The sequence below is a fragment of the Mesocricetus auratus genome, unplaced genomic scaffold, assembly GCF_017639785.1.
Source record: "Mesocricetus auratus isolate SY011 unplaced genomic scaffold, BCM_Maur_2.0 Super-Scaffold_100004, whole genome shotgun sequence".
Taxonomy (NCBI): Eukaryota; Metazoa; Chordata; class Mammalia; order Rodentia; family Cricetidae; genus Mesocricetus; species Mesocricetus auratus.
In genome coordinates, this window is record NW_024429189.1 from 8,783,633 (window position 1) to 8,927,811 (window position 144,179).

The 144,179-nt window shown below is 37.1% G+C and overlaps 1 protein-coding gene across 2 annotated transcripts; it reads left to right on the forward strand.

Annotated features, from left to right (window-relative positions):
* The first annotated feature begins 28,357 nt into the window (after positions 1 to 28,357).
* Spopl (speckle type BTB/POZ protein like) lies at positions 28,358 to 79,297 on the forward strand. 2 transcript variants are annotated; one of them, XM_013123326.3, is made up of 11 exons: positions 28,358 to 28,615; positions 57,662 to 57,794; positions 57,978 to 58,099; positions 58,346 to 58,497; positions 59,897 to 60,024; positions 64,826 to 65,003; positions 65,082 to 65,137; positions 71,041 to 71,163; positions 71,665 to 71,807; positions 71,896 to 71,949; positions 75,177 to 79,297. In XM_013123326.3, the coding sequence occupies exons 2-11, from the start codon at positions 57,717 to 57,719 to the stop codon at positions 75,319 to 75,321; spliced, it is 1,179 nt and encodes a 392-aa protein (XP_012978780.1). In that variant the 5' UTR covers positions 28,358 to 28,615; positions 57,662 to 57,716; the 3' UTR covers positions 75,322 to 79,297. The 2 variants fall into 2 exon arrangements, with proteins under 2 accessions (XP_012978780.1, XP_012978781.1); XM_013123327.3 differs by lacking the exons at positions 28,358 to 28,615; positions 57,662 to 57,794 and adding an exon at positions 61,517 to 61,613 and having other exon boundaries at positions 57,979 to 58,099.
* The last annotated feature ends 64,882 nt before the right edge of the window (positions 79,298 to 144,179 follow it).

Genomic DNA, 144,179 nt, shown 5'->3' on the forward strand with positions numbered 1-144,179 from the left:
TGACTTAAAACGTTTTTACTGCAACATTCCAAATTCTTCATTTAACACTAACTCAGAGCTGACAAACCAGGTTGGATTATTGCCTCAAGGCACCCTAAAAAACTGTAGCATCTAGTCCACTTTATAGATAAAGAAGCTGTACTTCAGAGAGGGAAAATAGATTTGCTAAAGGTTTGCAGCTAATTTTACAGTAAATTATTCCAAATAAAAGCCCAATTCATACAGTCAGTTGTTCCTTGCCTTATTGGACTTGTCTCATAGGTCGATGACAAGTGTTACACATCTGTATATTACCGATATTCATGAGAACTTATGCATAGCATTCTTGAAAACCAAGCAATGTGTCTGTGGACTTAGGTTGTAACTGTTTTTGGCTGTTTTTGAATTCCCTACTTCCTCTACCCATCTGCTGCCTTTCCACCTTTTCCACTCTCTGTGAGCTTCCTGAATTAGAGCTACATTTAGCAAACCATGCAAGAGTCAGGAAGGAATCAGCCTTGAGCAGGGATTGAATCACATAGAATTACTGGGAAGTGTATGAAAGATGTTGAATTAATGAGATGTATCCTGATAGAAAAGAATGAGTGAGAAATGGAACCATCAGAAAATTTTAATATCTTCCCTTTTATTTCTTGACAGTCTCAGATTTATATCATGAATTTTAAGCATTTTCATTTCTGTTTAGGAGACTTTTGATGACTGCTTCTGTTACTTTAGGGGTTATAGGTCTATTTAAATTGCTTATCTGTTCATGATTTAACTTTGGCATGTAATATCTAGCCATAAAACTGTTCATTTGCTTATGTTTCGAATTTTACGGAGTACACGTTTTCAAAGTATGGCTTAATGATTCTCTGGATTTCCTGAATGTGCATTGTTATGTGTCCCCTTTCATTTCTGATTTTGTTAGTTTTCATGTTCAAACTCTGTTGTTTGGTAAGTTTGGTAAAGGTTTGTCTATCTTGTTGATTTTCTCAAAGAACCAACTCTTTGTTACATTGATTCTTTGTATTGCTTTCCTAGTTTCTACTTTATTGATTTCAACCCTCAATTTGATTATTTCCTGGCATCTACTCCTCCTGGCTGAGTTTGCTTCTTTGTGTTCTAGAGCTTTCAGTTGTACTGTTAATTCTCTAGTGTGACTCTTCTCCAGTTTCTTCATGTGAGCATTTAGTGCTATTAACTTTCCCCTTAGTACTGCTTTCAAAGTGTTCCATAAGTTTGGGTGTGTTATGTCTTCATGCTCATTGAATTCTAGAAAGTCTTTAATTTATTTTTCTTTATTTCTTCTTTGATGTAGAAATGATGCAATTGTGCATTATTCAATTTCCATGAGTTTGTAGGGTTTCTGCAGTTTGTGTTGTTGTTGAATTCTAATTTTAAAGCAAGTGGTCTGATAAGATACATGGATTTATTCCAATTTTTTTGTACCTGTTGATGTTTGCTATGTTGCCAAGTATGTGTCTGATTTTTGAGAAGGTTACATGTGGCACTGAGAAGAAGGTATATTCTTTTTTATTTTGATGGAATGTTCTATAGATGTTTGTTAAACTCAACTGAGTCATAACTTCTATATTTCCTTTCCTTCTTTGGTAAATTTCTGTCTGGTAGTCCTATCTAGTGTTGAAAGTGGGGTGTTGAAGTCTCCCACTATAAATGTGTGGGACCTTATATGTGATTTGGGTTTTAGTAATGTTCTGAATAGCAACTTCACCTTAGTGGATTTTTCCTATGATAAGTATGAAATGACCTCCTTCACCTCTTTTGATTGATTTCAGTTTAAAGTCTAATTTGTTAGATATTAGGATTGCTACCCCGGCTTGTTTCTTGGGTCCATTTGATTGGAAAATCTTTTTCCAACCCTTAACTCTGAGGTAATATCTGTCTTTGAGGCTGAGGTGTGTTTCTTGTATGCAGCAGAAGGATGGGTTCTGTCTTTGGATCCATTCTGCTAGCCTGTGTCTTTTTATGGGGGAGTTGAGACCATTAATATTGAGGGATATTAATGACCATTGATTGCTCATTTTTGTTTAGTTTGGAATGGTTGTTGCTGGTGGAATTATATGTGGATTTCTACCCCTTTTTTCTTTTGGTGGTTGGTAAGGTGGAATTATCTATTGCCTATGTTTTTTTTTTTTTTTTTGGTTGTAGTTAACATCCTTGGGTTGGAGTTTTCCTTTTGAGAACTTCCTGTAGGGCTCGGTTATTGGATATATTTGAATCTGGTTTTGTCATGAAATATATTGTTTTCTCCATCTATCGTGATTGAAAGCTTTGCTGGTTATAGTAATCTGGAATGGCATCCATGATCTCTTAGTGTTAGAATCTATCCAGGACCTTCTGGCTTTCAGAGTTTTCATGGAGAAGTCAGGTGTAATTCTGATAGGTTTGCCTTTATATGTTATTTGACCTTATTCCTTGGCTATATTAATATTTTTCTTTATTCTATATGCTTGGGGTCTTGATTATTATGTGGTTAAAGGATTTATTTTTGTGTGGTCCACTCTATTTGGTGTTCTGTAAGTTTCTTTTACCTTTATTGGTATGTCTTTCTTTAGATTACAAAGTTTTCTCCTATGATTTTGTTCAATATGTTTTCTGCACCTTTGAACTGGTTTTCTTCATCTTCTTCCATACCTATTATTCCCATATTTCCTGGATATTTTGTGTTAGGGATTTGTTGAATTTAAGATTTTATTTAGTCGGTGAATCTATTCCTCCTAGTGTATCTTCAACACCTGAGATTCTCTCTTTAATCTCTTGTATGCTGTGGGTTATGCTTGCATCTGTAGTACCTGACCATTTGCCTAGCTTTTCTTCAAACTGTGTTTCTTTTTTATTGTCTCTATTTCATTTTTCAACCCTTGTACTGTTTGAATTGTATTTTGCAATTTTTGCTTTGTCTTTTCTTCCATTTGTTTCATTTTTTGGCTGTTTTTTCTTCAATTTTTTGCATTTTTTCATTCCATTTCCTTAAGGGATTTTCCCATTTCTTCTTTAAGGGCCTCAGTCATTTTCATGAAGTTGTTTTTAAGGTCATTAGCCTCTTCTTCTTTTGCATTGGATTGTCGAGTCTTGCTGGTGTAAAGTCTCTAGAATCTGGTGGTGTCTTAATTTGTTTTTATGTTGCTGAGTGTTTTTGTATTGTCTCCTTCCCATCCCTTCTTCTAGTGGATGCAAAAAGAGCCTATTCTTGGCCTGGTGGTTAGGGGACCAGAGTTCCCTTTTGGTGAGTGCAAGCAAGTTCAATACTCTGGTAGTTTTCCTCTTCCTTCTCCTAGTCGTGGTCTCATGGGTGGAGAAGGAGATCAGGAAGCTGAGGTGTATAGGCTCCAGCCTGGTGGGGAGGCTCAGTGGCAGTCCCTAGGCACTGGAATGCAGGCCTGGATATAGGCCCTGATTTACCTGGTCCTGTGGGTGGAAAAGGAGACCAGGAAGCTGGGGTCCGTAGGCTCCTGCAGGGAGGGGGAGAGGATACTCAGTGGCAGTCTCCTATAAATGATTTTAAAATGGAATAATGCTGTAGTGTTACTGATATTTGCCTCTGTCTTTATTCCAGAAATGAAGTGTAGAGGTGTGAAATGGAGCAAACAAGTGCACCTTGTCATAAGAATATGTTAGCCCTTTGTAAACTCAGGTATTTTTAGAACTTGCAGAGTTTAGAATTAAAGAGACCTTAGAGTCCTTCCACTCCAGGCTCTAAATCCAGTTTCTTATACATCTGCCCCCAAAGGTTCAGGTTTAGGCCTTGGTACTCCAAGGTGAGAGGAAACTTTTACCAAAAAAGTGTCGAAAGAGATTTTTGTTGTTGTTGTTGTTTTGTTTTTGTTTTCTTTTTCATGTTTTATTAAAGTGGGATGGATGACTCAGGATTAAAGCAGGAGAAAATTTAAAAATCTGAGTTACTCTTCTGCCTTTTTTTTTTTTTTTTTTTTTTTTTGGTTTTCCAGACAGGGTTTCTCTGTATTGTTTTGGAGGCTGTCCTGGAATTCACTCTGTAGACCAGGCTGGCCTCAAACTCACAGAGATCTACCTACCTCTGACTCCTGAGTGCTGGGATTAAAGGCGTGCGCCACCACCACCCGGCTACTCTTCTGACTTTTGTTTACTTTAAAAATACTCAATAGGTCTACTTCTTTGTGTATTCCTTGTTTGGCTTTAAAAACATAAATTACTGTGTCTTTAGAAGTCAACCAGCAAAATGCTGCTTCCTGGAGAGTAATGTCATGCATACCATCTCAAACTGCTACTTTATTTTCTTCAATAGCATAATATACTTTACAGGTGACTTCCTCATGGTGTGATTAAAGCCAAAGATTAGAAAATTTGCTTTCAAGAGATTCATATAGACTATTCTTGAGGGGGTTTGTGTTTGCCTTAACACAATACTTTAAGCTCCTTTGAAGGTCACAATCTGTATATAACTTTGCCAGTCTGAATCACTCACACCCGGTCTGTCAAAAGTGGCTTCTGATGTTGACTCTGAGTCAGTTTCACAACCATTTGCTGTGCAAATTCTTAGGCTCACCTCCAGATAGGGTGATTCAGAATTCCTTGAACTATTCCCTAAGAGAATAAAAGGATTTTGTGGATTGATCTACATTTAAACACTCCAGCAGAAAATCTCATTTATCAAGAGCTCTAACAGTACCATAGCTATCTGAAAGTTCTGAAGTCCCATAAAGCATTACACACACACACACACACACACACACACACACACACACACACACCAAGTACTGTTATATTACATCATGTGTGGGAAGTTGGCTGCTCTGGGAGTAATAGCGTATGTGGAGCTTATGCTCAGAAACAAAGAGCTTTAATCCAGCATCAGAACTCAGGTGGTTACGGGTGGAGGCAAGCCCTGCCAAAATGTTACCTTCATTTATCCCAAGACTTTGAATAATGCTCCAATTCCACTGACACTTAAAACCAAGCATATTCTATAATAGACGTCTAATTTTCGAGAGGATTTGGAAAATTTGAATTTAGTGTCCTAATGCAGAATTAAATTCAATGGCTATCAATCAGTACTCTAGATTGATTTCAAGAATTAAAGATGGACTATATCCTAGGACTTAGTCTCTGGATATCTCCTTGTGCAGGCATCTGTGTCCCATTTCCTCTAATCTTATTATCGCTTTAAGTATCACCCAGACTCTGATGTTCACTATATTTTCTAGTTTGATTGTTTTCATCTAATGTCTAGATTCATACCCAAGGCCTGTGTGACATCACTGCTTGGGTTTCAGGCAGACATTCATCCCCAATGCCTATGTGACATTACTGCTAGTGTTTCGCACAGACATCTCAGAGGAAATACTTCTGACGCTAAGCTTTCGTCTTTCTCAAGATATGCTCTTACTCTTGCAAATATGCTTTTCAAGCTATCTTTTGAATTGCTAAAAAGTTTGTAACTGTTGCAGTTTATTTTTCATCTCAAATGTAATACCTCAAGGCTTCTTGAATTCATCCCCAAAATACATTCATAATCTGTCCCAATTCAAACCATTTCTGTATCTATTAATAGATCCAAAGCAACATCTCCTCTCACATGAAATATTGTTTGGGATGGCCTCCTAACTGGTTTCTCTCATTGTGCCCTGTCTCACTCTAATCTATTCTTCCCCAAACCCACAGAGTAATCTAAAATCTTAAAATTAACTATAAAACTAAGACTGATTACGAAGCCCAGCAGTAGAGAGATGGCTCAGTGGTTAAATACTATTGCAGAAGACCTATGTTTATTTCCTGGCACCCATAACTCTGGTTCTAGGGAATCCAGTGCCCTAGGTGGCTCAGATGGCTACTGCACATACACTCAGGCACACACACAAACATTAAATAAACATTCTTTAAAAATAAAAACTAAGCCCAAAGATAACACTATGTAGCTCTAAATTCTCCTATCACTTCACTCAGAGTAGAAACGAAAGACCATTCAAGGGTCTGTGTAGACCTAATATTAAGGCCTGGAACCCTACTGTTTTGCATACCATTTCATGCTGTCCCAAACACACTGGCTCTGGATGTTCAAAGACACCATTAGGATGCAGATTTAAGATCTTTGCAAGACTTCCTCCCAGCATCCTCATATACTCTTTCACTTCCTTCAAATTATTGTTCAAATGGTCACCTACTCAGTAACTGTCCCCACAGAGTTTCTTTTCTGTCATTCTTACTCACATTTTGTCATATGTTTCATTACTTTTCACATATTTTACTATTTACCCTTTTGTTTTTACTTAATATTATTTTCCCATTCTCACAGAATTTAAACTCATTAGAGCAATAACCTTTGTTTTTCCTCTTCTCTTCTTTTATTCATGTTGCTTTCTTTTTACTTTTCTACTGCCCTTTTTTAGTACCCAGAATTACACACACACACAAAAAAAATGAAATAAAGGTTTTTCCAGTGCATCAGCTAGTGAGTAAAGAAGCATAATTGGTGCCATGTCCTAGCAGAACTGGTCGTTTGGTTTTACATCACCTGTGTCGTCATCTGTAAAATGTGATTCATGATCCCTTTTTAAGATCTCTTTTGTGATCTGAAATTAAAGTCTTGACCATAGAGCCACAGATACACAATGTTGCTCTGAAGCACTCTTTCTGCACATTGTTAGAAACTGAACTGCAGTGACTGTTATCTGTGATAAAAACTGAGTTCTAGTATAAAGTGCTATGAAGGTGGACCCAAGATCATACTAGCTTGTATCAGTATCATAAATAAAATTTGTCTGATAGTTTCCTCCTCACATGTTTTCGCTACTTTGGGCAAGCCAAGCAGTGCTCACTATGTCCATTCAAGATCATGTATTATGCAAACTCCAGTACTTAAAGGGATGTTAAAATTCAAGATTTCTGTTGAGGTTTATGTTCCAGGAATGATAGTGTGACTTGACAATTAAAAAAAAGAATTTAAGAGTCTAAGCAACTTATCTAAATCTGCTTTTGTCAGACTTCAAAAGTGTGACTTCAAAGAAGCCACTTAATCTTTATGCCTCAGTTTCTTAGTTGTCTTGTCAAGCAGAGATTTACCATCCTTCACTGGATAATTGTGAAGATTTGCTAAAGCAGTAGATGCAAAAGTACCATTAAACTTTCAGATACCCTACACACGAATCATGTTTTTAGTATACCTGTGCAACCATTTCATTTTATTGTCTAATTTTTTAAAAATTTCACATATAAGTCCTGTACTGACATCATCTCCATCCTCCCTCCCACCTTCAATTTTTCTTATGCCCTCCATCCCTATCAAATTAATGACCCATTGTTCTGTAATTATAACATACATATGGCTATATATGAATATGTGTATGTATAACCATTTAGTGTTTTCCATGTGTATATGTGTTCAGGGCTGACTCCCTATAATGGGCTCATCCCTAAAATGACTGAGTCTCCCTTTATCAGCAATCATTGATTACCTATAGCTCTTGTTTGACTGTGTGAAATTTCCACCATACATTTGGCATGTTGATTTGTACAGATATATAGGGATTGTTAGGTGACCGTATTGTTTAGATTTCATAGATGCAGCATCCCCATTTTGTCTAAAAGAAACTACCACCCAGCAGGCAATTAGTGTAGAGGGTGTATTGTAGCTATACTAATGAGAGCTAGACATCTCACCATCATTTGTTCTCTGCATTTTCTCTTATTATGAATCTTGGTAGTAGGCTTTATCTGCTGCAAAAAGGAGTTTATTTGTTGAGAAGAAAGAGCTGCTATTATCTGTATGCATAACTGTACTTATGTTACAGCTAGAAGCTATATTCATTTAAGAAAACCACAATAGTAGGCTCTGCCCTTGGAGCTACCATCACTCTCATGACAGATATTTAAGTTTACAAGACCAGCCATTAGTTCCCTTTCAATGAGGAGTCCTAGATCCAGTGCCAGGATTGAACCACTGGGGTTGTACATGAGGGCTAGTGATTGCTATGGTTCACAGGCTTTACAGGTGGGTAGGCTATTGGTTGACTTTATCCTTTGACATATTGCACAGCGACCTCTGATATTATAAGAGCTAACATTCAGGGAGGAGGCTTCCAGATCAGTACCAACTCCATTCCAACAAGTATTGTGGTCAAAATGTCAAAATGTGTGGTGTCCTCAGGAAAAAAGAAAGAAAAGAAAAGAATGAAAAAGCAGAACCTTCAAGTTCTAAGAGGCATGGGGTACTCTTGAACCTACCTACCTAATAATCCAAAGGGAAATCTCCCTTGCATTGCACTAGAGTTTTGTTAGACCGTCTGTAGCTATGGGGAGAACATTATTACTTCATGTGGTATAACTCCATTTCAACTGTATATGCATTTGAAAATAATCTCAGAAAATGTGTGTTTATACATCTTTAGTAATCTATACTTCTCTTTCCTTCTCCCATTAAATGATCTCCTCCCCCCCTCCAGTTAAGTCCTTTCATCATTTTCCCCTTTTCCACTTTAAAGCACCCACGTTCTGATGTCCTCTCTGCAGAGTTCCTTCTCTCCTATTCCCCATGGTCCCTTTCTATTTTTCTGGGACCTCGGTTACTCCAGGTTGTACACGCATATCCAAAAATTCATCCTTTTAAGCCATTAACCATATGTTAGATGCTGAAAGTGACAACAAATTAAGTGCTATCATTATAAATTAGTTTACCTAACAAGACATGACATAAACACAAGCAAACAGGCTGTTGACAAAGGAGGAAAGTTAAGGCCTATACCATTAAGGTGTTGAATCCAATTACTCTCATGAGTGCACAGTAGATACTTATGGGAAGAAGTAGTTATGTGACTCTCTTAGTGGGTGGTAGGAGAGGATTTCCTTCAAAACTGTGAAATAGCCAAATAAAAATTCACGGTTAACTTAGGAGTTGGATATTTTGCAAGCTATCTAGCTAGCTGATTTTTTTTCAGGCTTAGTATTTGTGGCATGCTTAACTGAGTTGTCATGAGACCACAGTAAATGTTTTAAGTATTATACTTGGTCCTAAAACAGCCGTAATTGGAGTAAGTTACAATCAGGACATTTTTTTCCCTTTGGCTCTATAGTCATTGGCAACATTCATGTTTTCTTTTTCCAGAATCCAGGCTTAGGAATCACTGCTGACCAAACAAAACACACATTTCCTTTGGTACTAAATTAGACTGGGCAGAGTCTATACAGAGACTAGAACAAACAAGAGTGATTTATTTTGCTAAACCAGTAAACCTAATTACAGTATGGTATACCAAAAAGGGAAGAAATAAATTTCTATTAATGAATGGAAGAGAAGATATAAGAATAACCATAATGAGATCATTATTGGAAAACCATATTGGATTAAATTTTATATTCCTACAATAGCTATGCATGCCTAAGTAAGTGTATAGAGAAATGACTGCATATGAAAGGCAAGGAAGCCTAACAAAAGTCACAGAAGTGTCTAAAACTTGGTTCATTTTGTTGTAAAATTAGGGAATCAGTTTTAAGGAGCTGGTCACCACTGAAAAAAGATACAGCTATTATTTCTTACTCTGTGTGGCACAGCCACTGAAATTAAACACTCATTAGAAGAAGAAAATTCATGCTCTACACTATTCCTACTCTCATCTAGTCAAGGGCACACCAGAAAGCCCTCCAGAGGAACAAGTGCCACCCACCATTTGTATTTGAAACACAAGCCTGTTCTCAGAATGTAAGTACTTTATAAACACAGCCATTGTTTAAATGAAAAAAAGCAAAGTGACCATAACACCATGTAAGACCAAAAAGATTCTTTAACAGAAGTAAGAAATGCCCTCTTCTAAATTATCCATTAGATCTCCTTCAACTTGAAAATCCTCACTCCCTTGATTCCAATACTGTTAGTGCTAGAAAGATCTTTAGCTCATATATAAAGGAATTCCTTGTATATGATATAGTTAGAATGTTCAATAACCAGGCCCCACAATATCCTGGTCATTGTAAAGGTATAGTTCTTACATTCCATATAAGGTTTTCCACAATCACGATTTTCCAACAATAATTCACGGTTGTGTGCTTTATTATATTGCAGTCATTTGTATATTCAGACATAATCTTCTAATGTCTCATAATGTACTTTAGGATAATAGTGTGTGTCAGTTGTAGATTCCTGATACATGCAATAACATTTTTGTCCCAAACTATTTGGGGTGAAATAGCATTTAGTGACCCTAAGCATTTCTTACTAAAGATCACCTATATATAGTTTTCTAAGTCAAACAATATCAGGTGGGCACTACTTAATACGTTTTAAAAACATCTGCCTATGCATATATTTATGCTGTGTATTTCCTCCCAAAGTCTATTTTTCTTATGTTTTCATTTGAGATTTTTCTCCAAAATTTAAATTATTATTTTCCATGAAAATTTCTTCCCCTTAATGTTTATTTTAAAGCTGCACCCAGTAAGTTCTCTAAAACTGCCCTCCTTCCAGTCTTACTGGATACATAAATATGGCAAAATAACTGATATATTATTTAGTAAGAAACCAAATTGGTCCTTTATACAATGCAATTTTGCATTCCAAATGCCTCAACTTATGCAACTCTGTCTTTGTTTTCTGTATTAGGATTCACATAATGTTGTTTGTATAATAACTTCTACAATAAGAGTAGCTTAAGAGTAAGTAATGTTTACCCAGTTGTACTAATAGAAAGTGAATATTTCACTTTGATGAGTCTTCTGGTTATTGACAAACTATTATTGACCAGTAGCAGTGACGTTAATACATAAAAGTACTTTGGGGCAAAAATATTTTTAAATATTTAGTACTCAACCATGACTAAAGCCACTTAGTCTCAATACTTAAGGTTCAACGTAGCAAAAACAGATAACTCAAATTTTTCTTCATAGCTCTAATGTTAAACACATACACACACACACACACACACACACACACATCTTTTCATTAACAAAGATCTGGGTTACAACATTAGAGAAGCACATGTGCATGCAGTTAGACTCTTCACACTACAGTAATTACCTAGTACCGTAGCTGTACTCAAGGGATTTGGAGTAAAGTAATGAGTAAGTGCAAATCTTCCAATGACTGTAGAGCCATGTATCTCTGGGACTGGGTTGGAGGCTGCAGCTTTAGATAAGAATATGAGAAAGGAATGAAGATACTTCCAAAGCTAACTACTAACGTGAATAGAGCTGGAATGCACTGTTCCCAAGCTGTTTATGGTGGAATTTACCATAGTAGAAAATTGGTTGCTAAACTACTTTATTAGTTGCTTTCTAGTGATTAAAGAACACAATATTCAGATACTTGGGATTTTCATACCAAATACCAAAATTTACGAGAACTTCCATTATTAATGTGATTACAATGTGAAACTCTCAGGAGCTTTGGCAAAAGAAAAAAAAGGCCACAATGAGAATGAAACCAACAAGAGTTAAAACACTGCCGATGAGAGGAGTGAGCTATAAACACTCAATGGTGAGAACCTTCCCCCAAGGATGTTCAAATTGAAGTAAAGAATCAAATGTAAATAAGAAAAATTAACCAATGGGATCCATTTATTGTTTGTTTGTAGAGAGAATGGAGTATATTTATAGAACTACAACAGCTCACACAAAGACAATTTAAGCTAAGGAGGTTTCCAAAATAGACTAGTTTATTCAGCATTAGAAGGAAAGAGATTACACCTAGGTCACATGAAGTAAGTGTATTATTATAGCTATGAATGGGGCCAAATATGTTTGCTTTTTCTAAGTTTCTTTTTTATATTTAGGATTCTAAGAAATAAAGGGTAAAGGGTTGTGGAAGAAAATAGTCATCTACAATAACTTGACTTTAATTAAAAGAAAATTCCAAGATACTCTGACTGACAACAATTCCATCCATTGAAAGGCCTTTTCAGGGAACTTAGCTTTCCAGAAAAAGGGAGAAACTGATTGGGTCTGTAGCTTCACTACAATTGAGAGTTCCCCATACTATACAGATTCTGGGCTTGCCTATGCAGTTTTCAAAGAAAAATGAACCAGTAGGATAAACAAATACTCAAGAACATGTTGTCTAATAGCTTTGCTTTTTTTTTTACAGTGAATCTCATTTATTTTCCTATGCGACCTTTCTTAGGCAACTATCATCAAATAGGAAGAGTAAATAAGGAAAGAAGAAGATTATGGCCAAGAAATAAGCAATCCAAATGAAAAGAGAAAGTGAACTCTGGAATTATGATAACTGAGACTCCCTGGGAGAGCAGTCATGGATCGTTTTCAACAGGATACCTAATATTTGTGAGAGGAAAGATAGTTATATGATGAATGTTGCCATGCATTAGATTAGTATGAATTAGTAGTTTGGAAAAATGACAAAAGCATGACCACCTGAAGAACAGTATTCACAGAAGTACTCAGTGCCTAACACAAAGCTTACAAGCAGTTGAATGAAAAAAAATGTGTGCATAGTTTGGGAAGCAGGAACATCAGTGATACTACTCAGGTCCTTGTGAAACATGATAGAAAAATAGGGAAAATCTTAGGGATATGAAAGGGAGGGAAAGTCTCAATCAGGAATCTTGCTGAAGACTGGCCAATAAAGAAGTAAGAATTTCAGTATGATTAACAGTTGTTTAAGGCTTTTGTTCCCTTCCCAATTCAAACCTGCAGTTTTTGAAGAATCTCACCAGAAACTCCTTGTCTCTTTCACAAACTTAATTATCTCTAGCTTTACTTTATCAGATTTCACCCAAGGCTTGGTAGGAGCCACAGAGATTATAATCTGGGTAATCAAAAGGAAAGAGAGAATTTATTAACCTTGTGAGATGTAATTTGAGAGCCACCAAAATTGCTACATGTGGCTAGTACTAAAACAAGTAATTGTGAGGGCGTTGAAAAGTCTTTGTCCACACATATCCACTTACTTTCTGTGACTATGTCTTAGAAAAGCCCATTCTAAAATAGAAAGTTACATTCTATTTTCTCCTTAATCATCTAGTATTTCTCTTAGCTCTTACACTTAGGTCTGTATTAAAGGACCCTTAAGAAAACCTCAAACTCTGCTTCAGTGGGAGAGCCTTGCAGTTCTGTTGTATGCCACCATCATGGTTCTGCTTAGTTCTGAGTCATTGTCCTAAAAGATTGGGGGAATTTCTCAGACAGCTGAACATTAAGGATATTATGGAGCTATGTCTCTGTCCCTCCACTGTTTATACCTGCACATGCCATAAGAATGTTCCCAAGAAGAACCTTTTCTTCCTTACACAAGACAAGGGACTGGAAATCTGAACCACAAATGACTCTCCATGGTTTTTGGTATATTAGAGAAAACAAGTTTCTAAACATAAATGAAGAAAAAACATATCAGGAAGGAATATATTCTCCTCTTCTTATTTTTGTCTTCCTCTTCCTTCTTTTCCTCTTTCTCCTTTTTTCTGATTATTTTTTAAGACAAGGCCTCATGTAGCCCAGGCTGGCTGTGGACCCCTCATCCTCCACTTCTTAAGTGCTTGGATTACAGATGTGAGCGATTAAAGCAACCTTGAAAATCAATTCTCACTGTCAAAGGAAGATCCAAGTTTGTGTTTAGAGTTACTGAGAACTGGAAAGGCACTATATAAGTGGTCCATCCTAGAAATTTTGATATTAGCTTTCAGAATCTAGTAAATGGAAGTACATTTTTGAGATGTCAACATCATAGTTTTTGATCATCTATGTCAAAAGCTAAATTCAAAACAAAATGTTGGCTCTGAATTGGACCTTATGGAAAGAAAAACCTCCTGAAGGTTTAGGGAGTACAAAGTACCTCAGTTATGGAGAATTGAGCAATAAATTATTTTTTACCTCAGGAAGGTATTTGAGGTTTAATTGGTAGTCATAAGTCTACAGCTAGAGAAACAAGTAAATTATTTAAATGGCAACAATTTTAGACCAAGTGAGTGATAATTGCAAGGGCATTTATAAATACCTTCCATCCTATTACAACTGAGGCTTTTAGGATAAACTTTTATGATAAATGCTATTCTAGCCTGTGTTCTGTTCCTATAACATAATATCACAGACTAGAATAGCTAAAACATCTAGGGCTTTCTAAAATCTAGAAATTCCAAATTTGAAAGGCCAACTTCTTCTGATGAGGAAATTTCTGCTACATCATGACTAGGCTAAAATCTCTGAACAGTGTGACAATATGTCAGGTCAGGCCCTTCTCTTGTCTTATAAAGCCACCAGTCTAATAATGGGATGAACTTTGAAGGGTTCACTGCCAAATACCACAAATGAATGGCTTTAGGGATTAAGTTTATAACACATTAAATTTGAGGCACATGCTCAAATCTTAATAGATATATTATTTTGGTGCATTTGTATTAAAATAATGGAAAGAAATGCATGTGTATGTACTTAGAGACAAAAAAAAGGAAACAGTACCTGTTGGGCAGCCTAACACCTGAAACATGCTATACCTGCATTAGCAAGAAAAAAGAAACTAATATCATGCTGTAAAGACAAGATTATAACCGTAAATCTTGAGCACCTAGCTCAAGCAGAAGCCTACTGTTCTAAAGTCAAAATATGTAACAGTTCAAGGCCAGTAGCTACAGGGGAATAGAATCATGAATCTTCATGACACTAATTACAACTATCTTTACAATAAGTTTTTTGCTATAGCCTCAGAAGTCCACAGGGAGATTTGGTACAAGCCAGATGGAACTAGAGTAACAGACAAATGAAATGCATCTGAGGAACATTCCAGCCCCGCAAGGGGAGATCATGTATTTATTATATAGATAATATGTCAGGGAACAGAGAAGAGAGAACCCCTGCAACAACAGGCTTACATGTTCTAAGAGCTTGGCATAGCAATATCAATTACAAATCAGGAAAAGCAATTCCATGTTCCATATGTAATGCTAATAAAACCATTTATTCCCTTACCTTGTTGGCTCTGCTGGAAACCTGTAGTCTAGCACGAGAAAGACAGCAGTTTGGACTTTGGCAAGACAAAGTAGGAAATGAGTTCCCTGAGGACAGTACCTGCATGAAAAGGAGTAACATTTGAGTCTTTCTTAAAAGCTATTACATAGATCAGAGAGTTCAAGGAACTTTTCTAAGTGAGGAAACAGGTATTTAATGGATATTGTGGAAGTTCTCTGCTACAACCTTCCAAGAACAATGCTCATGAGCAAGCTAATGAAAAGGACCTTCACATTTACTTAACAGGTACTCATTCACAATGATGAGAACATGATCTCAGTAATAGAAACCGACTGGAGAGTCAGAAAAATAATAATCCGGATAGGGATATAGTAGTCTATGTCTATTTACTTTTTCTGATAGAGCCTTACAATACTCCAACTTTTGCTGTTGTTGTTTATTTTTATCTCAACAAACTCTGAATATGTTATTTTCATTCCATAGGTGAATGCTTTAAGTTTTCACTTGCAGGAAACATTTTACAGTTTCTCTTTGTCATATCTGAAAAGCCAGCACCAATACTCATATTTTAGAATCACTTTGATGTGAAATAAGGTTTGTTTTTAACATCACCATTACAATAATCTGAGAGTATGTATGATGATTGAGATGACTGGTAAATGACTGAGTTGTACATCATGGATGAATTGATGAATCGGGTCCTGTTTATCATAGAGAGGGACAGTGAGGTTATCATGTTGTTTAGAAAAACACTGAATTTAAAATATTGTGATACATCAAAAAGATCATCCACAATGATGAAGTAGGTCTCATCTCAGAGATGAAGGAATGGTTCAACACATGAAAATCTGTCAATGCAATCCACTATATACACAAACTGAAAGAGAAAACCCACATGATCATCTTATTATGTACTGAAAAATGCTTTTTTACCAAAATTGAACACCCCTTCATGATAAAAGCCTTGGAGAGATCAGGAATACAAGGAACATACCTAAACACAATAAAGGCAATATACAACAAGTTGATAACCAACACCAAATTAAATGGAGAGACACTGAAAGAAATTCCACTAAAATCAGGGACAAGGCTGTCTCCTATCTAAATATTGATTTAATATAGAACTTGAATTTCCAGCTAGAGCAATGAGACGACTGAAGGAGATAAAGGGGATATGAACTGAAAAGTATAAAGTTAATGTATTGATATTTGCAGATGATATGATAGTAAACATAGGCTTTCCCCAAAATTCTACCAGGGAACACTTACACCTGGTATACAACTTCAGTAAAGTAGCTGTATATGAGATTAATGCAAAAAACAAGCAAACATAAAAAAGTAGACTTCCTCTACACAAATGAAAAATTGGTTAGTAAAGAAATCAGGGAAAAAATACCCTTCACAAAAACCACAAGTAATATAAAATACCTTGGTGTAACTCTAACCAAGCAAATGAAAGACCTGTATAACAAGAACTTAAAGTTTTCAACAAAGAAATTGAAGAAGACATCATAAGATGGAAACCTCTCCTATGTACATGGATTGGTAGGATGAACATAGTAAGAGATGGTCATCTCACCAAAAGTAATCTATGGATTTAATATAATCCCCATTAAAATTCCAGCACAAGGATGGGCAGTGGGGCACACACCTTTAATCCCAGCACTCAGGAGGCAGAGGCAGGCAGATCTCTGTGAGCCTGAGGCCATCCTGGTCTACAGAGCAGGTTTCAGGATAAGCTGCAAAGCTACACAGAGAAAGCCTGTGGCCTTTGGGTTAGCCATAGCTGCCTGCTAGAGTTCAGCCTGGGATAAAGGAACAAGTGGGGAAAAGGGAGGCTAAGAACAAAGGGTTACCAGCCCACAATCCACACCACCAGAGAAGCTAGGAAACATGGAAGACCCTAAGAGAGACACACATTGTACTCCAGAGAAAGGGACAAGATCTCCTGAGCAAATTGGGAATATGGGAGAAGGGGAGAGGAAGCTAAGAGAAAGAGAAGGGGAGAAAAGAAGGAGAGAGGAGGACATGAGGGAGCAGGAAGGTTGAGGCGGGGAAAGAATAGAGGAGAGCAAGATAAGAGATACCATAATAGAGGGAGCCATTATAGGTAAAGAGAAATCTGGCAGTAGGGAAATTTCCACAGACCTACAAGAATGACACTAACTAACAATCTAAGCAATAGTGGAGAGGCTACCTTAAATGCCCTTACCCAATAATGAGATTGATGACTACTATGTATGCCATCCGAGAGCCTTCATTCAGTAGCTGATGGAAGCAGAAGCAGTAACCCACAGCTAAACACTGAACTGTACCCCTGGAATCCAGTTTCAGAGAGGGAGGAGTGATGAGCAAAGGGGTCAAGACTAGGCTGTGAAATCCACAGAAACAGCTGACCTGAACAAGCAGGGGGATCTCATGGACCCCAGACTGATAGCTGGGAAACCAGCATAGGACTGATCTAAACTCCCTGAACATGGGTGTCAGTGAGGAGGCCTCAGCAATCCAAGGGGTCTCTGTAGTAGATCAGTATTTATCCCTAGCAAAAGAATGGACTTTGGGAGCCCATTTCACATAGAGGGATACTCTCCCAGCCTAGACACACGGGGGAGGGTCTAGGCTCTGACCTCAACGATGTGACAGACTTTGCAGATCCCCCATGGAAGGCCTCACCCTCCCTGGGGAGGAATAGGGGTTTATGGAATAGGGGGTTAGTGGGGGGCAGAGGAGGAGAGGAAGGAGAGGGAACTGGGATTGACATATAAGACAAGCTTATTTTTAATTTAAATTTAAAAATAAATATATATGTATGCACAAATACATACACAATAAATGACTGCTGCCACATTAAGATTAGCCATATTACTATTACAAACACATTACCATTACATAGACACTAACCACAATGACATTATAGACACTAAACAACCAAGCATTACATTGACACTCTTTTAGTCAGGGTTCTCTAGAAGAGCATAACCAATTTATTACATCTTAAAATAGTAACAGCCAAATCACACCAGAGAGGCTATGCACCCATTAGTTATTCATTCTTGGGGCTGCATAACTCAACATTCAGAATAGTCCCGTGATAGCTATCTCTTTCTGGAGGGTAACAACCCGTAGTCACTCAGTCCCAATAACAGGTTGCCTCAATAGTTCCAATCTGAAGCCAGAAGTACAGAGGGTTCCTGGAGAGTTGCTGGTTCTTGGTGCAGCATTAAAGCTTGGAAACAATTGTACTGCCATTACAAAGAAATCAGCAGCAGCAGAAACAATAGGGCAAACCAGCTAGGCGATCAGAGGGAAGCTCAAGTGAGCAAAAGTAAGATAAGCTTTCTTCTGACTTTGCTTATTTTCTTTTAAGTCCAGGAAAATTACTTCTAGTGTTCTCTGTAGGACTGGTTTGATGGACACAATTTCTTCCAGCCTATTATTATCATGTGAATTTTTTCTTCATCTTTCAACTATGCATCTTAGTTAGGGTTTCATTGTTGTGAAGAGACACTATGACTATAACAACTTTTATAAAAGCAAGCATTTACTTGGGACTAGTTTACAGTTTAGAAGTTTAGTCATGGTCATCATGGTGTGAAACATGGCAGCATGCAGGCAAATATGGTGCTGGAGAGGTAGCTTAGCAGATAACAGGAAGAAAGAGTGAGCCAGTAGGCTTTGCTTAAGCTTCTGAAATTTACAAGGTCACCCCCAGTGATATACTTCCTCCAACAGGGCCACAACACCTCCAGTAATTCCTCTCCCTATGAATCTATGGGGGATATTTTCATTAATCTACCACATTGCACTCCTTGATCTCCATAGGCTTGTAGCCATATTAAAATGCAAAATGCATTCAGTAAACTTCAAAAATCCTCATAGTCTATAACAATCTCAGTACAGTGCTCTATAAAAGTTCAAAAAGTCTCTTCTGAGATTCATGCAATGTCTTCCTGTAGCAATCAAAATAAAAAAGCAAATCACATACTTCCAACATACCATGGCACAGGATATATATTACCATTTCAAAAGGGAAGAAAGGGAACATAATGAGGAAATACTGGACCAAAGCAAGACTGAAAACCAGCTGGGTAAACACCAAACTGTGCATCTCCATATCTGATGTCGAAGCACTCTTCAGATCTACAACTCCTTTTAGCTTTGTTGATTGCAACACACCTCCTCTCTCTCTTGGGCTGGTTCTACTCCCTGTTTGCAGCTCTCCTTTGCAACCTACAACCCTGGCACTTATAACATCTTGAGGTCTCCAACATATACAGGCTTTACTTCTATAGCTTCACACAATGGTCTCCCCATGTCCAGACTTTCCTGCCACATGCCTGGTCTCAGAGGCTTTCCTTAATTACAGAGGAAGATTCCACAACTCCTTTACTCCTGTATCCTTTATGACTAAAGCCATATGACTGAAGTGGCCAAGTGGTTTGCATAAAAAATGTTTCCCTTTAGGCTCATGTATTTGAACACTTGTTCTCTAGGTAGTGGCACTACTTGGGAAGTGTAAGAAAACTTTAGGAGATAAACCTTGACAAAGTTAGACAGCCTCTGAGAGGTTATAGCTTCACCTTACTTCTAGTTCACTCTATCTTCTCTGTGTTTGTAGTTGGAGACGTGATCTCTTAACTTTATACTCTGGCTGCTGCTGCCATGAATCCTCTGCATGGGGGATTATCCCTCCAGAACTATCAGTCAGAATAAACACTATTATCAGACTTAATGAAAGTAGCCTCTCTTCCCTCATTTGCCTACACTGGTTCTTCACAAGAATGAGCCTGAATGTAGTCATTCATGTACAGAGGAAGGGTTCCAGGATGCCACACCTCTCTCTACTGACCCCTTTTGTCTGATGTATTCAGAAAGAGGGTTCATTATTATCTTCACTTGTGTGAAGCCCAGTGGTGACTTCTCCAGGCTTCAATTGATGTCTGATACAATGGTCCCACAAATGGTGCTGACTAAATTAACTGATCCTAAAACGAAACCCAAGGTCATGAGTCTGGGAAAGGGACTGTAAGAAAAGGGGACAATTGACAGGGTTGGGAGGGAGAGAGAAGAGGGTTGGGAAGAAGAGTAATTAAAAGTGATTATATACATATAAGAAGTTGTCAAAGAACAAACTATTAACAGATTAAATGGAAATACCTATGTAAATGAAAACTTTTAGAAACAAATAAAAGAAATATAAAATGTATAAGAATGAATTTTGAAATAAACAATAAAAAAGCTGTCTGACAGCCTGGGTGTGATAGCACATACTTGTAAGCCTGTGTAAGGCCAGCATTCAAGGGTGAAGGGCCGAGGAACACAAATTCAAAGCTTCTTTGGTCTGAGTGGAAAAGTCTATCTGAAAAATCAAAATAAATAAGTAAACATAAAAACAAATCATTGCATACCTTTAAATATGTGACTCTAAAAGACAGATATCAAAAACATTCTGAAGCTAAAAAGAGTACAGCGGGGAAAAAGTATATAGAGTGGAAAAATAATGATTTAATTAAATCAACTATAGGAGTAGACATATTTAAATTCAATATAATTAATTTCCTATGTAAAAATAATCACTCTTTTCATGAAACATTAAGTAAGACCCCCACGGAAGCATAAAATTGAAACATGTGCAAAGCTCAAAACAGAAACTGTAACAATTACTTCAAAGAATTTATTATAAGGAATCTACTACATGAGTGATGGGAAAACTTTAAAGAGTTCAGGGATTAGCCACCAGAGGAAGCCTTTGTACTGTTAAACAGATAGTAGGAAGAAGCTGGTATTTCCAGAGTTCAAGGCTGAGGTGGTAGTATTTCCACATCCAATGGCTAATTCCCTAGTGGGCCTGTTCTATACGTTGCTTTAGGGATCTGTGCCAAAAGCAGGAAGAGAGGAGGAAAATACACTGGTGTCTCCCACTCTCCAGTCACCAGGCATGTTTCTTATCGACCAACAGAGCAGGCATCAGGCTGACACAGGTCTTGATGTAAGAGTGGAGATAAAGAACAGAGGAGGTGAAGACAGGGAGACAAGTAAGCACCTGTCCTACACACAGATGCCAGAGGAAAGAAGGAAGGCACAACTTAGCCTAAAGCATCAAGTAATATTCATGGGTATAGCTGGTTTTCTTTCAAGTCAAGAAAATGCTATTAAGTCTATCCTCGACAAAGCACATAAACAAATGAAATAAAAATTAAACTCAGGAAATTTGAAAATGAAGCACAATAAGATTTTATGTAAATATGCAGCTCTATTAGTGTTAAATAGTTAGAATGAAAAAATAGTATATGTGCCTACATATGTATAAGCAATTATATATACTTTTTAAGAAGTTGGGAGTGGTGAAATAAAATGGTTACTAGATTTTCAACCATGTCACAAAAACGTTATAGGAGTAATAAACCACTTTCTGATTTGATTTAAGGACTCTCTGAAAATTGAAACCTGTATCTAGCATCATTACTGGGGCCAAGAATACATGGCTAGACATGTCATAGATCTTAGGAGAAAATTTGCTACTTTTACTATGATAGCTGGACACCATATTAATCAGATGACATTATACAAAGAGATAAGGGAACTGGTTAACCTTCATCAGAGAAGCACCGTTTTGCAGTAGGTGCTGATTGACACAGAGACCCACAACTGATCAATGTTCGAAGTAAAAGAGACTAAGGAACACTTAGTCCTAAATGGGATATCTATATCACATCTCTTTTTCCTATGGCTTGGTCATAATAAAGGAAGAAACAGTCTAAGAGCCATAGGCAGTGGATAATTAAGGAAATGGTGTTTTCTGGACACAGCAGAGCAGCTGTACATGTGAATTAACAGGAATATACACAGCATGCATAAGATTTATGCATAGATTCAGAGAAGACAGAATTCTAGAATTGAGGTGGAAGACGGCATACAGTCCCACACATAAATATGGAGCTGGTAACTGCCAGTAGAAGTAAAGTCAGTTTTCTTTAAGGTTTCCCTGGTGGATTGAACACCCTCCAATGAAGACCACATGCCCAAAAGTGTATGGTCAGTACCAAGTGCACTTAATGAAATCTTTTTGAAAAAGAATACAATGTCAGGTGGGTAGGCAAGTGGAACAAATCTGAGAGGAGATGAACATAACCAAAAGTCATTATATGAAATTTTCATAAACTAATAAAAGATAAGCAAAAAGTAATCACCACATCCAGAGAGCCTAATAGACCTCTTCTACCATACACCATGATCCACTATGGCACTACAGGCCCATGAGCAACAGTGCCAGTGGATCATAGACTGGCAATTCTCAAGCTCTCAAATCAGAATGAACTTTTTTCCCATGTAAATTGGATTGCTGAATTTTTTTCTGGGAAAAAATTGAGACATTGAAAATTGTTAAAAAGCGTTCTCACTTAACTCCCTTATTGTGCATCCAGAATATATGTAGTTCAATCTTAAGTAGTATTCTAAAATTGTAGAATCACTAATTCAAAACTCAAAAATCTTGTAATGTCAAATGTGAATGGATATTTCGCCTAAACAATACTTTGGAGTTAGAAGTGGTACGTTTTAAAATAGTTGCTTGGGGACATGTTGGATTTCTTATATATGTTCTAGATCACATGTGAGTGATGAGAAGAGTTATAGAGAAATTACATCTTATGAAAATGAGGCATGAAATGCCACAGCAACATGATCTTAAACAGAGAGAAATGAAAAGTATTTCCACAGAAATTATCAGGATATCCCTTTTCTCCACACTTATTCAATATAGTACTATGTCACACTGAGGATTACAGTGCCATGCTGGCTGTTGCTGTGCTTCATATCTTGGTGGTAACCAACAGCTCTCTAATTAGAGTTGATGTCCAACCAACAAGATGGAAATCATTACTGGTACTGGAAATCTAGCCAACTACCAAAGGGTAGTTGTAGTCATTGGTCTTGGAAGAGAGCTTACAACTGCTACTTTACTTCCTAACAACAGTCCTGAAGCCCAAGAGTTTACTTCCAGTCATCCCCTTACGGTCCATATGTCTTCTCACATAGGAACTATCCTAAACTCTAAAGGGAAACCTCTGGGTGACTGATAGTAACTTCTTAAATATTGGGACTTAATGTTGGAAGGATCCAAAATCACCCTCAAGACTTGTCAATACCTAAACCCAGCCACCTATTTACGAGAAGAAGAAGGAAGTTTAACACACTATTGTGAGGAGGTCCTCATGGATAGATAGCTATGTAGCTCATCTTGTTTTCTCAGACCAATCATTAGAAAACCCTGCCTTAGTCCTCTATACACATGGAAGTTCTTTTGTAAAAGAGAGAAGATGGAATGCAGGATATGCGATAGTCACTAATTTTGGGATACTCAATTTAAGACCTATTCCTAGAAACCCAAGGGTGTGGTAGCTGAGATAATAGCCCTCAGAGGAGCTCTAGAATTGTCATAAGACTCTAAATATGTCTTCTTCATCCTTCATGCTCACACTGCAATCTATCAGAAAGGTTTCCTAACTGCACCTGAGACCCTTGTAAATCATTAGTGAGATATTCTATGGCTTCTGGATGCAGTCCTTTTATTAACACAGGTGGCTGTGATCAACTTCCTGGGCATCAGGGATGGGATGACCCAATAGAAAGGAGAAATAGAATGGCTGACTCTTAGGTCAAGAGAGCTGCATTGGGACACCTTGAATGCCCTATCCTTTGCAGAGTTCCTGCTGTCTCTAGAGAGATCCAAGTTTTCCTCTGAGGAAATGGCCTTTGCTCAGGAATGGTGACAAACATTCAAGGACCAACTGTTATTGACAAAGTCCCCACAATTGAAAAATCTTAATTGTTTCTTTATATATGTATCACCTGGAAGAGGAAAACATACTTATTTGGGCAAAGACAATGTTTACCAAAAAAGCCTTAAGAAAGAGAGTTCAATAGGTGATATAAGGTATTAAATGTATAAAAATATTCCTAAAACAGAGTCCTGCAGCCCCCAAGTACATAATTCCAAGGCACTTACCCTGAGCAAGAGTGGCAACTAGGATCCGTGCCGGGCGGGCCCAACTTCAAACATCTCCTCGTTTTGGTAGACACTTTTGCACAATGGATGGAGACTTTTCCATGCAAAACAGAAAAAGTCACTGAGGTAACTAAGGTGCTGCTTTCTGAAATAATTCCCAGGTTTGGGCCATCACCAAATTTCTGAAGCTGGGTTTTAACTCAGGACTTAACCTCGGGAATTCAATATAATCTCTGTTGTGTGTGGTAACCCCTGTCTTCAGGAAAAGCAGAAAAGGCTAATGATCCCCTGAAGAGAAACCAAACCAAACCAAAACAAAAAAAAGAATTAAGGAGGACTAGAGAGATGGATGGCTCAGTGGTTAAGAGCACTGCCTGCTCTTGCAGAGGCCCCAGGTTCAATTCCCAGCACCTACATGGCAGCTCACACCCGTCTGTAACTCCAATTCCAGGGCTTATGATATCCTCACACAGATGCACATACAGGCAAAACACTATTCACATAAAAAAACTAATTCAGGAGATTCCATCTCCCTGGATCAAACTGTTGCCGCCTATCCCTGTTCAGACCTAGGAATATGCCTAAGTTACTAGATCCTCACAACTTCTGAGGCTCTGTATGGCAGGTGTTTCCTCACTACTGATCTTATACTGGACCATGAAACAACCAAACATGTGACCTATACCAGCGCTACAATCAGGACTTCTCAGGGAAGAATAAACAGGACCCTACCTCTTTTGCGCTAGAGATTTGGTACTAGTGAAAACACCAGATCCTCTTTTCCTGTCTACTCCCATGGAAGTTTGAGTTGAAGAATTAGGTGTCTGGATCCATCACATTTGTGTCAAGCCCTACACAGCTACTGAAACTCCTGAGACTACAACACACTCCCCAGAAGCTGTGGGTTCTAGGTATAGCTGCAAGCCACCAGAGTACCTCAGGTAGCTCTTCAAGTGTCAACACTCTAGCATAAGTCCCCATAAAAAAGGCACCCTATTGGAGTATCTCTCCTGATGACCAAAATATTCTGTGGTCACTCCTTTGAATGGCAATCCATTTAGCAGGCCTGGTGGAGCCCTCTTTGGTTAAGTGCCCAACTTTGACTTGAGTTCTTTGAAACAGATTCCAAGAAATTGACAGATGGAAACCAGGTCCAGTGTACCACCACTGATTCTCATAAGATTTAAAGATATATTCCAATACCAACATCTGGTAAAGGTCTAACACAGGTCTGTCATTTCTGACTCTTCAGCAGGGCCTCTTGCTCTGAGATGGAACAGGATCACCTTAGACCTATATAAGAGGAAATCATTTTTGAAAGTATACTCATTTGGGCCCAGATCCCAGTAAAAGTTCTCCACAGGCATTCCAGAGCTAATCTCAATTTTCAGGCTGAGTCTGACATAAATAAAATGACCCAAAGGTCCTCTAATACCCTGTGGGTTGGATGGATCTGAGAGCCCATCTGGCATATCTAAACCTTTGCTTACCTAGGAGTGGTCCCAGTTACTCTCATCTATCAGTGAACTATGTGTAGATTCTAGATTCATTGATTTTTATACCAATTGTACCCAAACCACAGACCTCCAACAGACTCAATTCCTCTGGTGACTATTGAAAAGTTGCCTGAAAGAAATGACAGACTGAGAATGCCCTACAGCTACAGCTCCCCTTCATAAAAGGAGAGACTTATTTGGGGAATTTGGCACAGTCTTATGGGTCACTTCAGAGGAGAGACACTCATTAGAAAAGGCCTCACTATCTAAAGTGGACAGAGAGTCAGAATATTACTACAGGAAGAATGAAAGGGGAGAAGCACATTAACGAAATAAAATTAGGCTTAAAAGAATGGATGAAGGCTACAGAACAGTTTTTATAGAGGTGTGTGTCTAATTAATATGTCCTGAGAGGGAGATTGTACACAAGCCCAACAGGATCTACTGGTTATTCTAGTGCAAATAATACTTGACCTATAGGCCAGTGGATCACCCTTCTAAATGCTGAGGCTAATTTAACCATATTTTCACTACTTATGGTACTTCACTCCTCTGGAAGATAACCTCCCACAGTTGCAATTTGACATGCTGTGTCCTAACCCCGCCCCCAAACACACACCAAATTAAGGCTGGGCAAAGCAATCCCAATATAAGTAGTTTCCCAAAAGCCAGCCAAAGTGTTAGGGACAGGCCCTCTCCCATTACTAGGAGTTCTACAAGTAGACAAAGCTACACAATTGTCAGGCATATGTATATAGCTTTGTTGACACCAATGGAAAGCCTGCCCCTTTCTGAACAGAAACAGAGGAGTGGATTGGAGGGGGCAGATAGAAGTAGATAAGGGAGGGGAACTGCAGTTGGGATGAAAAATAAATAAATAAATAAATAAATCTTTTTAAAAAGAATATGATATTTGGTTTTTCCCTCAGTAGACAATGGGATGGGACCCAGACTTCACCCAAACTTCTCCTCTATTGTTCACTTCCATCAAAAATTAAGTATGATATATTTTATTGTTGGGAAGGACTAATTAATAATACAGTTACTCTCATCATATGAGGTTTCCAAACAGTCTTTCAATTCTACAGGGCTCTGGTGCGCTGCTTTGCCTTACTAAACAAAATTTATGTTAATCATGATGTCCAGATCTTTCCTCATTAGCCTTATCCTTTAATGTTCCCCTGCGGTTTATAATAGAAGAAACTCAATGGCTGACTCCTGAACTTAAATTGGCTGTCAAAAGGCTTCTTGAACTCCTGAACTTGACAAATGTACCTCCAATATATATACGTTACAGAAGGCAATGATGGCAGAGAAATCATCATTGTCATTGTTACCTATAACAAATTCTGCCAAAAATTCTTGGGATGATTTTCTTGTCTGTTCTCTTCCAATCGAAAGGGCAAAACTGCTTCAGCTAATTTTCTAACGGTGCTCTCAGTAGGAATTGCAGTACTAAGAAGTCTCCCTTTGTTGGGTGCCATATTGTTGTGGCCGCGTGGGTCCCATTGCTGCTTTAGCCCCCAAATAACACACAAGACACTATGTTAATTATGAAGCTGTTGGCTGTTTGTTTGTTTCTTACTCGATAGCTCTGATTTAAGTATTTAAGCCATAATAGTTAATCTAGGCATTTCTCTTACCAGAGAAAGGGTCCAGACCACTTACTCTGGCGGTCTACATTGAGACATCGGCCTTGCAGCTTTTGTCTCCAAACAGTAAGGCACCTGTGACAGGTGAACATGTTCAGGACATGTCACACAACAGTTATGAACTAATCAACCATCCCATCTCTTCAACCTTGGAAGCAAGGGAGAACAACTCTTAGAGGCTTAAAAAAAAAACCTAGCTCTCATGAAGACATTGGATTTTTGGCTCTCGAAGTCATCCTTCTGTTTTTCCACGTCTTTTTCTCTGTACGTCTAGTTCGTGCATGTTTCCTTACTTCCCAATAAACATCTTCCTGTAACTGATGATTCTGTTTGTGATTTCTTTTCTGTGTCACTTTAACAAGGGGTGGATCTGTCGTTCACTTTAACAAGGGGTGGATCTGTGGCAGTTAAATTTGTCAACTTGGTAAGTTTTAGTATAAAGGAAGTGATCTGACAGTTGGCATTCATCATTCAGCTTCCCCGTGGTGGATGCAATGTGGTCAGCTGTCCCAGCTCCTACCACCATTTCTTCATTGCCACGATGCACCACACCATGCAACCGTGAGCAAGCAAAACATACCCCACCCCCCTTATAGTGTTTCCCTCTGGTCTTTTGTTGTAGGAACAAGACAAGTAACTAATGTCAGGGTGCCAATTAAAAGTTCTGCGGTCATCCATTTCTTTAAATTCCAAATGGCTAAAGAGATGAAGCACTCGCTGGCTTTGGTGGTATATGCCTTTAATCCCAGCACTTGGGAGGCAGAGGCAGGTGGATCTCTGTGTGTTCGAGACCAAGCCTGGTCTACTGAGTGAGTTCCAGGAAAGGCTCCAAAATAATACAGAAAAACCCTGTCTTGAAAAACAAAACAAAATAAAAAAGAGAGATGAAGCACTAACCTGTGTCCCCACATTTGCTAAGCTATAGTTTAGCTTGGTTCAATCTCCAGTTGCTGGCTGGTCTTGTAGAAAGAGGCTCAACAGGCTCAAAGTCCCCTTCATTCCCTCCACCCCAAAGTGTCTTATCTTCAGCGATTTACCCACACTGATTTAGTTTTCAGCTGTTAAAACAATTTGGGATTCAGGATGTGAGGTGACACGTTACACCCTGTGGCATCCTAAAGGTTACTCCTGGCCCTCCTTTTTTCTCACTGTGTGGAATTTTTCTGAGTTAGGAGGCATCCCAGAGCAGTTTTCTGCGGGGAGGTGCGCGGGCGAGGGTAGAGGCCAACTGACTGCCTTCCCTCTTTCAAGACCACACAGCACAGCGGGGCCGCCGGCCGCCGGAAGTTCCCAGCCGCAGAGCAGGAAGAGCTCTCCCGCGCAGGCGCCCTGGTGACTAGCGGGGCGGAAATTGGACGCCCGAGCCCCAAGGCCGGGAGGGGGCTTGGGCTAAGCGCAGCCCTGTGGCGGCTGCGTGTGTTTACGGTGCGGGAAGAAGTTTAGCAGCCGGTGAGAGCGAGGAGGGAGGCCGGGAGGAGGATGCGGCTTGGCCGGGGCGCCCGCTGCAGGAGCTCGCCGCCGCCTCAGCCTCGGCCCCCGGGGCCGCCGAGGGTCCGCCCGCCGCCCCGCGTGTCCGGGTAGGTGCTCCTGCCGCTGCCCGATCCCGGGCCGGCTCCGCTCGCCGCGCCGGCCGCCGCTGCTCCGCCTCGTACCCTCCGGCCCCGTCCCCCGGGGCCCTCCCTCTGGCGGTTCCGCTTGCTCAGGACGTCCCTGGCCCTCAGGGAGCCCGCTGCTCTGCTCCCCCAGGTCCCCTTTCGCTAGCGTCTTAACTCCCTCCTCACCTGCTCCCTCATATCCACGCCTGCACCGTGATCACGGTTTCCCCTTTCTTCCCAAAGCCGGCAGCTGCGCCCCTCTGTGGTCTTCACCCCCCCCTTCGTTTCAAGCATGGGTGTTGAAAACTGGCGTCCCTGTTAGCTCATTTTCGGGCGACTTTTCATCTCTCCAGACCACAGGAGTGCGCGGCTCCAATCACACACTTGCCCCGAACTGCGCTTGTTTACCAGGATGTGACAAGCTAACCCCGTGATTCAGGGTCTAATTTTTGAGTATCTACAGTTTGTCTGCCCCCTTTTTTATCTTTTGCTGCTGTCTTGTCCCCCGATTCTCCCTCTTCTCTTATATTTTGGGTTGTGAGCCTAGCCTTTAGTGGCTGAGCCGTGCCTCCAGCCCTCTCCTCAAGTATTTCTGTGCTGAAAGGGATGACAGAATTTTCTCCCTCGAAGAAATTGATTGACCCTGTAGAAATAAAAGTCACCCCCCCATCTATTTCCACAACTGACTGCTATAGTTAAGTTGCCTGCCCATTCTTGTCACGTTTCTGACACTTTATATCTGAATAATTCTGGGCTAGTTTGTCCCATTAAGAGACTTATCTTTTTTGTTGTTGTTTGTTTGTTTGTTTTTTCTACTGTTGAAATCCACTGTATATTGGGCTGGAAACTAGTAATGAAAGGCTTATACCTCAGTAGATCACACTCCCCCCTCCCTCTGATAATAAGACTGGCAGAGTATTTTAAGTTATTATTCCATCACTCTTGAGAGAAATATAGCCTCATGGTTTGGAGCTCAGAGAGTGAAGTTGAATTGATAAGCTCCCTACCTCTGTTCTGGGTTTGAGAAAGTCATTTAACTTTTCCAGCCTTTGGTAGAAAGGGGGTGTTGATAAAACTGTTTGGTAGTAGTGCCTGCACAAGTTAATGCAGTTGAAATGTTTGAAAGTGCCTAGGACATAGTAAGGGCTTCAGAAACGTTACCTTTATCATCACTTCTTATCCTGACTTAATGTGCTTGTTGGTAAGCTGATGATAGGAAAGGAAGGTAGTTGAGAGTTCCTCTTTTGTTTGTTTGTTTGTTGTTTCTTTTACTTAGCATCCTTATTTTGAACTGTATTATTATGTCAATATTCTTAAAATATAGGGCTTTAGCTTTGTGTCTCCCATTTTCGCATAGGATAATTGGGGAGGTCCTATTTCAGATATCTCTTTGGACAATTTTTACATTGTTTTGAGAACAAATGAAGTATGTAACAGATTTTTCACTCTGAAAAAATTGCATAATGATTTTAATATTACAAGATAAACACTCAGCTGGGATGGCAGTCTTTATACATGACTTTTATATTGAATCATTACATGAGGCCTTCATCTAGAAGACTGGCAACTCTTTTCCTTGCACCTGTTATGCTCATTTGCATTCCCAGGCTTTTGCCTAATTACTAAATTTTACTCACTTGTAAGAGGTAACTTTTTTCATCTTTATTTATCTTCTTCTATGAACTGTAATGTAAGATATTTTTGATTCACTTCATTTTTCTAAATAATAAAGATTTGAACTATTTGCTCTCCGAATTACACCAAATTATATATGCACATGTAGTAGTTATTTTCCTGTTGCTGTGATAAAATGCCATTAACCAAAAACAACATAAGTAATTTATTTTCAAGTATAGTCCGAGAGGGAGAGTCCTTAATGGTGGGAAAGGTGTCACAGAAGGCAGTCCGAGCAAGAAGCCAAAATAGTGTATATCTACTACACACAGGAACCAGAGCGAGCAAGAATTCTCTGTCCTGCCAGCAGCTCTCAAATAATGACACAGAGACTTGTTATTAATTATGAAATCTTGGCATATAATTTAGGCTTATTCCTAACTAGCTGTTATATGTTAAAGTAACCCATGTTTTTAGTCTATGTTCTACCATGTGGGTTTTTACCTTTCTTTCATTCTGTACCTCTGCCTTGTCGTTAGTCTCCTCTGTGTACCTAGATTCATCCCCAATTCCGTTTTTTTTTTCTTTTTGCCTGGAAGTCTTGTCTATTTTCCCTGCCTAGCTATTGGCCATTTAGCTTTTTATGAAACCAATTGCAATGACACATCTTTACACAGTGTAATCAAATATCTTACAATATGTTGGAAATGGGGTGATGCTAGGAACTCTCAAAGTCATCTCCCAATGATGTGCCTTCTCCAGCAAGACTAAACCACCTGAATTAAATATTCTCTAGCCTCTCAAACAATGCTGCCAGCTGGATCAAGTGTTCAATCACATGAACCCATAGGGGGCATTTCTGATTCAAATCAACATAGTGCATAATTTTTTAAATAGAAACATTTTTCCATTTAGAACCTGAAATGGTTTTAGTATTACCCATGCGATGTGCATTATGCTTTGGGTGACATTGCCTTTGATAAAGTTATGCGTTGGCCTAGAATAGTTTTACATGTCCACAATCTGTCTCCCACCCAACCTAGTCAATGCTAATATTAGTTTCTTGGGTTTGCTCATATTTGCATTTATTTTTGGCTTTAAAATAATATAGGCAGCACAATTAGAAGAAAAATAACTCACATAGAATCTGATAATGAAAACTTGTAGAAACTTTTTGACGGGGAGTGGGGAGAAACTTCGCATATAGTGTCTGTCACTTGCTTAGCACTGTTCCTTTATTTTTTAAAGGTACATTCATTTTAAAAATATTTAATGAGTATCTCTTATGTGCCACACATTGGAAACCACTGAATCCTTTATCCATGGTCCCAGCAAAAGTCAAAGTGTTAATACTGTAATATCTTGGAGAATATATAGTGAGTTTCTTCATCTCCTGAGCATCTTTCATGGTACATCTGTATACCATTCTTGAGAGAATGTTTAGTTCAGAGAACAAAATACTCACTGCAATCAAATTTCTAGGATTTAATATCTGCAGGGATTGGATCAGAAGTGCTCTGTTAGAGATAATGGTGATAATGATAACCACCCTGGTTATAGTCTAATATGACACTGATAGATGACAGTAAGTACGCAGATCCATTGAAATGAGGACTGGTAGTGATATTGAAGATAGTGGCTAATGCTTATAGAACATATTTTGACTAGGAATCCTTTAAAGAAGACTTTGTTGCCATTTCCTTTTTGCAAATGAGGGACTTGAAATAGTGTTAGTTACTTCCACAGTTGAGTAAGCATGCAGAGGCAAAGAATGACTTAGAGTCTGTTATCCTTTGCTACCACCTCTCAAATCTACCCCTTCATGGCTGCCTACCTTAGATAAGCTTCTCACCTTTCTGAATATCTTACTTATTTTTAAAATTGGATCTAGATGCTGAGGTTTCTTTTATGTTTAGGGAAATAAAGTAGTGCTTTTGTAGAGCACTTGGGACAGACGTGGATGGCACTTGTGTTTGATTGTCTTGTTTCAACAACACACAATAGAATGAATTTTTTGGTATGTCAGATGACTGGTAAAGTTTTTAAAAGTTTGTGGAGTAGTAGTGCTGTTAGTTCAACATACTTGGAATGACTTTGCATGTAGTTGGTAGAGTAATTTGGTTTTATGTAGTTGGTAGAGTAATTTTATTCCAGATTCTTGGAGATAAAGTAATTTGGACAAGAAATGATGAAACTTTAGTGTGGAAAGAGAGTTGAAGTAGCTTTTATTTTACAAATCTTAAAAGGCAAAATTGATAGGACTTGGTGATGGATTAGATTTGGGATCTCAGGGAGAGGAGAAGGTTGGCACCTGGAGTGTATAGAATGAGAGGCAAGTATCCATGACTAGTAGTATGTATGTATGTATATGTATCACATGTATGCAGTGCTGCAGAGGACAGACAATAGCATTGCATCTCCTGGAAATGAAATTTCAGATGGTTGTAAGCCGCATGTCAGTGCTGGAAACTGAACCCTGCAAGAGCATCAGATATGCCAAACCACTGAGCCATCTCTGCAGACCCCAGGAAACAATTTTGAATGCAGCTGAGAAATAGTTAAAAACTACAGAATGTGCTTTGGGTTTAGCAACATGCAGACAGTTTTAAATTTTTCAGTCACTCTACCCATGGACTATTTGATGATTAAATTGTTTTAATTGCCAAAGTTACCACTATAAACATAGAGGGGGAAAATCTATAGTATGAACTGTATTTTTCTTCCTGAGCTCAGGCCCAAGTCTTTTTTTTTTTTTTTTTAAACATTTGGATGCTTTGCATATCTGCCAACCATCTCCCACCACCACCTTTACAAATGTTTAGAAGGCTCCATCAGATACTGAGTTGTAGATTTAGGTATGTAGTTGAGAATTTGGAGTGTAGCTAACAGTGGACAGACAGGTAGATGGATATTTGCTACTCTGGAGTGAATAGTGCTATCAAGGCACTTTGTTAAAGTCGACTTGGAAAAAGCGTGACTTTGGGCCAGAGTATTTAACAGCAAGTTGAACTAGGTGGAGTGGGTAGTTTAGTAGCTAAGAAGTATAAAGAAATCCTTCAGGTATTTTGACAGCATGTATAGGCAGAGGTTGTTAATTCTGTAGTTGGCAAAGCCTTGATTGAGCAGGGTCTCAGTCAAAGAGAACAGTAATGAGAAGGAAGAGGTCCAGGGCTAGCCTTGAATTGTTGCCCTCTAGTGTAGGGAATGAATATGTTTATGCATTGCATGCCTAGTAAAATGGGTTTAAATCGTTTCTACATTCTTCCATCCCATGTGAGTGAGTGTGTGTGTGTGTGTGTGTGTGTGCGCGCACATATATGCCATGGATCATATGTAGAGATTAGAAGATAATGTGAGGCAGTAACTTTCTTCCACCATGGGCTCTAGGGATTGAACAAATGTCTTTAGGCTTGGCCGTATGTATGTGTACTTATCTGTTGAGCCCTCTCACACAAACGTATTTAAAGCATTGGCTTTAAAATGAGAGAGAGACTCTATAAATCTATAAAATGTGCCACTGAAACACTGTTATAAGGTAGTCTCCTTAAATTTTATGTTAAAATAGTTGTGACTTTGGAAATTTCTTTTTACAATTTCTTATTGCCCTTAATATCTGCTGCTCCTGTATTCTCCCTGCTTTTTAGTTTTGTAGGTCATAGTAATAATTGCTCTTTTCATAGATTCTTGAATTGTCATTATTTCTTAATTATTTGGAATAATGTCTGAATTGTGTAACATAATTAAATGCAACTGAACTTTCCATAGCTAAAAGCTATCAAATTTCAAATGTAAGGGCTAGGTGTGCTGGTACACACTTTTAATCTCATCATCCAAGAGACTGAGATAGGAAGATTGATAAATTCCAGGGATTCAGGGACTAGGTAGTGAAGCAGTTTCTCTAAATACATAAAGTCAATATTGTCTTCAGATTGAAGTTGCATTGTCTCAGATTGTGGTTGTGACTTGAAAGTGTGCTGGTAATAGCACCTTTAATACACCTATAGAACGGGAACATACTGAGAAAACATGCTCCGCCCACCTTGGGATTACTGTTGGCTTACATTGCATAATTCAGAAATGAAAATTCTAACTAGAGTTTTATTCTCTTAGTAGCTAATACAGATATAAAATGTCATGTACTTAAAGCGTTGTAACATGCTTTAAAAATATTCCAGTTATTTATTTAAAAGAACATATTGAGGCTTGGGAGATAGCTCAGTAGCTAAGATGACTGACTGCTCTTCCAGAGGACCTGAGTTCAATTCCTGGCACCCGCAACTCAGAACTGTTTGTAACTCCCGTCCCAGAGGACCCATCACCTCTTTTTGGCCTCCATGGGCATTGTATGCACGTGGTGCACAGACACACATGCAGTCAAAACACCCACACATCATAAAATGAAAAAAGAAAGAAGAAACTATTGCTCCCTGCATGGATATGTTTTCTGAAGCAAATTTAGTTGTTAAAAATTTATGTTAAGTGTATTTGTAAACTTCTCAGTTTCGAAGTAATTAAGTAATTAAAGAGAAGAAGAAACTTTTTGAAGCTGTCTGTTTTCAGTTCACATTAAGTTGAACAGAAGGTACAAAGACAACTCAAATTTCTCCTGTGCCTATACTATATAGTTTCCACCATTGTCACTCTCCTCTACCAGAGTGGTTCAGTTGTTACAGTTGATTAATCTGAATTAACAGATCATTATTTCTACATATCTCTAAGAACCACTCCTAGCATATATTTTATGAATTTCACCAAATTTTTATTTACCTATCATGACAATGTCATTCAGAGTATGTTCCCTGCTATAGATATTCTGTGTGTCGCCCATTCACCCACCTGTCTTCAATCCCTGGAAAAACCACCAAATTAAAAAAAAATGATTTTGACTTTTCAAAATGTGATATAAATGAGGCATACAATGTAAACTTTTTTCATTCTAATTTCTTTCACTTACTATGCATGTAAGCTTCCCAAGGCTTTCATGGCTTGAATAGAATGTCACTTTTAATTTTGAGTAATATTCCACTGCATGGATGTCTCACCATTTATTGTCCTATTAAAAGATATATTTTCAAGTTTTGATGATTATGAATGTAGCTGTTTTATGAATAACCATCTTGTACAGACATAAAATTTCAACTCCTTTGGGCAAATAACAAGCATTATTTAAACAAGGATTATGTTTAATTTTATGAAACATTGATAACTGTCTTCTAAAGTAATTGTGTCACGAATTTCCTCCAGCAGTTACTAAGACAGTTTTGTTCCATATTTTTCTTTGTGTTTGGGTTTGTCAGTATTTGGGACTTTGACCATTTTAGCAAGTGTCTAGGTGATGGTTCATTACTGTAACTTATACTTCTCTAATACAGAATGAGAAGTGCCTCTTCCTGTACATGTTTGGTAAATGTGTACTCTCTGTCCTAAAGTGTTTGTTTTCTTGTGTTTCAAAGTGTCCTTATTTTCTGTTACAGGTTTTTTTTTTTTTTGGTTTTTGTTTGTTTTTGTATTTGTTTTCTTATCAACTGTATCATTTGGAAGTATTTTCTACCAGTCTGGCTTGTCTTTTTGTTCTCTTAACAGTGTCTTTAACAAGTCACAATGGTTATTATTTATTTTATTATTTATGAATTGTATTAGTTCTTTAATGGATTGTACTTTTTTGTTTCATCTTTAAAGTCATCAAATCCAAGGCCACCTAGGGATTTTCCTGTTATCTCTTAGCTGTATTGAGGCAGTTTCCCATCTTCTAAGAATCTAGTAAGGAGACAGTGAAGAGTATCAATGGGAAGTACTTCATTGTTGATTTGGGTTTAACGACCTTAAATGGGACAAAAGCAAACAAACAAACTTAGAAATACTGCCATGCAGATTTAAATGAACCAGGTTTGAGTTCAAATAGGGTGGGATGCTAGCTCTAGTGGTTTGAATGAGATGTCTCTCATAGCTTGGAGTATTTGAATACTGGTCCCCAGTGGAGCTATTTGGGCAGTTTAGGAAGACTGGTCTCCCTACAGGATATATCACTGGGGGGTGGGCTTTGATAGTTTAAAGATTCAATTGCTAATTTTCTCTGTATGGTTCCCGCTTGACATTGGTGTGTAAGTGCATAACTGTTTCAGCCATCAAGTCTGCTGCTTTCCTGCCTTTATAAACTCGTATCTTTCTCGAGTGGTAATCTAAAATAAAGCCTTCCTTCTGTAAATTGCCTTGGTCCTGGTATTTTATCACATTAATAGAAAGGTAACTAATACAGCAACACAGAGCTGTTGTAGTTCTGAAAAATGTGTTAACTCAAAACTTCTCAGGTTTGGGGGTGCCAATCAAGAGCAGTTGCTTGCAGAGCAAGTGTACATGTAAAGTTGTAGCAAGTTTTGGAGGTTGCAGGAATGAGCTCATCTACAGCTGAAATTTGTGGTATTGGAATTTGAGGCAAGAATGAGCCTGCCCTGTGCCTCTTTGTCCAGTCCTAGAGGCTGGCCCAGCCAAGTTTCCTGACCAGGGCAGAAGCTCCATCCTTCAGTTGGCCTGTCCTCAGAGTATTGAGTAATACTTCCTTCTCCAAAGAATCAGGTAGCTGCCTGACAGACAGACACTAAAGTCTTCATTCAGGCTTCTTTTCCTCTGAAAAGAGAAGGAACATCTGGGACAGATGCATGGCCTTAGGATGCAGTGCTTGAGTCGATTTTCTCTTCTTGCTCTGTCTACGCCTGCTGTAGTTCTCTGCCTGTGTTCGGAAGTCAGAATTTATAAGGTATCGGGTGCATGTAATCCCAGATGACAGTGTAAAGCATGCAAATAAATGAAAACAGTGAAAAAAAATGAGACTAGTCAGGGAAGAACTGTCAGATGTGTGGGACTGGCAAAGAGGTGTGTGTGTGAGTGTATGTGGAGGGTGTGAAAGGAAGGGAGAGAAGGGAGACAAGAGAGGAAGACAAAGAGGACTAGCTATAGCTAGCATAACTGAAGTAGCAGAGTTCTAGGAGGGGAAAGGAAGCCTATGAGCTGGGGGAGTTTAGAGTAGGGGAGGAGATGGGAAGAGCAGGTAATTGTGATACTGAGATAGCCTGGAGGACAGCAGCACTTTGTTTTTTTAATAGTACCACAGATAGCCATTGTCCCTCTTGCCAGTCTATAGTCAAGTGGCTCCTTTGGTATCTGGGAACTTGCTTCACAAGTTCTAGAGGAATGTGGCTTTTGTCTCACCACCAGGAAATGGAGTTTCCTTTGAACCTCACAAATTTTTGTTGGCTTTGATTTGCCTACATTGTTTTGAGGAATTTTCTGTTTATGGCAGATACTGATTTGTACTTTCCCCATAGTGCTCTGGTCAGGTTTAGTGCTCTGGTTAGGTTATGGTAGATTTGATATTCCAACAGTTTGCAGAGAATTGCTATAATTCCTTTTTTATTATTATTTTTTTGAGCTTATAATATAATTACACCATCTCTTCTTTCCCATTCTTTCTCCTTATAAACCCTCCTATATACTGTTGTTAATTATGGAATAAGGACCAGTGCGATGGACGGAGGTTTTGTTCATTCAAGTCTGACTTTACTGTAAATCTTTACGTTTTTCTGGCCCCGTATCTTATCTGTAAAACCACGGCTGTTTTAAACTGACGTTTTTTTCCAAGATGGCGGGCGTAAGCTTGACTCCAGCTGCCGGCTTGGAGATGTGGCCACTGCCACTTCCAGCTGTATGTACACACCTTTTAATTGTTAGTAGAGACTCTTAATACAACCTTGGTGTTTTTTTTTTTGTTTGTTTGTTTGTTTTTTGTTTTGTTTTTAATGCTGAGTCAGGAAGCCTAACTTAAGCAAGCCACGAGTCTCTGCTTGCCGCTAACAAAACAGAGCCCACCTGAGAAAATGCTGCTACCAAAAATCTGTGCTTCTCTCCGTTCTTCTGTTTCTAAAATTCCTTTAAAGCTTTTGTCATTTTACGTGGAAATTCATCATCCCGCTCCTGATCACCATTTGTAAAGGGAAGCTTTATCCTTGTGAGAGAAGCCTTCCCGCCAGCCTGGTTCTAGAGCGGCATCAGTCCCAACTAAACACACAGGAGGCTATATTAATTATGAAGCTGTTGGCCTTGCTTGTTTCTTACTGGCTAGCTCTGACTTAAGTAATTACCCCATAATTGTTAATCTAAGTATGTCTCTTACCGGAGAAGTTTCCGGGCTTCCTACCCCATGGCATTACATCTCGACTCTCTTGTTTCCTTCCCAGAGTCCTCCTGGACTCCTAGTTCCACCTATCTAGATTCCTATTGGACCAACAGTGCTTTATTGACATAAGACTTCCCCAACAGGTCCCTCTTTGTTGCAAAGAGAAGCATCCTTGATGAGAGGTGAGGACTGCACTCACATTGTTCCAAGTTTCTTTTTTCAGATTTATTTTTGTTTATGTATATGTGTATCTCTCTTTGCATATGCCAAGTGTATGAAGATGCTCACAAAGGGCAGAAAAAGGTGCAGGATCCTGTGACATTGCAGTTATATAGGCAATTGTGAGCTGTTCAACATGGGTGCTAGGAACCAAACTCGGGTACTCTGGAAGAGCAGTATGCACTATTAACCAATGAGCCATCTCTTCATTCCATTAATGGTCTATTATTTTTATGTGTATGTATGTTTGGGTGTGTGTGCCTTAGTGAGTTTATGTGCATCACATGTGTACAAGCGCCTATGAAATCCACAAGAGGGCTGTAGCTCCCCTGCAACTTGAGTAACAGGTGATTGTAAGCTGCCATGTGGGTTCTGGAAATAAAACTTTGGTGTCTCCAAATTCAATAAGCACTCTTAACCATTCCTTCAGCCCTAAATTGTTATAATTTCTTCCTTAAATCTTTGGTAGAATTGTCAGTTCAGCTATGTAGACAAGGTACTTTCTGTTCTGGAAGTTTATTTTATTATTGGTTTCCTTCTTTAACAAATCAACCTTTCCCCCTGTTTGTCTCCTGTGTGAACTTGGAAGATCTTGTCTCAGGAAAATTGGTCCATTACATTTTGACTATCAAGTAGTAGGTAATAGTGTTGATTATATTATTTCTTATTTTCCATTTCATATCCTTTATAATCTTTGTGTATTTTCTCTCAATAATTGGTGTCTTTTTTTTCTGAGTACCACCTCAGCTGGATGTTTATCAGCAGTGTCACAGCTCTTTCTAAGGAACTTTCTTTTGGTTTTGTTGATTCTTTTTTGTTATTGCTTTCTTTTAATTTTATTGACTTCTTTTTTATTAACTTTTAGGTTTAATTTACTTGTCTTTTTTTTCTAGTTTACTAAGGCAGAAATTTAGGTGAGGTTTTAAATCCTTTGTGCTGTTTTGATAATTGTCTTTTGCTTTCTGTGGGGCACTGACTTTAAGACCCTAGTTGGAAAGCTGTTCAAGTACTTTATAAAATGGGGAGATATTTTTAATAACTAGGGCATATCTTCTCACATACTTTAGATTAACTCAATATAACTCTATGCTACCTATATTGTATACTGTATGTGTAGATTATTATATTACCTGTAATTTAAATCCTTTGTTATTATTACACTACATTGTCTCATTTACAGAATAAGGAAAAGTAAAAACAAATGTAATGTTCAGTATACATGCAGTTTGTTTCTTTTAAAATAATTTTACTCTGCATTTCGTTTGTTGACTCCACAAGTATATAACAGAGATCAACTATATACTCATTCATTGTTCCTAACTTTCTTTTAAGGGTTGTTTTGGTACATCCAAAAATGTTAATAAGTTGTCTTTTAGTTTTTACTAAGTTGAGTGTATTTGTAGTGTGTTGTTCAGTATCCCAGTGTTTGGGGATTTCTCAGCCATTTCTATCTTTGCCTCTTAGTTTAACTCCACTGTGGTTTGTGAGCAGCATTATGTGGTTTATGGAGCTATAATAGTGAGCAAAAATTCTGATTCTCACATACTCTGCCTCATTAGCTTTATGTCATGTCTTATTTCCTGGCTATCCTGGTGGTTATAGAGTGGTATTGCATTGTGAATAGGTGGTTCTCTAAAAATAAGCATGGTTTCTTTCCTTGTGAACACACTCATGGAAAATGGAAGAGACCTGTATGTTTTCACAAAATCAATTAGATGGTCTTGGTTGACCAGATGCAGACTATAAAACAAATTTAAATATTGTTTTTTTTCCCAACATAATATTTTCATTGATTATTTAGGAATTTCATACAGTATACCTCAATCACATTTGTTTTCTGTTCCTCCCAGGTCTACCTTCCCACCCTTGTGACCCCCCATCCCCACCCCTACCCCCCACAAAAAGAAGAGAAAAATTACACCAGGTTCACTTTGTGTTGCCCATGTACTCGTTGGAACATGGTGACACTCCTAGTGGCCAACTCCTTAAAGTTAACTCAGTTAACTGAGTCCTTTCCTACCAGAAGCCATCAACTGTGAAGACTACATGTCAGCATCTTTATCACAGTTTTTAAGGACTCTCTTCAATGGCTTCCTGTTTAGACTGTTTCTTTTGGGGGGTGGCGGGGGCAGGGGTGATGGTGTCACAAAAACCTTCAATGTCTCATTCTCAATTATGAGTCTTCAACCATTGATACTAATGCAAAAGAAACTTACATGCCCATTAACTGCCAGTGGAAACATGAAAACTAACACATGGTTTCCAGTGGCAGCATGGACCATGGGTATGCACATGACCTTTGGCGACAGCCTGGGCCACAGACATCCACATATCCTTTGGCTGTAATAAGGCCACCAACATCTACATGGTCTCAGGTGGCATCTTGATCCACAGGCACCAACATGGCCCCTGATGGCAGCCCAGGCCACAGACATATGTTCTCTGGTGGTACTGTGGGGCAGGAATATCAACATGATCTCAGGCAGCAGCATAGACCATAGACACCAACATGACCCCAATGGCAACATGGATCACAGACATCAGTATGTCTCTGGCAGCAACATAGATCATGAACAGTGACATGGTCCTTGGTAGCATCATGGAACATGGATACTGACATCATGTCTGGTGATAGCAATGATCATAGACATGACCTCTGGCAGCATGGACTGCAGACACCAACTTGGCCCCCTCCAGCAGTATCATGGACTACAGAGGCCTTTTGAGGAGGCCCAATCCAGAAAATGAAGTATTCTCCATCTGGGTCATCCTGCCATTTCTCAGAGCCAGGGTAACTCTGGGGACAAGCAGCACATTCAGACCTCCAGGTGCTCCAGGCTGCTGCTCAGCACCCTGCTGGCCCAGCTCAGCAATGGCATCCTCTCTCGTCCACTGGAGCTATGCTCCCACACCTGTTGCTGCGCCCACCCTAGGTCCACCTCTCTCAACCATAGGTGCTACTCAGTTCTGCCAACCTTCCTACCTCTACGAAACACATTTCTTCATCAAAGTGAGATTGGAAACTTCTGTGTCAACAGTATCTTTTTTTCCAAGCAGCTTTACATGTAAATGCTTATTGCAGCAAGTCATTGGTGTCTGGTTCGAGGTTTCTGGTTTCTGAAACATAAATAATACTGTACTGTCACTAAGACTCATCTGGAATATCCTGTTGTTGCCCAGAGCCAGAGTGATCTTTCAGTTGATCAGGGTGTCCAGGGGCAGGAGCTCCAGGTTGCTGCATATCTCTTTGCCCTCATTGCTGGCTGCCCCAACTGCTCACGGAGCACAACAGTTATGCGTACAGTGCCTTGAGCTCCAGTAGAGGTGGCTCCATGCTGTAGCCTTGCCATTGCTGGTCTGACCCTGCTGACAGACCGAGGATCAACCATATAAACAAATGACATTTTCCTTTGCTCTAACCACACTCCCATATGGGTTACTACCGAGTCTCTAGCCTCCTTCTCTCTCTTCACAGCTCTTCTCTGCCATCTTCTCTTCCAATATTATGATACCACTTTTTAAAAGCATCTTTCTGTATTACCTACCTTACTTAGTTTTCCCAGAGATGCTGCATGCTCTGAAGACTCATCCTCGCCTGCTACATCTCCCCTTGGGGTCTTGAGCCCTTTCTATTTTAAAGTAACAAAGTCTTATACATAGATTTTTAAAGTAACTTCAGTGAGATTTGATAGAGGTATTCAACAGCTCTGTGATGATATAAATAACTTCCATTGTTTGACTAAGTTCCCTCAGGTTATATAATTCCTGATACAGTGCTTGGGTATCAACCACCTTTACCCAACTTAGGTTAAAAAGTAGATAAACAGCATGAGAGGATCTGGTAGAATAATGGATAGGGAGCCTAATGATAAAAAGCGAAAAGCAAGGCTAAGGCCTCAAAAGCCTTATTTGGGCAAAATTTCCTCTTTCCTCAGTCCTGATAATACAGTTTTCTTAGTTGATTCTATCTTTGAGTTTTATATTAGTAGAAATAAAACTATAAGTACTTTCTCTGTAACAGACACCGTACTAAATATCTTCTGTGTGTTGCTCTTGAACACATTAGTATTTTGAAATTATTATTCCCATTATGTGAATAGGGAAATTGAGACTCAAAGAATTCACACTTCTTTGGAACCCAAATCTAATATCTGTAACCAAATTCCAAAATTTTCTAATATTCTCTGAAATATTCTGTCGATAGTAGGGTAGCTTTTTGCTTTGTTTTTGAAGGCAGTAAATTATGTATTGCATTTTCTGAGTATGTTATTCTTCAGCAGTAGCTAATTTAAAATCCAGTTAATGAATTGAACTTAGTATACCAAGCAAGCAGTTGTTACATATAGATGAAAATATAGTGATTAAAAGGAGCTTAGAGTTGAAAAAGAAGTAGTATTTTCAACTAAAAGTTATGAGTTTAATTTCTGATTTCCTGACCTTTTAGAAAAACTATACCCCAAGTTTATATCATTTTTCTGTATTTAAGTTTCATTAACTTCAAAATAGACACTTCTCGTGACTTTTTAAATCTTTTTATTCAATTGTTCATTGATTACATTAGTACTATGTTCCTATTTTATGTGTTTAGGTATTTTGTATCCACAAATCTCTTGATACCACTTGCAGCATGATATTCTAGGAGGTATTAAAGACTATTGTGGGTCCTGGAAATCTAAATCCCTTTCCCTCTTTCTCTGAACTGCTGAGCTATCTGTCTGGCCTCCTCCCTCCCCCCTTAGCGGGAAGTTTTAGAAGGTCAAATGAAATAATATTTATAGACATAAAGCTTAAGGTATGAAGCAAAACCATAATTACTGTGTAATTAACTGCAGTATATTTCATTAATTCTTGAAGAAGCATTAAAACAATGGTCAGGTAGCTTATGGGCAAATTATACTGATTTTGGAGAAAAGCAAATTATTCCTGCTTTCATACAGTTGCAGTCATGTCCAGTTCTATCCAGTACCAGTGTCCCTCATTCAGTGAGCTTCAGGCATTTGACCAAGGGGGTGTTCTGGTCATGAACCAGCTCCTGTTAGCATACAATCTCTAGCTCCAGGTAGACTGAGCGTCTGAACGATGTGACTAACCTGTGTATGCTCATGAGCAAGCTGCATCCAGGCCATGTCTTCAGGATCAGCTGCTCCATGAATAATGAACACAAGCTAGAAACTCAAAACGCCATGAGATGGAGAGTAGGTACATGATGCAGTTGACAGGGAAAGGACATGTCTTAGAGCAGCTGGACATGTCATCAAATAGAGAAGTAACAGCTGAGCTTGGATCATGATAGCTAAGAAGGCATGCTGGTGCCTCATTGGGCTGCATATGTGCACCAACAAATGTGCCAGCCAACCAGTATGGTGGCCTATAGTACCAAGTGATACTTCTATAGCCACAAAACCATATCGCTGCTGTGGACTGATTACAACATCATCCTTAGCCAAGTAGGTATGGAAGTTCAGGGATCCAGAGACATAACTATAACACCAAACTGGGCACATGGAAGTATGACAGCTCTTCTCTGTCCCTAAAGAAGAGCTACATGCAGGACTCTGACTGGAATGGCCATGTCCTAAGGGGCAGATACATGGCTCTCTGTATTAACAGGGTTTCCATCTAGGGGCAGTTGCTCAGGCAAGGCCCTGAAGCATCCCCATCATCCCTAGATTGACTACTGTTTACATTTACAGTTATGGTGCCCAGCCTCAGGCCCTGAGAATGAACACTTTTCATTCCATGGATCACATGAATGTAAGCTGAGGACCTGCATGGACCCATTCTATACAGTGCACCTGGTAGTCTGTCCTCAGGTGGATTGTTAGATTGTTAGTGCGCTTCAGGGCTCTGGATCTCCCTTAGTTTGGTCGAGGATTCATTTCTTTATTCTGAGGTGGTTAAGAAGTATTCTACTTTATCAGTACCATTCCTATCTGCTTTCAAAGTATTTTGTGTACAGTATCTGGTGTGGTTGCTCTGTAAGTAAGCATTTTGATCTAGATATTTGATGGTATTTTATCAGTACCATTTCTGTCTGCTTTCAAAGTATTTTGTTTACAGTATCTGGTGTGGTTGCTCTGTAAGTAAGCATTTTGATCTAGGTATTTGATTCGGTTTTGTTGCTTTGGATCTAAAGGTATTTTGAATTCTGGCTTTTTACCTTGTTTTTAGTATTTTGTTCAATTTTGGAATTGTGAAAGAATTTTGGTTTTTGTTTTGTCTTGGTTTTTCTTGTCTTTGAAATGTTTTGGTTTCTTATCATTTGCCCTTTGTCTCCTGACATTCCTCCTTAAATATGCAATTTTGCCTTTTCCTGCTGCTTCTCCCATGACCTTGGCAGGCCCTTAGCTTAGGAATTCTATGAGGGCCTGATGATAAAGATGCTAGGCTAAAGGCCTGGCAAGGTCACAAGGAAAAACAAGAGTCTTGTCTATCAATGAGACTTCAACTCCACAAAGATTTTGCTTAATTCTTCTTATCCAAATTATGCAAAAGACATCAGCAGCTGGGTGGTGGTGGCGCACACCTTTAATCCCAGCACTCGGGAGCAGAGGCAGGTGGATCTCTGTAAGTTCGAGGCTAGCCTGGTCTACAGAGCGAGTTCCAGGACAACCTCCAAATCAATACAGAGAAACCCTTAAATTAAATAAATAAATGAATGAAAATAAATAAATAAAGACACCAGTGACTAATAATAGTATTAATGTTTTATACTCTTGAGTACTGATGTTTCTTGATTTAATTACTATCTAAAATGTTCCATAGTACATTTTGCTGAGATTAAAAATTAATTATATAATATTTTAGCAATATAAAGGAGAGATTGTGCTATAGTAATAGTAACTACTTTTTAAACTACCATTTCTTTTCATAAGTAAGACAGTTCATCAGATGCAAATAACTATAAATAGAGGGAACTATATTGTCTACAGTAATTTTTATTTTAGACCTTTGTTTCATCTGTAATCTTTACTCCATTAGGCCAAACTTTTCGATATTATTTAATTTTAGACACAATAATCTATGCCAGGTGTAAATATTATATCTGATACAGAAGGTGAAAATAATTCAGACCTGGATCATAATGGCTAATGCTTTTGATATGATCTAAGAGTTTCCTTCGATTACCTCTTTTGGCAATGATCTTTAAAGGGGGAACATTTTGCTTTATTTATTTTAAGGAGTAATTTGTTGTAAACGTAGATGCCAAGGGCTTGCATACTCACTATGCCCTGTATGTGTTGGTTATATAAGTAATAAGACAACAATTTGGCTTATTTGCTACAACCTTGACACAAATATTATTACATTGTCAATGGTGATTTTAAAAATGGTACCGAGATCTAGTGAAATAAGTTTCTTATACTACCAGACCCAAGTCCTGTTCTGGATGGCCTATAGCTGATTTTTGGAAAGACTGTAGGGTTGTGAGAATATTTTGTGGTGTAATTAAGGTAAATAGTGTGTAGTTTGGTGATCTTCCTGTTAATTTATGGTAGAAATGAATAGGACCTAGTGCTTTTTAAAGTATTTTTATTCTTTGAAATTTTCATAAATGTGTAAAATATATTCTGATCATATCATCTCCTCATTCTTCTCAGATGACTCTTCCTAACAAGCCCACACCCAACTTCGTGTCCTCTTTAAAGTTTTAGTTTCATGATTCAATTATGTGTGTGTGTGTGTATGTGTGAACACGCGTGCTGTGATGTGTAAGAGGAGGTGAGAGGACACCTTTGAGAAATCATTTTCTCCTTCACTGTCTTTGGTTCTAGGGATCAGTCTCAGGTCATCAGGCTTGGTGGCTTACCCGTTGAGCCATCTTGCGTCCTCCCCACCCCTTAAACCAGTGAGTCCAATTAGTTTTGTCCATGTGCGTGTGGGTGTGGCGCCACCGTTTCATACATGAGCTACTGTCCATTGTCGTACCTCAGTGAAAAGTTACTCTCCCTTCACAGTAGCTCTTAATTGCCAGTGGAGTTCCTCAGCTACAGATAAGGCCTCAGGACCGCTGTCTCTCACTTCTAGACTGGAATTTTGACTGGTTTGGTTTGGTTTAGCTAATCATGGCTGCTGTGATGTCCTTGTATAAGTACCACATTATGTTTAAAATACAGCAAATTTTCTTAGCATTTCTGTATTCTCAGGCTTGTACATTCTTTCTGCCCACTCTTCTCAAATTATCTATGAGCCGTGCAGTGATAGAGAAAGAGAGGTTGATAGAGTGCCCTATCACATGATCACTCATTCTCAATACTTTGACCAGTTATGAATCTCATATTAAACATTTCCTTCTATGGAAAGAAACTTTTCTGTTCAAATTTGAGATTACTGTGAATTTATATGTATAAAAGTAAGTATAAATATAAATATTTGGAAGGTCATTTAGCCAAACAACAATGAACCCTCAGCAGCAGCAACAACAACAACAACAACAACACACACACACACACACACACACACACACACACACACACACACACACACAGAGCACACTCCAGGATCTATGGGATGTTAGGACTGTTTAATATGAGCTTCCAGCAATCAAATATAGTTTCAGTTTTTAAAATTAGCATATTGGATAGTGTACTTCCCTTTCCCTTGCTTAAAATATACTTCTTTAAAATAGAAGTTCCAGTTGTATCAGTGTTTCAGTTACAGAGAGAAAAGACCAAATTGCTATTTAACACCTATTTCTGTTCCTGAACTGTGCCTGCCTGCAGTTAATAGGTTTCTGTGAAAGTATTCTTCCTTAACACTAGTCGGTGGTATCTACCTCTGTGAAGAATAGTCATTTCGTTCCCTACCCCTCAAACTCCTAGTCTTTCTGCTAGTTTATATCATCAAAGTATTTATATAATATACTATATTTTCTTCAGGATTTTCTGAGTCAGTGCTAAAATATTTAACTCTAGATGTGAATATATGCACACAAGGGAACAAAGTTGAATGGTCTCATAGAATATCTGTATTCCTATGTGTATTAGCATTACCCACTGAAAAAATTGCAAAGAACAAATTCTTGTAGATTCTTTTAACTCTTTCTAGTTCTTCTTTTCCCCCTACAACTATAGCTTTCTTGTTTATTCTACTTTTGTGTTTCCTTTCTCAGATTTCTTTTTTACTTGGTTAGAGCTATAGTCCTCAAAATGAAATAACCACATTATAAGGAATATAATGTGTACTACAAAGGGGGAAGGTTAGAAATCATCTGTGTGATAATAGAAAAATTTTAGGGTTCATTGTGTTGATAACATATTGAGTAATTGTTAATGGAGGTAAGTGAACTGTTTAAGTCTTTTGTAGTTTGAAACCTTTTTATTTGACTTTCAGTTGTGAGTAAATTTGATTATGGAATTCCAATCTCATTTTTTTTTCTCAGAACATGTTAACAATACTTATTATTTGTGTTACCAGTATGGCTTTCTCTCAAGTTCTGCAGGGCTGTTTCCTCAACAATTCTGTTTTGAGTAGAAATGCTGTGTTCACTCTCAATGTAAGTCCTTTGTGTCCTCTTTGCTTCTCATGAACTGATATGCCTAGAAGAAAATAGATGTGGCCAAGTATTCCATGTCCTTTGAAGGATAGTTCTTAGAATTTGTTAAGATGGTAAAACCTCATCTCATCTTTGTGAAATGCTTGCTGCGTCAGCCAGCCCAGTCTGGTCTGCTTATGAAATAATGCTCCTGATGGCTGCATTTGCCTTTCACTGGCTCTTTGTACTTACAAAAAGATGACCCCCACCCAGCAGGAATTATATCTAGTACCTTGAATTGTAGTATTTCTCATTTCTTTGATATTTTTTATATTTGTCTACCTTGAATATCTCAAAATTTATCTTTTTCCACCTGTATGCCCCCTTTTGAATTTTCAGCCCTATTAGACCTTGCTTACCACTTTCCTCATGAATATGTTTTATCTCATTGGTATATTGAGGATAAACTGACAGATAAACAATATACATGTATGTTGTCTTAAACTGTACTGTTTAAAGTTCCATCATAAGTAAAGTATCTTGGACAATTGAATAGAAGGCCTTATATCTTTGTCATATGTAAATTGAGATCACGAACTCCGTTTCCACTACTTTTTTGTTTTAACCAAATATTTTGTGCTGTTAACATGCTTGAAAGAATTCATCTTCAAGCATCTAGTATAAGCCTTTGTTGAAAACAGGCAAGCACTGCCAAATTATTCTGTGACAGGATCTTACTCAGGAGCCTAGGCCGAACTTGAACTCAGTGTGTAGCTAATGAATACCTTGTGCTTGGAAAACTTCGGCTTTTGACTTTTGAGTATTTCAGTTACAGGTGTGCACCAATACCACTGCTAGTCACTGTCAAATACTTTTTGCAACTATCAAAGTGAGCTTTTACTTTGTTTTTGTGATTAATGTAATAAATTATAATGAAAGCTTTTAATGATAATCATTCTTCAATTACTTTTCAATAAGCTCTACTATACAATAGTACCAGTGCTTACAGTTCAGATACATACAAAATGAAGGGTGGTATCCTGAAATGACTTTTCTTAAGGAAGAAAAAAAAAATCAAAGAGATGCTAAGAATGGTGCTAAAGAATGAATTTGTAAAGTACTCAAATGAATTTAGTTTTCCCTCTTTTCTCCTGACCAGTGTATTTATTGTGTATCAGTTTTATTAAGTCAAAACTTATGTTTTAATTCTACTTAACTTCTTTGGTCCTCTGTTGTATTTACCTTTTTTAGTCTTCTTATACAAATTTTGCTTCATACACCTTTCTTTTTCTCATTCTCTATGGTATAATGGTAGCACATTAACTTGACACATTTTACTTTTTGTTAGTTAATTGAGAATTTTGTACACTGTGGTTTGATCATATTCACCCTCTGTTTTAATTAGGATTTCTATTACTATGATAAAATAACATGACCAAAGCAACTTGTGGAGGTAAGGGTTTATTTCATCCTTCTACTCCCAGGCCACATTTTAATTACTGGAGCAAGTCAGGGCAGGAACTCAAAGTAGAAACTTAAGCAGAGGCCTTGGGGGAACACTGCTTATACTCATGGTTTGCTCAGCCTGTGTTTGTATGATACATGATCACCACCCATCCTGAGCTGGGCCCACCCACATCTATCATTAGTCAAGACAATACACCTCAGTCTTCCCTACAGATCAATCTCAATGAGACATTTTCTCAATTATTGTTTCCTTTCCTCAGATAATTCTAGCTGTGTCAAGTTGATATATAACTAGCTAGCACACTCCCTTACACAACTCCTTCTAGTTCAGTAGTTTTCAGCCTTCCTAATGCTGTTTCCCTTTAATACAGTTCCTCATGTTTTGGTGATACCCAACCATAAAATTATTTTTATTGCTGCTTCATAGCTATACTTTTGTTACTGTTATGAATTGTAATGTAAATACCTGTGTTTTCCAGTGGTCTTAGTGAACCCTTGTGAAAGGATCATTCAGCACCCCCTCCCCCGACATACACACAAAGGGGTGGTGACCTTCAGGTTGAGAACCACTGGTGTAGATATTTAATTCTATGAAGTTTCTTCTTCTTCTTCTTCACTTTGTCCCATGTATGTTGTGTTTTCATTTTTGTTCAATTCTAGGGACTTTAAATTTTCCTTCTTCATTTCTTCGTTTGTCAGATTCTCATTTAGTAGTGTATTCTTTCCATGAATTTGTGTAATTTCTCTTCTTTCTATTGCTATTGAAGTCCACTGTGGTCAGATAGAATGCAGAATGTTCAGTTTTTCTGTTAATGTTAAGACTTGCTTTGTGCCCTTTTATGTGGTTGATATTGGAGAAAGCTTCATGGACTGCTGAGAACAATGTGTATTCTTTAGTGTTTGGGAGGAATGTTCTATAGATATCTCTTAGGTCCATTTGATTTATGATGTCATTAACTCTAGACTCTTTGTTGTTGTTGCATTTCTAGATGACTGTTGTATCTGTGAAAGTGGGGTTTTGGAATTACCCATTATCACTGTGGGTAATTTGATATCACTATCAAAATTCAGTCTGTGATTTTATATCTAGTAGTTTTTCTTATATTGAATTTGGTGTTTCTGTGTTTGGTGCTTATATGCTTAGGATTATACCATCATGCTGGTGTTCTTACCTTTTCTAACTAACTTTGGCTTCAAGTCTATTTTGTCAGATACCAGAATAGCTATCTCTCTTTGGTTCTTAGTTCTATTTGCTTGGAATGCCTTTTCCTGTCCATTACCCTCGGGTTGTAACTATCATTGATGACAAGGTATGTATCTTGGAGGTAGGAAAAAGATGGATTTATAATCCAATTGTGAATCTGTGTGTTTTCACTGAGGAACTGAGAGAATGAGTATTCAGAGCTATTTGAACAATGTGTGCTAGTTCATGTTAGTTTGTTGATTTTTTTTTTGCGGTGTTTTTGTTTGTTTTGTTCTGGTTTCTTTTGATGATCACCTGTCTTGGTATTGATTTTTTGTTTGTTTTGCTTTTTTTTTTCCATTGTTTGAGCCCTCTGGCTTCTTGGGTGTGTGTGTGTGTGGTTTTTTTTTTTCCTTCAGATTGAACTGGTATCCACTGTGAAACATTTTTAGTAGCTAACTACTTATAATGTCTTTTATCATGGAAAGTTTTTATTTCTCCTTCAATTTTAATAGTTTTTGTTGCTTTAATAATCTGTTTGACAATTGTAGTCTTTTGGAATTTGGAATACATCTTTCCAAGTCCATTTGGCTTTGAAGATTTCTGTCAAATACGGTAGTATTCCAATTGTCCTGCCTTTGTATATGACATTTTTCACGTGTAGCTTTTAGTATTTTTTCTGTATTATGTGTTTGTAAATTTTTAACTGTAATACATGATGGAGAATTACTTGTCTGTTTGCTGTTTTGTAGGTCTCTTTGGTTGGGCATCTTTTTCTATGAGGAGAGTTTTCTCCTATGTTTTGCTGAAGGTATTCTGTATGCTTTCCCTTTGGTGTTCTCCATAATTCAGGGCTAGACATTTTTCATGGTGTTAACAATATTTTTCCAACTTTTCCTTGATGTTTTGCCAGGTGTTCCCATTCTTCTGCTTCAGCTAATACCCCTGACTTTCTGTTTTTAAAGTGATCAGTTCTGTTGGTTAGGCTTTCCACTGAGACTTTTAATTGGCTTACTGAATTTTTCATTTTAAGCATTTTTAAAGCTTGGGTTTTTTTCATAGACTCAAAATCTATGTTTCCTGTTTTAGATTGACCTCCTTATTTCACTCGTTTCTTTGTATTCTTTGAGTTGTTTAACCATATTTACAATCATTCTTTTAAATTCTGTGACTGGGAGTTTTTCCAGGTTATTTCCAGGAAGGACCATTATGAGATTTTACTTTTTGGGTGAGATTATTTCATTTTTTCATATTTTTATTTCTGTGTTTAAATTTGTGCGTTTGTAGCTAGTTATTTTTTTTTCCTTTTTTGTTCTGATCACCTTCTTTCAGCATGAGTATTTATAGTGTTCAGGAGGAAGTTCATAGCAGGGTTGGGGTGTCTATGTTCCCCATTGGTTTGATATTGGAGACTGTGGCTTATCTGTTTCTAACCTATAGTCTGGGGCCTTCTGTGATGATCAAGTCACTTGGAACAAGTGTCCTTTGGCCATATGTACTGGGTATCAAGGCTGGATAAGCTAACTAAGGATTTCAGGCAGGCAGCTGCCAATACTCTGCTGTGAAGGGAAGGGGTTGACTGGCTTTCTCTAGCCGTGACTAGACAGTGCTTTGTGAGGAGCTGGCTGAGAACTGTGGAGTTCCAAAGGAAGGAAGAGCGATTAGGAGGAAGTGATGTTCCTGGTAACCCATTATGGGGCTTAGAAGTGACCTGAATGGAAGAGGGCTAACCAGGGGAATTCAGGTAGCCTTTATGTGTCTTTATGATATATGGGCAAGGTGGAGTGTCCCCAGTGCTGAGTGGTCTTAAACTTTTTGTGTTCAGCTGCTTGTCTTAACTCTGAGCGCTTCTGTCACCTCATGTCCTAAGCTATGGTATGTTGTTGTGTTTTTTTTTTTTTTTTTTGATGTATTTTGTGGTCTTGTGGGATTTTTCCCATATGTGTAATTTCACATATTTATAAATTCCACTTGTTATAAGGTTCTAGTTTGACTCTTAAAATCAGAGGGAAAACTTTATATGACTTAATCTTAAAATCTGTTGAATTGAGGCCGGGCGGTGGTAGCGCACACCTTTAATCCCAGCACTTGGGAGGCAGAGGCAGGCGGATCTCTATGAGTTTGAGGTCGGGCTGGACCGATAGCCTCCAAAACAATACAGAGAAACCCTGTCTCGTAAAAACCAAAAAAAAAAAATGTTGAATTGTTTTATGAACTTCATCTATTAATGGATAAAATGACTTGGTGTGATTTTATACTACTATAAAGTCATCTTGTTATGACTCAGTTCTGTATATTATATATACAGAACAGTTATTTCTTTTAAACTCAGTGCTCATCTTTGTCCCTTATTCTGGTATTTGCCTAATAAATTGATAGTTTATTATTATATTTTAACCTGTGTCTTTTGTTTGTCATCTGTAAAATTAAGACTTGAAACAATGGGTCCGTTGCATCTCTATACTTTTTAGGGGCAGCAGTATTTTAGGGTAGGAGAATAGGCCTGAAACCAGGAAAATTTGTGTTCAGTCCCTTGTCAGCTACTTACATGATTAAATATAATTTTTAAAACACTCTAAATCTTTTTCCTAGTAGTTAAGTTGAAGTTATTGCTACTAACAGCATTTCTGAAGAAAATCAGTCACAATACTTTATAAAGTGTTCAAGATGCATTTGTGCAGTAGTCTTCATACCCCTCTGTCATAGATACTTCATTTGAATAGAATCCAGACAAAAAAGCCATCCTTCCTAACCATTCAAACCTTTTCTTTAGTTTATTCTTGAGTAGACTTAGCCATTGTGAACCATGAACATTTGAGTGCTTTCAAGGATGCCCCCAGTGTCATCATTTTCAGTTTTACTTAGCTGCATGTTGATTCCTCAGTTTATCATTATGCTACATGCATGTTATGACAGGCTCTGCTTTTTTATTTCCTTATTTTATACAACCTGTGAGCACATCTAGGTTACTACGTTAGAACTGATGGCAATAATAAAAAGGGAAACAAGACAATTTAAAGAAAGATTAATTTCAAAGTTGTTCAGTTGAGATGTTCTGTAATTTTGCACACATCACTGTATTGGAACCTGTTCTTTAGCCCCTAATTTTATCCTGTTTTCCCTATCTTGTTATCTTCCATTTTTCAAGTCCTAAACAAGAATTTACCCTTGATTGCTCCTCACTTTAATTTCAGTCCATCAAAAATTTTGTTGATCATCAAAATTTTTCTTCAAAGAGAATCCTTTTCTTTCATTTTACTGTGGTATCATTATCGCTTGTCAAACTATCCTTAATATCCTCATAATTTATTTTTCAGCATCTGATCTTCTTTGTCTGTTACTAAACTGTCTTTTCTCTGAAAGTTCTTTTCAATTGCATTATTACCTAAATTACCTATATTTTTTCCTTACAATTTTGAAGTGACATCAGGAACATTTGACTACTATCTGTGTTGTCAGTATTCTTACGGGCTTTCCTGCATAAGACATTCACATTTGCTGCGCTTTTCTCCTCCCAGTTACTGGCTTTGACTTGTGTCTGATGTTATTTAATCTCCTGCTCTTCAGTTCAAATATTTTTTAGAGAAGCTATAGGGATTACACCATTCTACAATAGACTCCTTCTAGTCTAACTTAAGATTTCTCATCCATTGCATACCAATTTCTTCATTTTATTTCTTTTATTTGCTTTTATTTTATGTATTTATATTAACATTCAAACATATTAAAATTAATGTCTCCAAAGCCTGAAGAGCATATATCAGTGTCAGCTACTTAAAATATTTACAGATGAGTGAATTATAATTTGTCAGACTTCCTTATTGTATACCAAACTTTATATATCAAATGGTGCTTAATCTTTAAAAAAAATAATCTTTTAAAAAATAACATGAATATATTACCTCTATGTATTTTAAAAATAACTTATTTTATAGTTACTGTTTTATGTTACTGATTTATTTTGTTATAGTCTATTTTTTTTATGTGCTTTGGTGTTTTGCCATCAGTGTTGGGCCCCCTGGAACTGGAACTTTAGACAGTTGTAAACTGTCATGTGGGTGCTAGGAATTGACTCCAGCACATCTAGAAGAGCAGTCAGTGCTCTTTTCCACTGAGCCATCTCTCCAGCCCTTGTGATAGTCTTTTAAGCGATTGTTTTTATTACTGGGTTTGAGAAAAGGTCTTGCTGTGTAGCCCAGGCTGGCTTCACAATCACAGTCATCTTTCTTCTGCTTCTAAATGCTGTGGTTACGAGGGTTATGGGCATGTGCCACCATGCGTGGCTACCATCTCTTTTAAAACATGAGTTTCTTGTTTATATTCAAATGGGATACAATTCAGAACTGCTTTCTTATGGAGGTTGTTGTGTTCTTTTCCTCTGTCTGACTAGGAAGTAAGTTGAGGGAATTTACCTCATTCAAGAAGTAGGTGAGTATCATATACACGATTAACTTATCTAGAAATATTATTAGTTTGCCTTTTAATCATGAAAAAAGTCTGTGTGACTACCACTCATTCTGTTTTCCTTCGGTTTTAATCACCAAGGGGAAAAATGAGGCCACACTAATTGCTTTTCCCATTTTGAATTTCACAGAAATATATTTCAACGGTGATTTCTTTCTGTGTATGGTTTGATTGTTTTACTATTTGCTTGTTTTTGGAAAGAGTGAATTGGGCATTTGTAGGCCATGCCCCACGTGTTAATGTTCCCTGGCCCTTGGAAAGGATAGTGTGAATGTACCTTTGAAAACTTCATACACAGTAGACATTTATTCTTAGTATCATTTGCCATTTACAGGAAAAAGAAGCTCCTCTGATCGAGGCTAAGGAGAGCAACATTCTGTGAGCATAAACATAAGTATTTAGGAACAGTTTAATGACATGTCCCTTTAGTAAAATAAAAAAAAAAATAGGTTCATGCCTAAGGCTTATGACTTCCCCAGCCATGGGTCCTTGACCAGGTCTAGATTACCAGATACAAACTTCTAGCAGAGTGTACCCCATATCCAATCATAATGCAGTTGGCTACTCCCATACAAGCCATGCTTTTATTGAATCAGTGGGCACATCTTCCCTGGCAGGTTGCCATTGTAGCACAGAAGGTCCACAGCTGAGTAATATCCTTGATGGCTTTCCCCCCAAGCTTTCTGAATAGCAATATCTGATCTGTAAAAACTACCCAGCAGGAGAGACCTTCCAGCTTAGTTTCAACTTGGTCTTCTATAATTCCTGCCTCCGATGTGTGTGGTGTCTTCATTCAATCAATTTATAGTTGCTTCTTCAGTCAATTTACAGTTTCCTTTGATGTACAGAACCTTTTCAATTTCATGAAGTCCCATTTGTCCATCATTGGTCTTACTTATTCAGTGACCTGGATCTTGTTCAGAAAGTACTTATGTGTTGACATGTATTTTCTACTTTTCTCTGTAGCAGCATCAGGTTCTGGTCTTAGGTTAAGAGCTTTGATCCATTTGGAATTTGTATGGGTAGGATAAGGAATGATTGAGTTTCGTTTTTCTTCAGGTAGATATTTTGATTTTCTAGGAGCACTTGTTTGAGATGATCTCTTTTTTCCATTGTATACTTCTGAAACCTTTGTCGAAAGCCAGTTGGTTGTAGTTGCATGGGAGAACTTTACTAAAGTAATAGTTTTCATTACTGTTGACTGTGTTCTTCTCTTCAGTTTCCCTACTTCCCTTTCTCCTCCTTTATGCCTATGTGTTCTCACCTTTTCCCCCAACTTTTTCTTGCTCTATTGCCACCACCATCACCCCTTTACTACTTCTCCCTTTTCTCCTTTTTTTCCGTTTTCTTTGTTTTACTTTTGAGAAAGGAGACTGGAATTTGCCATATAAACTAGGCTGGCCTATTATCTCCAGTACATCTTCCTGGAATTTTCCGTGTGGATCAGGCTCTGCTTCCCTGCTCTCTACCTAGGGTTCCAGGTCTGCACAGTGGTTCCTGGACCCTGTTCATATCTCTGTTGCAGAGTTTTAAAGTGCTTACACTACTGTTCTGTAGTATTACAGAAAATTGTGTCTCTTTTAATTGAAGGATTTGCCTTTTCCCAAGTATATCCCTCCATAGGATTTATGAGATCTTTTTTTGTATCTGTTCTTAAATAAAAAGTATATTCTCATTGCTCTTACAAATTACAGTATATTCAACAACATCAACAGTGGCAGTCAGAGGAGGGGAGGAGAACAGAAGGTGAGAACACTGAAGAGATGAACGTGGTCCAACAATAACAAAATATATTGCTTTAGTTTATTATAGTTCTCCCATGTGACTAACCCAACTGATTTTTGACAGAGATTTCAGAAGTAATCATTCGAGAAAGGAGAGTGTCTCAAACTTGCTGTTCAACAACATCCAGATAGATTATTAATTATGCATCCAGATTGATTTGGTGTAGGAACATGTAACTAGAAAAGAAATACATGATTCAGTACATCTGCAAGAGAAATGCTATGGCAGAGATACAGCCTTACGACACAGCCGGGTTGTCTGAATTGTCTGCAGGCTTTTGTAGAAATCTATGCTCTTTGGTGAGAACTGACAGGTGATGACAAGTAGTCACAGTGATAACTTGCTCATGGCCCTTTGGATTTCAGAAAGTGATGGCAGAAGATGAAGCAGACATGAATGTCATTAAGTTTCTATAATGTGTTATGCTACGTGGATATTTTTGATTTGTGATATTTTGAGAAATAGTGTCATATAAATATTGAGTTTGTTTAGAATCCAAATGTTGGTTTCATTTATTAAAACTTTCTAAAATTATTTGAACACTTCATGTATTCTCTCGAATCTAAAGTAGTAATTTTCCTCAACTTTAAATATATTCTCCCTCCCAATTTTCTCATAGGTGATCAATAAATTTATTTTCTTTTCATGTAGCTAAATTACTAAAGTTCGTGGGATATTATAGGAATCTTAAACCTATAAGGTGGCCATGTCTCGGGAACCCACTCCACCTCTGCCTGGAGAGATGTCTCCTAGCCCTGTTGCAGAAAGCTGGTGCTATACACAGGTACATGACATTTCAAATGCATTTGATGGTTTTCACATAAACATTTTCTAGTCATGACAAGTATTATTGTAAAGTTGTGAAACAGTGTGGCACCATCACTAGAAAGATTAGAACGAGTATTTGACTTGTGATAAATGAGATTATTAAGTTATGAGTGTAAAAAGTGGCTTTCTGATCTCATAGGTTAAAGTAGTGAAATTTTCCTACATGTGGACTATTAATAACTTCAGTTTTTGTCGAGAAGAAATGGGTGAAGTGTTAAAGAGTTCAACATTTTCTTCTGGCCCAAATGATAAAATGAAATGGTAAGCATTATTATTATATTTTTTAACTGTAGTTTTTCTTACTTGGGGTTTATTGTTGTTGGTCCTATGGGTGTTAGTATAATTTTACGTTAAATTAGTAATTAACTCTCACAAAAATGGAAAAAAAACATGGAGTTATTACAAGAATACTGTTGTGATATTAATTTGCAGTGATTTTAGTATCACCTGTCTTTTTGTTAATGTCAAATACTAAATTCCTCTAAGTGACCTATTGTTTTATTTTAGGTGCCTGAGGGTAAACCCAAAGGGATTAGATGACGAAAGTAAAGACTACTTGTCCTTATATTTGCTTTTAGTCAGCTGCCCAAAAAGTGAGGTTCGAGCAAAATTCAAATTTTCCCTTCTGAATGCTAAAAGGGAAGAAACAAAAGCAATGGGTAAGTGATTGGCAAACTGGATGAAGAAGTCTCTTTATCTACATATGGTGACTTTACCTAGCAAAATTTTGGATTATTTTCCTCCCTCAAATTTTCGTAGTCCAAAATTTTTATCTGTTGCTATTGTATAATTTTACATCTCATATTCTAGGTAAAGTCTTTTCATAAGTTTTAGCTTCCATAGTACTTAAAATAATACTAAATTTTAACTGCTGCATGCCCTAAAATGACATTTCACTGGTCACTTGGAAAAATAGTTACTGCTAAAACAGGGTTGCTGGTATAATGTCATTAGAAATTTTCTCTTCCCCTACCTTCTTGCTGGACAATAATACAGAGGAGGTGGAATGGCCTCCTACTTATTTTTTTTTAAACCAGGTAACTAACACTAAATGAAAGAAAATCATTCGACTTTTATTATATTCAGAGCTTGTTAACCCTAGTGGCAATGCTTTACTTCAGAAATTCATAATAGAAGAATGTTAGAGAATATTTATAATGTGTTTAATAGGCCATACTGAATTGTAAATACTTTCTAGAAGTGACTCAAAAAACCAGTTAACTTCATTTCATACACACACACTTTTTTAATATTTGCTTTTCCATATTACGTGACATTTAAAATAGACTACTTTAGTCAATTTACATCCTGAGTGTAGATAATAATATGTAATGAATATTTTCTGCTGAGAATCTTGTGTATTTCACAGTATGCAATTGAACACCAGGATGTTTGAAACATCTTAGGTATTTATCAAAATCTTTCATAAAATCTTGGGCATGGTAAGAGGCCTTTTCGCATTCTCACCAATTTGAAGTTTCCTGTAATTCATCAAACTTAAATCAATAGGATGGGTTCACTAGCAGAGCTTAAAAGATTTCTTATGACCTGGAGCACCTAGCTTTAAAGGGAGAAAGAAGAAATAAGATATTTTCTAACAAAGTTTTGTTGACTACTTATGTCTTTGCTAATTTTTAAAAAATGTATTTCATTTAATGGCAGGGCGTATGTATGTGTGAAAGAGAGAGACACAGAGAGACAGAGAGAGAGAGAGAGAGAGAGAGAGAGAGAGAGAGAGAGAGAGAGAGAGAGAGAGAGAGAGAGAGAGAGAGAGAGAGAGAGAGAGAGAGATGCGTCTTTTCTTTCTGGCGGACTTGATGGCTTAGCTTAAGATAGTCAGAGGTCTTAATTTAAGTTCATTGACTGTGAACAAACTTTTGAGCAATGATAGTGGTTCGATTCCTCTTGACACATTTCTTCAGATACCTTATTTACACACATGGGTAATGCATCATAGTGGATAGTGTCTTTATGTCCTGTACATCTATATTTCTTTACCATTAAGAAAAAGAAAGTATCTCTGATACTCGTTTTACTTCAACTTCTGTTTTCTACCAGAAAGCCAAAGAGCTTATCGATTTGTACAGGGAAAGGACTGGGGATTCAAAAAATTCATTAGAAGGGATTTTTTGCTTGATGAAGCCAATGGTCTCTTACCAGATGACAAGCTTACATTATTCTGTGAGGTGGGTATGTTTTTACTAATAAAGAATTCCATAGTTTATTGGTGATGTGGCAAAAGTATGAACTAGATTAATATTGAATAATTAAAATTAAAGTGATTGGTATATTACATGGGTTCTTTTGTAAATTCAACAGAAAAAGCTGACTAAAAGCATCTTACAAATTATTGTGGTATTTTATATTTTTATTATATCTCTAGTTTTTTTGCATAGTTATACCTATCACATACTAAATCATTCTTATTGAAGAAGCTGGATATATATGTTTTTGTTGTGTTTATTACTTTCTTCATTCTAAGTAACTCTGATATAGCTAATCAGGTTTTTAGGTTAATAAGATTCAAATTTATTACTTATAGTTTGTTAGTTTGAATGAAAAAGCATGTGGAAAAAAATGGGAAACATCCTAGTCCTTCAAGCTATTGGATTAACATAGTCAGTAGGTGCTAATATTCTAAGAAACTAATCTGAGGTTTAATGATATGCCCATATATTTTGGCAAACATACATGCTTAATGTCTACCCATGAAATATTGTTTTGAAAATTATGAGTATTTCCTCTACCAGGAATTTACTCTTATGATTTGTACTAACTTCAGGTTTTGGTTTGCTTCTGTCATTTTTATCATTGGGTACATTTATTTATATAAAATCATGAGATTCATTTTTGGAGTAAACCCAAGAATTATATTTTCAAAATTATCAGCTGTATGTCATTGTATTGTATGTTACTGAAGTATGTTTTAGAATTGAAATAGCACCACCAAAAAATACTTGCATAAATTAATAACAAAATTCATTTGTTATTAATACACTTATTTGGTTAGTTTCTCATCATTTCAAGGGGAAAAAACTGAAGCATTTGTCTGCAGTAAGCAGATATTTCAGTAGTATTTTAAGTAGATAGCAGATTATATTGTTTAAGTTTTTGCCATTAATGCACACTCTTTCAGAAGTTTACAATTTACCTTAATTTGAAATGTTTGTTTTTTAACTATCATCTTAGAATTTAATTGATCTTTAAAGATTATTTGAGTAATGTATTAAGAAAAAAAAAACCCAAACAACAACCTGACAGTCTTGAGTAGTGAGTCTTTTTTAGAAAATAATCTAAATAATCTGCATTATAAAACTGAAATAGTGTTTGTTAATAGATAATTTCCTGGGTATACGTACTGGAACCTAGACAATCAATAAATTCAGTATTAAGGCTGAAATTAATTTTAGGATTATTCAAGTATGCTTTTGTGAAGTTTGTTTGGTATCCATATGTGAAATAATGCATCTGGTGACTCACAGAATGTATTATGACACATTTTTAAGTTGGTAATGATCAGAACCCATTTTTAGAACTTGAAATGTGCCTTTCACTACCCCAGACATTATCTTTTGGACACTATCTTTAGCATAGATGGGCAAAAATCACCTTTAAACAGCATTCTTTGTGCCCTCCATCATTCTTCCACTCCTCTCATGGATGCCCTTCCTTCTACAGCATCTCCAACACTGCTTGCAGAAGAGGAGGAAGCATTGCACTGCCCTCCCTAAGGAACTGGCACCTCCCCCTCCACTGCAAGTGGTGCTGTAGACAGGTAAGGCAGCTGGGTGCTACCCTTTTGATGCAAGACATAGCTTAGTCTTGCAGTCTATGTAGTGGCTCAAGTGGCAAGAGTTAGATAAGAATTTCTAACAGTGTAAACAGTTCTGCTTCCTTTCTCCAAAGTGATACAACAAACAAGAATTGAGCATAAATTCGAGAAAGGGAACACTGGTCAGAGTCACTCATCTGTATATGTATAGCTAAAACATATGAGAAGCTTTTCATAAAGCTAAGCTCATTCTTAAGGACATACTAGAAGAAAACATTTTCCTTTTGATGAGGTATCAGATTGACTTGACTGTTTAAAACACTTATGGTAATGAGTGGAAGATGGGTTTTATTTTCTGAGCTCTTAGCTATGAGAAATGAAAACTTAACTACCCTGTTGCTATCACCAGAACTTTGAAGACAGTATATTGAAAGCCTCAAACTCAAATTATTATCTCCCTTTACTAGGAGATACATAAAAGCTGAACTTTTCAAGGTTTCTGCCTTTGCAATGAGTAGAGAGTTTAAGCAAATAGTTGATTAGAGAGACAGCATTGTAATTCTTTGTGATTTTAGGATGGTTTTGTAGGGTTCAGGTTTTTCAGAGTTAGAGCCAGTACCGTCTTCACTCCCAAGAAGACAAGAATCAGATTTGTTAGCTAGATGCACGTTCAGTTATACCCCTCAAATGTTCATCTTCATTTAAGCTATATCCGTAGTGTTAATCAGTAGCAAGTTAGCAAGAGAACTATCCGGTGTGTTAAGTCAGCAGGAAATCTCAGCCTTCTTCCTGAATTTTTCTCTCTAGGTTCCATAAATAAAGTTGTTCATTACCTGTTCTCAATATTTTTATCATCTCAAATTATAGATATCAAAACAATGAACCCACCACTTCTCAATTTTAATTAGGTGATTAATTTCCATCTGAATTGAAATGTGTGGTTGCTTTGATAGCACTAGGTAGGTATGAGAGGAATACAAGTCCTTTAAATTATGATTGTTTATACAGAATGCAGCTGTGCTTCACAAATGTGATGAAAATGTTTGTTTTCTTTCACTGTCATTTATGTGTTTATTTATTTATTCATTTATTGTGTGTTTTCCAAGTTTTTATATTAAATATATTATCTTGGGGCCCAGGAGCTGATTCAGTAGGTAAAATCACTTGCCACGCACATGCCTGATGACCAGAACCCACGGAAAAAGCCAAACGTGCCAAAGCAAGTACCTGTAATCCATCACTGCTATGGCAATGGAGTGTCTGAGACAGGAGAATCAGATAGACACTTGTGGTGTAGCTCGATATAACATGACAGCAACAAGACAGAAAACCTCAGAAACAACGTGGAAGGAGAAAACTGACATCTCAAAGATTTCCTCTGACCTCCACATTGGTCGTATGACACTTGTACATTTGCAGCACACACATGCACAGGCACATGCAGGAATATATTATCTTGAATTAGATAGAGACAACACATGGAATTTAAGATACCATACGTTTTTATAACTACTAGGGAATTTATGGAGGTTGATAAACAGTTTCAGTTCCCTCTACCCAAAAATCTCAAGAATAATGCTTAACATACATAGTTGAATATTTCATATACTAAAAAATGATTCTCAAATAAATCCTGAGTATTTATTTACATCAGCATATTCCATTTGTGTATCATTGACTTTCGATACATAGTAAAATAGATCAATCAAGACCAGGGAAGTATTTTCTTCTCTTTGAAGTTACTGAAATTTTAGAGAATTTGAATGATGAAAGTCTTAAGGTAAAACCTTTATTGATGGCTTTGTATACATAATATTTTGACTCTCGTATTTATAATACCATCTCATAAGATTATTATTGTAATAAATAGTTGTGATCATGATTGTTATAAGGAAATATAAACACCAGGACTAATCCTCTCTGCTTGCCCAGTGTTACAATTATGCTGGGTACCGTAGTTGTTTTTTTTCCACATGGGTGCTGAGATAAAATTCTGGTCCTCATGTTTGTCCGCAGGCAGTTTACCAACTAAGCCATCTCTGAAGCCCAGTGTGTATCCTTTAATTTTACATTCATGACATGAATTCATTTATCTGTTGCTTTATAACAAATGTTCCCAATATTTAGCACTCAAAAACATAACTAATATAGCATATGTAATTAATTTTTGAAGATTGTTCATTTGCTCTGAATTATTGTTAGTTGAAGTACTTCTTTTTTTGTTCTTGTTTATTGTAATATGAAATTTCCCATGTAATGTAATGGAGTGCTTTCTTTTAAAGATAATGTGAAAATTACAAGATTTGATTCAATAAACAATGATCTTTAATGGAGTCTACATAAAAGCAGTGTCACAGTTATCCCAACTTATCATTTCCCAGATAAATGAAGTGTCTGCTAATTGAAACAAAGTACATTTATATTGAACTTGCTTTTGACTTTCCACAAAATATTGTGAACTTTGATAATTGCAGTCACTTTTGTGGGAATTCTTGTACTTAAATCAAGTTTAGCAGATATTTACATCAATTCTACTGATATTGAGATTTCTAGGAATAATAATTAAGCTCCAAAATTTCTTTTATATTTGTGTCAGAGTTTTGCATCTATGTCTCCGTACCATCAGAGTGTCTGGTGCCCAGGCAGGCCAGAAAACAGTGTTGAATCCCATGGGATTACAAATCTTTGATAACTCCCATATCAGTGCTGGAAATCAAACCTAGGTTCTTTGGAAAAGGAGGCAGTACTCTTAACTCTTGAGCCATTTCTCCTGCCACAATTTTCCAATTTTATATGATAATAGCTTTATGTTTCTGAAAACCATACAAGTAGTATGTGCAATAAAAGTGAAATGTTAATAGGTATGAACTATAAGTGAAGAACAACAACAAAAATTCCTCTGCAAAACTCTCAACTTGTCAAGTGTGATCATATTGTGGAGTTTCTACTAGGAAATAATTTTGTGATTGGGATAATTGAGCTTTTCAATCAACTGATAAATCATTTGTTTACAAACAGTGTCACCATCAAAAAAGATTAGGTCATTTTTAAGTTTCTATGCTATTTCTCTCACATTAACTTGTTTTGGAGGGTACTAGGATTTTTTATCAGCAGTACATTGAATTAACCAGGGTATTTTAAATTAAAAAAAAATCGAGTAACTGATCATTTAGAATACTGTGTGAAAATGTTTTCCTTGTTGTCTTCTTTGTTAGGTGAGTGTGGTTCAAGATTCAGTAAATGTATCAGGACATACTAACACAAACACTCTGAAGGTGCCAGAATGTCGATTAGCAGAAGACTTAGGAAATCTCTGGGAAAACACAAGATTTACAGATTGCTGCTTTTTTGTGAGAGGAAAAGAATTCAAAGCTCATAAGTCTGTGCTTGCAGGTATCTTCTCCTTTGGATAATATAATATTTTGTTAAGTAGATTTGTGCATCAAATAATAGTGTTTATTCTTGTTGCAGCTCGATCCCCAGTTTTTAATGCAATGTTTGAACATGAGATGGAAGAATGCAAAAAGGTAAATGTTGTTAAAAGGCTTTTTATTATTTAGTTTGTATATATGAAGAATGAGAGAATGTACATATTAAAATATCTGTTCATATTCTTGTTCTCAAGGCATAACAGAGAAAAACTTTAATGTGTTCTGAAATAAACCAATAGGTGCCTTTCAATGTGAATGCTTACTGAACATTCTAAATAACAGCTATTTTGATGCTCTGATTGCTAGAGTGCTTGCCTCCATGCAGAAAGTCTTGGGTTTCATCTCTAGTGAGAAAGAGGGAGACAAAGGAGCCACACTGGCAATATTGTTTGGTAACTTCTGGCTTCTGTGGCTCATTTGGTGGCGTGACACCTCTAAAAATAAAATGCACGCATGCATGTGTATATGCACATATATCTTAAAAGTGTTTTTAAGTAATTACAAAATGTATTTCTGTGGCTTTTTCAAACATCCATAGGGCGACTTATTCCCCCTTTTCCTCTTACCCTCTCTACCTCTCTTCAGTTTAAAACCTCCTGTATTTTTCCTGTGTTTACTGCTGGTTCCTCCTTTAGAGTCCCAGACATCATGGTTAATTTTTACATCTCTGTTTTATGAGGATGTACTCACCCCTTAAGGTTTGTAGGTAGGAACTATAGATAAGAGACAACATACAAGAACCCAGTCTTTTTGGGTCTGTATGTTCACTTGATTGTTTCTGTTGCTGTGTAGAAGCATTTTAATTTCATGAGTTCCCATTTTTCTTGATATTAATTCCTGAGCAGATAGAGGCCTATTCCAGAAGGCATTTCCTTTCTCCTATGTCCTAAATCTTTTGTTTTCTTCTAGTATTCTCAGATTTTAATATTTGACATCAAGGTCTTTGAATCTTTTGGAGTTTATTTTTGTAAAGAGTAGTAGACACAATTCTAAATTTCATTCTGCATTTGAACATCCAGTTTTTGTGACGCCATTTTTTGAAGATGCACCAGTGTATGTTCTTATCATCTTTACCAAATATCAGATGACTGTAGTTACATGCCCTTGTGTTTGTGTTTTGTATTTTGTCCTACTGATCTGAATGTGTTGGTATCGCATTGTTTATATTACTATGGCATGTTATTACTGAAATCTGAAATGGTAATCCCTTCAGTAGTGTCCACTTTTGTCAGGATTGCTTTGGCTGTCCTCGGTCTTTTGTCATTCTTCATGTATTTTAGGGTTTTTAAAAGTATTTCTGAGAGGAATAAAGATTCCATTAATATGTAAATTACTTTTGGCAGAATGGCCATTTTTGCAATATGAATTCTACCAACTCATGAGCATGGGAGGTATTTTTCTCTTATCTAGTGTCTTCTTCAGTCAGTTTCTATAGGAATCTCAAGTTTTCATTGCAGCAACCTTTTCCCTGCTTAATTAGATTATTCCTAGGAACTTACTTTTCTTTGAGGCTGTGAATGGGAACATGCCCATGATCTTGTTAAGTGTGTTTATTGTTAGTATGTAGGAAGGAAGGCTTCAGATTTAAGTTAGTTTTGGATCCTATTGCTTTGCTGAAACAGTTGCTTTCTGCTCTTTCTGAATAATGTAGAAACTTAGAACTATAAAATTTTCTCTTCAAACAGTTTACAATGGATCTCAGAGGTTTTGTTGTATTCTTTACATTTTCGCTTAATTCTGTATATATTTAAAGTGTCTTTCTTGATTACTTTGTTTTTTATCACAATTGTATTATTTCATTTCCGTGAGTTTTATAATTACTCCACGAGTTTTATAATTGTTCGCTGTTGGTATTGAATTTTATTCCATTTAGTTAGATTTGATACACAGGGTTATTTTAGTTTTTCTAAACTTGTTGAGCTTTGTTCTCTGTCCCAGTTTGTGGTCTGTTTCAGAGATACTTCCTTGGACTGTTAAGTAGAATGCATGTTCTTTTGGGCTGGGATAGAATGTTCTGTAGACATCTGTTAAGTTCATTTGATGTGGGATACCATCTAGTTTTTAGTTCTCTTGTTTTGTTTTGTTTTTTGTCCAGCTGACCTTCCTATTAGAGAAAATGGGGTATTAAAATCACCTAATAGGCTAATATTAGCCTTTGTCTTTAATTTCAGTAATACACTTTTTATGAAGTTGGGTGCACAAGTATTTTATGAACATGTTTAGCATAGGAGTATTGACTTAGATTTGAAATACATTGTCCATTTTTATTTCTAATGATTAATTTTTGTTTATAACCCTAGTATTCGTTATATGGGTGGCATGAATTATTTTAGTCTATTTAATTCACGGAAAGTGTTGCCTTATCTATTACAGTTAGTACTCTATGTTGACATCTGTGGTCTTTTAGACCTTGGGGAGTACATTGCTCCACGCTTCTAGCTTTTAAAGTTTCCATTAGGAAACAGCTTTCAGTCAGATGGACTTTTCTTGTGGCTCATTTTTATCTCTTGCAGCATGCAGTATTCTTCCTTTGTTTTGTATATTTAATTTTTTAAAAATGAGAGAGTTTCTTTTCTTATCCAGTCTATTTGGTGTTCTGTGTGCTGCTTACATCTGTGTGGTTAAGCCTTTCCTCAGTTTTTAAAAATCTGATCTATGACACTAATCAAGGGTTCTTCTGAGTCATCTATGCCCATAATTGAAGATTTGGCCTTTTCCTGGTGTTCCACAATACCTTATATTCCTTTCCTGATTTTCTTTTTAATACGTAGTTTTTGCTTTTGTTTTTCTAATTTTTTTACTTTATCTTGGATGTTTATATTCTACCTTCTGTTTTATCCATTCTTATTGTAAGACCCCCCTCCTACCCTCATGAGTTTTCTAACTGGGTTGTTGAGATTTTCAATTCAATTCCATCTTCATTTCAGCTTCAGTTCTCTTCAATAATTCTGTCTCCTTGCTGAATTCCATCTTCAAATCCTGAATAGTCTTCGCTATTTTGTTCAGTTATGTCTTTGTGTTTTTTTAGTATTCAATCATCTATTGCTATTCTCTATAAGTTCATTGATAAGATTTGTTTATTCTTTGGTTGATTTATTAAATTTTTTGAATTATTTGGTAAAGTTTATGGCTTTTCCTTAAGTTTTGTGAAGTTTTTCTAGCTAATGTTTTTAGAGCTGGTAGATGTGTGGGTACAGAATAGTGTCTTGATCATTTACATTGTTTGTGATTTTGAGAGGAGACCTGGGCATATGGACTTCTTTGATTAGTTTTGTGCCTGGTATGGGATTCTAGATTGCTTCTGTTGAATAGAAGTTTGATTTTGATTTTGTTGGTATCCACATTTTGTTGCTTGAGATCCAGTTTTCATACTTTCTAGGTCAGTCTCCATACGCTCAGTGTTGGTTTTGAATTGGAAGAATGGGGTTGATTACTGTTGAGTGATAAGAAAGCATGCAGTTAGAACAAATGGCTCATTATGGTTGGTATAGAATGGAAACTGCTGCCTCAGCTCTACCTGGAATTGTGTTGGCATAAGTGGGCTAGGTTTTTTATTTTCACCAGACTAGGTCAGCATACAGGTTGTATGCCTGATTCTAGGCCTGAAGTTTGGAGATGGCGTGGACAGACCTGGTTTCCATGACTGAACATGATCTGCTGGCACACAAATATGTTCTCAGCTAGTCATGGAGGTTGGATGTAGTGCAAGTTGTTGAGAGCCTAGGGCTCTTACCAGACTGGACAGGTTTACATGATGTGTAACCTGGAGTAAGCCTGGAGGTAGATTATGATGACATTTTTTTTTCCTGGTTAGTCCTGGGAGTTGGCAGGCCATAGGCTGGCTAGGGATAAAGAGATAGATAGGGGAGTATAAGGACAGGCCATGCATGGAAGAGAACATGTTTCAGGGCTGGGGAGATGCTTAACTGCTGAGTGAGCAGTCAGGACTAAAATACTTGCACTCAGGTAACAAATAACAGTCTAATGTCCAAGAAGAGGAGCACTGAGAGAGGGGACAACTTGAAAACTAAAACAAAACAGGAAAAAATGCAGAGCATGAATAGTGGGATAGCAGAATGTCCTGCATTCATCTTGGGTATCACAAAAATAAGGGATAGCTGCAAGGTGATAGGATGCAAGGTAGAAAGAGACTAGCTCTAGAACCACAGTCTCAGGTCATTTCCTGACTTCACAGAGCAGTGTGGTGTGGGGGCAAATGTCAACATTCTCTTCGCCCCAGAAGGAAACCTGGGGTTGGGGCTGATTGATGTCTCAGCATACTTCCTGACCTGAAATGTTGATGGAGCCAGGGTAGGTGTGATGTCTTAGGTTCCCTGACTTCCCATTATACTCTGGGGTAGAGTCTGAAGTGTTAGTGTGCTTCCTAACCTCAGAGGGTGGCCAGGGTGGAGTCCAAAGCCTCCCATAGACTCCCAGACTTCACATGGTGACAGGCTGAGGTCTGAAGTGTCAACCCATGCCTTATGTGGAGAGAAGTGACCAGTGAACTGTGAGGTGCTCAACAGTTAGGACAATTACACAAGATTTGTCTTTCAAGTATGCCTCATTTATTCATATAAACATTCCTTATGATAGCATATTAATTTAAAAATGAAACAGACATATCACCAAGTAAGGAACTGGGAAGAAAATGTTGTTGTGGGATTCCACTTGGGAATCTTCTCCAATGAGGATGTTTCAGAAGCTTGGAGACTCAACCCTTATCCATAGTGAAAAGGCTGGGAGGATGGCACTGGTGGAGGTCCCAGGAGGTCCTTAAGAGCATAGGCAAATGCTGTATTAATTGACTTGCAGGCATATGTGAGCCCAGCAACACCCAGATGTTGGATGACACTAGAAGTTCAATGTTCACTGAAGCCAGAGCCACAGAGTCTCACATCTTCTTGCAAATGAGTATCAACATAGGCTAGAGAAACCTTTCTTTGCAGCATAGTAGTGGGATCCCAGGGACCACTCTCATGGTTTCAATTTTTGAATCATTTCATTGAATGGTAGCTTTGCTCACTTAGGGCTCACAGCTGACTGCTGGTTTACCTCATATCACCACCACCTTGGGATTAGTTTATTAGCATCTCAAAGTTTGTCCTGTGCTATGTATTAATCTGAACTGTCTTCTGAAGCCTGGCTCTATTAGAGCTGCCTAGGGGCAAGTTTGTCTAAACTTGTATAACACGTATAACAAGTCACACTAAATTGTTTTTAAGTTACACAAACTGATTTCACTTACATTCCTAACACCTTGACTTCACAAAAATGACCCAAAATGGTTTCTGAGATATTGACACTTGCTTCCTTATCCTAGAAGAGAATTGGATATAAGGCTGCAAAATATAAAAGCAATTGGTCTTGCTTGAACTGGAGTCTGCCTCAAATAAGAACAGAAGGACCAATAAATAATATTACATGGCGTTTTGCAAAAGCAAGTGTTTTCAGCTAGTGAGCTCTCATCAAAATTACATACAGACTGTTCTTTCAATTGACAACGGTGAATAGAATTTGTAGTTATAGGGTTTATGTATTATATTAGGTTCTAATTCAACCAGGGAAAAGCCAATAAGTGTTCTCTGAAACTGTGACCAAAGACTGACCGCAGATGAATTTTATTTGGGGTACAATATTTTATTTGTCACTTTTAATTGTGGTAATACTTAACATGTCTCATATCCATGTATTTACTTTCTGGCTGATAATAGCTCTTACCAAAAAAATTTTAAAAAATATGCTTTCATTCTTATAATTACCTCTACTGTGGTTTGGATGACTACGTTACTACAGATTTACTGAACTTTATTTTAAAATGGAGTTTGGTCATATTAATATATGTTTTTAACTGACAAAGATTCATGTGGATTCACATGTGTACCTGTTTGTGTGTGTGTGTGTTATTTTCAGTAATAGAATTGAGTGAAAACAAATAAACCCTGTAGATTCACTTATATGTACCTGTTCCTAATTTTTTGTATTATTTTCTGTAATAGAATCGAGTGGAAATAAATGATTTAGACCCTGAGGTTTTTAAAGAAATGATGAGATTCGTTTATACAGGAAAAGCACCAAATCTTGATAAAATGGCTGACAACTTGTTGGCAGCTGCAGACAAAGTAAGTATAGGGTTTTAAAGGACCAAAAAAGAAACAAACAAAACCAAAATGCAACCCCTCAACCTTGACATTTATAGAAACTATCATACATAAAAACTACAAATAACTTTTGACATAACTTAATTTGTGCTATTTGTAGATAGCGTGAAGAGTTTTATGAAATAGCATACATGAAGTATAATGCTATGAAAACAAAATTGTCTAAAAGAGCAACATGATAGCAAAGTATGAGGAACATTTGTTCATGGAAGATAAAATCACAAGCTTAATAATTTCTAGGGTAAATACAACATATAGCTGCATATAAAACAAATTAGTATTTCTCCTAAATGCATTCATTTACATTTTCTTCATAAGCTAAAGCAACAGCTTATTGATTTAAAATAACATTAGTTCAAAGAAAATTTTCTTGGACTTCATCTGCTAAGCTACAAATATCAGGTACTTACATCCTAAGCAACTGGAGTAAATGTTTAATGATTGTGTTTTTCTTTTGGGTAGTATGCACTGGAACGGCTGAAGGTCATGTGTGAAGAAGCTTTGTGTAGTAGCCTCTCAGTAGAAAATGTTGCTGACACCCTTGTCCTTGCAGATTTGCACAGTGCAGAACAGTTGAAAGCCCAGGCAATAGACTTTATTAATAGGTAAGCTATACTTGCATTTCATCGATATAACACCCTTAACACTTTTCCACTGGGCTTTTCTTAACCCCTTTTTAAATCTTAAATGCAGGTGCAGTGTACTTCGACAACTTGGGTGTAAGGATGGGAAAAACTGGAATAACAAGTAAGATGACATTACTTTTAGTCTACATTAGTTCAATGAATTGTCTGTATAGCTTTTTGCTCATGAACAATAAGTGTGGCCACTGATGAAGCTAGCTGTCTGTTATTTAAAGTAATATTTTGACTACTATTAGTAGATTCCTTGTAGATTGGCCTTTCATACAAACTGGGATGGTGCTTTGAATTTCTTCAATACATGTACTTATTTCACATAATATACAGCTGAGTGCAGGTATTATAAGGTTGCTAGGAATCTGGCCTCTGTCCCTTCAGAAGACATTAAGGAAGGCTACATGCTCAAGATTTGCCTTGGAAGTCTCTAATTTTGTTGTTCTTGTTGACTTTGGTAATGCTTATTGATTGAAACCTGGATTTCACATGCTATACAGGGACTCTACCACAGAGCTACCTGAATCTTAACCCTTTTTGACATTTAATTTTGAGGCAAGTGCTTGGTAAGTTTTCTAGGATAGCTTCAAATTGATTCTTCCTGACCCTCGTCTCTCAGATAGTGAGAATTACAGACTAGGACTTCACACGTCCAGGAAACTCATTTATTTTTATTTCTTTATTGATCTTATTGGTTTGCTTGCTTTTAAGTCTAGGTCTTGCTGTGTATTCCAGACTGTCATCAAACTCAGAGACTTCCTGCTCTACCATAAGTGCTAACTCAGTACTATTTAGAACAGCCAGACACTTCGCAATATACATTAAGCTGACTAAAGTTGTAGAGCATGTCATTTGCTAAGAGATTGGATCATTGGCAAACCCCGCTGATTCTAGATCTTTATATACAAAGTATTGGAAGTAATTTTCTACCTTTTTCCTTCTCTTATTTTAGAGTATTCTTTGTAATTGTTTGAAATAACAACAGTAAGAAATGATAAGGTTTCTTATAAAGTTTTGATGAGTTTTACCTATAAACCGCTAAATTTTACTACTTTTGAAAATTATCATAAGTTGACATACTGAGCTACAAGCCACTATGGGATGTCTATAACAAAACACATTATTGTATGTGAACGGGGGATGGTTGATAAAAGAAAATTTAAAAGGCTGCAGTATTAAGGACAATTGTTCACTTCTTTCCATTGCATTTATCCATTGGTTTCATATTAGTTTGTAAATTTTGATATGTAAAAGTAAAGCATTTTACTGCTTTTAAATCTGTGGGAGTCCTGTTTACTGACCAGTGCCACAGAGTTAACAGGGTGTGAATTTAACATTGTGCATTAGTAGCAATGGCTCACTTTGATCCTTATTACATAGATTTAGTTTTAGTTTTTTAAGATTTATTTACTCTGTTGAGAAAATACATCATATAACTTTTCTTCTATTAAAATATGAGATAATTTTACACTTTTGTGTTATATGGGCAGACATTCAATAAATACCTGTTAAATCAGTAAAATAAAAGGTTAAAGTAAATTAATGAATGGCAATGTGATCCTAAACAACTAGTTAAAATTTTAAACAATTATGGCATGGTAGTGATGCAGGGCATAGAATATTGTTTTGTTGATATCATCTACTATTTAGTTCACTAAACTTAACTTTCATTATATTTCAAGCACTTTTCTAAGGTACTACATGTAAAATGACATTTGATGAATTGTTTTTGTTTTTAAGAAATAGATAAAATTGAGATAGATATTTTATTTTAAAATGGTGATGATAGACAAGGATATGTACAGGTACTTGACTAAGCCCTGGAATTCAGGAATAGCTTCACAGATCAGGCTGAACTTCATTTCAAAACATGAATAAGAGGGAGCAGAAGTAATAAAAAGGAAATAGCAGACATGATAGACTGAAAGGGATTACATGAAACAATCCATAGCTGTGTTTAGAGGTATATAGTTATTTGTTTATTGAGTTTGCAGAACACTCTTTCTCAGTAAAGAGTTTATAGTGTAAGCATAGCAGATGTTTTCCCTCTATACAAGTAGTTTATGGTGTACAGCAGATTGATTAAACAAGTAATTGCAATGAATTAGGGAATCTAGTTTCATTTATATTACAGGAAAGCAGAATAAGGGTGTGTGAAGTAGGTGGATAACAAATAAAAGCTAGAGAAAGCAAGCAAAGATCAGATCCTGAAAACCATGTAGCATTAGACCTGTTGACAATGAAGTGAAGAGCAATGATTCTCCAGTAATGGTTACAGCCGCTGATTGAACACGATAGGGCTTCCATTCTTAGCAGGTTGATGGATGGGAACCGGAAAGTTGGAGTAATTTGGGAAACAAGGTTCGATTCAGGTAAATAGAAGGTACAGAGGAGAGAAGTAAAGGATAAAGAACTAATGTGACTCTGATTGCTCATTGAGAGCACGTTGTATATATAGGACACAGTAAATGAAATAGTAGCTGAGTATTTGGAACATAGAAGTGGAAATGAAAAGCAATAAAGAAGATGGAACCACATGTCTCATTTTTAAAATTTAAATGTAGGGAAAGGAAAAAGTAGAGTACAGTATAATAAAGTCATATTCCAGTCACTACAGCAGCTTTATAGAAGCTGCAGTAAGAGAAACAACATGTAAGATTAAGGACAAATTAGAAGGATTTGAAATGATTATAAGGTTTAACTTATGGGTTTTTTGGTGACTTTGGGAATTAAAATGGGACTTTTATGCTTAGAGGGCTGGTTCTAGGATGACTCCCAGATACTTTAATTACAGGGCAAAGGTGAAAGCTTCAGCCAAAATGAAGGACAAACAATTTGAGACTTAAGGAGAAAGATGATGAGTTCTCATGTCATAGTGCTGAGTTCGTGAGACTTGAGGCTCATTCACAAGTAAGGAGCAAATGATTGATGGTTAATCTTGTAGGGAAGCAATAGGATTTAACTTATCAGTAACTAACTACTGGCTGCAAATATTAGAAATGTGACAAATAGATAAGATAAAATGCAGAATCTAGTAAAAGAAGAGTGTAAATGGAAAATTGGAACTCTAGAGAAAAACCTGTAAGAGGTAAGAAGGAAAAATAGGTCATCGAGTACTTGCAATAGTGAGGAGAGCTATGAGAACAACTGCACATGTACCAGGGTTCAAACTTGCAGAACCATTCTTTCAGTTTTGACCAAAAAAGTTCAAATGAATGTATGGAAAGAGGTAGAGCACTATCTAAAATTTCAAAATCCACAAATTAAAAACAGAAACTGATAACAATGTGTTTGACAAGTGTTCTTTTAGTAAACATCACTTAATATCTTCTTTTTCAGTCAAGCAACTGACATCATGGAAACATCGGGGTGGAAGTCCATGATTCAGTCTCACCCTCATTTAGTGGCAGAAGCCTTCCGAGCACTAGCCTCTGCACAGTGTCCACAGTTTGGGATTCCACGCAAACGGCTAAAGCAGTCTTGAGTCTTCCATGGACAGTAGGAAAATTGATTGCCTTTACTCCCCAGGTCCAGAAGAATTCCAATACAAACCATAAGCAACAGTTGTTTCTGTCTCTTGTCCACAGAACAGAAGCTAGAAAAGCATATTGCTTGCTTTCAGGTGGATAAATTTATGGTTTATACTTCAGCTTTAAATCAGACTGATTAATTCACTTTAAGGCCTTAAATTATCTTCAGTGACTTCTCTTCTTCGTATAGTAGTTTAATTTTTTTTATTGTGCCTTGTCAGTTTGCCAAGGCTATGCAGGATTGCACTAGCTCCACAATGCAGTAATATTGATAACTGAAGATACTGAGTTTTAAAAGGATCTTCCATTATTTTGAAAACAAAAGAATTTTATAGGTTTTGTTCTATGCAATCTCCAAATTTAAAACTAGGTTCTCCTGGATTTGGAGATTGCCAGAGGTGGCTCTAGTCTCAGTTCTGTTGACACTAAAGAGCCTGTAAATGATGGCCATATACTGCTCAGATTAATTTATTTTTCATTTTATGGGGCAGATAAGCAATGAGTTGGCCTAAACTTTTCGTAAAATTTTTGGTGTTTATCTGTATATTAACTGCTCAAGAAACTGGTTTATGTTCATTTTCAATGATTGAGAAATGATTTGAAGTTGAGATTCCAGTTAAAGAAAGCATGTTTTTTCCTAATGTTTTAAATTTATAATGACTTACATTTGAAAGAATAATTCAGTAGATGTTAAAGTCAGGATGACCAAATGTACATTTCATGAGTGGGCCAATTAAGAAAGATACACACACACACACACACACACACACACACACACACACACTTTTAATGTGTAATTTTTATATGATGAATGGTACATATATATTTTCTTCCTTTTGAGGGGATTAATAAGGTATAATTATGTTTTAGCATTTAAAATTTATATGACACACGGAGCCAACTTGGATGTTTGTGATAATAGATAAAAATATCCTTGGTTATAGATAAATTGATTTGGATTTCAAATAGTCATTATTGGATTTATTACTGTTTTATCACACCTTGGAAAAGGCACCTAACACCAAATGAGTCCTGTACAATCAGCTTCCTCTTAAACAATGGGTGGATAATATTTGCCTGTGGGAGATGCATGGGAAAGTGGAGAACCCTCTGAAAATGTACAATACAGTCACTCTAGGAAACTTTATTTCCCCTTGTTCTCTCCTTGGTGGCTCAGTTACGAACTAACTGTAGATTGATGGAATTTTGCATAATGTGAACAGGATAAGTGATATTAACTGTTTTTCATGAGCCAGTTCTTTATTATGAGTTTAGCTTTAAACACACGAATGTTTTGAAGTTGATAGCTGTTGTGAGATATGTTCTGATTCATTGTCCTACAGAAGCAGAAGTGATCAGTGTCAGATCATACATGACTGAAGCATGATAGTGTGCTTCCTAGGTAAAGACAGAGCATGTTACTGGAAAAAAAAAGGTGCATATGCCTATAGTTTGCATATATATCTTTATCCCCAGATTGCAATTTTGTCTAATTTGTTTATTTAGTCTTAAAATTCAAGACAAAATATTAAGCTTATGGTTTTAAAATAGACTTTATTTTTATTATAGCTTTATTGGATATTAGCTGAAGCAATCCTACATACATTGCTAAAATACTATCAAATAAGCATAGTTCTCAAGAACAAAGATTATTTTTAAATATTTGAGTTGTGAGTTTTTGTTGTATTGAGTTAAAATGGAATGAATTATATGTGATGGAAGAAAAGTTTACCAGACAATGGGCTTCACCTTGTATTAGGGAATCATGACAAGGAAAAATTCCCTTAATTTCATCATGATTTGAAGCCTATTACATTAACATTATACAATTTTAAAACAGGCACGCACATGCACACACATACACACACACTTATATACATACATACACATTTATATACTTTTAATACAAAATTTTTCCCATGTTCTTATTGAAAACAGTTTCCACTGAGCTGTGGAATAATACATTGTCAAAATATCACAAAAAACACTGGTCTATATATCACACATTGTTAACTGATTCCATCAATTTGGTCTACATTTCTAAACACAGTGAAATCAGTAGTAATACCTGATTTTATTATATACAATGACCATTATTAATGTTTATTGATAATCTTAAGGATTTTCTTATATGTTTGTTTTTATTTTGCTAACATATTCTCTACCCAAAAAGTCAGACACTGAGCTCTAAAAATATCAGTGTTACCTAAAATGCCCACTTTTCTGATGACACAGTACCCACCATTATACTCACAGAATCATACAATGTTTTATTTTTATGTATATTTTAGTAGTATAGGTTCTTGAGTCAGTGATAAAAGGCTATTAATATATTCTTATTGCAGAGCATACCTACTTCCCCCAGTTTTAAACTATATAAAACTTGGTCCAAATAGGTACGGATTCAATTCAATCTCTGCCTTTTAAGTTACCAGTTTGCTCCTATTACCCTCCAATCACCTAAAGAAAGCTCTCCTCAGAGCACAAGGAATGGTTTTAAATATTACAGTTAAAAAAGGTAGCCATTGGAAAACTGTTCTTTAGACTGAGATTTAGAAACACTGTTATTTGTGCCTTTTTCATTTGTTACTTTTAATGTGTTTTGATATTTGGAGCACAAATATGAAGGTGCCATAACATGGCTTGCTGATGTTACCTCCTTAAATACTTCTGTGTCACTGTCTTCAAATAGTTATGGAGAACCTTGAATGAAATGTGGTCATTTGTGAGGTATGTATGTGTTTGTGTCTATATTCCCTTGAGTGTGTGTAATATGTTTAAGACTGAATTTACAAAAATAGGAATTAATTAAATATGCTGAAAGTTCAGATTAATTGATCTATCTCATCTAAGTGTGCTTTGTTTGAGAAGACAATGGATTGCCAGAAGACAGTGGAATCCTCAAAAATGTGACCAGCATTCTGCATGATAAAATAGGAAAACAGTGCTGTTTTAGGATATCAAATATAATTAAGTTTTAAACTAATTGCTTTGAATATCTTAAAAGTGTCATGATCATTATTGTTTTATTTTTTAACTAGATCTAATTGAAAATTTAAATTGTCAAATATCAATTCCCCCATTTATAATTTCTTATATAAATTCTAAGTCGAATATTTTTTATTTAAAGTTAGAGATAAGGGCTTTGAGAGTGGTTCAGTGATAGAGTACTTATCAACATTTGTGATTCCTAGGTTGGATCCATAGCACCACCAAAACACACCAAAAAACGGAAAGTCAAAGATAGTATTCATTGTTAGAAAAAATGCAGCAAAGAGTTCTGTAAGTTTTATGAAAATCCAACCAGCAAGATTTAGTAAAAGCCACATTCATGAAGAGGTAAACTAACCTGACTTGGACATGCCTAGTGTTAGGTGGGTGGATGAGTGAGTTGTTTCAGTGTTCTCAGAGTATAAATACAGCACTTTCAGCACACATGAGAGTATTTTGTAAACCTTTTTATATAGAGATTGTGAGCTCCAGTTTAAGTGTTCATGAAATGATGTAAATGTTAGGTCTAGCTGAACAAATACTGAGTGCCTCAAATGCAAGACTTCTTCACTAGGAATGAAATCACACTGTATCTTCTGATGTTGTATGTGAACTTTATGTCTAAGAAGGAATACTTATATTTAAATATTTTCCTGTTAGTAAAGCTTATTGTATACTATAATATAGCTAATTTTGCATTGCTTAAAAATGAAGTTGAGCCCATTTATGGAAATAAAGTTCTGCTAAAATTATTTAATTATTAGTTCTGAAGGAAGTTGACTTCAAGATTCAGATATATAAACATTTAACTTTTTGGCCTTTATTTAATCAATTGGTGTTTTATGATGACATACATATTTGTGTCTTGATGTTGGAATTAGATTTTGTGTTTCAGCACGTTGAGTTTAAATAAAATTGTTATTACTTATTCAGAATTAATTTGGTTGTTTGGGTTTATTTGATTTCTCAAAATGTCTGCTTTAGTGTACTGCTTTAACATGAAAATTTAAATTTCATATACCATTTGTATTCTACACAGGGAAGTTTGTATTTTTGACAGTTTTACGTGTTTAATGCTATTAAAAGGCAGGCATAGGCAGCATATTCCTAAACCAATTCACCGAGAGTAACAAAGTGCTTAATAATTGTGGTCATGGTGTCAGAACGACACCATGGGAAACCTCCACATACCCAACACTTGTGTAGATATATGTACATATACCAAATTCTTATTGGGATTATAAAATAGAACATTTCTGTGTAAGTGTAATCAAATAAGAAAGAGAGATTGGAATCCAGACTCAAAACTGAACTCAGAAGAGCTTTTCGCTCATCCACTGTTGCCGTCAAGCCAACTGCTTGAGAATGTTGCATTAATCTTCTGTTACTCAGTACCTCAGAGGAGTCATAAAGGACCAAGGTTCACACTTTAAAAAAAAATCTTCTTTCATTTTTTGAGATTATAGTATTATTACATTTATCCCTTCTTTAGTCACTCAAAAGTCCCCTTGCTGTTTATCAAATTCATGACTTCTTTTTCTGTGAATTGTTGATAAATATGTGTGTGCAGGGTGTTGGAATGGGAGTGTCTCATGAACATATAAAAACAGCCTACTCAATCTGTACAATGTTATTTCTATGTACTATATACATTTTCAGTGTTGATTTGGTTTTGAGTAACCAATTGGAGTGTTCTTCCTGGTGGAAGAAATGTCTCCTGCTCTCGGCATTACTTAGTTCCAGTATTTTTTTTTCGTGTGTGTGTGTGTGTGTGTGTGTGTGTGTGTGTGTGTGTGTGTGTGTGTGTGTGTGTGTAGGCATTCAGGGCTCCATTCCTACCCCTATGAGCCACATCCACATTAACATGTCTGTTTGTTGCTGTTCTTTTTCAGCTCTTGCCTAAGCAGTCTTGGTGAGATTTGATGGTTCTAACTTAAGATACAATCTCACAGCAACTTCCTTGATCCTCTGAATCTTAACAATTTTTTTAAAGATTTATTCATTATGTATACAATGTTCTACCTACATGTATCTCTGCAGGCCAGAAGAGGGCACCAGATTTCCTTATAGGATGCTTATGAGCCACCATGTGGTTGCTGGGAATTGAACTCAGGACCTCTGGAAGAGCAGCCAATGCTCTGAGCCATCTCTCCAGCCCAACTCTTCAATTTTCCACCTCCCTCTTGAATCATGATTCCTGAGCCTTAGGTGCTCTAGTTGTCTCTCGGGACTGGAATCTATGATTCCATTTTGATTGGTTGTTGTTCAGTTGGAGTTTCTGACTCACCCTTGTACTGTCATGGCAGCCCCATTTCTGTCTCTTACTCCAAACCTGACCTGCTTAGAGAATCTTTGGACAATGGAGATAGACCAGAAACTCAGTTCCACATTCTTGGTAGCTATTTATGCTTCATCCCCTGTTGGGACCATTCTCCCAAGTCCCTGCCTAAGCACTTACCTTTGACCATACCTCGGCACAAACCCAACTTGTGGCAGATATGTCATTGCCCCTCATACAATCTATAAAATGTACATTGCTTCTAGGCCCTGTTCCAAATGATGTGACAGACTTTGAAGATCCCCCATGAAAGGCCTCACCCTCCCTGGGGAACAGAAAGGGGATTGGATAGGAGTTCAGTGGGGGATGGGGGAAAAGGGGAGAGAGAGAACTGGGATTGACATGTAAAACAAGATTGTTTCTAATTTAAATTAAAAAGAGAGAGAAAGAAAAGGAAAAAAAATGTCCATTCCTTGGCTCCCATGCACAACTCCTCTGGCCTCATTCTCTTAGGCCAGTGAATCATCCCCACCCACACCCCTGGTGTAGTTTTGCTCAATGTAAGAGTTGTTACATTTTTTCAATTCTGTTTGATATCTGGCTTGCTGTGTAGAGAAACTTATTTTACGGGGGGGTTGGGGGGAAGAGACAAAAGAAAAAAAAAGTTGTGGTTTGCTTTAACAGTCTCCAAGTCTGTTTGAATGAGAACTCTTTCCTTAATGAGGGGTGAAGATTATATTTACCTTTGGGTGTAAGGACAAATGTTTAGAAAGTACTTAGGGTTTATGCTGGTTTTATAAAGTGGTGACTACATTTTTCTTCAATATCCATCTCATTAGCCCTGAACAGTTGTACAAGTTTTCATTACAAGGGGTTGTTTCCCTCTTGTTGAGTGTGTCAAGTCCAGTTAGAGAGTTGTTGATTACTGACCGGTTATGGGTGCCATTACTGCAAGTTTAGGGTTTTTATGCCATGCTGGTCATTGTTGTTCTTAGGCAGCATAGCTGGGTAGGACTGTGGCTTTCCTCTTTTCACAGCTTTCATGGCTCTTTCTAATAGTATGAAAACTAGTCCTCAGGAATAAGGCATTTATGTAGGTCACTTCCAGCTCAGGTTCCTCTGGGCTCTTTGTCTGGAGTAAATGCTATTATCAACAACAGAGACTTACTGACAAACTCGGGGATAACCAAGGGCAATATATGTAATACAGCAAAAGTTCTCAACCGTGGATCACAGCCCCTTTGGGGATCAAATAACCCTCTCTAGGGGTCACCTAAGATCGTCAGAAAACACGGATATTTACATTATGATTGATCACAGTAGTGTATCATTATATTATGAAGTAGCAAAGAAAACAAATTTGTAGTCAGGGGTCACCACAACATGTGGAACTGTATTTAAAGGGTTGTAGCATTTGGAGAGTTGAAAACTACTGTGTAACAGTATTTTGGGAGTATCTTGGAAAACCCTGATGAACAACTCAAAAGAGGACTTCTCATACCAGGTGTTAAGTTTTTTGTAAGAGGGTCTTTGGATCTTGGAGAGAGAGAAGTGTCAGCTCAGATAAGAAACTTTTGAACCATATATGTATGTTTATATACAGTTATATGTGTTTTTAGGTAGTTAATATCATTATTCTTTATTATTTATTCAGCTATCTTTGCTGTTTTACCTTTTTCCCTCATTCTGTATTTATCCCCCCCATCAGAGTCCCTCCCTACTCTGCCCCATTTCCCTATTGGATAACTTGTACCATACTAGTCCTGTTTCTATTGCTCCCCTACCACAGCACTGGTCCCTTTGTAGCTTTCCTGGTTTCAAGTTACTCCAAGATGCATACTCACAGTTAGATGAGAGAGCATGTATCTTTCCTCTTTCTGGGTCTCAAATATCTCAATCAGTATGGTCTATTCTAGAACCATCCATTTACATGCAAATTACATGAACTAGTTTTCCTTATAGCTGAGTAGTAGTTCTGAATATATATGCACCACATTTTCATTGTCCATTTTGGTTGATGTTTAAGTTGTTTCCATGTCCTAGGTAGTGTGGCTAGACCAACAGTGAAGATGACTGAGCTAGTGTCTATAGAATCTTGGGGCTTATGCCAAGGACTGAAGTAGCTGGATCATATGGTAGATTTACTTTTAACATTTTGAGACTTTTCCACACAGATTTCCAGTGTGTCTAGACCTATTTACAATCCCACCAACAGTGACTGCCCCTCCACTCCCATCCTCCATCATTTATTTTCTATTGTTGTGTTTGAATTGAACCTAAGTCTCTGATTTCTCTCAGTGGATTTGAAAGCCACAACATCAGCTATAATATTTTCCTGCTTATTTCCGATTCTGTTTGTTTGAGTCCTCTGTTTCTTTTGGTTACTTGGTGTCTTAGGGTTTGTTTTGCTATGAAGGGACACCATGATCATGCCAACACTTATAAAGGACGTCAACACTTACAAAGGAAAACATTTAGATAAGGTGTCAACTTACAGTTTCAGAGGTTTAGTCCTTTATCATCATGGTGGGGAGCATGGCGACCTGCAAGTAGTCATGGTGCATCAGAAAGAGCTGCTACATGTTTACATCTAGGCAAAAGGGAGTAGACTGAAACACTAGATATGGCTTGAGCATATTTGAGATTTCAAAACCTGCCTCAACAATGGCATACCTCCTCCAACAAGGCCATAACTAATTCAAAAAGGCCACACATCCTAATAGTGCCACTCACTTTGGGGACAATTTCTTTCAAATCACAAAATTTCATTCTCTGGTCCCCAAAGGCTTATAGCTATATCATATTGCAAAAATACTTTACCTTCAACTTCAAAAGTCTCCATAATCTGTAACAGTCTCAAACCGTTTAAAGTCTCTTATGCTTAACCATGTCTTGGTAGCATGAATGCAACTATAACCAATACATGAACAATTGGTTTGGTCATGTTCCATAACAACTAATAAAATTTGGGAGTGGAAAAGATTTGTCTTTGCCACATTTTGCTAAATTGGAAGATTTTAGTAAACTTTGAAGTAACTGATAGCAGAAAATAAAATATGGGTGACTTCATTGAATTTGCCGGCCAAGAGTTTGGAGATGATGAGATCTAATGTTTTCCTAATTGATGTTTCCAAAGAAATAATTGGAATAGTGATGCAGTATAAACTGAAGTAATCAAATTTCTGCTATAAAGGACTTACTAATAAACGTGCTTTAGGGTATACTAAGTTACAGAAAGGAGCATTGCCTCCAATATGTCAAGAAGATTATTATGCTAACCAAGCTTGTTAAAATCTGTAGTAGAGGAAAATCTTGTACCATAATTGAAGATTTCTGAGGAAAAGCTTCTGCTAATGTTTGTTTATAAAGATTGACCTCCAATCCTATAACAAAAGGAGACAACCTTGACTTTAGGCCACCATTAGGCCAGTGGTTCTCCATCTTCCTAATGCTATGACTTTTTAAATACATTATGTTGTGGTAACCCAAAGCCATAAAATTATTTCATCACTACTTCATAACTATAAATTTGCTACTAATTTGAATCTTAATGTTAATATCTATCTAATGTGCTGGATATATGATTTGTGACCCCAAAGGAGTTGTAACTCACAGCTTAAGAACTGCTGCATTGGGCCCATTCTCATATCAGAGAGCATGCCTATAAAAGGCAACTCAAGGAAGCTGTGCAGAGTCACAGCTTTCATTAGATCCTGACCTTGCCATTAAGTGCTCTGTGCTTTTACCAGGAAAGGCATAGTTCTGCCAGGTAGGCAGAATGACCATAGGTAACAACTGTTTGTAAAGAACAACACCGCTGTGCTTCAAAAAAAAAACTAATGATAATTCTGGCAATATAATTGCTTTACCATGTGCTAAAGGAGTTAGGCTTGACAGATTCCTGTCTCAAATTGTTCAGAGTGTAACTGAAGGCTGTACATTTATTGACTACAGTGTTTGTGGAATGAGGGTAACCCTAAGCTGTTAAAATTATCTGCTTGAGACGTGTTCTTTGATTATTAGCCAGAACCAGTTAGGCAATATTATTAAAGAGTGTTTTCCTTTGTTAATCCCTTAAGTATGCAGAGTTATTTCTCATTGAGTAGGCATATTAATTCTATAATGAACTTCAGAAATGAGAATATTCATAGAGAAAAGATGGAATTTGTAGACACCTAAACATAGACATAACTGATTTTTTAGTTAGAAAAACAAATGACCCTGGTATCTCACCAGTATATATTAAGGATCCATGTCCCTCATAAAGCACTTATGTGGTAAAAATGGCCCAAAAATTCTTATTTAATGATTTGCTCCTATTATATAGATATGGATTTTTTAAAGATGTTATCATAGTTCCCCAAACTAAGAATTTGTCTAGATTTATCAAAATGAATCTGAGTTTAGTAAACTGTTTAAAAACCTGGCAGTAAGTAATAAGCTACAGGAGTGAAAGCTAGCTTACTATGATATTAGAAGGCAAGTGAATATTTATTATAAAGAAAGTAGAGGACAGAAGTAAAAATGTACATTTCTTTTTTATGCATAATCATGAAAATTTCTTGTTAATTTTTAAACTGAGTTTTAATTGTAAGTATTTTTTAATCATAAATCTTCAGTCTCAATTGGTGGAACTTAAATGACGCATATAATCTTAAAAGCACAAGCTTTAACATTTGTTCATGACAGAGTTGTATGTGTAGCAATGTGAGAAAAATACAAATACTAAAATGGACACGGCATATGTAACAAATATTTAGCAGAATCAGTATGACAAGTTAAATGAACCTACTATAAAGAAAGCCACTCAGCTCTGCCTGAGTAGATATTGTAGTTCTCTGGGAATAGATACAAAATGGATGAATGTAAGTAAAGTAAGCTAGGTGAATGGTGAAGTAAGGGTATAGAGTATATATCTAATTGCTAGCCAGAGAAAAGAGTGTTCCTAAGTGAACCAGTGTGAAGCCTCGGGGGTAAGAGAAGACAGTGATTCCAGTAAGCTCTCTGTGTATGAGAGGGATTTTCCTCTTTTGAGTTGAGCTCTCAAGTATTGCTGTGTTGCTGAGGTTAGTTTCAAACTCTTGTTCTGAAGGAGTTCTTATCTCAGCCTGTAAAGTAGCTGAGGATAAGATCCTATTCCTAGTTGAGGAGTCATTGGCCACTGGAAGCAGGATAGTTTTTTTTAGCAGTGTTCGGTGCACATAATTGGTTTGTCCACTTTCCAATGGGTGATAACCTTCATAATGCATAATGTTGATAGTACTAATAGGACTTAGTGGGTTATTTTTTAAAAGAAAGGAGACAAAATGAGTTTGGGAAGGGGTAGGACTAATATTAAAGGTTACAGGAGGACTCGTTGTAGTATGGCAACACTGAGTGCACATGATTGAAATATATTCTGTTTGTAAATTAAATATCCAGTAAATAAAAAGCTTTCTTAAAGGCCTAGAAATAGTATAACTTTATATGGGGATTATCCCAAACATTGTAGACTGTTGATTCACATGATGGGTGAGCTGAAACAAATAAGGGTAACAAGTACTAATATAAATCAAATTACTAGACAATAATCATATAACTGGATAATATACAGAAAAATGCATGGCTATAAGTGAAATGTGTGGAAATGTAATGTCCTAGCAAAAGCAGTTGCCTAATAAATACTGGCTTCCAGTCTCTTTTTCCCCTTTACAAAGAGAATACCCCACAACTGAGATTCCCAGACTTGTTTCTTGAGTATTAGGGTTCTGAATAAATTACCAATATCTTGAAATTTGTAATAGAAAGAAAAAAATTAGTAACTGTCTTAGTTGGTGTTCTATTGCTGTGAAAAGACGCTGCGACCTCAGCAACTCCTGTAAAAGAAAGCATTTCATTGAAGCTTGCTTACAGTTTCAAAGGGCCAATCTGTTATCTTCAAGGTGGGAAGCATGGTGGCAAGCAAGCAGACATGCTGCTGGAGAGGTAGCTAAATATACAACACCATAAAAAAATAAGCAACAACAATGACTGTAGTCAAAACACACCTCTCAATAATTACTTTAAACATCAATGGCCTTAATTCTCCAATCAGAAGACACAGGCTGGCCAAATAGATCAAGAAACAAATCTGTCTTTTACAAGCAACACATCTTACTTTTAAAGATAGGCATGTCTTTCGAATAAAAGGAAGAACAAAAGTATTCCTATCAAATGGGATTAGGAGAGGAGGTATCCTAATACCTGACAAAACTGACTTTAAACTAAAACTAATTAGAAAAGACAAAGTAGGGTCTTTATTTTAAGCAAGGTATAAATTAACCAAAAAGACATTACTGTCTTAAACATAAGTACATGGAAAAAATAAAAAAATCAGGATTAAATGATATCATGCACTAACTAGACTTGATAGACATGCACAGAATATTCCACCCAAATATTAAATATACCTTCTGCTCAGCTGCTCGCAAATGTTCTCTTATATACACCATAAACTTATTTACAAATCAGAAAGATTGAACAACTCTGCATTCTACTGGACAATGAATTTAAACTTAAAATTAACAACAACAGCAAAAATCTCTACTAAATATTTAAGCTTATGGATATTAAAGAGTCTATTACTGAATAATGAATGGGTCAAAGAAGAAATTATGGATAAGTAAGCACTTCCTAGAACTAAATGAATGTGAATGCCCACATACCCAAAACCTCGGGGACACATGTATAAACAATAGCAAAAGCAAATGACTCAAAACCTTGGAAAAATAAGAATAAACATAATTCAATCCCAGTCTGCATTAAATCATAATTTAAACAAGCAGAAATTAGGGAAACAGAAGCAAGGAAAACAGACAATTGGCAGATCCTTGATTCAACTATTCAAAGAAAGAAAAAGAGCACCCAAATTACCAGAATCAGAAATGAACAGGAAAGCAGGCAGTGCAATAGTCAAGAAAGAATTGAGACATAATGGAATACTTTAAAAACCTATACTTCATTAAGTTGAAATCCTCAAAGAAAGTCAATGAGTTTCTAGATTCAGCCAAGTCATCAAAATTAATCCAGGAGAAGGTAAACAAATATACTCTTAATAAATTTGGAGATTGAACATCTAACTTTAATCCATTGTACTCAGATAAGATATAAGGTGTTATTTCATTTTTTTTTTTACTATTTGTTAAGACTTACTGTTAAGAGAAGCTTTTTCTTTGCTAGCCGCTTTGATTTATCCCCCGCCAGCCGCCTGGGCTCTGCCGCATTGTAGTCCCCAAATAAACACACAAGACGCTCTATTAATTATGAAGCTGTTGGCCTTGCTTGTTTCTTACTGGCTAGCTCTAACTTAAGTAATTACCCCATAATTGTTAATCTAAGTATGTCTCTTACTGGAGAGGTTCCGGGCTTCCTACCCCCATGGCATTACATCTTGACTCTCTTGTGTTTCTCCTTCCCAGAATCCTCCTGGACTCCTAGCCCCACCTATCTAGATTCCTATTGGCCAGCAGTAATTTATTGACATATACACAGGACTTCCCCAACAACTTACTTTGTGTCATAATACATATGTATGTGTTTGTGTATTATGTGTGTGTGTGTATAGATTCATACATATTTTATGCTAGGAAAAGATAGCATCTTCAGCAAATGGTTCTAGGAAAACTGTACCTGCAGAAGAATCAAATTAGACCTATATGCACTATCTTGCGCAAAACTATAAATGAGTCAAAGACCTAAACATGAAACCCAAAAAACACAGAGACTGCTATGAGAAAATAGATTCAGTACTGTACAGGACATAAGTGTAGGAAAGGACTTCTGAATAGGACTCCATTTGCCAGGAAATTAAGGACTACAATGGACAAGTAGGACCTCTAGAAACTGATTCTACACAGTTAAACAAAAAATTGGGTGAAAAGGAAATACAGGAATGGGAGAGAATCTTTGCCAGCTATACATCTAACAGAATATTAATATCTGGAATATATAAAGAACTCAAAGCACAGAGTCAAAGAAACAATCCCTAAAATGAACTTGGTATCTTAACAAGGGGCTCAAAAAGGAAGAAATAAAAATGGCTGAAGAAAATCTAAACAAACAGAAAATTGTCCATCATCCCTAGCAATTAGGGAGAGGAAAATCAACTTTGAGATATAATTGTATGCTAGCCAGAATTGCAAAGATTAATAAAATGACTGGAACACCAAACAACTAATGCTAAAGAGTATTTGTAAATGAAGGGACCCTCAATCATTCTTGATAGTGTTACAAACTGATCCAGCCACTCTGGAGAATCTTCCAAGGCTTTCAAAACAATAACACCAACAACAAAACACCTTCTATATGACTCATCTATACTACTAATTGACATATGCCCAAAGAACTGGACATCCTACTTTGTTAGCCATGTTTATAGAAACACCCTTAATGTCCTAAACTCATGAATTGATAATGAAATGTAATACACATACACTGGAATGCTGTTCTACTGTAAAGGAAAATGAAATTATGAAAGTTTCAGAGATGGATGGAATCAGAAAACAGATGATATGTGGTGAGGTAAGGGGGATCCACCTCCCTCCAAAAAGGGAAAAAATAGAAATCATTTTGCCCATATACTAAAGAACCTAATGTATAGCAGTTGTGTGTTATAGATATATGGTTTGGCCCTGGGCTCCACAACTTTGCACCACTGGCAGGGAACGTAGAGCAACACCAAAAGACGAACCCTGAGCAACCTAAAAGAGGCTTTCTCATAGTTGACATCCAACTTCAAATACGATGCAAGGTGTTATTTAATTTTTTTAATTTATTCATTTTACATACCAACCACAGTTCCCCTCTCTTCTCTCCTCCCCCCATACCTCTCCCTATACCACGTACAATCAACTCTTCAGAAAGAGTAAGGCCTCGAGTGGGAAGTCAATAAAGCCTGGCACATGGAGTTGAGGTATAACCAAAACTCTCCTCACTGCATCAAGGATGAGCAATGCATCAAACCATAGTGAATGAGCTCTAAAAAGCCAGCTCATACAACAGGAATAGATCCTGTTCCCACTGCCAGAGGCCCCTCAAACAGATGAAGCTACATAGCTCTCACCCACATACAGAGGGCCAAGTTAGGTCCCATTCAGGCTCCCCAGATGTTGGTCTAGAGTATATGAGCTCCCACGACTCTGGGCCAACTGTCTCTGTGGGTTTCCTGACCCCACTTGCTCATATAATTCCTCCTCCCTCTCTTCTACTGGTATTCCAGAGCTCAGTCTGGTGGTTGGCTATGAATTTCTGCATCAGATTTCATCAGTTACTGGATGAAGGTTCTATGATGAATGTTACGGACCTCATGGAACTGAAAAGCATCTGTAAGACAAAGGATACAGTAAATAAGACAAAACAACAGCCTACAGAATGGGAAAAATCTTTGCCAAGCCTACATCTGACAGAGGGCTGATCTTCAAAATATATGAAGAATTCAAGAAACTAACCATAAATTTACCAAAGAATCCGATTGAAAAATGGGGTACAAATCTAAACAGAATCCTCAACAGAAGAATCTCAAATGGCCTGAAGACATTTAAGGAATTGCTCAACATCTTTGGTCAACAGGGAAATACAAACCAAAATAACTGTCTTACACCTGTCAGAATGGCTAAGATCAAAAGTACTGATGACAGCTTATGTTGTAGAGGATGTAGAGTAAGGGGAATACCCCTCCACTACTGATGGAAAGTAAACTTGTGCAGCCACTTTGGAAATCAGAATGATGATTCCTCAGAAAACTGTGAATAAAACTACCTCAACACCCAGCAATACCACTCTTGGGGATATGCTCAAAGGATGCTCAATCATACCACAAGGACACTTACTCAACTATGTTTATAGCAACAAAATTCTTTTTTTTTTCTTTTTAATTTTTTTCTTTTTTATCTTTTTATGTTAATTTTTATTATTATTATTTTAATTTTAAATAGCTTGTTTTAATGTCAATCCCAGTTCCCTCTCCCTCACCTCCTTCCACACCCCTCCACCATCGCACACAACCTCCCATCCTATTGCCAATTCCTTCCACGTAGGGGATATCTAGAGTCTGTCATTTCACTCAGGGTAGGGTCCAGGCACTCCCCTAAGAGTCCAGACTGAGAGAGCATCCCTCTTTGTGTTATGGACACACGATGTCTATTTGTATTCCAGGGATGAACACTTCCACTGCTCAGGGCCCCATAGGTTGCCCAGGCCTCCTCACTGACTCTCACATTCAGGGGGTCTGGATCAGTCCCATGCTGGCCTCCCAGCTGTCGGTCTGGGCTCCAAGAGCTCTCACCTGTTCAAATCAGCTGTCTCTGCAGGTTTTGCCAGCCCATTCTTTGCCTATTTGCTCATCGCTCCTCTCTCTCTGTCACTGGGTTCCTTGGGTTCAGTTCAGTGTTTAACTGTGGGTGTTTGCCTCTACTTCCATCAGTCACTGGGTGAAGGCTCCTGGTTGGTTATAGACATCAAGTTCATTATCAGGAATGGGCCTTCGAGATGGTCTCTCCACTATTGCTTCGCTTGCCAATTGGTGTTATCCCTTTAGATCACTAGAGGTTACAATGGTGCCTGATCTGTCTTCTAACCTAGATTCCCTCTTCCCCCTATTCTACCCCCCACTCAACCTTCCTGTTCCCCCATGACCTACGCTGTCTTCCTCTTCTCCCCCTCTTTTCTTCCCAGCTCCCACTCCAGCGTTCCCTCGTTCTGTGTTTTATCATATTTCAGCTTTCAATCCTTCAACTGTTTGAGTTGTCTCCTTCATTTGTTTGGTTGTTTTTTCTTGATGCTTTACATTCTTGTATTTCTAAAATAAACCCTACTTGATAATGAGCTATTACTCTTTCTCTGTATTGCTGGGTTATGGACTAGAAGGGAGTATATGGGTTCAGTAATAGCCACATTAGGCTTTGGTATAGTGCTTAATCTAGAATCATGACACAATTTATAAATTGTTCATTACTCCTCCATTTAATAGTACTACACAAATTTACCAAATTTCCTTGTGTGAAAGAGTTGTAGGAAGCTTGTTTTTAGTTACTGTTGCTATATATTAACAGATTTACTGGCAAAAAAATTCATGCTATTGCATTGAATCTCTTCAGAGCTGTGTGAGTGGGCAAGGATGGGCCTTCCTTATCCTTGAAATTGGTATTAATGTCTTTACCTGCCCTCTCATCCTTTCTGCCTCTACTACCTCTACTTCCTCTACTTCCCAAGTGATGATATTACAAGCATGCACCACCACGCTAGGCCCTATATTAGCTTTTTCAATCTTATAGTAATACAGTGCACATTTTCCCATCATTCATTTTTAAATGATTTGGTGGTTTTATATGTAAACTGACTCTTTTCTAAACTGTGTGTGCGTGTATGTGTGTGCGTTCTTTTGTTTTGTTGTTGAGAGACAGGGTTTCTCTGTATTGTTTTGGAGGCTGTCCTGAAACTCGATCTGTAGACCAGGCTGGCCTCGAACTCACAGAGATGCTCCTGCCTCTGCCTCCTGAGTGCTGGGGTGTATATTCTTTTTAAAATTCTGCCTACTAATTTCAAAATTTAGTTGTTGTGTGTTTAAACCATGAATGCCTTACTTACACTGCATTATGTAATTATTGATATGTTTTAATTTGTAATACTATTTTAGGTTTTTAAATCTATATTTCCCTTTTGTTTTTATTCTTTTCTTTTTCTGTTCCTTATATTTTTGTAATGTTTCTCATACTCAATGAATTTTGTTTTCTTTGTAGCTATTCCTTTTGAGTTTTCATGATTGTTCTAGACAAGATGCATCCCTCAAAAGAAAGCCCACTTCTAAATAACATTATAATTTATACTCTCTAAAAAGACACAGTTGCTTAATGTCATTTACATTCCTCCCCCTCTTTTGTGCCAGTGTTTTCATACATTCAAATTCTGCTTAAGCTCTGCAGTGCTGTGTTATAGATCTTATCCTCCACACATTTTTGATAAACTAAGAATTGCTTATAGTGTATTTTGGTAAAGTTTACCTCTCCCCCAACTCCTCCCAGATTCACCCCAACCAGCTCCAATTTGTGTCTTCATTTATTAAAGATCCAAATCCAATATATACTGCCATGTGCTCTTGAGTGTATAGCAATACACTGGAGCTTTGTTGATCTACCAAGGGCTACATCCACAAGGAAACTGTTTTACAGATGCAGCAGGGAAGTTGCACACATAAAATCAGAGTGATGGTGAAAGCATACACAAGGACTATGCTAAATCAAGTCAGACGAAATCTCTGTAATGAGGGGAGGTAGGCACGATGTTCTCCCCCTAGCTGAGGAGCTATTGGCAACTGATAGCTTCTGGGAAAGAGAGTCAGTTAAGTACCTTAAAAACAAGAAATAGGGTCAATGAGATATTCAGTGGATAAAGGCACTTAGGGTTTTTAGTATTAGGGTATGAGTTTTATTCCCTGGATCCACATGGAAGAAGGCTAGACAGAACTGACTCTCACATGTTGTTCTCTAAACTCTACTCAAATGCCATGGCACTTGCACAACCACACACATACACATAAATAAATGAACTACTTTAAAATTTAGAAAAAATGAAAATACTCTTTAGTTACTACTTCAATGGTCTTTACTTATTTTTCCCATTTAATGTTTTTGCAAATATTGTGGCTGCTCTGGCAGAGAGTTTTTTAATGAATTAATGATTGATAAGTGGAAAATTGAATAGCACCATAACCAAGAGTGTTTTCATATTTTAACATTTCTTAATGGGAAATCAGAAAATTTCAAACACTAAATAACTAAAACTCTTAAATAAAATCCATGAACTAGCCATGTTCAATGTCAGAAATTTGAAAAGAGAGACATGAATTCTAGGTGGAGAAAGGATAAAAAACTCTGCAGACAAGCTGAAGATGTCAATAAAGTAGAGACAACTCTTGCTAATTTTATTTCTACCTTTTGACATTTTATTTCATGGATATTTAGTATTCTAAGAAGCAAACAACAAAAGGTTGTGCAATATTCCCATGATAAAATCAGAAAATATGGCAAGCCAAGCTAATAGAGTCCTCAGTACACATGATGGTAATCAGTAAGTTATATGGTTGTCTTTGCCAAGAGAGATGCACACTGTGATGAGTTTTTAACAAGAGAGAGTATGTGATGGGTTGTGCAATATTCCCATGATAAAATCAGAAAATATGGCAAGCAATCCCCTGATTCATGTCTAAAATCCATAAATGAGTGAGTACATACCATGTTTCTCTTTTTGTGACTGGGTTACCTCACTCAGGATGGTTTCTTCTAGTGCCATCCATTTGCCTGCAAATTTCAAGATTCTAGAACAAAAAGAAGCAAATTCACCCAGGAGCAGCAGATGCCAGGAAGTAATCAAATTGAGGGCTAAAATCAATCAAGTAGAAACTAGGAAAACATTGAGAAGAATCAATGAAACAAAGAGTTGGTTCTTTGAGAAAATCAACAAAATAGACAAACCTCTCTCCAAACTAACTAAAAGACAGAGAGAGAGCATGCTAATTAACAAAATCAGAAATGAAAAGGACATAACAATGGACACTGTGGAAATCCAGAGAATCATCAGGGCATACTTTGAAAATCTGTACTCCACAAAATTTGAAATTTTAAAGGAAATGAACAATTTCCTGGATAGATATCACTTGCCAAAATCAAGAACAGATAAACAATCTAAACAGACCCATAACCCTTAATGAAATAAATGCAGTCATCAAAAGTCTCCCAACCAAAAAAAGTCCAGGCCCAGATGGCTTCAGTGCAGAATTCTACCAGAAATTCAAAGAAGAGCTAATTCCAATACTCCTCAAAGTATTCCACACAATAGAAGCAGGAGGCTCACTGCCAAACTCTTTTTACGAGGCTACAATTTCCTTGATACCCAAGCCACACAAAGACATGACTTAGAAAGAGAAGTATAGACCAATTTCCTTCATGAACATCGATGCAAAAATACTCAATAAAATACTAGCAAACCGGATTCAAGAACACATCAGAAAAAATCATCCACCGTGATCAAGTAGGCTTAATCCCAGGAATGCAGGGGTGGTTCAACATTAGAAAATCTATCAGTGTAATCCACCACATAAACAAACTGCAAAAGAAAAACCACATTATCATCTCACTAGATGCTGAAAAAGCCTTTAACAAAATCCAGCACCCCTTCATGATAAAGGTCCTAGAGAGATCAGGGATAACAGGAACATACCTGAACATAATAAAAGCAATATACAGTAAACCAACAGCTAACATCAAACTAAATGGAGAGAAAGTCAACGCAATTCCTCTAAAATCAGAAACAAGACAAGGCTGTCCACTCTCGCCGTATCTCTTCAATATTGTACTTGAAATTCTAGCTACAGCAGTAAGACAACAAAAGGAGATCAAGGGGATACAAATAGGAAAAGAAGAAGTCAAGCTTTCACTATTTGCAGATGATATGATAGTTTACATAAGTGACCCGAAAAACTCCACAAGGGAACTCCTAGAGCTGATAAACACCTTCAACAAAGTGGCAGGATACAAGGTTAAGTCAAAAAAATCAGTGGCCCTATTATATACAAATGATGAAGTGACTGAGAAAGAAATCAGAGAAACATCACCCTTTACAATAGCCATAAACAGCATCTAATATCTGGGGATAATGTTAACCAAGGAAGTGAAAGACCTGTATATCAAGAACTTTGAGTCTTTAAAGAAAGAAATCAAAGAGGATACCAGAAAATGGAAGGATCTCCCATGCTCTTAGATAGGTAGGATCAACATAATAAAAATGGTAATCTTGCCAAAAGCAGTCTACAGATTCAATGCAATCCCATCAAAATTCCGGCACAATTCTTCACAGACCTTGAAAAAACAATAATCAACTTTATATGGAAAAACAAAACGCCCAGGATAGCCAAAACAACCCTATACAATAAAGGAACTTCAGGAGGCATCACCATACCTGACTTCAAGCTCTTTTATAGAGCTATAGTCCTGAAAACACCTTGGTATTGGCATAAAAAAGGACAGGTAGACAAATGGAACTGATTTTAAAACACTGATTTTAACCCACACACCTATGAACACTTGATTTTTGACAACGAAGCTAAAACTATACAATGGAGAAAAGAAATCATCTTCAACAAATGGTGCTGGCATAACTGGGTATTTGTATGCAGAAGACTGCCGATAGATCCATGTCTATGGCCTTGTACAAAACTTAAGTCCAAATGAATTAAAGATCTCAACATAAATCCAACCACACTGAAACTCTTAGAAGAGCGTGGGAGATACTTTTCAACGAGTTGGTACAGGAGACCATTTCCTGAACATAACACCAGTGGCACAGACACTGAGATCGACAATTAACAAATGGGAACTCCTGAAACTAAGAAGCTTCTGTAAGGCAAAAGACACAGTCAACAAGACAAAAAGGCAGTCCACAGATTGGGAAAATATATTTGACACATATGACAGAGGGCTAATCTCCAAAATTTACAAAGAACTCAAGAAGCAATTCTCCAAAAGGTAGGGTACAGAAGTAAACAGAGAATTCTCAATAGAGGAGGCTAAAATGGCCAAGAGACACTTAAGAAAGTGCTCAACATCCTTAGCCATCAGGGAAATGTAAATCAAAACAACTTTGAGATGCCATCTTACTACTGTCAGAATGGCTAAAATCAAAAACACTGCAGACAATTTATGCTGGGGAGGATAAAGAGAGAGGGGAACACTCCTCCACTGCTGGTGGGAATGCCAACTCGTACAGCCACTTTGGAAATCAGTATGGAGAATCCCCAGGAAAATGGGAATCAATTTACCACAAGACCCAGCAATTCTACTCTTAGGCATATACCCAAAAGAGGCAAATTCATACAACAAGGACATCTGCTCCACTATGTTCATAGCAGCATTATTTGTAATATCCAGAACCTGGAAGCAACCTAGATGCCCCTCAGCTGAAGAGTGGCTAGAGAAAAATGTGGTACATTTACACAATGGAGTATTACTCAGCAGAAAAAAACAATGGAATCTTGAAATTCACAGGTAAATGGATGGCTCTAGAAGAAACCATCCTGAGTGAGGTAACCCAGTTACAAAAAGACAAACATGGCATGTACTCCCTCATATATAGATTTTAGACATGGATCAGGTTAGTGCCAGTCTGCACTTCCACTGACAGTGTCTGGGAAACAGGAAAGAACCTAAGGGAGATATGCATGGTACCCCAGAGAAGAGGAATGAGGCAAGGTCTTCTGAACAGACTGGGAACATGGTGAGGGGTGGAGGGGAGTGGGAATAGAGGAAGAGAGTTGGTCATGGGGGAACAGGAAGTTGAGTGGATGGGGGTAGAATAGGGGGAAGAGGGAATCATAGGTTAGAAGACAGATCAGGCACCAGTGTGACCTCTAGTGATCTAAAGGGATGACACCATCTGGCAAGCTAAGCAATAGTGAAGAGACCACCTCGAATGCCCATTCCTGATAATGAACTTGATGTCTATAACCATCCTGGAGCCTTCATCCAGTAACTGATGGAAGCAGAGGCAAACACCCACAGTTAAATACTGAACAGAATCCCAGGAACCCAGTGACAGAGAGAGAGGAGCGATGAGTACATTGGCAAAGAATGGGCTGGCAAAACCTGCAGAGACAACTGATCTGAACAGGGGAGAGCTCTTGGAGCCCAGACCGACAGTTGGGAGGCCAGCATGGGACTGATCCAGACCCCCTGAATGTGAGAGTCAGTGAGGAGGCCTGGGCAACCTATGGGGCTCTGGGCAGTGGATCAGTGTTTATCCCTGGCATACAGACTTCGTGTGTCCATAACACAAAAAGGGATGCTTTCTCAGCCTGGACTCTTAGGGGAGTGCCTGGCCCCTGCCCTGAGTGAAATGACAGAATCTAGATATCCCCTATGTGGAAGGAAGTGGCCATAGGTTGGGAGGCTGCGGGGGATGATGGAGGGGTGCGGGAGGAGGGGAGGAAGAGGGAACTGGAATTGACATGTGAAACAAACTATTTAAAATTAAAATAATAAAATAAAAAATATGTCAAAAATTTCATTCTTTCAAATACACATATGAAAATGTAAAATTTTGTTTTCTGAATTCATATTTGGAAGACACTTTATGTAATTTTTACATAGTTGTCCTTTAGAACAATTTTGAAATCCTCAACCTTTGAGGACTTTGTAACATGAAACACCTTATTTCCTGATGTTTAAGAGTAACTTACTAGCCTAGTACTCTGTAACCCTGGGTTCTTTAGTGACTATGCTGCTTTGAATAGGGATGGCTCTCATAGGCTCATAGAGTTGAATGCTTGGTCATTAGGGAGTAGTGCTACTTGACAGGGATTAGGAGGTATGGGCTTGTTGGAGTATGTAAGGCCATATTGGAGGAAGTTTGTCACTAGGGGTGGACTTTGGGGTTTCAAATGCTCAAGCTAGGCCCAGTGTGCCTCTCTACCTGCTGTTTACAGATTTGGAGGTAGAACTCACAGCTACTCTCCAGCACCATATATGCCTGTATGCTGCCATGTTTCCTGCCATAATAACAGTGACCTAAACTTCTGAACTCAAAATAATCTCCAATTAAATGCTTTCTTTTATAAGAGTTGCCGTGGTCATGGCATTTCTTCTCAGCAGTAGAACTCTAAGACATTGTGATTTTCTTACATTCAGACACGTCATCCTATAGAGTGATCTAAATCAGGTAATTAAAATCAATTACTAAAGTTATCTGTATTAGGTCATAGAAATAATAGCAAGTGTGTGTGTGTGTGTGTGTGTGTGTGTAAATTTTTTTAAAATAACATCTGAGATTACTGTGGTCAGTCATTGTCTACAAGCTGAAAACTGAAGAAAGCAAGTGATACAAATTGGGTCCCTGATTGTTGGAGCTGGAAAGCAGTTGGTGTGCTCTCCTGCATTTTAGTTTAAGTCAGAATGTCTGAGAATCAAGAGAACAAAGAGCAGAAGATTCTAGTGCAAGCAGTCAGATGTAGAGTAAATTCTATCTTCTTTCTGTTTCATTTAGTTCCTCAACAGATTGGTGAATCCTACCTATTTGGGGAAGGCCATCTGCTTCCTTCAGTCCCCCAGTTCAGAAAGCACCCACCTAGACACATAAAGTGAATAAAGCAGGGCTTCATTATCCTATCAAAATACCTTAAGTAACATTCATTTAGCTTATGGTTTTGGGTATTCAAGACACGAGAGCCCCCTCATGTCTGGTGAGGGCTCACTGTACCATGCACATTATGGCACAGGGTACTGGCAGGAACATATGATCACATCACCAGGCAGCCTGGGTGAAGGCATATTGAGGTTTCTATAACAATCCACTGGAGTCATAAGGATCCCATAAGAAATAACTAAATGTTTGAGTACATGTTCTTGTTGCCTGACAACCTTCCACTAGGCCCTGTCTATTTTCTATCGCAACTTCCTACTGGCACAGCCCTAGGCACTGAGCTCCCAACACATAGGTTTGGTGGGGGGAAAACTATCAAAATCAAAGCGCCCATAAAAATGTTTATTTATTGTGGGCATTACATGGCCCAGTCAAGTTGACATAAAACTATTACACTATAAAATCTGGGACACCACTCAGAGTTTAACAAGTGCTTCTCTGATCTTTATGGGAAAAATACTAGTTTGGCATCACATGTTATCCTTTGTTCTGAAGTGTGCTTGATTTCTTTTTCTTGTACATTTATGATCTTAGCATTTTTGAAGAATGATCACTAAAGACTTAGATCCCCCTGCTGACCCTGTGACTAAACTTGCACAGGACTGACTCGCAAGAACATGAAACAAATGAGTGTGTCTTCTGTATCCTATCTGGTTGGCACATTCACCATGACATCATATTCATTCTAACCATTTCATTATGGTGATACTTTTCTGTCTTCTAACTGTAATGTGATGTTACATTTTTATCTGTAATTGTTAACCATTTTTAAGGAACAAAATGTGAGTTGTGATGTGGATGCTGGGAACCAAACCTGGGTCTACGACAAGTGCATCTTTTAACTGCTGAGCCACATCTCTGGCCACAATAAAATATTTTTAAATACCGATTTATGCTTTTATGCCCTTACCCCTTCCCATTAAGTGGGATAGAGGGGACCCCACACCAGAACATGAAAGTGATGTAAGAACTCATGAGAAAATAGGGATGCCTAAACTAGAGAAAGTAGAAAGTATAGACTAATTACACTCAGGAAAAATGATTAGTAACTAAATATACTGAAGATAATGGGATTCAAGCTTGTCACTGGAAAAAGAATCCATAACAAAGATTAAACTATATTGTGTGATCAGCATGTAATAAAGCATTCAAATTTGTGTTCATTAATATTTATGTAATTTTTCTATTTTATTCTGCGACCATCATTTATTCTGAGGATTAAGTTGTCTTTTATTCAGCCAGTGAAGTTTTCGTTAGACTTTCTTTTGTCTCTCATCACCATTATTTGAAAACCTTCCTCTTCATCCATGCAGCAGTATACACTACTCTCTAGTTTATCCTATCACAGCCCTGATTACCCACTTCTCCACAGAGCTATTCCCTTTGGTTTAAAAGCAAAGATCAGAGGACCTGGAGTTTCTATTCTTAAGGTCCTATTAGAAGATAGAGATAAGAAGTATACGGCTATATGCTGATATATATGTATGTACATATATATGTGTGTGTGTGTACTTGCACATATTTAGACACTTACATATTTTTCTATGCTTATTTTATTTTGTTGATATATATAGAAAATGACACATTCACCACTACTTCTAAATCCAATCCTGATCATCCAGTACAGTTTACTCATCTTTCTTATGAATTTTTTTCCTAGTGACAAACTTGAATTCCTTTCTCAATGTATCTCACTTAATGGCCTTTTAATTACATTTTTGGGAATTGGCAAGCAGATTAAAAAGTATGAATTGGTCTTTTAAAAGCTTTTATTGGAGCTGGAGAGGTGACTCAGCAAATATGCTTTTGTAGTGGACCCACCTGTGGTTCCCAGCCCCTACATGGTGCTTACAACCATCCATAAGTCAAGTTCCACATGTGTGTGCGTGTTTGGAGGGAAATCCCTCATACACATAAAATAAATGAATCTAAATGTTTTAAAAGTTTATTATGCAAATGTATATATTTCTTAGTTTGTAATTTCATTTTTCTAATTTTATAAGAGACCTCAGTATTGACAGACTCAGTGTTGACAGATCTATTTCATTCTTTTTAATTGCCTTATTAATTAATGTTTATTAACAACTCAAGAAAGGAATTTTAAAGTATACACTTGCTTTTATGAACTTTTAAATGTTATATTTCCTATTGTGTATATTTCCAGGTGGAAAATATAGTTAAGAATTGTATAGACATTTTATTTAGGTAATACTTTTACCACATTTTCTTTGCAAATGCTCTTGGTTTTGCTTAATGATTTTTAAAACTTCCATGTATAAAGAATTTAAGATATTAACATAAAATCAAACACATTGATCAGTGGAATCAAATTGAAGACACAGAAGTAATGCAACACACTTATGAACACATGATTTTTTACAAAGAGACCAAAAACACACACTGGAGAAAAGATAGCATCTTCAACATTTGTGTTGGCCTAACTTGATCACTGCAAGTAGAATAATGAAAATACATCCATAGCACAATAGTCATCCTCAGAAATATCTAAGAGCTCAACATAAGACCTAATACCTAGAATCTTATAGAAGAAAAATGGGGAAATAGCTGGGAAAGGAATTTGTAAACGGAATGCCAGAGCACAGATACTAATATCAACAATTAATTAATAGGACCTTATCAAACTAACTTTATCAACATTTCTTCGTGGAGAGAGAACACCATCATTTAGGCAAACTGGCAATTACAGAATGGGAAAAGATCTTTACCAGTTATGCATTTTATTAATAAAGGGTTAAAATCCAGAGTACTTAAAGAACTCTAAAATTGACCATCTAGAAAACAAATAGTCCAAATAAAAAACAGAATACAGACTAAGCAGAGAGTTCTCAAAAAATGAAACACAAATGACTGAGAACCATTTAAAGTAATATTCAAAATCCTTAGCCATGATGGAAGTACAAATTAAAACTACTTTGAAATTTCATCTTACTGTAGTCAAAATTTCCATGATCAGTTCAATAATCATTCAATAATAATTGATTTAAAAGTCAATTCAATAATTTATCTATCTTTTGATTTCTGGAATAAAGCAAACTTGATCATGATGTATGATCTTAATGTGTTCTAGAAATCACTTAGCAAATACTTTGTTGAGAGCTTTTGTAATTGTTTTTATTAGGGAAATTGGTCTACAGTTCATTGTTGTATACTTGTTTGTTTATTTTTCTTTTGAGCAGTATTATCTTCAAAGAACAAGTTTGGTAGTATTCTTTCTCTTTCTATTTTGTGCAACTAATATTGGGTCTTCCATAGCAGTATGATAGAATAATGTTGTATAATTTCATTGGGAAAAGAATGTTTATGAAGGTAGTTTGAAAATAAAAAGGCTTATACCAATAAAATTTTATCATTGCCATCACTATCCCTGGAAAAATTAAATTCAAATTTAATTTGCAATTGTCTCATGGCTGTGCTCTTTTTTTTCCTATCGTGTCTGTTCCTTCTGTCCTTCTAACCTTCTAACTAGTCTCCCCTCTGCCCTCCCCTACTTCTCCTCCTTTCTCTCCAGAAGAGGGCAAGCCTCCCGTGGTTATTAACAAATCATGGTGTATTAAGTTGCAGTAAGACTTTGCACCTCCCTTCATATTAAGTCTGGGCAAGGCAACCCAATAAAAGGAACTGGGTACCAAAAGTAGACAAAAAGAGTCCCTACTCCTACTGTCAGGAGTCCTATAAGAAGACCAAGCTATACAACTGTAAAGTATATGCAGAAGATCTAGATTCAGTCACATGAAGGCTCTCTTGCTCGCTGGTTCAGTCTCTGTGGGCCATCTCTGAAGCCACGATAGTTGATGCTGTAACTTCTTGTTGTGTCCTTGACCCCTCTGGCTCCTATAATCCTTCTTCCCCCTCTTCCACAGGATTTCCCAAGCTTCTCCTAATGCTTGGCTGTGTGTCTCTGGGTCTGTTTCTACCAGTTGCTGGATGAAGCCTTTCTGATGGCAATTGGGCTAGACACCAATATTTTAGTATAGCAGAATATCATGAGGCATTATTATTCTGACTTTTTTTGCCAGTTGTGTTTGGATCTATCCTACATCTCTGTCATATCCAGCCCCTGGATCCTGGCCCTCCAGACAGTGTCTGGGCTTCCTCTTCTGGCATGGGTCTCAGGTTGAACCAGTTCTTGGTTGTCTACTCCTACAATTTGTGTGTCCTTTACCCAGGCACATCTTGTAGGAAGGACAAATTATAAGTTGAAGGCTATATGGATGGGTTGACGTACCACTCACTTCACTGGAAATCTTGCCTTGTTATAGGAGATGGCCAGTTCAGGCTATGTATCCCATTTTGCTAGCAGTCTTAGCTAGGATCCCATCTGTAGATTCCCGGGATTTTCCATTGCATTAGGTTTCTACTTCACCCTGAAATGCCTCCTCCCAAGCTTTCCAGTTGTGTCTTCCAGTAATCCCCCAACCACGCACCAAATCCCTTCTGTTCCCATCCCCCTATCCATCCACATGAAATGTCTGTTGTATTCCCTTCCCAGTGAGATTCATACATCTTTGCCCCTCCCCTTCAGCTCTCCTTGTTAGTAAGGAAGAAAAAACAGTGAGATTTGAAAGATATTACAGATAGGTATTTTTTAACAGAAAAAATATTTATTGCTCTTTTTCCTATTCATAATGAGATATCATCAACAGATGTATATGACCTTTGTGAACCATTTGAATATAATCTGAAAGATTTAACTTAGTGTTCCAAACATATAATTATTCATAAAAGAAAAATGTTTAAGCAATTCTTATGATATGGATTGATGATGTTGGGAGACAGTTTGGAAATTTCTATAAAATTGCTAAAAATATTGTCCTAGTTATTGATATTATTGCTATGATGAAACACCATGATCACAAGCAAGTTGGGGAGGAAATGGTTATTTGATTTACACTTCCACATCACTGTTCACCATCAAAGGAAGTCAGGACAGGAACTCAAACAGGACAGGAACCTGGAGGCAGGAGCTGATGCAGAGTCTATGGAGCAATATGTAATGGGGTGCTGTTTACTGGCTTGTTCGATAGAACCTAGGATTACTAGCACAGAGATGGCACCTCTCACAGTGGGCTGGGCATTCCCCCATCAATCAGTAATTAAGAAAATGTTTTTCAGGCTTGCCTACTATCCCATACTATGTAGTCACTGTCTCAATTGAGGTTTCCTCCTCTCAGATGACTTAAGTATATGTCAAGTCAACATAAAACTATCCAGCACAAATATTCTTAAAATAAATAAACTTTATAAGCTAACCACTCAAAGCCTGTCCATAAGCAAGAAAGATTTATGTAAAGGCCCTTTGATGCAGCATTCCTAATAACAAACTGTGTAAAGTGTCTAAGTGTAATTAATAGCTAAAATGCAGATTCAATGACAGTACTGTTAGATATAATATTATAGATATGTAAAATAAATATGTTAAGTAAAATCAAGTGACAGAATAATGTCTTAAATTATGTACAGAAAACTTTTTATATGTCTATATGTATGATGCTGTATCCAATAGTAATCCAAGCAAGAGAAGTTATCCTGGTAGAAGTTGGGAACCAAAAAGCCTCATGTTTTATATTGTTTTTGTATGTTATATTTATTGCTTATTAATGCTATTTGCAGTTTAAGAAGGAAAACCTAGAGGATAGTATAATAATTGATACTGTCTTAGTCTTCTAAGTATCACACAATGTGTATAAACTAATCTATGGCCCATATCTGACACTAATACCAGTCTTGTGATCTTCTGTAAGTCATATATTTTCTGTGACCCTTCAGTTTTTCATCTGTAAAATGAAGTTAATATCTAAATGGGATAATTATTTAAGTCATAGAGAACAGTGTTTACAAGGAATTATTTAATAAAATGTTTTCATTCTTTTTCTATTTATTTTTGTTCTTATTTATATCATATTGCCATAAATATGTGGATTTAAAATTTATCATGCCAGGCTGAAATTTTTTTTGATGTGTACCTGTATTTCAGTTGAAGGTCTTCTTTTGTATTTTAGCGTTTACTTTTGTAGGTTCAGCTTCTGTGACACTCAGCCACTACTGAACTCTACTAAACAGGCTCTCAGGGAATTGAGTATTTTGGAGTATTAGCTCTGTTATTAAATAAGAGACATTTCTTCTCTGAGATAAGTATACCATAGTGCATTCATACAAAGTTTGCAAGATACCTGATTTCATACCCAACATCTGTGAAGTAATAGTTGTAAAGATTTCTACTTTGAGGCACTTTCAACTTTGTACACAGACACTGATTTATAATTTGAGAAGTATTTTGATGGCAGGAGCACTAATATAAAAGAAAAAGCAAATTAACTATAATCTTCCCTGTCTGACATTATGAATTTTGCTCCATTTGTATTTGTTTATAGTAATGCCTGGTATAATGATTGTGGTAGGTTGATGCAATAGCCCTCCATATGCTCATAGGGAGTGGAAATATTATGAGGTGTGGTTTTCTTAGAGTAAGTATGGCCTTGTTGAAGGAAGTATGTTACTTAGGGGTGGCCTTTGAGGTTTCCTGTGCTCAAAATACTGCCCAGTGTCTGAGTCCACTTCTTTTTGCCTTCTGATCAAGTTTTAGTCAACACTATGTCTACCTACATGAAGCCATGTTCCTTACCATGATGATAATGGACTGAACCTTTGAAACTGTAAGTGAGCAACCCCAATTAAATGTTTTCCTTATAAGATTTGCTCTGGCTGGGCGGTGGTGGCGCATGCCTTTAATCCCAGCACTCGGGAGGCAGAGGCAGGCAGATCTCTGTGAGTTCGAGGCTGGGCTGGACCGACAGCCTCGAAAACAATACAGAGAAACCCTGTCTCGTAAAAAAAAAAAAAAAAGAGTTGCTCTGGTCATGGTGTCTCTTCACAGCAATAAAAATCCTAACTAAGGTAAGGGTTACATTTATTAACAGCTTGACAGTATCTGGAGTACCATAGGAAACAAGTCTCCAGGCACACTTCTAATGGATTAACTGGCCTTTGGACATGCCATGTGCAATTGTGTTTTGGTTCCATTAACTGACGGAGGAAGACCTGCAGTATCAGTGGGTGGCACCATTTCTTAAGCTGGATCCTGGACTATACAAACATTTATTGAGTACAAGCATTTATTGTCTTCTTTTTGACTTCTGGTGTAATAGGACCAGTTATTTCAAGCCTTTATTGTTTTGGCTTCCCTACAATGGACACTACTCTACCCTAGAACTATGAAAAAATATAAGCCCTTCCTGCTTTTAGTTTTGTTCATCAGTGTATTTCATCACAGCAGCAGGAAAAGTAACTATGACAAAAATTGGTACTGACAATTGGAACCAAATTTGATGTTTTTATTGACCTGCTGCTTGCTGCTTTTCCTTCACTTTTGTCATACCTGCTGAGGATGTTCTTAGTACCTGATTTGATGACATTATATATCTTTACCTTGTTCTTTGCTCTTTTACTTTTGCTTACTATATGATTAATAAGCTTACTCATTTGAAACCAGAAAGGTTCTGGCTAGTTATACGTCAAGTTGACACTAACTAAAGTCATCAGAGCGGCGGGAACCTCAATTGAGAGAATTTCTCCATAAGATTGGGCTGTAGGTAAGCCTGTGGGAAATTTTCCTAATTAGTAATTCATGGTGAAGGTCCTAATCATTATGGGTGGTGCCATCTCTGGGCTGATAGTCATGGTTTCTATGAGAAAATTGGCCAAGAATTCTATGGAGAGTAAGCCAGCAAACAGTATTCATCTGTGACCTCTGCATCACTTCCTGCCTCCAGGTTTCTACGCTATATGATTTCCTGTTCTGCCTCCCGTCAACATGAACAACAATATGGAAGCATAAGCCAAATAAATAAAACCTTCCCTCCCCAACTTGCTTTTTGGTCATGGTGTTTTATCACAGCAACAGAATCCTTAACTAAAACAAAAATTTCTTTCATAGACCATTCCATGTGCAGACTGCCAGCCTCTTCAAGCTCTTGTCAGGATGATGGATGTATTCTTACACTATAGGCCTAACTATACCTTTCCTTCCTTTCTTTCTTTCTTTCTTCCTTCCTTCCTTCCTTCCTTCCTTCCTTCCTCAAGTTGTTTTTGTTAGTATTTGATCATATTAATGAGTAAAGTAACTGCTATAATAAAACAACCATAAATACATTGGATTCTAGTAATGTGATTTTAAATTTATAAAATATTTAATCAAAATAATGAAATACGCTGACTATAGTGGAATTCTTTTTAATACCATCACTCTGGAAATGAGTATTTATGAATTTGAGGCTTCCCTGGCCTACATAAAGTGTCTAAGCAAGTCAGAGCTACATAGCAAGACCCTGTCTCTCAAAATAAATAAAGTATAAACTAGAATTATATTATGAGTAAGACTACTCAGTGGATAAAGCACTTGCCATACCACCCTGCCAAACCTGTGTTTCATATCTGAGATCCATATAAAGTTAGAAAGAAACAACCAACTCCACAAAGTTGTCCTCTGATGTATGTTGGGGTTCCTGCAAATGCCAAGGCTGGCAGAGTGTTGATTTACATGAGGAAAGAAGGAAATGTGTTTCAACATGACACAGTAACCAGTGTTGGTTTAAAGTTCTAGAGTCTGACACTGGGCAGTTAATTCTAAGTGTATTTAAATGCAGTGCAATTTGGCAATAAGTATCCTGGTGTAACATAATCTTCTGTGCTCAAGGAGGTATAATTACATTGGAATTCAAAGTACATGTCACTTCTTCCACAAAGATGTAGTCTAAGGATAGACTACATATGTTATGTTAAGGACCTGAGGAGGATCTCTACAAATAGGTCATTTGGGCTGCTAGCCTCCTCTGATCCTGCTTATGGGAGCTTGGAATGGCCTGGCTATACAAATATAATCAGGATATTAACAAATTCCATTCCCAGTCTTCTGGGTGGAAAAACAGGTTATATATCTCTGCCATTGAGGGGACAATTATGTCTGTTTAGCATTACTAATTTCCCTGTGAGCACAAGGACCTGTGTTCTCCCAATAGACTTCTACATTCAGACAGTGGCAAAAGAATCTCCTCTGTTATTTACAAACAAAATAACAATAAATTTAAAGTTTTTAAAAATAGATTAGCATATCTTTTCAAAAAAATTAAATGTCATGAATGGCAATCTTATGATAATGATGCTAACATGATAGTAAAAGAAAACATATGGCAGCCAATACTTCACTCCAAGCCCACTCTGGTCTCTGCAGTCTGGAGGCATTCTGTGGTCCTTCTTACTAAGAAGGTTGGTTCTCATTGAGCTTTAGCATTCAATTTTTTTTACCATAATGCATCAACTACACATAGTTTTTCCCACTTTTATTAAAACAAGAAACATCTGGTGGAGTTTTATAGCCAATATTAGACCTATAATGAGATAGTCACTGTACTGGAGGAAGGTAGCAGTTCATCAGAGAATTAAGTATTCACAACAGAACTTACAATGCAGTCAGAAGTACTGGGTAAAATTTAGAGTTACAAATAATGTTGCAAAGTGAAAAAAAGAACCTCATCCTACTTTTAAATAAGTAATAAACACCTGCTTCATATATATTACAGAGAGCAGTAAAAATTATGAGTTATTTTATAACAAAAGAAACTATATGTAAGTGAATAATACCCATGAAATTTAGTGTTAAAAGTCAAAACAAATTTGCTAAAGTGAAATAAATAATAGCTATAATAAAACTGAAGCTAATGTTGAAAAACACTCCCTTTGAAATTGGATAGATTAAGATGTTGTTATTATTAAAATAAATCTTATGGTATACTTCTCATTTTTATTTGCTTTGATCATATAATATGGAATGACACTACATATTATTCCAAGACAACATCAGAACTGTGATATAATGGCAGCAAGTTCAATGATAAAATTAATGTATAATAACTTTATGTACTAATAATGAAGTTTTATATATAACTAGTACTATTTGGAAATGACTTAAATCCCCATAGCTTATATCTGATCTAGGTTCTGATTGTTTTAGGTGTTGTCCATGCCTCTTTGTAAAACAAAGATTCACAAAAACTACCACAAAAATGCATTCACTCAAGCAATTTGGTGTCATTAAGCCATACTGTCAACAAAATGTAAACTATATGGAAAACAGCATGGAAGAGAGACTCTCAGGTGTTGAAGATACACTAGGAGAAATAGATTCATTGACCAAAGAAAATCTTAAGTCCAACAAATCCCTAACACAATTATCAGAAATATGGGACACTGTGAAAAGACCAAACCTAAGAATAATAGGTATAGAAGAAGGTGAAGAAAACCAACTCAAAGGGGCAGAAAGTATATTCAACAAAATCTTAGAAGAAAACTTTCCCAACCTAAAGAAAGACATGCCAATGAAAGTACAGCAGCTTAGAGCACATCACAAAAAGTCCCCTCACCACATAATAATCAAGAACCCAAATATATAAAATAAAGAAAGAATATTAAGAGCACCTAAGTATGCTCTCTTTTTTCCATTGCAACAAACAGTTGGTTCTTTGAGAAAATCAACAAGATAGACAAACCTTTAACCATACTTAGCCAAACGGCAGAGTGTGAACACACAAATTAACAAAATCAGAAATGAAAAGGGGGACATAACAACAGACATTGAGGATATCCAGAGAATCATCAGGTCATACTCTGAAAACTTGTACTCCACCAAATTCGAAAATTTAAAGGAAATGGACAGTTTTCAGGATGGCTAACTCTTGCCAAAATTAAATCAAGAACAGATAAGCAATTTAAATAGACCTATAAACCCTATAGAAATAGAAGCAGTCATCAAAAGCTTCCCAACCAAAAAAAGCCCAGGTCCAGATGGACTCAATGCAGAATTCTACCAGAAATTCAAAGAAAAGCTTATATTAATTTTCTCAAAGTATTTCACGCAATAGAAGCGGAAGGGTCTTTGCCAAACTCTTTCTACGAGGCTTCAATAACTTTGATACCCAAGCTACAAAAAGACACAACTAAGAAAGAGAACTTCAGACCAATATCCCTCATGAAAATTGATGCAAAAATACTCAATAAAATACTGGCAAATCAGATCCAAGATCACATTAAAACAATCATTCTCCACGAACAAGTAGGTTTCATCCCAGGGATTCAGGGATTGTTCAACATACGAAAATCTGTCAATGTAATCCACCAAATAAACAAGCTGAGAAGAAAAAAAAACACCTGATCATCTCACTAGATGCTGAAAAAACCTTTGACAAATCCAACACTAATGGTGAAGTCCTGTGTATATGTCAATAAAGCACTGTTGGCTAATAGGGAAGCAAAATAGATGGGACTAGGAGTCTAGGAGGACTCTGGGTAGGAGAAACACAGGGAGTCACCATGTAGCCGCATAGGGTTAAGAAGTCCAGACCTTTTCTCCGGTAAGAGAAATACTTAGATAAGTAATTATGGGTTAAATACTTAAGTCAGAGATAGCCTGTAAGAAATCAAGCAAACGGCCAACAGATTCATAATTAATACAGCGTCTTGTGTGTTATTTGGGGACTACAACATGGCAGAGCACAGGCGACTGGTGGGGAAAAACCAAAGTGGCAGACAAGAAAAAGAAAAAGGCTTCTCTCTACACAACACCCCTTCATGATAAAGGTCTTGGAGAGATCCGGGATAACAGGAACATACCTAAACATAACAAAAGCTATATACACCAAACCCACAGCCAACATCAAATTAAATGGAGAGAAATGCAACCCAATTCTACTAAAGTCAGGAACAAGACGAGGCTGTCAAATCTCTCCATACTTTATCAATGTTATAATTGAAGTTCTAGCTAAAGCAATATGACAACAAAGGGAGATCAAGGGAATACAAATTGGAAAGGAAGAGGTCAAACTTTCAGTATTTGCAGATGATATGATAGTTTACATGTGTGATCCAAAAAACTCTACCAGGAAACTTCTACAGCTGATAAATACTTTCAGAAAAGTGGCAGGATACAAGTTCAACTCAAGAAAATCAGTAGCCCTACTATACTCAGACAATAAATGGTATGAGAAAGAAATCAGAGAAACATCACACTTTACAATTGCCACAATCAACATAAAATACCTTGGGGTATTGCTAACCAAACAAGTGAAAGACCTGTATTGCAAGAACTTTGAGTCTTTAAAGAAAGAAAGGAGACATCAGAAATGGAAAGATTTCCCATGCTCTTGGATAGGTAGGATGAATGTAGTAAAAAATGTTAATCCTGCCAAAAGCAATCTACAGATTCAATGCAATCCCCATTAAAATACCAGGACAATTCTTCAATGACCTTGAAAGAACAATAATCAACTTTGTATGGAAAAACAAAAAACCCAGGATAGCCAAAACAATCTTATTCAACACAGCAACATCTGGAGGCATCACCATCTCTGACTTGAAGCTCTATTATACAGCTGTAGTCTTGAAAACAGCTTTGTATTAGCACAAAAATAGACAGGTAGACCAATCGAATTGAATTGAACACCCTAATATCAACCCATACATATGTGAACATCTGATCTTCAACAAAGAATCTGAAAATATACAATGGAAAAAAGAAAGCATCTTCAACAAATGGTGATGGCATAACTGGATGCTGGCATGTAGAAGAATGCTGAGAGATGCATGTCTATAGCCATGCACAAAACTTAATTCCAATTGGATCAAAGACCTCAACATAAATCTTGCCACACTGAACCTCTTGGAAGAAAAAGTGGGTGGTACCCTTGAACGAATTGGTACAGGAGACTGCTTCCTGAGCATAACTCCAGTAGCACAGACACTGAGGTCAACAATTAATACATGGGACCTCCTGAAACAGAGACACTTCTGTAAGGCAAAGGATACAGTTAACAAGACAAAAAGGCAGCCCACAGAATGGGAAAAGATATTCACTAACCCCACATCTGTCAGGGCTAATCTCCAAAATTTACAAAGAACTCAAGAGGCAAGTCTCCAAAACACCAAAGGATCCAATTAAAAAGTGGGGTACAGAACTAAATAGACAATTCTCAATAGAGGAGTCTAAAATGGCTGAGAGGTACATGTGAAAGTGCCCAACTTCCCTAGCCATCAGGGAAATGCAAATCAAAACAACTCTGAGATATCATCTCATTTCTGTTAGAATAGCTAAAATCAAAAACACCAACGACAGTTTATGGTGGAGATTGGGGAACACTCCTCCACTGCTGATGGGAGTGCCAACCCATACAGCCACTTTGGAAATTAGTATGGAGATTCCTCAGGAAAATTGTTATCAGCCTACCACAAGACCCAGCAATTTCACTCTTAGGCATATACCCAAAAATGCATATTCATACAACAAGGATATCTGTTCCACTATGTTCATAGCAGCATTATTTGTAATAGCCAGAACTTGGAAACAATCGAGATGCCCCTCAACTGAAGAGTGGATAGAGAAAATAGGGTACATTTACACAATGGAGTCTTACTCAGCAGAAAAATCAGTGGAATCTTGAAATCTTTAGGCAAATAGATGGCACTAGAAAAAAACCATCCTGAGTGAGGTTACCCAGTGACACAAAGACAAACATGGCATGCACTCACTCATATATGGATTTTATACATGGATCAGGGGAGTGCCTGTTTACAATCCCACTGCCAGAGAGTCTGGGAAACAGGGAAGACCCTAAGAGAGATATGTATGCACCCCAGAGAATGGGATTGGGACAAGATCTCCTGAGCATATTGGGAGCATGGGGGGGAGAGAAGGGGGAAGAGAGGGGGATAAGAGAAGGGAAGAGGAGGACATGAGGTAGCAGGAATATTGAGTTGGGGGAAGAATGGAGAATGATGTTTTGACTATTACTAGTAAAAGAAAAAACGTAGCTTTGAAAGCAATTTTGTCATAGAGAATGAAAATCATATTACTTTTTCATTTGTGCAATGAAATAGAACTTTGAAATATTCTAACTCATGCATTTTGATCTCTCTTTGGATTCTTATCCCAAGCCCTAAAAAAGTTAGGGGTAGACTGGTGTTATGTAATTGTATTAGTGACATTTCAAATGTATGCAATCAACAAATTATCAAAAGTTTTATAGGTTCTGCCCAAAGTGAAGGAAGACATCCTAGGAAAGGGAAACGTGTGAATGGAGAATTCAGACTACTCACTGCAGTGTTACCTTTTGGCTAAAGCACTGTGCTTTCAAGGCTGTAGGCTTGATTCATGAAAATCTCTATGGAATGACATCTCTATATTCCTTTAATGTGCCAACTATGCAAGTTTAATTATGTCTCGTTCAAAGATATATTGAAATCATCACCCCTAGGACATGTACATATGACCTTGTTTGGAAATGGAGTATTTGTAGCTAGAACCAAATTATGATGAATCTAAGTTTAAAATTATCCATTAGCACCCTTATAGGAAAGCTATCATGAACACAAGGATAATGATGATAGTCAATGCAATAGGGAATACAATATATTTATTTACCAGAGAGAGAATCACACAAGCTGGAAATCCAAAGCCTGGCCGGCTTCCAAAAGAGGAGGTCCTTTTTCCTTTTGCTTCCTTTATTTCTACCTGTGCTAATTTACTTATCCCCACCCTCGTGGGCAGATATCTTTGTGGGTTTCACTCCTACAATTCCCCTTTAAGTCTAAATAGAAGATTTAAATTTGATACAAACTCAAACATATACAACATATATACATAGAGGGTGATAAGTAAGTTATAATATATCCTAAACTAAACATATCCATTCCACCTAAATTCTAAACTTATCAGATGACAATCATGGGCACCTGTGGGAAGACAATGTTAGTGTAACAAAAGTCTTAAGTAGGTTAATTAGTCTCTGTTTGGCCGGAGATGCATGATTGAAGTTCTTGATTGAAATTCTGATTTTGATTGATTCTCTTATCGAAGCTCTGGTCAGATTGTAGAAGAAGCATTGTATCAGTTCCTTATTCTGGAGTTGTGTTGAGTGATGTAGTCCTAAACCGGTTTCAGGATGGTACTTGTCAGGTAGAGTTGATGATGTGGGGCAGTTCAGATGCATCCAGTTGGATCAGGCCGAGTCGAGGAAGTGGATCCCCATTCTCTTTCGAAGCAGTTGAAGATAGCTGTCAGGAAATCCCTTGTTCTCTGGAAAACTCAAACATTAATGTTAGCACAGAAATTTTTAACTTTTGTGTGTATGCATACTGGGAAAGGCAACCCTAAGGAAGATAATAAACATGAAAGAGATTAGAATTTTAGGAAAAGAAACAAGTATACACCAAGGACAGTCCCTAATTTTGTTTTCTTCTGTCTTATATCAATGGCTCTTTGATCTAATACAGAAATTCTGAATTGTATTTTAACAATATGCTTGGGTTTAAAGCAGGAGAGCCAGTCCAACTCTAAAGCCAGTATCAATTAGATAAATTGGGACTAAGGCATATTAAGAAGCAAAGAGAAGTCTGGGAAACAGAAACTTCATTTAGTGGCTTGAAGAAGAGGCAGACTCCCTTGGTTAAGTACTGAGCTGAACTCAAGAAAGCCAGTAACAGAGAGGGAGGACTGATGATCAAAGGGATTAAGACTGGGCTGGTTTAACCCCCAGAAACAGCTGACCAGACAAAGGTTAACTCTTGAATCCCAGGCATCAGCCTGGGAATCCAGCATGGGACTGATCAAGACCCCCTGAATCTGGGTGTCAGTGAGGAGGCCTAGGGAATCTATTGAGCCTTGGGCAGCAGATCAGTACCCATCCCAAGTATACACATGGACTTTGGACTCCCATAGAACAATGTGAGGTGCACTCTCACCCTGAACTCTTGGGGAAGGGTCTAGGCCCTGCCCTATATGAAATGACAGACTATGGACACCCCCATGGAGGGCCTCACCCTCCCTGGGGGAATGAGGGGATAACGGGGGGGGGGTTGGGGGGAGGGCACGGGAGGAGGGGAGGGAATGGGAGAGGGACCTGGAACTGACTTGTGAAGCAACCTCGTTTCTTATCTAAATTTAAATTGGAAAATAAAATATAAAAAAAGAAGCAAAGAGAAATGGAAATTATATTAACAAAATAGAGAGATTCAGATATTGATACCACGTGTTGTATTATTGCGTGTTTGATGGTCCTCTGGGTAGCTATCCTTTCTTCTTCAGGTATCCATACGTCCAGTATTTTTTCGGTGTTCAGAGCTGGGTTTTCCTATAAAGACAAAAACAGAATACTTCTCTTTCCTTTTATGAGGTCTCCTTAACATAGTAGCACATAGTAGCACATGGTAGAATATGACCTTGTAGATGAGCTGTCGTCTTTCTTCCTCCTGAGGTTTCTTCTGTTCAGATCGAATCTTGACTAATTATGATGGAATCCAAAGTTTTTCTTCTCCTGTTGAAACAAAAGCAAAACCTCTTCCCTAGCGTAACACATACCTGGGCTTCCAGACTGAGGTCATAACATCTTTAAAATACACCTGTTGCTTCAGCTCAGAAGTTTTCTCTGTAGTCCAGTGTCTTTCTGCAGCTGTTTGTCCTTCATTATTAGCATTAACAAAATTCAACATTCGTAAAGCTTTACGTAACCTGTGTTTGGGGGTCTTTGTTCCCCCTGGCTGTTTATGAAGCATTTCTTTCAAGGTTCAGTTAGATCTTTCAACTACTGCTTGTCCTGTAGGATTGTAAGGTATTCCAGTTACATGTTTTATATTATAATATTTGAAAAACTGTTCCAATTTGCTGGAGACATATGCTGGAGCATTGCCAGGTTTTATTTGTGTAGGTATACCCATAACAGCCATCACTTCTAAGAGGTGTGTAATAGCAGGATCAGCTTTTTCAGAGTTGAGGCCAGTAGCCCATTGAAAGCCTGAGAATGTTTCTATGGTTTGGTGTACATATTTCAAACTTCCATACTCTGGGAAGTGAAATACATCAGTTTCCCAGAGTTCATTCATTTCTGTGAATACCTTTGGGATTACAACCTGCTAGTAATGGAATTTGATTGTAGAATGAGCAAGTGGGGCAATTTCTTAGGCTTATTTTCAGGTGATAGAAAAATCCTTCTTTAAATCTTTGCTGTTAACATGGTGTTTCTTATGAAACTCTGAAGCTTCCAACACATTACCTATTAATAAATGATCAATTTCATCAATGCCTTGTGCTAAAGGACCTGGAAGACCCGTATTGGATCTGATGTGTGTTATATACATAGGATGAGTTCTGTTTCTGATGGTTTCCTGTAATTGTAAAAACAATGATGTTAATTCAGTGCCATTATGAACAAATTCTGCTGTCTCAATGTGCTAAACAACTCTCTCTGCACACTGAGAATCCATGACTATATTTAGAGGCTCTGTAAAGTCTTTAAGTACCATGAAAATGGCATACAACTCTGCCTTTTGTACAGAGTTATAAGGGCTTTGAACTACTTTACTTTTATTTCCAGATTTATACCCTGCCTTACATGATTTGTTTGCATCCATGTAGAAGGTAAGAACTCCAGAAATAGGTGTTTGTCTCATGATATGTGGGAGAATCCAGATTGTTTTCTTTACGAATTTGATTCTCTCTGTTTTGGGATAATGGTTACTGATAGTTCCCAAATAGTCACTGCAAGCTATTTGCCAATACTCATTATCCTTCCATAAGGAGCAAATTTCCTCATTAGTTAAAGGTACAATAATTTCTGCTCTTCCAGTCAGTTGACGAAGTCTTAACTTACATTTTAATATCAAATCAGAAATATTTTCTATATATGTTTTCAATTTTTTATTCTGTTTATGTGTCAGAAATACCCATTCTAGTATGATGTCTTCCCTCTGCATTAATATTCCTGAGGGATATTCTCTAGAGGTAAAATAACCAGAAAGCAAGGCCAGTTTTGGATCTACACAGTCCACATGCGCTTCTAATATTCTCTTCTCTACCCATTCTAATTAATTTTCAGCTTCACCTGATAGTACTAGTGGGCTATTTAGTTTCTTATCTCTTTTAAAGGCCAAATTTCAGATGTTTCAAATCATGACCTTCTACTCTAATAATTGTCTGTAATTGAGAGATTTCTCCTAGTAGTTTTTGAAGATCATTAAGAGTCTGGTAACGATCTCTTCTGATCTGTACTTTCTGCGGTCTAATTTTCTGAGAGTCTATTTTATAACCTAAATAATTAATAGAATCTCTTCTTTGTATTTTTTCTGGGGCAATTTTTAATCCCCAGAAAGGTAAAGTTTCCTTTACTACTTCAAACACTTTTTCCAAAGTATCCTTATTTGAATCAGATAGTAATATGTCATCCATATAATGATATATTAACGAATGTGGAAATTGTTTATGAATTATTTCTAGAGGTTTATGCACAAAATATTGACACAAAGTTGGGCTATTTAACATACCTGTGGCAACACCCTCCACTGGAATCTCCATACTGGTTGAGAATTGTTATAAGTAGGTACAGTGAGGGTAAATCTTTCTCGGTCTTTTTCTTATAATGGTACAGTGAAGAAGCAACCTTTTAAATCTATAACTATAATTGGCCAATCTTTAGGTATTAGAGAAGGTAGTGGCATCCCAGGTTGAATTTCCATGTAAAATGACAAAAGCTTAAAAGAAATTTTAGAAACAAAAGAATGGAGAGAAGCACAGCTTCTTGGTAGCAGCATTTTCTCAGGTGGGCTCTGTTTTGCTACCGACAAGCAGCAAAACGGCTCACTTAAGGGAGTCTTCCTGACTCAGCATAAAAAAACCAGCAAGTTTCTTTTAAGAGGCTCTGCTAACAATTGAAAGGTGTGTACACACAGCTGGAAGTGGCAGTGGCCACATCTCCAAGCCGGCAGCTTTTGCTGGATGTCAGCATACACTGAGGTGATGTTCTGGAGTCAAACTTATGCCCACCATCATGGAAAAACATAAAGATTTACAGTAAGTCAGATTCAGATGAAGAAAAACCTCTAAAGGTTTACAGTTTGTTTAAAAATATATGTAGGATTAAGAGAGAAAAAGAAATGGCATAGTCGCAAATAAACAGAGAAGCTGGCTATGATGGAGCATGCTGGTAGGATTTGCTCCAGAGGCAGAGGCAGGCAGATTTCCAGAGAAACCCTGTCTCAGAGAAATAAATAAATAAAAGTAAAAGAAGTGGAATAATAATAGATAAATAAATAAGCCACGTAAAGATGGAAAATACACAGAGAGTCTGGATATTGTATGCTATTGTGTTTTTCAGTTTTTTGATTGCTAAGGAAGGAACAACTGCTAAAATACACTTGATTATAAATGCTGCTGAATTAATTCAGCTTATATCTTTTGAAAATGCCTTGACTTCAAAATTTAAGTATAAGGATATGTTTCTTTGGAAAAGATATTTTATTTCTGTTTCCACAGAAAATGGAAAGCTGTGGATTCCTTCCAGGCTTCTGTGGTTTGATGAACCAAGACCCCCGGAAGCAATGGGCCAGGAGTTCCAACTATTAAGACGGCTAAGATGATGCAGTCTTACAGACAACAAAAAAAGGACTTGGCCAAGGTTTCTGAGTTTTGTCATGATCCCGGTATGAACAGCGCCCCCATCCAGCAGGAAGAAGTTTGGAATGATCGACATCCAAATTCCCATATTGTTTAGAAATCCTAGTTTACATTTAAATGGGGTTGCTTATAAATTGGTTAATGATCATAACCAATCTCTTATTAATGCTAAAAAGGAAATTATGGTATGGAAATGAATATGGTATAGGTATGGATTTTCATTTATTGATACAAATTCAAGATCAATTTTGTGACGTGTATATTTCTCCCTTGATTAAGTATTGTGCTTATACTGATCTTTTAAAATGTAATGCCTAATTAAATACAGACTATAGATAGTTACTTCTAATAGACAGAACTTATTGTTAGGTTAGTTAGGTTTTGTAGATATACAGAGATATATGTGAGATAGATATACAGTCTTCAAATCTTTCAAAGAACATCAGAAAATGGCATTTTAAATGGTTTAGGATTTTCTTGACAATGAGAAATGTCTGCTCTTGGCAGCACCAATTACATCTGAGAGGAAGATGGGCATAGAAGAAACTCGTTATAGAGTTTGCTTTCAACATGGCAAGATTAGCCATTTGGGCAAGACTGTTTGACTGTTGCTGTATCATCTGGACATGCAGGACCCATAGGAAAGTGACTGCTGAACTCAAACAGTCCTTCAGGGTTCCTGCTTCATGGAAGAGTCAACGAGACTTTCTGCAGGACACAGACAAATGAATGACACACTGCCAATACAGATGGACAGTATGAAATTTCTTGCTTTGCTGAGAAGTCTTCTGGACACATTGTGGCCTTATGGGATGCCCCAACATTACAAAGAAACTTTGGGTGACTGTCCAGGCAGCAAGATGTCTCTGTCAATCCTAGTGTTTACATATTATCCTTCTGTGGTCTTTTATGGAGTTGAAGGCAGATAGTTATCATCATAGTTTTCCTCAGTTATGATAAAAGATAAGCTACATATAAGACTTTAGATTCATAAAGATTGGATAGATGATATTTTCTTTAAATCTTACTAAATGTGAGTGGACAAATATTGTAACTATGTTCTTGATAACTGTTCTGTAATATATAATTTGACTATTTTGAAGTTAAAACCTTTCTCTTATTTTAGACAGGAAAGAGGAGATGATGGGAGATGTCATTCTGAAATCTATCTCTTATTGGTGGTTGAATAAAGCACTGTTGGCTAATAGGGAAGCAAGATAGGTAGGACTAGGAGTCAAGGAGGACTCTGGGAAGCAGAAACATGGGAGTCATCATGTAGCTGCCATAGGGGTAAGAAGTCCGGACCCTTTTCTCCGGTAAGAGAAATACTTATATTAACAATTATGGGTTAAATACTTAAGTCAGAGCTAGCCAGTAAGAAACAAGCAAGGCCAACAGCTTCATAATTAATATAGCCTCCTGTGTGTTTATTTGGGGACTGCAATGCGGCAGAGCCCAGACAACTGGTGGGGAAAAACCAAAGCGGCTAGCAATGAAAAGGCTTCACTCTACACAAGGAGACATGGGAAGATCACATGAAAATGGAAGGAGAGGTAAAAGAACATCAGGGACTGCCAAAAACTGGAGTATAAGGAAATAGTTTTCTTTACAGACTCTAGAGGAACCATACTGAACACATCAATCTCCAACTTTTAGAATCCAGAACACAAGAAGAACAATTTTTATTTTAATCCATCTAGTTTGCAATGTCTGCTTATGGCTTTGCAATAACATAACAGTACAACAGAAAACAATATAGCAGCTACCATGATCAAGTTTTGCCTAGTCCTTGAGACTTCTTTTACCAGAATGACCCTAGCCTGTATTTTCTATTTGCACTCCAAATACCTTTTATGACTTCCAAGAAGACTATTAACTGCCAGAATAGCTGTGTCTTTATTCTATCAGATGGAGTGGAATAAAATCTGATCGTGGTTTAACAGAAGCTATTGTTTTTACTTCCATCATTGCATCATATTATTTTTTCTTCTGTTCAGGGTGAGCCATGTGAAGGTTTTCAGCAACAAGACCTCTTGCACTAATTAGGTTGGTAAGGCCATGATTCACTTTTGTTGTCTTCCAATGTCATTTTTCTGCAGGTCTAATGTTAGCTAGAATTTGCCCACAGTCTTTTGGATCAGTGTGGATGTCTCCACCAGATGCAATGCTTCAGATTCTCTGGGATCTCCAGAGTCTGAAATCTCCAGTGTATTTATTTTACTTGGCTTTTATATCAGAAACAGCATTTTAACTGGATCTTGATTTCAGTAGCTAGATGGGTAACACTAAGTGTCTATTGACACTTGCAGTTTGATTATGTTGATTGTATCCAGATCATTTCCTCAATGAATAACTGAATGTGCACTTTCCAAATTTTTAATGTTAAAATATGCAAAATATATAATTTTTTTTTCTTTCAAGCTGGGGTATAGGTCCATGTTCAGCTTCTGAATATCTCCCGAGTTTGAACAGCAAACCTAATACAGCGTGCATAGAAGAGCAGAATTTTAATCTAAAAGGAAGAAGTTCATTTAACCTTTGAACAAATTAGTTAGCTTCTCCATAAACCATTTGAGCTTGAGTATGCAAATTATCTCTTAATAGGAACTGTCATTAGTCATTCTTCCACAAAGTCATAATTGATGAACATTGTGGTGTATGACAAACAGCATTAGGATTCATCAAATTCTTAATTCTTGGACTCTTTCGCTATACCAGAAAAGCAGGTTTTTGGTTTTGTGATTTTGCTGGTAAAACTGGAGTCTTTTACTTGATGTGCAATTTAGAAAAGAATATGATCTGGTATGGTGCATCTATTCAATAAATAGTATTGCAAACAAAATAAAAAGGAATAGATGTAAAGTTGTTATCTATGAAAATTAAGTTTGGTGAGATGCTACAGGCAGCTAGTGAACTTACTATATACATTATTCAGACTGATCACAAGGTGAGGTATAGCATAATTTTCTATACAAACTTTAGTCATTGTAGAGAGTTTTCTATTCACATAGTAACAATTTTATGAATTCTATGATAAATTCCAGAAATATTCTGTGACTCAATTTTAGATGTAAACAGAAGGAATTCATATTTAGCATGGCCTTCATCAAGTAACCTTTGCGATAATGTTTGCAGAGAGTTGAGAAACCTTTAGTTTTTTAAATTTTATTGTTACTCTTTTACAGTCTGTTTGGTCTTCTATGAAAAAATGAAACCATGTTTTGTAATATAATTTTTATTTCCCATCAAGGTCAAGGTGCAGCAGATTCAATGACTAGTGAGAGCTTCTTCCTGGCTCCTAGTTCACTGCCATCTTACTCTTTTAATATGGTAAATGTACTGATTTACCATGAAGGCTCTTTTATAAAAGGTCACTAATGCCTGCCATGAGAGTTCCATCCCTCATGACATAGTTACCTTCTAGAGACTTAATTATAAATACTTTAATAGTGGTGATTAGCTTTGAACATACATTTTAAGGAACATAATATTCATAACTGTCATGAACAGTCAATATGAAGACCCTTGTATTTTGTATTTTGTTGGGATTTATTTCCCATCTTCTGATGTGCATATGTGTTACAAGGAATCCAAAGTCCTTCTGTTTACTTGAGCAATCAGCATAATGTCATGAAGATAGTGAACCAATGTGACATTTTATTAAAAAGACAAAGAAGATCCTTTGAACTAAGTTACCACCCAGGACTGGAGAGTTAATAGGTTCTTAGGGTAGAGATGTAATAGTATACTTCTGGCCTTCCAGCTTAAAGCAAATTGTTTCTGGTGGTCCTTATGGACAGATATCAAGAAAGAGGCATTTACTAGATCAATAGCTGCATACCATGCACCAGGAGATTTGTTAATCTGTTCAAGTAAGGACACCGCATCTGGTACAGCCAGCTGCAATTGGAGTTACTACTTGTTTTTAGTAGTTGACTGTCATTTTCTATGAACCTTCTGTCTTGTACTGACCAGATAGGAGATGAAAGGAAAATTGTGGTAAAAGCCATCGTACCTATATCTTTCAAATCTTTGATAGTGACACCAATTTCCGAAATTACTCCTGGGATTCTATATTGCCTTTGGCTAGTTTTTTCCCTAGTAGAGGCAACTCCAGTGGCTTTCATTTGGCCATTCTAACCATAATAATTATCACTGCAGAGGTTAGAGGATCAATGTAAGAATTCTTCCAGCTTCTACTTATATCTATCCCAACTATACATCCTAGGACTGGGGAAATAAGTACAGGATGAGTGTGGTGACCCACTGAACCTTCTGTGAGTTGGACTTCAGCCAAAACTCCATTAATCACCAACTTCCACATGCCCCCTACTTTAACTGGATGGCTACAATGTTTCTTGGTGTTTCTTGTAATCAGTTCCTATTATAAATCAGTATTCAGTAGACCCCAGAAGTTCTGATCAATTCATTTCCCCAAGAATAGCTACTCTTGTAAAAGGCCATAGGTACCCAAGTGTACAGCTACCCTTGTTAAAAACAAAAGACCATAGGTCCCTTTGGGCGAACAATTGGAAAGGCTAACAGTAAAACTCTTAGTATTTTAGCACAGTTCTTCCTCATGAGAACTTTGCCTTCTCGTCATTAAATGGATTCAGGATCTGCAAACTTGCTCAAATCTAGAAATTGGTTCATGGACCAAGATTCCATCATGCATGTGCATGATTCAATATAGTCTTTCATTTGAGCACTTTTCCACTTATACAGACCAAAAATAAATGTAGTAGGTTTCTTATCAATTGCATGTCTGAAAGCACCATGACCGATTAGCCTGTACTAAAAGGTCATCTTCATGCCACCAGAGAAATCGCTTTGCCTGTGCTGACCATTACAGGTCAAGCCATTATGGTTATTTCTCTGCCTATGCTATCCATTAGGTTAACTATCACTTTGTCCTTATTGATTCCGTGCTGCCATCTGGCCCCTGCTACTCCATGGCTCAATTGACCCCATGGCATTTAATTCATCCAGCTGAACAGCAGCATATCTGACCTCTGGCACAAATGACAAAAGACTGACAACAAAGCTCTTCACATGTGCTGATGGCTTTCTTATCATTTTGTGTCTTATAAGTGAATGGCATGTCTTCCAGACCTTCCGATGTGGCAGATGAGGTTTTATACAGAAGACCCATTCTAGCATTGCTATTTCGAGAAATCCCTTCATCATCACTAAACCAAGGATATCACGTATGTCTAGATCCTTTTCAGTAGGCCATCTTGGGACAAATACTTCAGTCAACCAATGAAACCAAATTTGACATCTTAAAAATATGTGTGAGCTCCCATATTAAACTTGGAACCTCTACTCAGAGAGATGATATCAAACCACTTAATCTGGCCCATTTTTAATGTTCCTTCCACCATTATCACATACTCTTCAAATTCATTCCTATGCATATTTTTCAGACTTCCATCTGAATTAATTAGCATACCCATTAAGCTCTTTAGTGGTATAATATACCTCCTCATGGACTACACTTTCTATCTCTCCTTGAGGAGTATGTTTAGTCTTAAGTCTGGTTACAGGTCTAAAGGCAACTATTGGTGGATGCTGAGGGACATAGGTTATGTCTTTCTGGGTGTCTTCTTCAGGGTACGTCGATGATGGTTTAGCAGACAATGAAGACAATTTCCTCGGGAAAGGCAGAAAAGGCCATACCTCAGGCTGTAAGGCTGGGATGCATCTTCTGCTAAGGATAGAGACTTATTCAAGTGAGATAAACCATTAAGAATCTGAGTATTCAAAGCTCTCAGATTCAGTAGGGATCTCCCACACACCTTCATCCCAAGTTATAGGATCGAATTCTTTACCAATTAACACCCTTACTTTAACCACTGATCTTCTTCAAGGCCGGGACTTGAATTTTTTGTTGTAATTCTGCCAGTCTTATAATGAGGGCTTTGAGTTTCTGCAACTTGAGCTCTCTGGATGCTGAAGAGAAGATTCTCTTACATGGCTCACGTAAAGACCGTGAACTGTTTATGCATATCTAGAATTGATCAATTTTTATTACTGAGCTCATTGTTGTCCTTAGTCACCATATCCTGAGAAGCTAGAAGTTGATTAATTTTATCACAGAGCTTGTCAATTTACCCAGTGATGCTAGGAATAACCAACCAACATCATTATTTTCTTTATTTTTCCACAAATTGTCAAAAAAATTGCAAAGAGAGTCACTAAATTTCCTTCTCAGACTAGGTGACTCAAATCCATCTGCCCCAGTAAGTTTGTTAAGCAGTTCACATCATAGGATTTTAGAACTTTCTCTGCTTCTGGGGGAACCTTCAGTAACTGTAGCTATCATCAAATTATAAAGCTTTTTTAGATACTTAAAAAATTCATTCTTATGTTTTTGTAGACTAACCCCTGCTACCAAAATCTGTCTTTGGAAATGTATTAACAACCCTAGTTCCTAAAACAAATGGTTAAGAATGCACTTGGCATCTGAGACCTGTACCTGAGATTTCTCTGCTGTGATGTGACTACCCACTTAATGTGCCCCACAATGTATTTGAAAGGCTTGGCTTATGGCTAATAAAATTGCAACTTTATAGAGCATGGACTGTGTGACAACCTAAATCTATGTTATGTGGCATGGGTACTCTCATATTTGACTCCAGAATAAACTTTCTGTTATCCTCTTGGAGACAAGAGCTTTTGTAGAGACACTTGGGGATAACATAACCATAGCACAGACTGAAGCTTATAGTTGATACTAAAAGAACTGATTTTAGCTTGTCAAGGTTCTCCCTTAATTGTGGAGTCTTTGACTCTGCCTTAATTTGAGAGCCTTGCCACCTATATCTTGACTTACAATAATCTTTCAGAGACCATGCAAAATGCTCCAAAAATACACTTTCCTTAAAGTTTAGGCCTAATCAACCTCTTTGCCACCTTGAAATTTATACCCTTAGAGAAATGGGATTCCCCTCACTTCTTCCAAGTCAAGAGATGAGCAAAGGATACTTCTCCATGAGCTGACCCATTCCTCCAGAATGAGTGGCCCACATCCTGTTTCCAGGATGGAATCTGTTTTTTGATGAATCCTCTAGTCTCATTTATTCAGCTGTGTCACAAGTGGAAGCCAGTAATCTTTGCCCAGTAGCTGCTTAGCATAGGCCCTCTTCCTCACCTTGTTTTCCCCAGCATACAGGCAGAGGGCAGCTCACTGGTAATGCTGTGCAATAGCCTGTTTTTGATGCTCATTCTTTACAAATAGTGTAAGATAATACATTTCTTGAATCTCTCACAGTTTTCAAGATAGGAGAATGCAATCATATTTTAGGCTAATTAATTTAAGGCTTCAGGGCAAGATTCTAAAACCTTCAATACATGTTATTCCACTTCCTGAATATTTTAGTCTTAAGTATTGACATTCACTACAATAAAATCTTAGGTTCTAGCTTCCCTTCTGTTACTGGGATAAAACAGTCTGACCGAAACCAAGTTAGGAGAGGGAGGTCAGTGATGAATTGAAAGCAGAAGCCATAGTGGTGCTGCCTGCTTACTCAATCACAGAACCATGCATTACTAGCTTTCTCACATAGCCCAGGGATACCTGCCTGGGGAATGATACAACTGGGAATGATATAGGACTTTTTTTACATCAATTAATAATCAAGAAAAATCTCCCATGGGCATGCCCACAGGCCAGTCTGATCTTGATCGTCTGGCAGTTGAGACTCCTTTTTTCAGGTGACCCTACGCTGTGCCAGGTGTATGGTTAAAGCTAACTAGGACACATTCCTTAAGGGCAATTTTGAATACTTTAGCTGAACAGAATCATGAACAAAATAAGAAGGCAAAATAAATTTTGTAACTAGAATGTCCGAAACTCCATTGAAATGAAATGGGACATTTTCAATGGAAACAAACAAACTTTCCCTGAAAACCAAAAATTCATGAAATCATTGTTTTCCTTCTGGAAGTAACTCACACTCATGTTATATAGGTCACTGTGAAACATCTTCACCCAAGCTGGCTTAAAGGGACTGCTCCTTTTTCCTCTTGTTGAACATTTCTTCTAGCTCTGTATTTGGACATTATCTTTAGTGTTATTCCTATTCTTTATTTAATATTTGATATACCCAAGTTTTTACTGCCTTATGGCAGGTTTAACATTACACAATAAAGGCATTTTTGCCTAATTATGACACTTTAGTACAGAGTATAATAATTGTTTATGCCCATTACTTCTTGACTTCCCTTGTCTAAAGTAAATACATGTGAAGTTATGAGAAAAAGTGAACTCTGCAAAATGTCTAATCCTGTGAATGAATGATTATTGACAAGATAAAATGTAATCCAAATTGAGCATCACCATGTGCACTCTACCAAGTGACTTTCTGAGTTGTGTAATTGTACAGCTATACAATTTCTTCTCAATACAGCACTTTCCAGTTTACTCAGCTAATACACACTTAAAATGCAGTCTTTATTAATTCATATCAATGTAAATGCTCCACATTTATGATTCCTTATGTTTCTATGTTTTCATTCCTCATTCCCAGGTGGTATTCTCAAAAGTTTTCTTGGAGCTGTCTAGTTTTTATGTTAACTTGATACAAGCTAGAATCATTTGGAAGAAGGAACGACAACTGAGAAAATATATGCCCTTACAAGATTGCCCTGTGACCAAACCTGTGTTTCATTTTCTTGATGCTTGATGCAGCCTATTCCACAGGAGATAGTGCCACCTGTGCGTGAGTCATCTTAGTTCTATAAAAAGGCAGTCTGAGCAAATCATGAGGACGAAGCCAGTAAGCAGCTCTCCTCCATGGCTACTGCTTCAGTTCCTCCCTCCAGGTTCCTGCTCTACTTGACTTCCAGTCCTGACTTCTTTCACTGATGGACTATATTGTGCAACTATAAGCTAAATTGAATCCTTTATTAAGTTAATTTTGGCAACAGTGTTTTTTTAATCACAGATTACCCTTAGTAAGATAATGTAAATATTCTAAGGTCCCCTAAACCTGAGTGCTGAAAGCTACTCTAACAATCTTGTTCAAAAATAGCTATATTCTGTGTCATTTATCATAGTTAATGCTTACCCAAATCTGTCGTGTTTCTCAACACTCATACTTATTTCAAGCCTGGTCTTGGAAACCTGACTGGAATGGCAAGGAAACAAAGAAAGGACAGACACACATACAGAAAAGATGAAATGGGATGAACTCTACTCACTCTGATGGAGTGGTACTTGCTAAAACAGCATCAGTGCATTTGCTATTCATAGCATAGGGAGGAGTAGCTAGCTAGTCTTGGTTAAGAGGTCTCTGTAGAGGAGTACTGGAACTGAGTTGAATTCAATTGAGTTGTTGGCCAATAGGGTCTCTTGGAAATCCCCAGTCAACCCAGGTTGTTTCTAAGATGGTGGCTTGCACTCCACAAAATGCCGTGCGTTATTGCAGAGAACAATGCCCACATATTTCAGTGGTCATGGATCATTCAAGTGAAGCCTATACTGAGTCTTTGCCTCTATGTTCTAGTGTCTTTGATGCCAGAAGATGCTCTACAGGCTACCAAAAAAGAAATGTAAGCATCAACCCTGCCACAAAACCCATGACCTAAAAGAAAGCCAGTAACAGAGAGGGAGGACTGATGATCAAAGGGATTAAGACTGGGCTGGTTTAACCCCCAGAAACAGCTGACCAGACAAAGGTTAACTCTTGAATCCCAGGCATCAGCCTGGGAAGCCAGCATGGGACTGATCAAGACCCCCTGAATCTAGGTGTCAGTGAGGGCCTAGGGAATCTATTGAGCCTTGGGCAGCAGATCAGTACCCATCCCAAGTATACACACGGACTTTGGACTCCCATAGAACAATGTGAGGTGCACTCTCACCCGAACTCTTGGGGAAGGGTCTAGGCCCTGCCCTATATGAAATGACAGACTATGCACACCCCATGGAGGGCCTCACCCTCCCTGGGGAAATGAGGGGATAATGGGGGGGGAGGCTCGGGAGGAAGGGAGGGAATGGGAGAGGGTCCTGGAACTGACTTGTGAAGCAACCTTGTTTCTTATCCAAATTTAAACTGGAAAATAAAATTTAAAAAAAAATATGTCATGCCTAGAAGTTACGTGAGGGCAATGATGGCACAGAACTTGTGGGAATGGCCAACTATCAATATCTGATTTGACTTAATGCCCACTCCATGAGATGGATTCACATGCCTGATACTGCTTAGATGACAAAGAACCAGAGACTAGATAACCCAAAGATCTAGGTTAAAACCAAATACTACTGATCTTTAAAAAAAAGACTCTTAATGAAAAGCTGCTATATTCATAGATTGGTGCCTTATCCCGCCATCATCAGAGAAGCTTCCTCCTGCAGCAGATAGGGACAGATAGAGAGATCCACAGCCAAATATTAAGCTGAGAGACCTGGGACACACACCTCTAAACAGGAAGTCAAATCCTTCTCCTCAGAGCACAGGGATCCCCAGGGAAAGGAGGTAGAAAGAGTATAAGATCCAGAGGGGATGGAGGATATTATGAGTCCAAGGCCCTCTGATTCATCTGAGCAAGGCTCATATAAGCTCTCAAGAGACTAAAGCAGCAAGACCAGACACTACATGGGTGTGCTGTTTCACCACATACACAGAGATGCCTTGAGAGTCCCTAGACAGCTTCTGCAACACTCAAGATACTCACAAAACCTAGGCTCATTATCTAATCTTATTCTTTCCTCAGGTATTTTTATATGAACATGACTGGCAAAATCCAAACCTCATCTCGTCTGCTGGTTGCAAGTTTGCCTTAGGAATCTTTTTGATTAGGTTCTAAAATATGAAGGCATCTTTTATGGTTTGAATACAGTTTGTTATCTACAAAATACATGCTGAAATTTCATATTCATCATGAGATGCTAATAATGCCTCCACAAATGTGTAAATCTCTTCGTGCAACTGATGTAACTGAATTACGAGAGTGATTGGTTATCTTAGGTGGGTCTGTTGTAACATAGAGGAAGGTTGGTGCACCAAAAGCTTGAAATTTATGTAATGTTTTGGCTTTGTGCTCTTTATGTTATAAAGATATCTTTGAGATTTTAGAGCAAGAAACCTCATTTCCACCTTTATGATGAAAAATTCAAGTTTGGGGGGAACATATGTGATGAAGCAGACAGTAGAACTCAGGATGCTAAGTCTCAGTGAAAGGTCCCCTTTATCACTCAGGTACCTGAATTTCACTATGTCTTTGGCTTGGAGACTGACAATTTGGTGGTGATTGATGGTTGCTTTTGTACAGCATGAGACGCAAGTACCAGCAATATAGAAGAGTTCCCTAGAGACACAGCCAGCCTGCCCAAGCGTGGAGGGGAGCCGCTCTAGGAAATTAATTAATCTTTCATTCCTCTGATTCCTATTAGGATAGTGTCTCTCATTTGTTATCTTAAGTGAATTGAAGTGGACACTATCAGAAAAGTGATGCTTCTACTTGTAAAGTTGATGAGGGTACAGAAGCAATAATGTTTCCTTCTTTTTTATTTTCACTGGAAGACATAAGTTTGTGGATCACTAAGGTAAATGATTAACTTTTGTATGCTGTTTCAAGATTAAACTCTTTAAAAATATTTATTTATTTATTGTGGTGTGTGTGAGAGAGAGGGGATAGTACCACAGTTCATTTCGGATATTAGAGGGCAACTTTATGGAGTTGTTTTTCTTCTTTCACCATATCAGCTGTGGAAGTAAATTCAGATCATCAAGCTTAGAAGCAAGCATCTTTGCCCTCTACACAATCAAGCTACCACCTGAGGTTGAGTTCTGATAATAGCATGCATTGACATAAAACTAAGTTAATTTAGAGAGTTTTCCAAAAACCAAAGGTTTTATCACCAAGCACTCTTGCGCCTTTGGTATCACTCTTGCTTGTCTGTTGCTGAGAGCTAAGACATAGAAAAATTAATGTCTATTCAGAAAAGAGATATTTGTGCAAACCTGAGCATCCTGGAGTTAGAACATGCTTCTCTGTGGCCCCATGGGCTCATAGCTCTGTACTACATTTATATTTTACATTTGGCGAAGATAATCATTAATAATTCATATAGAAATAGTTTTATTCTTACATCTACTTAGAATATTTTTGCATCACAGCCAAAAAGAATTTATTAGAATCTGTTGTTAGGGAAAGGAAATGTATCCTGGGCTTAAAGGTGACTAAGTCTTGACTATACTTATCATGTGTATCTTTCAATTTTTAAAGAAGTTAAAATTCAAGTATGTAAGCTTCAGACATGCTGATGATGAGACTTCACCCCACAGATTCTAATTTAATGTATATGGGGCTGCCATTTGGACACTAGGGGTTTCAAACACCTGTAGAATTAGAATGTGCTACCAACTATTACTCTAAGCTGTCATCAAAATTTCTTTAAATATATTATAATACATATAATTGTGGAATTTGAGAAAACCTCTGTCAGGCCTCACATTTCACTTTGTTTGAGATGGGGGTCTCTTCTGTTGATCACTCATGAATTTCTCGAAATTTCCCTAACTCTATCTCCCATCTCACCACAGATGGGAGCATTAGGACTATAGATGCACACTGTTCATCTTTAGTGCTGCTCCTGGGGATTTGAACTCGGGTTCTCACATTTCTACATCAAGTGCTTTATCAAATAAACCATTTCTCCTCTTGTCAATGTTATTCCAAGTATTCTTAGATGTTTCTACCCTGATGATATTCTGGGGTCATTTATTGTGACAGAATATGTATGGCATAAACCCCTTATTTCTGATCCTCAAAGAGTTGTCCCTGTTGATCTGAGCTATTAGTGAAATATGTCTGAAACAACTATGACTTTAGTTACTGGAAAGCAAAAATTTTTGAAGGTAAATTCTCTTTGAAGTTAAAGATCAAGATCTCTCTCTGTTCCCTTGTGTTGTTGATCAATAGAAAAAATATCTTAGACAGAGAGTCTTAAAACTTGTTTGTAAAATGTAGATTTCAATGAGACCTTTGTCAGAAGTTCAGGGAATTGCCAACCCTCCCGGCACCGTGCAATGCTGTCACAAACTGAATGCTCATGTCTCAAACTGAAGTTATTCTCTTTCATTTTAAAAACCTCTAACCAACTATCAAATTTCATTCAATGAAACTCAACATATGCTAACCTAAAGAGGATTATTCAATATATGGGATTATCTAAATATATTACCACACATGGTATTTGGCATGATTGCTACAAAGCCTCACACATTTTTCTCTCAGCTCTGAAAATTGTATACTCCCTTGTGAATTTCATACTTAAAGTTAAAAATCATGGAAGCAGTGAAATATGTTACTCTTTGAATGTGTAATTGATATGTATAGCTCGACTTTAACCACTTAGCTAGCAAGCACAGTTATAGCCATCCATCAATGTGTACAATTTGCTTGATTATATTTTTAAAATATGTGAAGTGATAATAGTGCTGAAAACACCCTGTCTCACGTAACTAGCTGCACCATAGCTAACCAATAGCACCAAAGATTCACTGTAATTTCCTTTCATGTACTCTTGAAGAATGACTTCCTTTTATTTATGTTCTTCTTTGACTCCTTCTCAGTCACCATTTTGAAATTGTTTAGATTAGTGATGATTTTTCCCTAGTTTATTTCTTTTATGTAATGGTTAAAATAACATATGTCGAATCCTGGGAGATAAATGTAAGTTTAAAAACTCTCAAAAACTTCCTTTGTTACCTAGAGATACCACTTTCATTATTAGATCACATGTTCACACAAATATCTACATAAGTTTACAAACAAAATAGGAGAACTCTGTAACTATATACAGGCTCTCTCTTAAAACCAATGCCAAGGAGTTAGTGTTCTAGGATTTACTAACAGACAGAAGCTGGGGGATGAATACCTTAGCTTCTTGTCTGAGACAGGATGAGTGTTCAACCTTCTGATGGACTGCTTCATAAGCCTCTCTTTATCTCCTTCTTCCCTGTCTCCTCTCACCAATCTCTCTGAGAAATATCCTCCTAAGTTACTCAAATTTATATCCTACTCCACGAAATCCCATTTAATACAGAGATGCAGCTTAAATGAGGTTTTGGATTTTAAGTGACAGCAAAGTTCATACCCACAGAACTAAGAAGCGCTGATTTGTATCTGACTTCTGATCCAAGCTGCAGGCTCTGCATAGAATTTTGTTAATTTGTAATCAAATTCTTGATTAGCATATAAAGAAATCATTTGGACATTGTCATGTTTGCTTTGTTATAGTTTGTTCTGATTCATCTCTCAACCATCATCCACCAAACTTCTCCCTCCTTGTTGGTCTTCTTCCTCTATAAAAATAGTCTCCCTCTCTGTTTTCATGGCATATATATTCCATATTCCTCCTTTTTCCTTCCTCTCCCTTTAGATCTCTTTTTTCCTTTTATAGACCCTTTTATATTTTCATATATATAAAACACACATTTAAATCTATGTTCTGTATGAGGCTGACTTGTTTTACTTAACAGCATGCTCCCCATGTATGCAATAATTTCATTTTGTTTCGAGTTGAATATAATTACCTTGTGCATACATGCCACATTGTATTTATTCAGTTCACTTATTGATAGACATCAAGTCTGATTATCTATCTTGTCTATTGTGTATAGCACAGTGATTAACATGGGTTGGAAAGTATCTCTTATGTAGAGAACTTTAGCTTTTCCATGCCTGTCTCTCAATGTTGCTCTCTGACTTGACCCCCCCACTCCATGTGTTTCTGTGTGTGTGTGTGTGTGTGTGTGTTTCTTTGTATGACTTAGTGTCAGGAAACTGTATTGTGTTAATCCACATGGTATCCTGAGGTAAACAGAAGTGAGTCCTCCCTATAAAGATGTTTTTATACAGTTATAGTGGTTAGTGATTTTCCAGAATTATACTTAAAACATGATTGGTCCTTTTAAAAGTAAAATTTTGATAAAGTCTGTTTTCAATATAATAAAATGTTTGTCTATAAAAATGAAGTTGTAATTTATACATTTACTTATTTTCCAACTTTGCATGTGCATTCATTGCATACTTACCACTGACTTATTACCCCTTCCCATCCTTCATTCCTCCCCACAAATCTCTCTCTGAGTGTCATGTCTATTCATTTTGTTTCATAACCTACTAAGATTAAACACAGCCATTTGTGTGACTGTGGGTTTGGGGAACCAACAGAGGGTATACAACTAAAGATAATGATTCGTCTGTTCCAGAATCTCCAGATAGACTAGGCATACAGTGTAGGGTCCTGTAAGACCCACCCCTTTCATGACTGATTGTTGTCAGTGTGTACCCATCATAGCAACTATGCTTGATATATTTTTGTGATAGAGTAGTTTACTGAGTCTAAGGAATAGTGTTCCATAGCCCTTCACAATCTCTTCTTATTCTTACATGCTTTTTGCCACTCTTTTCCCAATATTTCTGGGCCTTATAAGTGGCTTGTATAAGTGACTTCTTTCTGGTGTAACCTGTTTTCTGCAACTCAGGCAGCCAAGCATCTCTGAATTCATTTATTGTTACGAGAAACTTCTCTGATTAGGGTTGAGAGCTGCTTTTGTCTATGGGTGTAAGCATGGGTATTAGTTTGCTGCTGTATCAGTTTAGTTAGCCATAAGAAATAGAGACTACTCCCTATACCTGGGTTGTTAGCCAGGATTACAGTACTAGGTATTGGTCACCCTCTCTATGCTGTGGGTCTTGAACCCACAGCCTATTATGAGAGCAACTAGTTTACTGCCCCATACATACCATTAGTAAATCACTGTTACACAGTTAAGTAGATATTGCTTTCTCAAGGGGTTCTTTACATTATTATGTTCACTTAATTCTAGTCAATTATTCTCACATATAGCATTGTTGTCTCCACAGTGTTCCAGATAGGCTCCTTGTCTAAATTTTTCTGCCCAGTATTCCCTCTCTCTAAGTACTCTCTACTACTCCTACCTAATTTGCCCCATTCCCATCTTTGTTTCCTGCCTTTCAGAGGTAGACTATGTTAGACATACAAATATGTTAAGACATATGCTTTTATTTTTTCTCTAGCAGTTTTAGGATATCAGGGTTTATGCTGAAGATGCAAATCTAGGAGTCTTATATGAAATAGAATGTGCCTGGGATCCCTCACCTACAGTAACTTTTCCAAGCTTTATCCATTTACCTATGAATTCAAATGGTTTCATTTTTCTGTATAATTTGATAGCATTTCTTTGTATATATGAATCACATTTTCATTGTCCATTCATCAATTTTGGGGCAGATTGACTGCTCCCATTTCTTAACTAATGAAAATAGGCAGAGTGAAAACAGATGTGTAGGTATTCCTCTTGTAAGCTACGGAATCCTTTGGGTATATGCTAGATCACATGGCAGTTATAGTTTCAGTTTTTCAAGCCAAAATGACTGTACTGATTTGTATACCCATCAAGAGTATGTAAGAATCCCTTTATCCACATCAATTCCAGAATTTGCTGTTACGTATTCTTGATGGAAGCCATTCATTCTGAATCAGGTGAAATGGAATTTTTATTTTTATTTAAATTAGAAACAAGCTTGCTTCTTAGGTCAATCCCAGCTCCCTCGCTCTCCCCCTCCTCCCCAGTCCCCCAGAGCCCTCAGCCCCCCCACCAAATCCACACTCCACTCTCCAGGGAGGGTGAGACCCTTCATGGAGGATCTCCAATGTCTGTCATATCATCCAGGCAGGGCCTAGGCCCTCTATCATGTGTCCAGGCTGAGAGAGCATCGCTCCATGTGGAATGGGCAACACTGATCTAGTCCCGAGGCCCTAAAGATTGCGGAGGCCTCCTCACTGACACCCATGTTCAGGGGGTTTGGATCAGTCCCATGCTGGCCTCTCAGCCATCAGTCTGGGGTTTATGAACCCGTCTTGTTCAATTCAGCTGTTTCTGTGGGTGTCACCCACTTGGTCTTGACCCGTTTGCTCATCACTCCTCCCTCTCTACAACTGGTTTCCAGGAGTTCAGGTCAGTGTTTAGCTGTGGGTGTCTGCCTCTGCTTCCACCAGCCACCAGATGAAGGCTCTAGGATGGCATACAAGGTAGTCGTCAAACTCATTATTGGGGAAAGGTATTAAGGTAGCCTCTTCACAATTGCTTAGATTGCCAGTTGGTGTCATCCTTGTAGCTCTCTGAAAATCTCACTAGTGCCAGATCTCTCCTCAAATCGGTAATGACTACCTCGATTATGGTATCTCTCATCCTGCTCTCCTTTATTCTTCCCCTGACTCAACCTTCCTGCTTCCCCATGTCCTCCTCTCCCCTCCTCTTCTCCATCTCACTTTTCCCCAGCTCCCTCTCCCCTCTCCCCATGCTTTCAATCCACTAAGGAGATCCTGTTTCATTCTTCTTCTCTGGGGTACCATAATATCTCTCTTAGGGTCCTCTCTGTTTCCTGGACTCTCTGGCAGTGGGATTGTAGGCTGGCACTCCCTTACTTCAATGTCTAAAATCCATATATGAGTGAGTACATACCATGTTTGTCTTTTTGTGACTGGGTTACCTCACTAAGGATGGTTTCTTCTAGTGCCATCCTTTTGCCTGCAAATTTCAAGTTTCCATTGTTTTTTTCTGCTGAGTAGGACTCCATAGTGTAAATGTACCACATTTTCTCTATTGACTCTTCAGTTAGGGCCATCTAGGTTGCTTCTAGGTTCTAGCTATTACAAATAAAACTGCTATGAACATAGTGGAACAGATGCCCTTGTTGTATGAATGTGCACCTTTTGGGTATATGCCTAAGAGTGGAATTGCTGGGTCTTGTTTCCTGTTTTCCTGAAGAATCTCCATACTGATTTCCAAAGTGGCTGTATGAGTTGACACTCCCACCAGTAATGTTCCCCTTTCTCCACATCCTCTCTAGCATAAACTGTCCTTTGTGGTTTTTGATTTTAGCCATTCTTACAGGAGTGAGATGGTTATGTCAGAATTGTATTGAGTTGCATTTCCCTAATGGCTAAGGATGTTGAACACTTTCTTAAGTGTCTCTCAGCCATTTTAGACTCCTCTATTGAGAATTCTCTATTTATTTCTGTACCCCACTTTTTAATTGGATCCTTTGGTGTTTTGGAGACTTGCTTCTTGAGCTCTTTTTAAGTTTGGAGATCAGCCCTCTGTCAGATGTGGGGTTAGTGAATATGTTTTCCCATTCTGTGGGCTGCCTTTTTGTCTTGTTGACTGTGCCCTTTGCCTTACAGAAACTTCTTGGTTTCAGCAGGTCCCATTTATTAATTGTGGTCTCAGTGTCTGTGCTACTGGTGGTATGTTCAGGAAGCTTTTAAAGGGGTCTAGTCTGCATTTCCTTACTGGCTAAGACTGTTGAACAACTAACAAAATGTTTCCTTGCTGTTTGTATTTCTTCTTTTGAAAATGTTCTGTTTCTCTCTGCCGACAATTTTCAAATTTGGTTGTTTTTTCTTGATGTTTAATTTTCTTGAATCCTTGGTATAATCAATACACTACTCATCTGACACATGTACACCTGGTAAAGATTTTTGTCCATTCTGTGAGCCCCTTTGCTTCTTCACTGGACTCAGTTGTCTTTGCTATACAGAAGCCCATTGGTTGACTGCTGTTCATGTTTCCTAGAGTCTTATTCAGACATTGCCTATACCTAGATGTTGAAGTATATGCTCTTATTTTTCTCTAGCAGTTTTAAGATATAAGGATTTTTGCAGAAATTTTTGATCCATTTGGAATTGAGTTTTGTGATTTTGTACATGTAGAGAAATGGTAATCTAGTTTCATCTTCTGTGTGCTGTTATTTAGATTTTCCAACACTACTTATTGAAAATACTGTTGTAGAATATTTGTGTAGCTATACAAAAAATGTGGTGAATTTGTTTTTGTTGTGCAATATTTGTTTAACTGTGTAAAGATGTGTTGCTGTTTTGCCTTGCCTGTCTAAGGCACCTTATTGGTAAAATGAAAAGGTGAGTGGCCAATAGCAAGGGAGGAGATATAGGTGGGATTTCTAGGCAGGGAGAGTAAGTAGTAGGAGTGCTGGGATTAAAGGTGTGCACCACCAACGCCCAGATTACCCTTAGTCTTTTATATTCCCATATGGATTTCTGTATCTGAAAGAAATGGCTCTGGATATTTTTGGGTATTTTGTTTGTTTGTTTTGAATTGCAATGGATCTCTGATTTGCTTTTTGTAGGGTAATTTGTCACAGTATAAAATCTTCTAAGCCATGAGCATAGAAGTTTTTTCTACATCTGGTGTCTTCTTTGATTTCTTTTCTTCCAGCATTTTAAATTCTTCATTGTAGAGGTCTTCAGTTTCCTTGATTAGGCTTATTCCTTGGTATCTTTTGTAACTGTTGTGAATGGGATCTATTCATTTCCTAATTATTTCTTTTCTTTTTGTATGCTTATCACTATTTTAGAAGAAATCCACTGTAGTGGTTTTTTTTGTTTTGTTTTGTTTTCTTTTTCTTTTTTGTATCCAGAGTTTTTTAGTGGAATCTTTATTACATCATTTTCTAACCATGTACCTCTGGCTGCCCTGGGACCTTAAACTCACAAAGATCTGTCTGCTTCTAGTTCTAAGTACTGGGATTAAAGGCATGTGCTACCTTGCATAAATCTCAGGTCTCTTACATATAGACTCATATCATTATAAATAAAAATACTTTATCTTCTTATTTTCTTATTTGTATCACCATTATTTCTTTCTCTTATCTTATTGATTTTCCAAATTTTATTATACTTTTCAACTTTTAAGTATATTTTCATGTTCTGGAAAAATTAAACACCTTGCTATATAATACAAATAAATAAAGAGTAGAATAGATATTATTTAGGGCATGGAAGAGGGTCTGTGGGAACAACAAATAGTATTAGGTGGTAAATATAGAGAAAGCAATTTTGTGAAAGAAATCCATTTATATGCTAATTAAAATTAATGAAATAAACTACAAGGTTACAAAAACAGCTAATATTATTGGCAGTTCCAGTTTGAGTATATAAAATACTAAAATTCAAATAAAGTGCTAGATTTATAAGCACTGAGAGACTGAGACAAGGAGATCTCTCAGGCTTGCTACTAGCTAGCCTAACCTATGTTGTAAACTTCAGACAAACTAGAGACTGTGTCTCAAAAAGAAAATTTGATGGGATTTGACAAGTAGTACATGATGTTGTTTTCTGGTAACCTCCCTCCCAATCTGGCCAAAAACATATATATACTCATACCTTGGAGAACAAAAACACATACACGGCCAAGTTGTATAGTTTAAAATGAAGGGAAGACTTTCTGCAAGAACCACTTGTCACTGTAATGCTGACATATCGCAAAGGTACTCTAATTGGCCCTGCTTACATCCCAAATCCAGTTCTTAAACAATAAATAATGTTGAGTAAAGGAAATGTCATAACTTATAAGTATTAAATGTAAGGAAAAATACCATGATTAACAGTTATTCTAGAATCCCATAGGTTGAGAATGTAATAATTTCATTAAAAACAACAAAAACTCTAAAGTTAAAACTTACACATACATATATTGCCTAATACCTTTTGAGAAACTTTCCTTAACCATCTTTCTACTGAATTTTACCGTAATTAAAATACTGTATTATATTTATTTACTCATATTGCATCGAAAGTCTGTGAGCTCAAGAGTCATATTTGATTTTATGTATTGAGAAGATTAGACAATAAAGGTGAGGAAATGCTTAACAGAGTACTTGACACATGTGTAACAATATGAACATTGATATTATTTATTTTATTTAATTATTGATCCTAAAACATTATTTTCCATGGATATTTGTGAAGCTACAAGTCCTAGATACAGTTGTTATTTAGAAATAAATAAATAAGTAGGTCTTCTTTGCTCAATAGCAAGTCTCTAATGGTCAAATCCAATTGCCAACCTGACCACTCTCTAATATGGTTAATAACCCCAATTTTGTTCTATGTCTAAATCACAATACTCTTGTTTTTAAAGTTTCCTCTACATTCCCTAGTCACCAATTATGTAAGGGCATTAGGTAAACAATACTCTGTGACCTCTCTGTTTACTTAATGAAATCTGAGATCAACATGTGAGTTAGTCACTTACTTTAGAGCTAATAATTTCAGTAAAAATATTTCAGTACGAGATGCTTTCATCTCCTGAAGTAATGATTCTTTATCTGATTATCCCATTCACTGGTCACATTGACTCAATACATTTTTTTCCATTCTCCCCTGCTTTTGAGTTTTGTGCTTGCCTTAGTTTTCCTCAGGATATTGGCCAATATATTGCAGTAAGTGAAGTTCTCTGTAAAATTAAGCATGTCATATTCACAAATTTTCTTCCTTATTCTTCAAGGCCATCAACACTTGCTACAAGTCTTCTTAAAAATATTTCTTAAAGTCAGCATTAGCTTCTGGGATTTGTCGTCCTTAGAGACTTCCTATAGTGATCTCAGATTATATGATAAAATACTTCTATATATTAACAGCTAAAAGTCAAACTATGAATTGTAAAAATGGCATGTATAGAAAAATGAAATTCTTAGAAAGCTCTAAAAATGATGTATGAAACCAGTATATTTAAAATAAAACACCAATGAGAAACAAGAATTCATAAATTCATGAAGATGTGGTTTGAGGAGTATTTCCTGTTGAGAAGTCCATTCTTAAAAAATGGGTCTATATATTTAATGCAATTCTTTTCACAGTCATAGCAAAGACATTTTAAACTTACAAAAGTTTTAAAGTTAACTTTAACATTAAAATTGAAATGCAAAGAATCTAGAAGTGCCAAAAGAATTTTTGGAAAAGAAAAAAAAGACCCACCTTGAATTTTGTGATTGTAGAAGTTATTATGAAGCTGTAACAATAAGCATAATATATAATATTCACATTATTATAGAGAAATTAATCAATGGAACAAAATAGAAAACAAATAAATAAACCCATATCATGTAATCATATAGTCAATAAATGTCCACCATAAACCAGTGATAAATGATATATTCAACAAATGATAGAAAAATTAGAGACATATATAAATAATAAAATGTGAATATTCATGCTCCCCTTTCTATATAAAATATACTAAAATATTCTACGTATTAAAATACTTCAAAGAAAATCAAAGATCAAATGTAGAACTCATAGCTATAAAATTCTTATAGAAAAAGTATGTTATAGTTTTTCAATTTTACTTTATTTAGGGATTTCTCAGACAACTTTAAATATCTATAAATTTAAGAATAGTATTTGCTTTAATTGAACAGAATATAAAGCTTAAAAGATGTTATCTAATTTTATATATAACATATTTATAATCAATTTTGACAAAGATGCTAAGAATTTACATTGTGGAAGAGATAATCTCAGTATTAAATGATGCTTGGAAAACTGGATTTTCTTCTTCTTTTTTCCTTCTGGTTTTTCAAGACAGGATTTCTCTATGTAGCGTTGAAGCCAAAATTGGATTTTCATATGAAGCAGACACTATATCCTTATCTTGGAACAATCACAAAATCAGCTTAGATATAAGATGTGACCTAGATATAAGATCTGAAGATGTCTCATACTCTTGTGCAAGCCATGATCCCCTAGCTTTTCCTGGAGGCCCTTTTCAACTTCTTTCTTGCCCATCTTCAGTCCTTTGTGACTACAACAACTGTCAGAACTTCTCTGTAGCAGGAATCCAAATCGGCTTTACTAGGCTGAAACATAGGTATGGGATATTCATCCTCCTTTCTGTCCTCCAGTCTTGTCAACCCAGATTTACTCTCAGTCCTGCTGCAGTCTTCCCGCAGGAACATCTCTCTTCAGCCCACTTTCATCTCCTAGGAGCTTAGCATCCTGACATAGACCTAGAATGCCCCTACTTTCTCATCACCCCTCTTAGCCGTTCCTTCTAGCCAATCTCCCATCCCCTGTGATTCCCTGATGACTCACAGAGCAGCTTTCTACTGAGTTTCCACAATCAGGACACATAGCCACTAGAGAAATAGAAGCAGTAACTTCTAATCTCAAAACAAAAAAAAAAACAAAAAAACAAAAATCCCAACCAAACAACCAAACAAACAAAGCCTAGGTCCGGAGAGATTCAGCACAGAATTCCACCAGACCTTCAAAGAAGAATTAATGCCAATAATCCTTGAATTATTCCACAAAATAAAAAATGAATCAATACTTATTACTTTTTGTAGCCACTATTACCCTGATTCCAAAACCGCATAAAGACCCAACAACAAAGAAAAATTACAGTATCTTTATGAACATAGATGTAAAAATTCTCAATAAAAATTTTGTGAACTGAATCAAAGCACACATTATAAAGATTATACACCATTATTAAGTTGATTTCATCCAAGAGATGTAGAACACTAAATTACGTATGTTATGAAATGTAGTCCACCACATAAAAAGATCAACAGATATAAACCACATATTCATTTATTAGATAAAAAATGCCTTGATAAAAAAATTCTAACACCCCTTAATGGTAAAGTTCAGGAGACTCTAGGACTGCAAGGGTTACATCTCAATACAATATAGGTAATGTATATTGTTTTTAATGGAAAGAAAGGCAAAATAGTTTTATTAAAATCAAGAAGAGGTAGCATCCATGTTCCTCAATATAGTACTTGAAGTCTTACCTAGAGCAGTATGACAACTGAAAGAGATCAAGGGGATTCAAATAGGAAAAGAAGAACTGCTTATCTGCAGGTGATATGATTTTATATGTAAAAGACCCTAAAGATTCCACCAGGAAACATTTATGACTGATAAACACCTTCCAGCTAAGTCACAAGATACAAAATTAACAGGGAAAAACAGTGACTTTCCAACATGAAACCTACAAACATACTATAAAAGGAATAAGAGAAACAGAAAACTTCACAATAGCTTCAAAAAGTCTTGGAATAACTCTACTCAAGCAAATAAAACACTTGTATAATTAAAAAAAACACAACAAACAAAAAAAAACCTTTGGGACATTGAAGAAAGGAATTTAAGAGAACAGCAGAGACTGGAAAGATCTAATTTGCTCATAGATTGGTAAGAATAATATTAGGAAAATGACCATCCTACCAAAACCAATAATGAAATCCCTTCAGGTATGGACTTGCGGTCACTGGTGAGGTGACAGCAGGGGAGTGGGAATGGGTGGGAGGATGTTTGGTGGCAATTGAGAAATGTCTTTTTTTAATGTTCAATATACTTAATTATCAGGGAAATGGGAAATTAAATTTCATTTGAAATTTCATTGTATCCTAGTCAGAATGGTCAAGTTAAAGAGAACATATTGCAGCACCTACTTAAAAGGTGTAGGCGAAGGAGAACACATGGTCTTTGCTGATGGAAGTGAAAATTGGTATGGTGCCCATGGAAATCAGTGTAGAGGTTCTCCCCAAAGCTGAAAACTGATCTATCTCATGATCCAGCTGTACTCCTCTTGGCCAAAGCTCTCTACATCTTATTAAAGAGATATTTGCTCATCCATGTTCACGGTTGCTCTATTCACAATAACCAGAAATTTAAAACAGCCTAGTTGTTCATCACTAATGAAGAGATAATGAAAATGTTGTATATTTGTACAAGGAAGTATTATTCAGATGTTAAGAAAAAGGAAATTATGAAATTTGCAGGTAATGGGTGGAACTAGAAACAGTCATCCTGAGAGAGGTAACCCGGGCTCAAAATCACAAGTTTTAGGTATGTCTGTTTCAATCGTAATAATAGTTGAGTTTAGGTAGCTATCAAGGGACTGAGGGGGATGGTGTTGGGGAAGTAAATATTCCTAGGAAGTCACAATATAGTATAATATTATAAAGAAAAAAGGGAAACTAGAATAGGAGGATTAAGTGTGTTGGGCATAAGAAGGCAGGACAAAGGAAGGAATATGAGAGGGGATAACTAGCATTAGAGGATTTCTGAAAAACCATATGGAAATTTACAACTGTTAGAAGTTTCCTAAAATGTATTTGTATATGAAAGGGATTTAAATTGAATCACTGTATAATGGGGGTAGGTAATGCCCCATATAAATATGTCATGAAACCAAATAAAACTTACAGTGCCAGGAATTAATTTGCATCTTGAGTTATTGGCCAAAGAGGTCTCATAGACTGCACCCCGCAAAACAGAAAACCAACAATAAAAATCATGTGTGATTGCTAAAGCTGTTGGTAGCTCTCCATAGCTCAATGTTAAGGCACAGTTTCTGATGATAGGATGTACTTAGTTATTGAACATGGATATGTGGTGATATATTATATATTAAAGATACTGGAGATCAAAATAGAAAGCAGCCAAACTAGTTAGTTAGTTAGAGAAGCTAGGTGGTGGCAGTCACATATTTAATCCCAGGACTCAGGATTAAGAGGTAGATGGAGCTCTGCTAGTTCAAGCCTACACTGATTACATGAAATTGATCCAGTCCTAAAAGAAACAGCTCACACAAAGGTGATCTCCGCACCTGGGATCACACACCATTAATCCCAGCACTAGGGCAATGGAGATAGGAATGACATGGCCGGGCAGGGAAGGCCAAAAATGGGAACACAAGAAGGAGGAGACAGGATCTGAGAACCTTTTGCTTCTGAGGATATGTGGATACAGGACTACTATTTCTGCTGGGTAGAGGTAAGATCTTCAGTTTGAAGCTAGAACCCCAATATCTGTTTCTGGGTGTTTTACTTATCTTGCTACAGGAGAAATCAAGTTGCGCCCATCTAGAAAGTTTACTGCCGGGGAGTAGCTGTTCCGGATCAGGTACAACAGGACCCAGCATAGGGTCCAGGGGACCAGGTAGGAGGCTAAGCGCCCCAGATTCCTGTTCTTCTTCTCTACCCAC

Coding starts and splice junctions, on each gene's coding strand:
- Spopl (XM_013123326.3), top strand. CDS start 57,717: ATGTCTCGGGAACCCACTCCACCTCTGCCTGGAGAGATGTCTCCTAGC. Junction 58,498..59,896: donor GGAAGAAACAAAAGCAATGG/GTAAGTGATTGG, acceptor GTTTTCTACCAG/AAAGCCAAAGAGCTTATCGA. Junction 71,808..71,895: donor GCAATAGACTTTATTAATAG/GTAAGCTATACT, acceptor TCTTAAATGCAG/GTGCAGTGTACTTCGACAAC.